At 37.2% G+C, this 122452-nt stretch overlaps 1 protein-coding gene across 3 annotated transcripts; it reads right to left on the reverse strand.

Annotated features, from left to right (window-relative positions):
* Positions 1–51669: 51669 nt before the first annotated feature.
* LOC114279342 (GPCR-type G protein 1) lies at positions 51670–97113 on the reverse strand. 3 transcript variants are annotated; one of them, XM_082886040.1, is made up of 15 exons: positions 96586–97113; positions 91957–92057; positions 91660–91767; positions 90603–90723; positions 88865–88994; positions 87282–87360; positions 82144–82232; positions 74359–74451; positions 73732–73758; positions 73486–73572; positions 63532–63603; positions 53911–54041; positions 52329–52503; positions 52087–52134; positions 51670–51958 (listed from the first exon to the last, which is right to left on the reverse strand). In XM_082886040.1, the coding sequence occupies exons 1-13, from the start codon at positions 96804–96806 to the stop codon at positions 52353–52355; spliced, it is 1410 nt and encodes a 469-aa protein (XP_082742166.1). In that variant the 5' UTR covers positions 96807–97113; the 3' UTR covers positions 51670–51958; positions 52087–52134; positions 52329–52352. The 3 variants fall into 3 exon arrangements, with proteins under 3 accessions (XP_082742166.1, XP_082742172.1, XP_082742160.1); XM_082886046.1 differs by having other exon boundaries at positions 51670–51964; XM_082886034.1 differs by having other exon boundaries at positions 51670–51995.
* Between the last annotated feature and the right edge of the window lie 25339 nt (positions 97114–122452).

Below are 122452 nucleotides of genomic sequence, written 5' to 3' on the forward strand. Positions count from 1 at the left end.
CAGAGAAATTTTCCAAATTTCTCTGGAAAGTCCAGAATTTCTCTAGATCAATTTTCTCTGTGACGTGAATTTTCTCTGGACCAATTTTCTCTGGATCAACTTGAGGGACCTTAGACATTATGAAAATATTAGATGTCCTTTATGCTATAAAATCTTAATACGAGGGACCTTAAAAAAAACCCCTAAAAACTATTAATTGATTTACAAATCTCAAGAAATTTATTTGTAATTTACCCTTATTTCTTCTTTCTTTCTATTTTGCTACTGGCGTCCAATGAGGCCTAATTTCTCTCTCTCCTCCCTTTTTCTACTTTCTCCTTCCCTATCCCTATCACGAATAAACAATGTTGATAAATAAAATACATAATTTGCATGTAATTTTAATATGTGGTTTAAATTTATTTTGAGAATGAGTGATAGCAACAAATTTTAAATCTAATTATTATATACATTATACATAATATATATATATATATATATTTGCATATTTTGGTACACATTTTTTAATATGAAGAATAAATTTTTAGTAAATTCTTTTATTTGCAGTATTTTTTTTTTTTTTAGTTGTTGTGATTCGATTTTGAACATATTACAAACTTTATCCAAATTAAATTAAATATACTCTCTTGTACTTTGAGAAATTCTAAATATTCTTACTTATTAATTAAAATAGTTAATAAGAGGCTTAAAGTTACCTTAACCATCCTTTAACACCAACAATATTATACGATTGTCTTCTTCCCTTCTTTCCTCGACCAAACACCTTTCGAACATCCACCCTCAAACAATCACTTCCCCACCACCCCTTCTTAACCAAACACCTCTTTCTATAGTCACCTACCCCTGGCTACCTAATTTCCAAACTCAATTGACACCTTTTTACCTCTTTCCTTCATTCTCGTGCCACTACCCATCCCTTGCCCCACAGTCTATGCTTTATTCTGCAAATTTTTACAAAACCAATAATCAAAACAACAATTAAAACCTATCAAAACAATTGAGAAAACCTGTTCTTGTCCCAAATTTCACAAATCTCAAACAGTTGTGGGGATATATTTTCTGAGTCCCAACACGTGGCCAAGGTGACGCTGACATGTCAGCCGAGGTGCCACGTGTCCAGGTTACGACGCCGAGGTTATCTCCGAAGATATCGGAATCCGAGATAAGCGGATAAGGCACAAGAGTCCTAGAATAAGGAAGGACTTTAGCACGGATAAGGATAACACTCTTAGGGAGTTTATCTTTATCTCTTGGAGAGTCCAGGATAAGCACTGAGCAAGAGTCCATTAAAGCTAGGCTTTTAGTGAGACAAGGATTGAGTTAACTATAAAAGAGAAGCACCCCCGATGGGTCTAAGGTACACAATTTATATTCTGAACAGTGAGTTTAACACTATTGATTATCTTTGAGAGATATACTGACTTGATCGTTGGAGTTCCCCCGGGTAAAAGAACTACCGCCGGAATCTTCTCTTTCTGTTGCAGGTCAGTCAGGTGTCATCTATTCTGCCAGTTCTCTCTAGCTGATTATTGAGTTGGCAGTGTGATCGAAAAATCACTCACACAATTTGGCACCGTTTGTGGAAAAGAAATGAGAGTAAATGGCCAGTGACGGATAGAAGGAAAAGATTGGGGACGACACTTCTGCTGGGAGTGGTAGACCTATCGACCTTGACGTCGAAGGAGACAACCGCAACACAGAAACTCATGACCAGAATCACAGCAGGAAAGACGTCGGCCAGGACGGCGGCGTACAAAAGAAGCCAGAACAAAGCAAGTATTGTAACGAGGATGACCTCCAAGTATGGAAGGATAGATGCCTTCGTAGGGATGAAGAAGTAAAAGAGATGGCGAACAAATTGGCAGACCTGCAATCGGTCGTCGATTTTATGATGCAAAATAATGTCATGCAGCCACCATTCCCGCTGCAGGGCACGCCGATTCCAGCAGCCAATACACAGAAGGGAGGGCAAAAACCAATCCCAGAAATCTCCCAGCACACCAGGAGTGAGAAACACTCTCACCGGCCTTCAAGGGAGGACGGACGAAGAGAGTCGAGGAGAGAAGAATTGCGGAGGACGCATCACGCCAAAGAGGCAGACCCCAAAGAACATCGGCATATTCAGGGACAGGCGCTCTACTTCGACACAACTCACGAAGAAAGATTGAAAAGGACCCACCATGAAGCTGAAAGTAGTATACCGAAAAGACTGAAGTCAGGAGATAGCCGAGCTCCTGGGCGGAGCAAAGAAGACTTGAGAGATTACCTCAAGAGGAAACAGCAGAATGCCAATGCCGAGGTAACTTCCCCTGATAAGCCGAGAACACCATTCTCAGTGGAGTTAGACAAATTTGAGGCGCCGAAGAGATTCAGTATGTCGAGGTTCCAAATTTACGATGGTAAGTCAGACCCCAACTTCCACATTGGATTATACTTGAACTCGATGGCATTATATAGTAGGAACGAGCCGTTGCTGTGCAAAGTGTTCCCCTTATCCTTCGGGCAGATTGCATCAGATTGGTTTCACAAACTACCGAAGGGAAGTGTGAAGACCTGGGAAAGCCTGGCCGAGATGTTTGTGGCCAGGTTCGTGACAAACAAGTTGTAGCCAATAAGGGTGGACGCATTGATGGCTCTGAAGATCAGTAAGGAAGAAGGCCTTAGGGCCTATGCAAAAAGGTGCTATGAGGTGTTCAACCGAATACCAGAGTGTAATCAAAAGGTGGTGGTCGTATCTTTCAAGAACGGCCTAAAAAACAATTGTCCACTAGGAAAATCTTTGGCAAAGACATTTCCAAAAAGCATGGAAGAGCTCATGGCGAGGATCGAGAAGTATGCCAGAGCCGAAGAAGATACATCGGGGACCAAATAGGCAAAACAAGAAAAGGGAAACGGCTCGCCGAAGCGAGGCCGAAGTAACAACGGATCCAGCAAGCAGGAGATAAAACTGAGGGTAACACAGGCAGTGACAATTGTGTTTCGAATCCCAATTTACAAAGTCTTGGATCAAATTCGGAATCAACCCTATTTCAGAACACCAACAAAGGCACCAGGAGAATTCATGGGAAGAAACTTTGGCGGGCATTGTGCTTACCACAATGAAAACGGGCATATGACTCAGGGCTGCAAATCCCTAAAAACACACTTGGAAAACCTGGTGAGACAAGGCCATCTGAGAGACCTTGTCAATGAGGGCAGAACAAGGGAAGAACAGGCAAGATTGCCTTAAGCGACAGCAGCTCCACCTCCCCCAGCACAGTGTAGACACCCCATTTTTGACCGACCTTAAGACTCAGACATCACCAACTAAGTGCTCGGTGATGTTGCATATTGTGCTCGTTCTGAGGTTGCAAAGTCTCGGCTGAGAGCCTTGCCTCCGGGCTTCGGAACCTTTTCGTGCCTTGCCTCAGTTTACGAACCAGGTCTTGTTTTCTCTGTTTTCTCTTCCTGAAGGGAGGGAGAGGTCTCGTAGACCATCTCTCAGTGGCCGTAGGCTACGTTTTGTGGTCGTAGGCCATTTTTCCCGTTTGGAGACCAGTTTTCGATTTTCGGAGCCGTCGGCCGTGTGCCTCGGTTCGGGACTGCTTAACTACCTTTGTTTGCTCTGGTTTTTGGCACACACCTTGTTTCCTCTCCCTAGAGGGACGCTGTGGCCTGGGAGACCACCTTCGAGGTCGCACGCCACTTCCGGAGCTTAACAGTCAGTTTTCGGGGTCCCCAGCTGCGCGTTTTGGCCTCCGAACCCTCGTTTTGCATCAGTTAGGGTTCATTTTTGGCATGGACCCTAGTTTCATTGTTAGAAAGGTGGTAGTATGATGGGAGACCACCTTTTCTTCTTGGAGACCACTTTTCTTTTCGTCGCCCGATTTTCTTGTTAGAGAGGTGGTCTCCCTCACTTTTAAGCCATAATTTCTAGTCTCCCATACCACCATTGTGTTGCATTCATTTGGGAGGCCACCTATTTGGTATGACCGACCACCTTTGGTGCTTGACCCTTTTGACCCCTTGGTCTCCCTCACTTTTGAGCCACATTTTCTGGTCTCCCATACCACCACTGTGTCACATTCACCTGGGAGGCCACCTTTTTGGCATGGCCGACCACCTTTTCTTGTTCACCCTTTTGACCCCTAGTCGGCCAACCACTTGAACTGGTCGGCCAGCCATCTCCTTTTTGGCCTTCCTGAGTTGCATATAGCTGTGCCAGTTGGAAGGAATTTGCCCCATCCTCCGAGTTTAACCCTTTTGTTTAGCTTCTAAGAGAAGTTTGGCCCTTTTGCTCAAGCTTCTAAGAGAAGCTTGGACCTTTGTTCTTCTATAAGAGAGACCCTCCTCTCCACTTGCAAGGGTTGGAAAATTTTTGGCTAATGCATATACATACACCTCTCTCTATCTCTCTACATCTAAGCTCCAAAGCTCCATTGTTCTTGCACCATTGCACTACACCTCCTATCCTAACACCTCTACCATCACTCTAAGAACCTCGAAGCTAGTTTTCAGAGGTTGAAGGCTTACTATTTTGGTCCAGAAGCTGCTGGTTCTTTTGACTACAAGGGTAACTCTCATTTTCTCCATTTTTAGCATTGTTTTGCTTCATATCTTAGCCTAGTTTGCCAGCATATTTGGGCTTTGTCATAAACTGAAAAAAGTCATATTTTGAGCTCCTATTGAAGTTTGTTTAAGGTCATTTTTCTGTTGGGGATTATCTACCCCCTTGCATGCTTGTTTTCACCTTGTTTTGAGCCATGCATCTAGGCCTTTGAAGTGAGCTTCATTTGGCCTTCTAGCCACTAAAATCCAGTGGATTTTTAGTGGCTAGCATACTATTTTGAGCCCCAAAATCAGAGAGGGATGACCCACTCACCCCTTGTCTTGTTTACTAGCATTGTTGGCCTAACAAAGGGGCCTATATTTACACACTTCTTGAGCATATTTCAGGCCATTTTTGATGAGTTTTAGGACCTGCATAAACTCCTTCCAGAGTTTTTTTTTCCATATTAGGTGTCCCTCTTGCATGTGTAGAGTAACCCTCTTCATAGCCTTTTAAAGGAGCCTTTACTTGCATGCTTCCTAGCCTCATTTCAGGCCCTTTTCAGTGAGTTTTAGGGCCTTTATAACCTCTTTTCCAGAGGTGGTTTTGTCATGTGGGGTGTCCATCTTGCATGTGTAGAATAACCCTCTTTTTGGCCTTTCAAAGGAACATATCATTCTTGCATGCATTGACCATGTTTCCATGAGTTTTTGGGCATTATTTGGCATGGCATACTTCTAGGTTTTACTAGTTTGGTGACCTTTTAATTGCCTCACATGCTTGTAGTGCAAATCCTCTTTACTGGCTTACATTGCATGCTATATTGCCCCTTGATTCTAGCACTTTTTGGCCATGCCTTAAACTGATTTTGTGTATATTTTGGACTGCCTTAGCTCTGTTTTTGGGTCTCATGGCCAAATGATGCTTTTTTTGCATGCTTGTAGTACAATATCCATGCTTAACTTTGAGTTTCGAGGTCTATTACATGCATATACTGAGGTGTTTTCATGTTTTGGGGCCATTGCACATCATATTTCAGAGCTTACATGTATGACATATCCCCATGATTTTCACTCTTTAAATGAGTTTGAGAGTTATGCTTGAATGCCTCATTTATCGGCTATTATGTGAGCTTCATTTGAATGCGTTCCGAGCCATTGTTTTAGACCAATTTCCCACTATCTTGGACCTGCCTAGGGTCTGTTTGGGGTTGGTTTTGCCATTTGTGCATTGCTTTGTGTACCTCTAGTGTAACACACTTCACTAGTTTCGGTATTCAGGCCATCTAGCATGCATCGGGTGAAGTGTTTGCATGATTCAGGACCATTGTGCATCATATTTCAGAGCCAGATCATGTGCCATTCTATGCCATATTTCATCATTTGCCATGCTTTGTTAGAGTTGCATGTTGTGCCTTAGGATCGGTTCTTTGCATTCGTGCATGTTTGCATGTATTTCGGTTGTCTCATTTTCATCATATGGCCGCTGATTTGAGTGTGGCTGAGGTCCACTCACATTGGTTTAAGTCCATCTTGCATTGTGTATGCCATTTAGTTCATGTTATTGCATGTTTGGCCATTGCATTGTGTATGCCTTGATCATCTCATTGATAGTCTTTATCTGTGCATGATAGTCTTCATATGTGCATTGTGTATGCCATATGGTTCGTATGCATTGAGTATGCCATCCTTAGTTCATAGCATTGTGTATGCTAGTTGCATGTTTGCATATCATCCCTCGCATGCCAGTATGATTAGGTTGCTTTGCATTTAGGGTTGCATGTTAGCCGCATTGTGTATGCCATCTCATTGCATTGTGTTTGGAGTAGGGTTAGTCCAAACACGGGAAACAAGGGATGTTTCGTACTCAAAGTGATGAAACGTGTCTCAACTCCCAGTCGTCGACACTCCGGATTACCCATGATGGAGTTTGGGCTTTGTTGTGTTTATATGTGCATTCATTTCATATTGAGTCGTGCAATTCGACTCCTCGGCCATCATTCATCGAGATGGGTGATTGGTGGCACGAGGATCGAGGTCTACACTCCTTAGAGCTTATACAATGACAGAGAGAGTGGTCGTGCATATATATGTGAAAATACTTTGCCATGCGTCTTTTTTGCTCTCTGTTGCAGCAAACCGGAAACTGACAGCAAAAACTAGTCAACAACCTTCTGAAGTTTTGTACAGCATTCCGGGATCAATTGCAAACAGAGGCGAATCGGGGCATCGCGAGGAATTTTCCGATGAGGCAGCTCGAGCATGCATGCATCTTTCATCATTCGGAACAGAGTTGAGACGGTCCATTTAGCTTGCATGCTAATTTATTTGCTTTTCTAGTTAATTTGTTGATTAATTAGGGTTTTGTAATATTTAATTAGCTAGAGTAATTAATTATTTATTCGGACTGTATTATTTATTCGGACCCTACGAGCGAGGGCACAATTGTAATAAGTGTGCGTGTGTGTGATGTATGTCTTCCAATCCCACATCTTTCTCCCTTTTATTTACCAGCTTATGATGGTTAGTTTAGGGCATGTTTCAAGTAGCATACTTATGATAGCATGTTTGCATTCATTCATCTGTTTTGCATACACCGGGCTCGGTGCATCATACTAACTGCATCGTATTTCAATTCCAAGTTAAATACGTGTATTAATTGTTGCATTTCATATGCCATCTTAAAATAGCCGAGCCTATCTTAGTTGCATTTTTGCATGTGTTGCATTAGGCATTTCAGCATAGTTAAGATTCATGCATGATTTCTAATTAGCTTCTTTCATTGGCTCGGAGTACTCGGTAAGTGTTTATGCTTTAGCATCATTGCATGTGTGTGAGTGACTGCCATGATAGCATGCTTACCATGAGGCTAACTGCTTATGTGATATAACTGCCTGAATGCCTGTGGGTGAAGGTTGAATTACTTGGATTGGAACAATTCATTGATTGCGAGTTTTAAGCCCACTAGATAGTGGCAAAACCATATTTTCTAAGCCCACCTAAGGGTGGCAAATTCGTATTTTAGCCTACTTGCGAGTAGCAAACCATTTTAAAAGCAAACATGAGGTGTTTTGTTCCAATTCAGGCGATCCAATCTATACTTGTATACTGTGTGCATCACGTAGTAAATCTAGACTAATAACCGAAATAAGAGCACATAATGTTTTCAAAACTCGATATCATGGTTAGTAGAGACTGATTTTTGATCGGGCAAGCCGGGGTGCTCACGAAGTGACCTTCCCCAATCGTACCCAAGTTCTTGAGCCGAGGCAACTTTGGTGATGACGGACACGTGGCCTTAGGCAAACGAGTCAGAGTTTCCTAAATTCCTCAAAATAAAATATTTAGGTGGCGACTCTGTATCTGGTAGAGCAGTCTATGTTTGGCACTTCTTTCAAAAAAATCTGTTTTCAAAAACGATTTGTCGGATTTGGACTCTTTGATGATTCATCGGTCTTGCAATGTACTCTGCAAGCTTAGATACAGGACCGTGACTTTTGAGTTCGAATTGTAGTGAGCCCAAATGAACAGAACGGGATTTCCCTCCCGGGACGTTTGGGGACGTCTACACACAACAACCACAAGCAGGAGGACCTCGGGTAATTAATGTAATTCACTCGAAGGTCAACGAAAACAAGATTCGGGGGGAGACCCAGAAGGTAAAACATCTGCAACATGTCTACCAAGTCGAGGAAAAGAGACATTGGGCAGAGGAGTACCAAGGACCAATAGTGTCCTTTTCTGAAGCTGACCTTGAGATGGTGCAGCATCCGCATAATGATGCCTTGGTAATATCCCTCCAGGTTGGGGAATGCCAAGTAAAGTGCATTCTGATTGACCAAGGCAGCTCTTGTGACATCATGTACGTCCGATGTTACAAGGAGCTTGGCCTTCACCTAGACGATATGGAGCAGTCCAATAGCCCAATGGTCGGGTTCAATGGAACACCGACATAGCCACTAGGAACAACCAGCTTGGAGGTGCTGGCAGGCACCAGGAAGATAACAACAGAGATCACTGTAATTGACACACCCTCCCCTTACAACATCATTTTGAGAAGGCCATGGTTGCATGCAATGAGGGCTGTTCCCTCAACTTTGCATCAACTATTGCAGTTCCCAACAGAGTATGGAATTGAAGAGGTCAGAGGAGATCAACTGCAGGCAAAGAATTGCTCCATGGCAGCAATGAAATCCACCTACAGCATTCGAAAACAAGAGAAGGTAGAGATTGAAGACGAGGACGTGGAGGTTCTAGAGGATGTCGGCAAGGAGCCGGCCGAAAAGAGTGAAGAAACATTAAAGAAAATCCTCGTCCAAGAGGGGGATGAAGAACGCTTCTTTCTTCTCAGCTCGGGCCTACCCGAAGAAGAAGAAAGAGAGATGGAAACTTTCTTGAGAGCAAATATTGAGGTGTTTGTTTGGACGCCTTACAAGATGCTTGGTATTGACCCCGAGGTCACTTGCAATAAACTGAATGTTGATAGGTCAGCAAAACCGGTAATCCAACGAGCAAGAAGACCGACGTTGATACACGTCAAAGCAGTGGAGGAGGAAGTAGATAGACTTCTCGAGGCCAGGGCCATTCGATAGGTAGATTACCCGACATGGCTATCAAATACAGTAGTAGTGAAGAAGAAGAATGGTAAATGGAGGGTCTGCGTGGACTTTACCAGCCTGAACAAGGCCTGTCCCAAAGACAGTTTTCCTCTACCCAAGATTGACCAGCTGGTAGACGCCACTTCGGGGCATGATAGGATGAGCTTCCTGGATGCCTACAGGGGATACCATCAGATAGCCATGTATCCCCCAGATGAGGAGAAGACCGCATTTATCACCTCAAAAGGTTTGTACTGCTATAGAGTGATACTTTTTGGGTTGAAAAACGCAGGAATAACTTACCAAAGACTGGTAACCAAGATGTTCAAACACCTGATTGGCAGAACGGTAGAAGTTTACATCAATGACATGGTTGTGAAGACCAAGGAACCTAAAGGTCATCTAGCTGACCTGAAAGCAGTCTTTGACATCCTTAAAACATATCGGCTCCGACTCAATGAAGTGAAGTGTGCATTTGGAGTAGGATCTGGTAAGTTTTTAGGATACCTGGTGCCTAGAAGGGGCATTGAGGCTAGCCCAGATCAAATTAAGGCCATCCTGAAATTGTAGAGCCCGACCTCGGCAAAACAGGTACAAATGTTGACTGGAAGGGCCGCAGCCCTGAATAGTTTCATAAGCAGAAGCTCAGACAAGTGCAAACCTTTCTTTAACTTAGTGAAGAAAACCACAGATTTTTTATGGACAAAAGAATACGATGCCGCCCTGGCCGACCTGAAGAAGTATTTGATCACAGTTCTAGTTCTTTCAAATCCAGAACCTGGGGAGGAGTTGTTTTTGTACTTAACAGTCTCAGAACATGCAGTAAGCGCAGTGATAATCTGAGAAGAAAAAGAGAAGCAAAGGGCCGTTTACTATGTAAGCAAAACCCTGGCTGATGCAGAAACAAGGTATCTACCCTTAGAAAATTTGGCACTGGCTTTAATAATAGCTTCAAAGAAACTGAACCATTACTTCCAGGCCCATAAAATTGTGGTGCTAACAAAACACCCCTTGAAGTCTTTGCTATAACAAGGAGACTTGACAGGAAGAATAACCAGATGGGCAGTGGCCTTGGGACAGTATGACTTGGAGTACAGACCCAGAACAGCAATCAAAGGCCAAGTTTTGGCCGACTTCGTAGTTGAGTTCACACCAGAATCCATCGTACATCGGACTCCATCGAGCCGAGGTGAACGATGTCCAAGCAAGCAAGGAGAAACCCAGCCGGATGCAACAGAATAAAGGAAAAAGGAAAAACTCAAACCCTGTAGCATTTACATCGGCGACTCATTTCAACTGTTTGTTGATGGGAGCTCAAACCGACAAGGAGCAGGGGGCAGGAGTAGTATTGGTATCTCCAGATGGAGAGGTATTGGAACGGTCCATTTGATTGGGGTTCAAGGCCTCAAACAATGAAGTAGAGTATGAAGCATCGATTGCAGGACTAAAACTGGCAGTTGCAGCAGAAGCAGATGAAGTGATAGTCTTCTGTGACTCCCAGCTCATAGTCAACCAGACAACGGGCGAATTTGCAGCTCGAGATGAAAGGATGTCAACCTATGCAAATGAAGTCAACAGGTTAGTAGCTTTGTTTCAGAATTGCCGACTACATCAGGTTAGTCGAGATGATAACAGTCACGCCGATGCACTAGCCAATCTGGCCAGTGCAATACAACCTAGAAAAGCAAGAATGATAATGGTCGACTACTTGTCGGGCCCGAGCATTGAACCACTGACCACAAAACATGAAGCAATGTGTGTGGACATGGGACCAAGCTGGATGGATGCAATTATTGCATTCCTGAAAGAAGGAAAGCTGCCAGATGACCACAAGGAAGCACACAAGATCAGATTGAAGTTGGCAAGATTCAGTCTAACAGCAGAAGGACATCTCTACAGAAGATCTTTCACTGGACCCCTTTTAAGGTGTGTACACCCATCACAAGTTGAAGATTTTTTATATGAAATACATGAAGGAATCTGTGGAAGCCACACCGGGGGTAGATCACTAGACCATAGGGCCATTACCCAGGAGTATTGGTGGCCCTACATGCAGAAAGATGCAGAGGCCTATGTCAAGAAATGTGAAAAATGCCAAAGGTTTGCACCATTGATACACCAACCAGCAGCAAACCTAAACCCAGTATCCAATCCTTGGCCGTTTGCCCAATGGGGCATGGATCTTGTTGGGTAACTGCCCCAAGCAACTGGACAAAGGAAGTACCTGCTGGTAGCAACAGATTACTTCACCAAGTGGATAGAAGCTGAGCCCCTAGCCAAGATCCGAGATATAGACGTAAAGAACTTCTAATGGAGGAACATCATCACCAGATTTGGAATTCCGAGAGCAATAGTTACTGACAATGGAACATAATTTGACAGCAAGCTAATCAAGAACTTCTGCATAAAGTTCAAGATCAAAAACTACTTTTCAACCCCAAGCTTTCCTCAAAGCAATGGACAAGTAGAAGCATCCAACAAAGTTATCCTAGATGGGATAAAGAAGAGGCTGCAACCAGCAAAAGGAAAGTGGGTGGATGAACTACCAAATATGCTCTGGGCATATCAGACTACGTCGAGAAGATCAACGGGGGAATCCCCCTTTGCCATGACCTATGGTACAGAAGCCGTCATTCTGCTTGAAGTCAGCATTCCTGGGATCAGAACCTAGGGAGTAGAGAATGTGACTAATGATGTACTTTTAGCCCGAGATCTGGACCTACTAGAAGAAAGAACAGAGAAAGCTACAATTCAGCTCATAGCCTACTAGCAGCTGCATGCCATAGCTTATAATAAAATAGTCAACCCAAAGGAGTTCCAAGTCGGCGACCTAGTCTTGAGAAAAGTCGTCGGCAACAAGAAGGATCCTAGGGAGGGCAAGCTTGGCCCAAACTGGGAAGGACCCTACAGAATCACTTCGGTATTGGACAACGGGGCATATCGGCTTGAAGATAGTGAGGGCAAAGAGTTGCCAAGACCCTGGAAGTTTTTCTATCATTAGATTTTCCTTGTTATTTGCCGACGTAATGAATAAAATTTTAACAGAATTCTTCTATATTTGTGACTGATGAAGATACATAACGTTGTTTCGGAATACGTACATAATGAGATCCCAAGTGGAACTTAGGTTCACATTAGGGGGCAGAGAGACGAAATGATGTTTAACACTTGTTGAAACTTGAGAAAAGTTTACAAGTTGAAGTTAAACAGAAATGATGTTTAACACTTGTTGAAACTCGAGAAAAGTTTACAAGTTGAAGTTAAACCGAAATGACGTTTAACACTTGTTGAAACTTGAGAAAAGTTTACAAGTTGATGTTAAACCGAGATGATGTTTTACACTTGTTGAAACTTGAAAAGTTTACAAGTTAAAGTTAAAACCGAGATAATATTAAAACACTTGTTGAAACCAAGGGAGTATTACACTAAGTACTTATGTACTTGCCGATGTAAACTAAAGTGTTTCACCCCGAGAAGGTTGCACAAGACTATGGCGCATCTTGAAGACACAAAATTATTCTAAGTATGAAAGTCATACAAGAAGCAATCAAGGGAAGACAAACATGCAAACATTTCAAGAAAGAAAGAAGTTGTATTCATTAAACGGCACGTCGGCCACATGAAGAGCTTACATTTTCTCAAAAAACAAAGAAGTACAAAGTGTAAAAAACAAAGGAAAAATACATCAAAACTAAGATTTCTCGGCATAATTAGCAGGCTGAGTCTAGATCTCGGAAGACTACTGGGAGGACATCTCGGCCACCTTCTCGGCCGCAAGCTCAGCATCAATCTCTTGAAGGGTCTGATTAAGGCTCTTGTCGGCGAGAGGCATGTCCAAAGATGCCTGCTCAGGGGTAGCTTCTTTAGAGACATCCTCAACCTCCTCATCTTGAGTTAAGTCTAGGACTTGCTCATTTTGAGGAAGAGACTTGGCCCCAGCAACATCTTTTGACTTCTTCACCAAAACCTCCTCCTCGGACTCAGAGTCGTCGTCGGCTGGTTAGCTTGGAGTTTGGGAGAATGGCAGAGGAAGGACATCGGCATTCCTGAGGGGGGAGTCCTCGAGGACATCAAGCCTTTTTAGCAAGGTCATCCAGTCAAGGGTGAAACCCTTGTTGCATACCTGTTTCACTTGCTTTTCATAGTCCGCTGTGACATTAGCCACCCCTTCGTTGTAGCCCTTTTCATCGGCTGCCTTGACTTCGGCCTCTTTGGTGGCTAGAGCGTCTTGCAGTTCTTTTTGGGCCTGGGCCGTTTTCTCTTCGGCATCCTTCTTTTCGACCTCAAGCACCTTTTTGATGGCCTCAGCAGAGTCCGCCTTTTCTTCGGCATCGTTTTGAGCTTTGATGGCAACCTCGGCCTGGTCTTCCAAATTTTTGATTTTTGATTGCAAACTTTTGTTGGCATTTTGAAGACTAGAGACCTCTCTCTTCATTTCAGCCAGCTTCTCCCGATTCTCGAAAGATTGTACTGAGAAAGAATGGGCATGCTGGATGACCAGAAAGTAAACAGAACAGAAGTTGTTAGAAAAAATTACAAGTATGGAATGAACAGAAAGAAAGAAAAAGTTACCAGATAAAGATACTTACTTGAATGGAGCGTTGAAGCATCAGGGCGTAGTTTTCATACTCGCTTAACTCGGCATTTCGGTCGAGATCGCTGGGAAGAAACAGAGTGGTACTGAGGGCTACGCCGACGTTAATGTCATCAGCGCTATCGTTGGCCATAACTGGCTTATACTCCAGAGTAATTTTGGGGGCCCAGGGGGCATCATGCATTTGAGACCCCGAGGTTGTTGCAGAAGATGACCTCGACCTTTTTGATCTGATGGATTCAGATGGGTGTGTTTCAGCAGACCTTTTCTCGAGGACAGAGGCAGTCTTCTCGCTCTCAGCCAATTTGGAAATTGACAAAGTGTCCTTAGTATTAACTTGAGTCACCTTTGCCTTTGGTTGAGCCTTTTTTATTCTTTTTTGTTTTGGTGGAGGCTGGGTTTGCGTTGGCTGAGCGTCAACGTCAGAAGGGATACTGGCTAAGAGGTCTTTTGCAACTGCTTTTTGACGGCCCATCTTAGCAGCAAAAATGGATCGTCGTCGGCATTGGCGTTGGGATATCGGGATCAAATATAGGGTTGAGGTTAACGGCTGCTCGGCTAGATCAGAGGTTGATCCTTGGTCTGTCCGAGATATGGACACGACTTGTGGAGTTGTGGCAGAAGGTGGAGAAAGGCTTTTTTTCTTCTTTTTTGGGACGTTAGGAAGAGCCGACTTATACGTGGAGATGAAGTTGAGAAACAAAGGGGCTTTCCGCTTGTGGACTGGCAAATTCAGTAATTTCTTCAAGTCTTTGCTGGGAAAGAAAGACTGACCCTTTGGTGGCTGAGGAAGAGTTACAAACAAAACAGACGTTAGAAGTAGATAAAATATTAAAGACTTTGAAAAATTTTGAAAAACAAACAAGTATGGACGCAGGGCACTTACCATTGCCCTCTACAAAAACAGTCCGAGGAAGAGGGTAAAGATGGAGGTCCTCATCTAGAGCGAACTCTCAGTTCCCCGAGGTAATAAAGTAGTCGTCTCCAGCTCCCTTGTTGGAGTCTGGGAGGTTGGCTACAATTTTGTACTCTACAGATCTTGGCTTGAGGTAGTAAACGTAGCCCGTATCTCTTTTTAGGCCACATATGGTGTAGCAGTATTGGATATCAGCTAAGGTAATCCTAGCGTTTTCTTGTTTGGCTAAGGCTATGATGCCATTAATAACTCGGTAAGAGTTGATGGCAAATTGCATTGGGTTCAACTTATAGTAGTGGATTATCTCGCGAAAAGGATGTTGAGTGGAAGCCGAAGTCCGCACGCAATAAAAGCTACGATAGGGAAGGGCATGGAGTCAGTTGTGGGCATGATAGAGTCGTCTTCCCCAACCAACCTCAGATGGACATTGGCAGGGATGGAAAACTTTCGCCTAAAATATTCTAATTTTGTCGGGGTGTCTACCCTATGTTTCCACATACCCATGACGCCGTCTTAAATGGAGGTATCAAATTTCGAGAAGAAGTATTTTTTGAGGGTTTAAAGGACCTCGGCTAAAAACCTAAAAATATACTATGGTAAGGGTTTGTATGGATCTAGAAGAAATTCGTTTCAGGTTTTTTTAAAACTTTTTGGGTTCTATTAACAAATCCCAAAACCTAGATCTAAGGAAACGAAGATTGAATACACGGATCTGGAAAACAGAAAAACAGGGATGCGTTTCAGAATCAAGAATGGTGATGAAGCCATCAAGAAATCAAAAGTTTGCACAAGATGTATCGGGTCAAGAATAGTGACAGAAATCAACAGGTGTGTGAACAGTGTATTTTCAAGAAGATGATTTGGGTAAACACAGAATCATGAAACAAACATGTTCAAATATATGGTAGAAAGATGAAATATCAAAAATATGGACAAGATTGCAAAGACAGCATGTAAAACAGTAAAGTTCAACAAGAAACTGAAGGAATGGTGACTTACCAGAACAAAGGAAGCCGGTGTTGAGTTCGCCGAAGTCAGGCGAACGACGGCAATGGAAAAGAGTAGTAAGAGTCTTGCCGGAGGAGGTGAGCAACAACAATGGCAGAACTTGAAAGCTTCAGACAATGGAAGATTTGAAAAAACTAGGGAGAAAGAAAGCTTCAGAAACGATGAAAAGTGAAGAGACGAAGAGGAGAGATATTGGTTTTGTCCAAAAACGTGAAAGGGCGGCAAAAAGAAATTGATGAGCCTAGAAAAACGGATTTGTTAGGTGGCGCACGCATGCGCGAGATGGCTTACAGGCGCGTCACAAGTACGATCCAGTAAGAGAAGGACACGTAGCTGAAACGGTCGAATTGTGATGCATGACAACTTATACGCGTGAAGGAGATCTTGGAAACTTTTAAACCTTAAAGAGACATGTTGGCCTATAATGATGATCTCGGCAAAAGCCGATATACTGATAGGAAGTGCCGATATAGGTTCCATTACCTCAAAATACCGAGGTAATAGAACCTAGGGGGCAGTTGTGGAGATATATTTTCTGAGTCCCAACATGTGGCCAAGGTGACGCCGACGTGTCAACCGAGGTGCCACGTGTCCAGGTTACGACGCCGAGGTTATCTCGGCAAGGTCGAGGTTATCTCCGAAGATATCGGAATCCGAGATAAGTGGATAAGGCACAAGAGTCCTAGAATAAGGAAGGACTTTAGAATGGATAAGGATAACACTCTTAGGTAGTTTATCTTTATCTCTTGGAGAGTCCAGGATAAGCACTGAGCAAGAGTCCATTGAAGCTAGGCTTCTAGTGAGACAATGATTGAGTTAACTATAAAAGAGAGGCACCCCCGATAGGTCTAAGGTACACAATTTATATTCTGAACAGTGAGTTTAGCACTATTGATTATCTTTGAGAGACATACTGACTTGATCATCGGAGTACCCTCAGGTGGAAGAACCACCGCCGGAATCTTCTCTTTCTGTTACAGGTCAGCCAGGTGTCATCTATTCTGCCAGTTCTCTCCAGTTGATTACTGAGCTGGCAGTGTGATCGAAAAATCACTCACACACATAGACATTGAAAAACTTTTTCTCCATTTTAAGTAACGAATTTTGTAGCATTAATGATCAAGCATATGTCAACGAAAAATATTTGGAACCCCATATGTTTTACCAAATGTTCATATGTGTCAGAAATTCACATGTGTAACGGTTGTTTCAGTGTTACATAACAGCCGTAGCAGTACCCTAACAACCGTAAAGGTCTGTTACACTATTTTATAATATTCTGAATAACTTTTTTTTTCAAAAAAAAAATTAATAAATAAAAATTTACAAAAAATGAATAAATAATCAAGCGATCCAAGCTGAAAGAATTTTTTTTTTTATGAATTTATTTTCTTTATAGTTTTTTTTAATTTTTATTTCATTACATTAGCATGTAAAATAAAAATATATATAAACAGTGGTTGTATTTATTTTTATAATCAATTTATTTAATATTTAAAAATAAATATTTTTTATTTTATTACTGTAATGTATTGTCTAAAAAATGTCTTTAAAAAACTCAAAAATATTTTTTATTTATGGCAGAATTTTTATTTTTTATAATCATTTCATTTAATACTTAATTGTAAATAATTTTATTTAGTTATCTGTAAAGTGTTGTCTAAACAAATGCCTCGAAAATAATTTTTATTTTTACAATCATTTATTTAAATAAAATGTAAAAAACTCATTTTATAGTGATTTGAAAATATGAAATATATTATATCATACTTAAAAATTAACAAAAATTAATCAAAATCTATTTTAAACCCTAATAAATGTGATTCTAAAAAGAAATATATATATATATATATGCATATCGGTAAATTTTCTTCAAATTATGTGAAAAATAAGAGAAATTATGGTTTCGATTACTACAACTATTACGCTACGGCCTTTATACCCTACAACTGCTTTTCAAACCCTTAGTTCTACCAAATATTTCACATAAATGTGAAACTCACATTATATAAATTTCATACCAATCTTATATTTATGTAAGACATTTAATAAAATATTTAGTAAAACGTTTAGGATAAGTAGGAGTACTCTATGTCAACTACGCTTTGGGTGATGTTAGGAGTGAGGGTTTGTCATTGTCGATATTAATGGCTATTTAATTCGCAGTGCCTGTTGTAGACTTCAAACTCGCAAGTTAGAGGTAATTTCCTGACTCCCCATAACAGAGAAGTTCTATTTCCTCCTTACAATATTTGAAAATCAAAGGTATTTTCCAAAAAAAAAATCTACACACCCTTACAAGTGTAGATAGAATCAAAATAAGCTCACAATAATTTTCTTATGTTGTGTTTGGTCGGAGAATTTAAGGAGAGATTTAGAAAAAAAAATAGAAAGGTAGATAAAATGTGAATAAAATATACTTATATTTCACATAGCTTCACATACCTTTTTTTTTTTCCTTTCCAAATCTTTCCTTAAATCCCTCAATCAAACACAGCGTTAAAAAAACACAACAATAAGAAAAGAAAGAGAAGATTTCAACTTTTAGCAATTACTAGCAGAGCATTCTTCGCAAACCTTCATGTTGTTTGAATCTCTATTTGAATTGTTATTTATAGATTTATTGAGGGGTATTTTAGAAAGTGAGTTAAAAGTCACTTCCCAACTTTTAACCCACTTCTTCTCTCACAAAAAAAAAGTCAAAAAGTCAAAAAAAAATTAAAAAATTAATTTTTAACCATTTTCTCAAAACACTCTCGAGTCTTCTTGAGTCTTTAGCCATTACATAATAAGAAAAGTGGTTAAACAAAAGTTATGTGTACAACGGTCACAGTCGTATAGTCATTACGTGTCAAACCCGATTGATCATATCTCAAAGTGGATTATAAGCCCAATCGCATTTGATTAGGCCGAATGGTTGGCTGGGTGTCCTTCCGATTAACTGAGACATCAACCACAAAAGAAGAACTCTTGAGATCTACATTTTCACTTAGATCATGCGTCTGATTCTTAAATTAGTCAACCAAGCAATCGTCTGCTACCCCTTTACTTTGCTATTTTGCTATTGCTCCTATATTTTCCTAGGTTGCTTAGTCACTTCAAATTAAAATAAGATAAAATAAATGAGATACATCCATGATAACCTAAGTTTATTTTAGCCAAAACTTTGAGGGATAAAATTGAGATTATGCCTCATAATGAGCATTGCTAGGACATCATTAGCTTTAAGAGTTTATTTGGGGTTCAATTTTTCCCTCATGGTGTGGGAAATTATGTGGTCTTTTGGTAACTTGGGTTAAAAGTTGCGTTTGCAGCTTGGGGGCTGAAAAAGTTAGATGGATTTTTTAGCTATAAAGTCATTTAGGAAGTCTAAAAAAGCTATGTATGAAATTACAATTATACCATTTATATTATTTAAGGTTATACATGGGTGACAATGCAAATTTACTAAATTGGGTGGGGGATAGTTTGGTCATTCTATTGTGATGTGACATCATAAATAAATATTAACTAAAAAAGTCAAAAACAGTTTTTTACCAACTTTTCAAATCACGTTTTAGAAAAGCCAAAAAACTAATAAAAAGTCAAAAGTCAACTTTTTATTATCTTTCCCAAACACCCCTATGCCTCAAATATTTTTGGTCCAATTTGCATACTATTTGCCTCAAATGAGGAGTTGGCCAAGTTTGTGAAGATCTTACCTTGTATTTACTTTATAATGGGTGCGGACGTCACACTCAATTTGTTCTATACATTTCTTCATTGGCAATAGAGTTTAATTCAATGGCAAGTGAGTTTAATTTGAAAGATTGTTTTTTCGGACATGGATATTTCTAATTAAATGGTGAAAAAGATTAATGTTTAAGTATAAGTCAAATATTGACAAGTACAAACATGCCAGATTCTTTCAACAACAAGAAAATTTATGACAAGTTTTCTCCAGCAAAGAAAAATGATGCAAGTGTGATTTTTCATAAATAACATTTTCATTAGATTGAAATTAAAAACATTAATTATAATTTTCTAGAAAGTTTAAATTTTATTTTAGTTTCCAAATTTGACCTTAAGTCAAGATTAAAAAAGATAACATATAAGTTTTTTTTTTTTTTTTTTTTTTTTTTAACATTAACCCGTCTAAGTTATAACTTTGATTGTGTCGTAACTTAAGTAACCATAATAAATTATAAATATCACTTTGAGACATAAATAATCCAAAACTAAACACCACAATAATTCCTAATTATCACCAATTTGTACTGTATACAGTACACACACACAAAAATGTGTACCAAAAAAAAAAAAAAAGGGTTTAAACAAATTGGAATTTGGTGGGGATTAGGTATATACAAACTACGCTAATTACAAATACATTTCTTAAAATTTATTTAAAGTACAAATTATTCTTTGTAATTTGAAAAATTACAAATACTCTCTTGTTAAAATTTTTTATTAAACATAATTAACTAAAAAAATAAAATTCATAATTGTTCTCTTATACAATAATAAAATTACCTAAATTATTAATTGAAACATATTGCTAACATTATTAAAAACAGTTTATTGATTTAATGATTTATTAATAAAATGGACGATTTGTTATGAAATTAAAAAACTCAGGAGATGGAATGTAATTTCTAGAATCACAAGAAACAATTATATTTTAATCAAATCTCAGGGAGTGTATTTGTAATTTACCCTACAGATTAATAGACCTATAAGAATAAATATAATATAATAATAAGGGATAATTTCAATTCAGTGTATATTTATAAAAATAAAAAAAAATAGAAATGTGTGATAAATTTTATACATATTAATAATTAAAGTTATAAATTTCTTTATAAATATGTAATAATTTTCCGATAATATCACTGACAAATAATTTTTTCTAATAATTCTAGTAATATATATAACAAGATTTTCAAAATGTTTGTAGGGACGGCCCCCCAGCAACCACCCCCCCCCCCCCCCGGGTCGTCATTGACGGGGCTGAGGGTGTTTTGGAAATTTGTAAAAAAATTAATTTTTTGACTTTTTAATTTTTTTTATACAAAAAAATCAACTTTTTATCATAAAAAAGCTAAAAAAATAGCTCATTACCAACATTCCAAAACACCACAAACTCAACCAACAACCACAAATGAATGTTGGTCACAATCCTATGAGTTGGAGAAATCTATCTATCTATCTATCTATTAGGGTTCGTTTGAGAAGTGGATTAGTTTTTGGACTTTTTGATTTTTTAGCTATTTTAGTCTGGGATTAAAAAATTTCATTTAGGAAGGAATTTTTGACTTTTTTGAATTTTTGTGAGAGAAATAATGTAAGATTATGGATTGAATGCGATATTTTATCTTATTGAGCTAAAACGTCTATTTTGTCTTTTTGTGATTAAAATAGCCTCAAACCCACCTAACCTATTCTTCCCGAATGAGGCCATAGGCCTCATTTGAGAACATGCTTTTTTAGTAATTTTTTGACTTTTTAGCTAAGATATCATGTAAAAAAAACTAGTATGTTTAGGATAATTTTTTAATTTTTTTATGAAAAGATATACAAAAAGTAGAGAGAAAAAAGAATCTTTGACTTTTTGGTATAGGTTGTTGGTTTTTTAATTTTTTTAGTGACTTTTTGACTTTTTGACTAAAAAAAATCAGTTGCCAAACAAGGTCTTAATCTAATTACATATTATTTTAGGGGTGCACCCATGCCATGTATGGTTTAAATAAGTAATTGATTTTTAATTTTGAAATTGAATAATAATATAAAATTTGTTGGATATGTATAGAAAAAATAATTTAGAATGAATTAAATTTTAACTATTTTTATTAGAAGGTTTTTTTTTTATATTTGTTTTGGAATTCAAGACAGTCGGACCAGTTCCCTTTCGAGCTACCTAGCAGCACTGAAATAAATGTCATAATCTATTTATCTATATATTCACTACAAGGAAAAGCAGTTTTGGCGTGTAACGCCCTCAAAATAATAACATTAAACCCATCAAATAAGACATTCATTAACATATGAAATAACCACATTCTTCTATTCATCAGAGTTTGATTACAAAAGTATTACATGTTAACAACAAAAGCAAAATGCCCTACGGGCTTACAGCTTTCCAAGTTAACACTTGGTTACAACAAAAGAGTACTAACTCATTTACACCTTAAGCCCTTGGCTTGAATTTACATGTAATACATCAAAAAGTAAAACGACAAAAGTATGTCCGCCTCTAGCCTCCCAAGCTATGTCCTTGGAGGTGGCATGCTACCTGTACCTGAAAATGATGTTCCCATATAGGGTGAGCCACAGCCCAGTAGAAATACACTAAACCAAATATGAACAATGACTAAAAGATTAGCAGTTGATAGTTGGTCCACACTGATTCTTTCCTTTATCACACTTTACATTTTCATGACATACAAGTCCATGGTACAACTCACTTTCCAATTTCTTTCAATTCTCAAATTTCAACCATGGCTCAGAACCTGGCCAAACAACTCATATGAGACAATAACTCATATCAAACACTTCCCATATCATATCAGATAAGCATACGAGCTATATCACACAACAACAGATAAGCATACAAGCTATATCATCACTTCCACAGATATGCATATGAGCACTATCACACTTCCAATGACAAGCATATGAGCTCTGTCAACACAATAATAGATAAGCATATGAGCTCTATCTATGGAGTCCATCCCCTATCTCCTCCCAACACATCCGGTTTAGAGGTCCATCCCCTATCTTCCCCTAAACCGTGGAGTACATCCCCTATCTCCTCCAACACAACACAATGCATATAAACAACAATTATACACATCACCACACAATACATAAATTTAATGTATTCTTTCAATCGTCAATCTCAATGACACACTCGAGTGATTAGTTTCAGTTTGCCTAATCATCATGCATTGTCTACAACAATCACGACTATCCTCCACCGATAGCCCAAAGCAGTTATTTCTAAACAGAAAATAAATGCACAAATGGATATTTAATCAACATTTCATTGCGGCCAATACCACGCTCGAGCGTCCAACACCGCGCAGAAAAATATTGGATGGGTGCAATTCCCGCTCGAGCGGACAGGTCAAAATCTGGGCAACTAGTTTTGGTTTCTAAACTCAACCAACCTGTAACAAACCTGCCCAACACATCCCATAACTCAAATACCAAATAAGAAATGATGTAAATAAGATAATAAACAACTACCAACATCCACGAACACATGTCCGGATCACTGTACAACAAGGGTAAACCCGGGATCGCTATATGGCGACTAAAAGATTAGTCGCCAAATGTATAATTTTAAACAGTGGAATTGAGTATTGGCGACCAAAACTTTGGTCGCTAAAGACCTGTCTTTTTGCCGACTAAAACCTTTTTAGTCGCCAAAACCTTCTGCGACCGTTTATTCGCGACAAAACCGGTAACTAAAAAATTTAATCGGGGAAGGTAAAAATGTGACTTTTGGCGACTAAAAATAGACCTTTGGCGACTAAAAATTTAGTCACCAAAGGTGATTTTTCTTGTAGTGATTATATAAGTAAAAGGGGTTTTTTGTGAGGAATATTGTGGGAGCTCTAAACTTCATAACAAATTTGTGGATTTATTAAATTAAAAAGTAGTATTGACTAATCCATTAAAGTAATAGTTTTCAAAATATTAATAATTCCATAATTTATAGTTTTCAAAATATTAATAATTCCATAATTTATAGTTTCCAAAAAGAAAGATAAAAAAATATTCCATATCTTTCTAACCTAATCCTCTTCCACTTATTTTTATTTCCTTTAAAACAAATTAAAATTTACTTCTTACTATGTTACTATATTATTCATGCCACATATAACTATTATCAAATCTTTAAAATTTATGATAAAAATTAGGAACCTTCAAAATATTTTGATTTAATTACACACATTTAATTCCTTTTGTACACTTTTTTTTTTCTTTTTTGATTTGTTTTGTACACTCACATATATTTATGCCTAAATTATAAATTTTTTAACACGTGATGGGAGTGAAAAGGAATTAATAATAAGCACTTTTTTTTATTAGGTTCATTCATTGATTTTGTTTTTTTTAAAAAAAAAAGAAATCATCAATTTAATTCTTTAGTTAATGAATTTTCACACTACTAAAAAACAAATTATTAGTGTTTTTTATATTGGTAATTTCATTTCACGAATAATTAATTATTTTTAAAATATTGAAACATTTTATGTGAAAATTTGTATTAAATAAAAATTTAATAAAATTTAAATTTAAATTGAAAATTATTTGTTTTGAGACTTCACTTCTTTGATCAAGTTCTATGCTAAAATAAAATTTATGAACTAGTTTAGGCCGATCTTAAATAATTCTTTCAGATGTAAATATAATTTAATATTAGACATATTTTAAGAATAAATATAATTTTTTAATTGAAGTTTTAGTAAATATACCAAATATATATTCATATTTTTTTATTTTTGTTATAAAAAATTTTACAATATGTTTACCATTTTAAAAATAAATAAGTGGGCAATATGATGGTTAACCATGAACCAAAACAACTATCTAAAAATTGGATTGATATATAGCATAAAATCAATCAAATGCAATTTCTATATTACTTTTAGTAGTTGATCTAGCATTATAACTTAACAAATTATTAAACATAAGGTTAAATTCATTATTATCAACTGTTTTCACTAATTGACCGGTCAATTTTTAAATCGAGTCCAAGATAGGATTAGAACAAGCTCTATATTTTAGGTTGATCCAGTATAACATAATTTTTTCATACATAAATATACTTAATTATTTGTGTAAGAATTTTTAATATAAATATATAAATTTTTTACAATAAATAAATCAATAAATAAATATGTCAAAAATATACATACGTTTTCTTATTTTGGTTATAAAAAATAATCATAATATATTTACCAATTTTAAAAACAAAAAAAAAAGTGGGTTAAGTGCATGAATTGGATATGAATGAAAATAATTCTCCAATAATTTAATTGTTGGCATAAAAATTGATCTTAATCTAACTTTTAAACTACTTTTAATGTTTAATGCAAGTACTATCCCTCAAATTAGTTTGTACTATTCAAAACATGAGATAATATATATATATATATATATATTATTAAAAGTAGTGTTTTTCCTTTGGTTATGTGGCGCATCATAATGGCTCACTTTTTTCTAACAAAGCCACTTTAATATGTATTTTCTTAATTACATATAAAGTTTACACAAACCCAAACATATTTTAAAATATACTAATTTTACCTATTTTATATGGATTCTATTTGACAATATTTTTTTTATAGTAAACTGAGATAATTTACAAATCCAATATCAATTTTGTGTTTCACGTTTTTCTTCTTAATTCTTTCAAGGGTCATAGGATTTTTTTTTATTGCTAAATTGCTTTTTTTTAAATATTTTATTCCCCCTTACATTATTTTATACCCAATACCAATTCTATATCATTATATATTATGGATTTATCGTTTAAATTTTGTAGTGATTCTATATATGAAATTGTACATCATTTCATACATTATTTTATATAATCATAACTCACAAAAAGAAAAACCTGCATGACAATGATACTCTCGGTAACCTCTAAAGTTTGGATTTACTGTTAGAGTTGCTTTTTCAATTGTTGAATAGTAAGTTCCTTTATATTTTGACATCATATTACAGTGGATTAATCAATTCACAAATTGAAAATGTATGTACTGTTTGGATGTTTTCATTATTTTTTCTTTTTGAGTTTAGATGTTATGTGATTATTTATTGGTTAGTTGTTGAATTTCTTTTATATAGTTGATATTTTAATTAAATTAAGAGTGTTTATTTTACAATATTATAATTTAATCTATATATATATTATATAAAATCATTATATGATAATCCAACTACAATATATTTATATTTAATTTTTTAATAAATTTTATATAATTTCTATTTCTACATATTTTTATTTTCTAAATGAATATTAAAGAAAATTAAATAGTTAGAATTACTTTTAATTTTATATTATTAATTTTTCTTCTAATTTAACTATTATTTTTAATATCAAAATGAGTATTTATTTTACTATTTTATAATTTAATATATATCATACAAAATTATTATATGATAATTACACTTTTATAAATACGATAGAACTAAAATTATCAAAATATACAAATAATTTAACTAAAATTAATATATATATATAGATATATAACTATTCAAATAACAATTTTATAGAATGATAGCACAAATATTATCAAAAATAAATAATTAAAATCATACTTTAATTTTGATTTAAAATTAAAATTATTCTTTTGTAACACACATTGTACCATGAAATATGTATTTTTTTAAAATAGTGCGTGCATTGCACGGGTCAAGTGCTAGTTATGATATAATTTAAACATAAAATTTAAATTGATTATTACTAACTATTTCTATTAATTGGTCGATCAAAATTTTAAATTAAGTCCAAAGTATGGTTAGAACAATACCCATATTTTAGGTTGGCCTTGGATAGTTTTTTTACATATAAATATACTTAACTATTCATGTAATAATTTTAAACATAAATATAAAATTTTATCAAAGTTTGAATTTTTTTAATAACTATGCATAAACATGTACATATTTCTTGTTTTATTATAAAAAATGCTAACATATATTTGTTCCCTAATTTAATAAATAAATTAGTTAAGTGGTTCATACTAGGCATAGAATAAGACAATTATCTAATGATTAGGATATGGCCAAATTGAGATAAATATTGAGTCAATTAGATTATGTCACTTTTAGTGTCTAACACAACTACAAATTATCAAGCCAACTCTTATTCTTTTGTATTCGTAAATTATGACGTATGAGAAATTATAATTTTATGCCTAAGTAGACAGATTTTTAACTTTTACAAAATAGACAATGGGTAGTTGATGAATTGATAAATATGATTTATTATATAATCGGGCTATCTCTTACATAAAATAAACTAAATTGCAAAACTTATCAGACGAAATGCATTTGTATTTTATTGTAAATATAATTTTTGTAATTTTATTGCACTTTTTTTAAAAATACATTCTACCATAGTTTATAATTTCTTATAAATAAATTTTATGCTATTATTTAATTTCAAAATTAATTTTTAATTATTTATTTAAACCCGTGCATAGCACAAGTATTATTGTTTATAAAATAAATTTAAAAAAATTCACTTGTATTATGAAGATCCGTTAAGCGAAGGTGAGTGAGAGAGAAGAATAAGAAAAGAACCCAATGTAAAATGCCAAAACTAGCGATTGTGAGAAAATCTAAAAGTTGTACTTGGTAAGTAAATGCTAATTTCAAGAAAAATAAGAGGATAAAGGTCACTGGTAGTTCATTGTTTGTCATTTTCACTTTCTTATTTAATTTTTTGATTTAAACAAATTTTGCGAGATTGAGACCTTGTTTGGCATGCAACATTTTTAACTTAAAAGTCAAAAAGTTACTAAAAAAATTAAAAAGTCTATAATTTATACCAAAAAGTTAAAGATTCGTTTTTCTCTTTATTTTTTGTACATTTTTTCGTAAAAAATTAAAAGGTGTTCCAAACATACTAATTTTTTTACCTCATATTTTAGTCAAAAAATCAAAAATTACTAAAATAACATATTTCCAAACGAGGCTTGAGTTTCACAAAAAAAACTATTATTATTATTACTATTATATGGCAAACTAAAAAAATGTAATTAGTAAAAAAAAATAATAAGAATTATTGAACTTCACATAATTTACAATATCATCTAATATGTGACAAAAAAATTATGAAACCCTTAAAAGATAATAATGTATTTATATTTTTATCATAGGTGTAATTTTTGCTCCTAAAAATAAAAATTAAAAAGTGCAATTTTATAATTTATCATAATTTTTGTTTAATTTTTACTAATTACATTATAATTCATGTTATTGTTATTTAGAACTTAAAACATAACATTAATGGTAAGGGGAAAAAAATATAAGCGAAATTGTGATAAAAATAGTTAAAATTTAATTAATTCTATTTTTTTACTATTTAATTTAAATTTTAAAATTAATTATTTATTTGAAACCGTGCATAGCACGGGTATTACGCTAGTTAATGATATCAAATATATATACATATATATATATGGGGAAATGCAAGCAAGCAAAAGCAGCCAAGCTGCAAAAAAATAAATAAAAATTTGGATGAATTATACTTTAACCCCCTTATGGTTTACTCAAAAAATATGGAACCCCTTATAATTTCATTTGTAATACTTAAATCACTGAATTTTATACTAAAGTGCAATTTCAAACGGAACCGTTTGTTTCAACAGAGCGTGTGTTGGACGATCATAAAATCAAAATTTTCTCTCCGCAACCACACTGGATAATTCTTTAGCTTCTTATTCTTCCCATTTTTTTTGAAAACCAGAAAAGTTGATTCTCTCTCTAAAATGCTTCCCTCTCTCTCTAGCTTATCTCCTCATTTCTCCATCTTTTCCTTTCATTTTTGTTTCATTATTCTTCTAAAATCTATGCCTACCATTCTCTTAACTCAAATAAAGTTAACCCAGAATACACTATATTTTTTCAAATTAAAGCCATGCACACACATACATATATATACACTATGTATAGGTAAATATGTATTATATATATCAAGTTAATATGTATGTATATATACATATATATCATATATGTCTAATTGAAACCACCCATCAATTCTTTTTTTTGGCTAAATTAGCAGGAGGCTTTTCCTATATTTAGCCAATTTACTATCTTAATTTCCAAACTAGGCTAAAGCGCTATTACAAATCACGCTTTCACTGTGTGGAGCAGAAAATTTGATGAATAGTGAAAGCGCTATTACAAACAACGCTTTTAATTAAGAAAGCGTGGTTACAAGCCACGCTTTTAACATAAATTTGTTTTTTTGAAGAAAACGTGGTTCCAAACCACGCTTTCACTGTGCATATTGTTTGAATTTTGTTTTCTGAAGAAAACGTGGTTCCAAACCATGCTTTCACTGTGCATATTGTTTTCTTGATAAAACGTGATTCGTAATAACACTTTCACTGTGCATATATTTGTTTTGTTAAGAAAATGTGATTCACAATCACGCTTTCACTGTTCATAAATGAAAGCGTGGATTGAAACCACACTTTTATAACTTATATAAAAACCCCAAGCCCCCTCATTTGCAATCATGTTTTTACACTTACGTTTTTTTCGACTCTCCCTCTCAGACTGTCGCTCTCGCTCTCCCCCTGCTCTGCTCTCAGACTCTCTCTGCTCTCACTCTCTGTCTCTGCTCTCTCTCTGTCCGTGGTATGGCATCTATCTCTCTCCGTCTCATTTGAATTTTATGTGTTTATTGTGTTTGTGAAAATGTGAATGTGTGGTTTTGAATTGGTAAAAAATGTTGTGGGTTTGAATTGTGAAAATTTTGTAGGGTTTTGAATTATGAAATGTGTTAGGGTTTTGGATTATGAAATCATAGAATGTGTTTTGAATTAGAAATTAGAAATTAGGATAGAATGTGTTTTCAATTATGAAATCATAGAATGTGTGTTGAATTAGAATGTGTTAGGGTTTTGAAATTAGAAATTAGGGTTTTGAATCATGAAATCATAAATTATAAATGTGTTAGGGTTTTGAATTATGAAATGTGTGGTTAAATGTGTTAGGGTTTTGAATTATGAAATGTGTGGTAAAATGTGTCAGGGTTTAGAATTATGAAATGTGTTAGGGTTTTAAATGTGTGGTTATGAAATTATGAAATCATAAGATGTTAGGGTTTTGAATTGTGAAATCAGAAATTATGCTTGTGGTTTCAGAAATTAGGGTTTTAAATTTTGAATCGTGTCTATATTTTTTGCATTGTGAATTGTGAATCCTGTCTATATTTTTTGAAATTAGGGTTTGGAATTTATGAATTGTGAATAAACCAACCTATATTTGTTGAATTGGAAATTTTATTTTTTGCTTGTTAATAAAAGGAATTTTTTTTAATTAAGAATAAAATTATGCGAATTGAAATTCATATAATTGAGAATTGTTAATGTCATATTATGAAATTCATATAATTGAGAATTGAGAATTGAAATTAATATTATGAAATTTATGAATTGAGAATTAAGGTGGGCTGGCAATTTCAATTCGAGGTCCACATGCTTACATATATATGATCATTTTGTTTCAGAAAATAAGACTGTAAACTGTATGATTGAATTCAAAATCTGAAAATTGAATGAGTCTGAAAAATTCAAAAGTTGAGAGATTTGAAAAAAAAAAAAAAATTGAATTTAGTGCATAACTGCCCATATAACTGATATAGGGGTATTTTTGAAAAACCCAAAATATGAGACATAAACACACAGAGAAGACTTCTCTTGATAAGACTGTAAACTGTATGATTGAATTCAAAATCTGAAAATTGAATGAATCTGAAAAATTCAAAAGTTGAGAGATTTGAAAAAAAAAAAAAAAATTGAATTTAGTGCATAACTGCCCATATAACTGACATAGGGGTATTTTTGAAAAATCCAAAATATGAGACATAAAAACACAGAGAAGACTTCTCTTTATAATAGTACTAGATATATATACACCTTTATTCAGTATTTCACCTTTATTCAGTGTTTAGAAATTGGATTAAAATCAAGACTAAAATAGTCAATCAAAGTAATTTATTATTCTCAAAGTAATTAAGGGATTATTCTCAAAGTAAAATCAAGACTAAAATAGTGATCTATTCCCTTTTGAATGAATTATTTTGCATTTGATTTTGCTCTAATCTCTTAATAGATATTATCCGTTGCACTTAATTCATGCATTGTGTAAAATTAAAGGATAAAAGTTGATGCAATTAGAGCTTCAAGAATCAAATTGATTTGAGACAAGAAGTAAACTGCACGACTAGGGATTCAATTTGCCTTTTATTACAAATGAAAATCATCTACATTTGACAATAGGGGAAAGATTCGCATCAAACCCAAAAAATTTATACAAATTTTGTCAGTATATATTGCTGCTCTATTATTTTTTTAAAAAAATTTAATCTTCAATATCAAATTTTCTTTTTTGTCTTTCTTAAATTTTAAGGAAGAAGTCCTAATAATTGGGTTAATTACTTAAAAGTCCTATTGGTAAAGTTCATGTTCCATTAAGTTCTCTTTCTTTTTTGTTAACCCATAAAATCTTATTTTCAAATATTTATTTATATAAAACTGTTTTACCTTTATCAAAAGAAGAAGGAATTGATATTTAATGACAAGTCACATCAATTTTTCAGCATTAAATCTCAACCACACACTACACCACTTTAGGAAACTTTAGGAAAAAAACACTCTAGAGGATCCTTGATGTTGGGTCAATTCCTTGAGTGTTAGTAGAAAATTATTAGGTGTTACAAGTGCACCACATGACAATATTATCCACTAATCACCAAGCATTATACCTTATGCCCTAATACAAAATTGTAGGCCTCACCCTCCCCATCAATCATAAATATTTTGAAAATCACCTAACCATGCCTCAAAAGTACTAGATATTTTCCCCTATTCAAATAGTATTACTGAAGTGGAATTTTACTTTTTTTTTTTTTTTTTCAAAACTTACAAATTCCATAATTTTTATTATACATATTTATTTTTAATAAAATATATATTTTTGGAGTCTACACAATAAGATTTATCAAACATAACCAATATTGAATATAAAATTTAATAAAAATAAAACATTATTTTTTTAGTTATACAAAACTAACAATTTTTCAGTTTGCGAAATTATTTAATAAAACTGAGAAAATTATCTAATTATCTAATAGAAAACCCAAAATATGAGACATAAAGGTGGGGTTGTATACTTGAATCTGCCGGCTAGATATATATACACCTTTATTCAGTATTTCACTTGGTAATATCAAGGTGGGGTTGTATAATTGAATCTGTCGTCTATTATACTATATGAGAAATGGTATTTGTCACCTGATTTATTTCACTATACTTTTTTACCCTCTAGGTGTATTTATTCAATTCAAGACATTGTGCATATTTAATAAAGGGCAAATTTCACTTCAATGTGCATGTGCAAACTACTCATATAATTTGGAAATAACTGTAATGTTCTTATGGTTTGTGGACTAAATGAAGTATACCGTCAAACGTTCAATCCAAGTTAAGATCAAGTGTGAAACATGTGCTAGGTCATAAGGGGGTTATGTTCTTATTTTCAAATATCAGAGGTAAATCATACATGGAGTAAAGCAAAAGGGGTTAAAGTCAATTTTATCTTTCAAAAAAATGACAAATATGAATTTCATAATATGAATTTCAATTAAAAATACTAAGTGTATGGAAAGATTAACATTTTTACCTAAGTTAAATTTCATGAAACTAATCTCTACTAAATGAAATTATTCAAAAAAAAAATAAATTTAATTTTGACTCTATTTTATTGAAAAAAAATATATTTTTATTGACTTCAAAATAATACCCATGAAAAGATCATGTTCTCTCAAATAAAAGACAAAATGACTATATTAACCTGAAAATACTATTTTACGTATTTTCTTTATTTAATTGTGTAGGTTACATAAGAGATTTAAACATTTCTGGCATCCTTTAATGAAAATAACATTGAAATTTGTAACTAATTATCTATTAAATGGGTTATCTGTGTAAATTTCATATTATGCAGGTTTGACATAACCCTATTGATTTATCATGTTATTATATAGTGTCATATTTGTGTTTGTGTTGAAAATGTTCAACCCTAACCCCTAACTTCGTGTACGATTTATGTTGTGTTAGAAATTCTCACCTGTAATAGAATCAAAGTAGGTTCAAGTGAAGTGTGCCTCTGGCATATTATGTGAACACTGATGCTAACAAAATTGACGTTGTTAATTTATAAAACAATTGTAAGACCAGTGATACTTTGTAGTCCACATAATATTGGACAATTAAGAAACAACAAGCTCATGAAATGAGTGTAGTTAAGATGAGGATGCTTAGGTGGGTGTTTGGTAAGTTTTGGACAGAGATAAATAGAAATGAATATACATTAAATGGTAGGAGTAGCACCAATTCAAAATATGTTGACAGAGAACAAACTAAGATGGTTTGGTATGTACAATGAAGACTAGCAGATGAAATGGTAGAGAAGAATGTGATAGAATCACCGTAAAAGGAAATGTTAGGGGAAGACGTAAATTCACTTTGGATGAAATAGTAAAAAAATTAAACGAATTTATTTAATTTAACCGAGTATATAGCTTTTAATAGTACGAAATGACGAAAAAAGGATTCACGTATCGTAGACCAGTTGATTGGGACATAAAGCTTTGTTTGGTTTAGCTTCGTTTGGTTTATTTCACTATATTTGGGGTCAGGCACCCAAAATATTATAAAAAATTCTTAGGATTTATTTTCATTTGGGTTTTGCTAAAGGTTTCCACTTAGTTGTTAACTACCTAAATCCATACTCTAGGACATAGCTTATTGCAGGTGTCTGCATATAAGCACATAAGCACTTGTAAATTCTATGTTAGACCGGATTGCACTCTGCCCCTTCAAGCTAACCAACAAAAAAAACTGAATTTTGGGTGGTGCCACATTCTTCCACAGCCATTTGAAAATCAAACCAAACAATTTATTTTGTCAAATTTATTTATATTTTTTCACAAAAATCAAAAAATAATTAAAAAAATCAAACCAAACCGCTATATCATGTATTATTTTTAATATACATTCAATAAAATTAATAATTTTTATAAAAAATATTAACTTTGATATTAGAATAATTTGAAGACATTTCATCATAAAATACTAAGATTTAATTTTATAATCTTGTAATAGGAATTTTAAAAAATTTAATGAGCTGAATTTGTAATACATATAATATCATTATAATAGAAATTAAAATTGCTGACACATGGGATTGACAATGTTTGAAACCTCTATTTTATATTGTCCAAATCAATCGAGTTCTATCAACTCAATGAAAAAAATAATAATTTCATACAAAACTTACACTATAATTTAAAATGTTTGTATGACTTGTCCAATTTTGTCCAATCTCACTGAATAAGAAAAATACTTAATAGAATGAAGTGTTTTTTAAATGTGTGATATATCTGTCTACTTTATCAAAATACTAAAAAATAGATCAAGATTTATGAATGTTTCACCTCTACAGTTCCTTCTACCCTGGAAAATATAAATTGACAAAAATGAGTGGGCTAATTTTTATAGGAAAATGTCACTTATGATATAAATGTCACTTATAGGAAAATATAAATTGTCTTTTGACTCTCACAACTTCCTTTCACAAAGTGTCCGCCTAAACAAATTCAAATAACGAACACAAAAATAAAAGCATGTTAATTTACAAAAATCAAATCAACATTGAAATGTTATCAAAACAAAGAAAAAGAAACATGAAAAAAGAAAAATTTACATTTACCGTGCACAAGAACATGATGTTAATCGTAATAAATAATGGAAAAAGCAGAACACAGGAGTTCCATAGATAGTAATGTCCAAACAAAGCAACATTCTTTATGTGTTGTAAGCTTTTTTCTTTAAAAGCTAAAAAATCCAAAACATAAGGTTTATTTTAACTCATATTTTAATTAAAAAATGAATAACTACCGTTGGATTACAATTACTGATTACTTAAATAAAGTTATTGCCTCCCAAGTAATTGTAATTGAATAATTTAAAATTCATATAATTATTTTAGAAGTAAAATTCGATATATGTATATTGTTGATATTTTAATGTTTATTGTTTCATTGAAGCAAGTATATGGTAACTGTTCCAATTATCTTCTACTGGGGGGAAAACATAATTCGGGATCCCGATGAAGGTGTGTCATATGATGCTGAGCCGAAAGGGATATATGGGGTGCAACTTGACACCACACTTAGCAATTTGGAGGAGATGTTTATGTCCAAGGTGGCAACTTACGGGAAAACTGTCCGATTGATCTTCAAATGTAGATATCCTTATTGCCAGTGGCATGCAACCATCAAATACAAAATATTACCGATCAATGACGATGAGGCGTTGAACACCGTATTAAGTATCGGTGGAAGTTTCCAACCACCAAATTGTTTGGAAGTGTACATTGATAAAGAGGTTGTACACAATGTCCCGAATATGACACAGATGGAAAGTTCAAATCCGTTCACTACATTGTTGACACATGGTATTGACACGACAGTGTTTCAGTCTCCTATGTATGAATCAAATGAATGTTATGCAGTGGGCTACACACAACAGACATTTCAGGGCCATGGTGTAGAATCTAGTTCACGTGGTGGATATGAGACTAAATTTCACAATAACACAGAAGATGTGCCCACCTACAGCCATCATACCACTCCAGTTGAAGTTGCTGGTAATATGGCTGAAACGGTGAATTATGTGCAGTTTGCTGACAGTGACATGTACGGTCCTAATGTTGCCCAAGACAATGATGAGAATGAAATGTGTGATGAAAAAAATTTATTGGGCGGATCAGATGATGATGATGATGAAGAAGATGATGCTGACGCTCCCGTTGACCTTGACAAAGCCCCCATTCCACCTAGATCTGAAATCCCTTTCTATGAAAACATCCACATGGGTTGTGATTTTGACATTAGTAACCGCGATGTCGTTCCCCGTAACCGAATCTGAAACGCTGAAAATTCAGAGTTGGGCAAAGGGATGGTTTTCGTTGATAAGAAGCAATTTGTACATGCTGTGAAATTGTACCATGCAACAAATAATCGAGAGTATAAAGTCGTAACCTCCAAGAGAGACGTTTGGGTGTGTGCTTACAAGCACGATTGCAGCTGGTGGTTGCGTGCATCTCTTAGTAGGAAACATGGTCTTTTTGAAATAAAGCAGTATAGGGGTCCTCACCATTGTTTATACCCACGAATGAACAGGGACCGCACTAATATTAGCTCAGTTACATTGCTTCTCATCTTTTGGGACAAGTTACGGTGAGTATACAAAATAAATATTTACATATATATACATATTTGTTTGTTTACAACGTTCACACCAAAATAATCTGACTCATAGGTATTGTCGTATGCAGGATGAACCTGATATGCCAATTAAGAATGTCATCAAAGATATCAAAAAGACCATGAACTATAGTATATCATACAAGAAGGCGTGGCATGCAAGGGCAAAGGCAATTAGAATGGTATTCGGGGATTTGGATGAATCATATAGGCTGTTGCCTAAATTCATGCATGCATTACAAACATCTAATCCTGGCACTATCGTGCAATGAAAGCATAGATATACCGGAGGTACAACCATTATGCCCGTCTTCCACTTTGTTTTTTAGTCTTTCAAACCTGTCATCGATGGATTCAGATATTGTAGGCCTGTTATAACCATAGATGGTACATTCTTATACGGGAAATACACTGGTGTGTTGCTTGTAGCAACGATTGTCACTGCCAATGGCAAAGTATTACCGCTTGCATTCGCTGTTGTCGACAGGGAGAGTTTGGAGTCTTGGTCGTTCTTCATTTCAAATATCAAGGAACATATTGTCATGGACCGACAGGGAGTGACTTTGATATCTGATCGAGCTGAGAGTATTTTAGCTGCTGTGAGGCGGCATTGGCTGAATCCCTCACTCCAATTTTTTGGATATCATCGGCATTGCCTTCGACATGTTTGTAGTAACTTTAACACTAGGTTCAAAAATAAGGAGCTGAAACAACTTCTATGGAAAGCAGGGAGTGCTCATCAACGACGAAAGTGTAATGGCTACTTAGAACAGATACGGGCTATTAACCAAGATGCCATTAATTGGGTTCACAACATGAATCCTGTGGAGTGAGCCCTTGCGTATGACGGTGGATATCGGTGGGGGTATTGACTAGCAATGATGCAGAGTGCTTTAATAGCGTCTTGAAAGGTGCAAGAAACTTACCTATCTCAGCTATGGTTGAATTTACATTTCGGCGGCTCGTAAAATATTTTGACGAGATGGGAGCCCAAGCTGAAATAGATGTATGAAATGAGTTCCAATACCCTAGAGAGATGCAAAAAACTATTGAGGATGGCATCGCAAGGGCAAATACTTTCAAGTTGATATCGTATGACAAGTTAGTTTGGAATATAAACTAAATTGTTCTTATTATGTTGTGAAGTTAAGTACACCTAAAAACATGAACTAAATTAGTTTATATTACAATTTTCTGATAGGCCCCGCCGCGTATTTGAGGTGCAAACATCTTTTTGCCATGGACGAGGTCGCAATACACAAATTGTGCGGATGAATCAACCCACGTGTAGTTGTGGAAAATATGAGATAAGACGCTATCCATGTTCCCATATGCTCGCTGTAATGTCTGAATGCGATGACAATCCATTCGAGTACGTTGATCTAGTATATAGGCTTCCTGTATACATGAGGGTTTGGGAAACTAAATTCAATCCAATACTGCATCAAGATTATTGAGATGATCCGTAGTAGACCTTAATGCCTAATATACTTCATCTGCGAGAAGTGAAACGGGGTCGTACATCTATGTCTCGTATTCCGAATGAGATGGATATATCAGATAGGCGTTTGACCGCTCGTTGCAGTGAGTGCCAGCAGACAGGTCATGACAGGCGAGCATGTCCGACGCGACTTAGTCGATGAAGACTATGTAATACATACATATTGTAATAGATCATTTTTTAATTCTTTATTTGTAATAGATCATTTAATTCTTTATTTTTTAATTCTTTATTTGTAAATGGGGTCGTACATTTAAATAGATCATTTTTTATTTGTAATAGATCATTTCTAATTTTTAATTCTTTATATATTGTAATTGTTTGATTTCCTTGAAAAAATTTACAACTAACATACTAAACAAAATAAATTAAACTAAATATGTATGCAAAAACATTTAACTATACCACATAGGCCTATGTTTTTTATTCTCTACTTGATTGAAAATGTCTATTACAAAATTTTAGTGAAAATCACATAGTTTTTCTACCATTTTAAAATTTATTATTTATGAATAAATTTAATATTTTCAAATGCTGCAAGCATTTTTTACATTTACAATTCATAAATCAGATCTACGTAATTTACAAATTTTATACTTCATTGGAACTTTTACCTATACAAAATCATAATGAAGTTTTGTCAAATATGCCATAAATGTAATTAGCAACCTCTTATTGAAAAAAAAAATTCTCATTCAATTTTTTCACAAATATTTATGTAGGAAAACTATCCACATGTTACTGGTCATTATTAAGCTTATGTAACTGAGACCCTAAAATTATTTTGTAAAAGATTTCTATATTAGTTATAGCATAGATAACGGTAGGTTCTGTTGAATTGCTTATCATATTTAATGGCACATAAATTGATAAGTTTAGATTTTAGTGAATTGCTTCCATGTTAGTAGCACACAAATTGATAATTTTAAATTAATCGACCACATTTGTTTTTCAAGTCGTCATGTATGGAATAATTAGAGTTTAATTGTTATAGTTAAATTACGTGCTCACCAATACAGTTTTTTTAAATAAAAATTAATTACATTTTAGTGAATTGCTTCCATATATGGTGTCACACAAATATAAATTTGTAAATAGTTGAGCATACTTTTCTTTTACAAATCGTAATTTATGGAATAATTACAGTTTCCATGTTATGATTAAATGAGACTTTTATTGTTATGATCTAGTATTTCACTTGTACAGGCTTCATGGCACATCTACTTGGTGAGGTCCCACTTTTCAATCATCCACATCGGGCTGACAGTATATGAGAGGATCCGGTATGCAATAACGTTTGTTGGACTTCACGCTTACAATGAAAATACCCTACATTTTGTTTTATATTACGTGATAATGCTATAATTTAAACTAGTCCTTCTGTTATGCAGGACGAGACACACACCGTCGTGACATTCCAGCGGGGAGATTTCGGCCTGTGGGAGCGTCCATTGGACCATAGAGTCTTACAGTGTCTACTACGCACGGGATTCTATAGTGTCTATCGTATAGGCCATATTAGACTGGACCACCCACTTATCACTGCTCTCATCGAGAGGTGGCGCACAGAGACTCATACATTTCATTTCCCGATTGGGGAGGCCACCGTCATATTGCAGGATGTATCTGTCCTATATGGTCTACGGATTCATGGGTGAGCAGTTCTGGAGCTGACCCATCATTGACGAGGGACTAGTGGATAGCCCTATCTGCTGAGCTATTAGGAGTAGCACCTACACCTGCAGACTTACAGGCAGGTAGACTGAGGGTGAGGTGGCTATCCGAGTAGTTTCAGGGCCATCTTCCAGATCAGGCTCCAGATGAGTTAGTACAGCAGCATGCCCGAGCATATATTATATGGCTTATTGGGGGGGTACTTCTCCCTGATAAGTCACAGAACCTGCTCAAGCTGATGTACTTGCCACTGTTGAGAGACATTGATGCGATTGGCCAGTACAGCTGGGGCGCCGCAGCTTTGGCATGCTTGTATAAGATGCTATGTCGAGCATCTCAGGTGGGTGCGAAGGAGATCGGAGGACCCCTTGTCTTGCTACAGGTTAGTAAGAATTTTATTACATGTCAATTCATATTTATGGCATATATCAGTATTGTAATTGCGTTCAAACTATTGCAGATTTGGGCGTGGGAGAGATTGATTCGCATTGCCCCGTCTAGGCGGCAAGTGGTTGCTCCTGGTGAGGTTTCCATCAGCCAGGGAGACATGCAATTGCCAGCCGGACCTCGAGGAAGCCGGTGGAGGGTTGACATGGGCCATGAGGTCGTATCAACCCATGTAGTCGTCGTGTATAGAGACCAGCTTGACCGGATGATAGAGGGCGAGGTATGAAATTTAAATACCCAAATTTTAATTGTCATATGGAGTGTATATGTTCATGAGCGATTTTTAATAGACTTGTCGTTATTGTAGTTTATCTGGCAGCCTTATACTAGGGTCCTCAGTACGCTCCCAGACTTTTGCCGACTAGGTGAGGAGATATGGATGGCGAAAGTGCCACTCATTTGTTTTGACGTGGTTGAGTGGCATCTCTTTAATCGTGTCCTCCGACAGTTTGGCCGGGTCCAGTCCATGCCGGATCGATGCGATACCGAGTAGCGGTTGCATGCGACTGATAGACGTAGCCGAGCGGGCACTGACTGGAGTCTGTTACATATGCGATATATACAGCTGTGGGCAGCCCGTCGCGACAGTATTGTATAGGCTGACTGGAGTGATGGGGTCCTTCCCTCTTCCAACCCTTACATGTTGCGGTATCGGCGACATATACACCTACTAGTCAGTAATTCGAGCCACCTGTCTGAGTCTGGATATCAGTGACTTGGGCCTTCTCTGGAGACATTGGTGAGTATCATAGTATGTGTCAGATAATTGTTAAGATCATAACTGATTTACTTTCAGTCAACTATAGCCTAATATGTCTGAATTTTTGTTCAGGTGGTTCGAGCTGGGAGGTTATATCACTTGGATAAAGACGCCCTTTTCAGACGTGATAGACAGCATGTGATGCAGGCCCTTGCAGAGATCTGAGAGTTATTGTGCGAAGGGATCCAGCATGCCCATCGGGTAGATCATCCGCATTTTGGCCACTACGGTGTACACAGTGCAGCAGCTGCTCCAGACACATCAGTCCCGTCCACGTTAGTGCCTTCCACTTTAGCGCCAGCCATAGCAGGTCCTTGGACTTCAGTCATCCCATCGCATGGTACCCCATGCATTTCTCCAGATTCCCCACACGTACATCCTACCCAGCATGCTGACCCTGATTGGACACCGCCCCGATACATGCATGACGTTGTTACTCCACCCACCCAATTACCACCTGCTTTTTGGGGGATTAGTTCGACCGCGGCCATGAGTACACATGATGCAGTTCTCACTGACATCTCCCACGTTGAAGATGAGGCCCATATTGAGGCCCCCCCAAGAGCGCGAGGGAGAGGTCGAGGTTATGGTCGTGGTAGACGTCGCGGCCGAGGTCGAGGTGCAAGCAGAGGCAGAGGTCGAGGTCCAGCTGCAGATCGTGATACAGTTGCACCAGATGAGGGAGTTTCACAGCTCACAGTAGTATCCGATCTTTAGCCAAAGACAAGATCAGGGGCAGCACATACAGGAGAGGGAGGGTCACACTCACAGGCTCCACAGGTAGTCAGTGGAAGGCCACATGCAGGGGAGGGAGTGCCAGATATTCAGAGAGTCTACCGCAGGAGACCGAGGAGGGAGGTCCATGGTCGGGGTTGTGGGACTGGAAGCAAGTTAGGGCATTAGCGGGTGTGATATGGAGTGTATAGTTTTTTTTTTATTTGTAGTAATTGTTATAGTTTTTGTAAATCAAACTTGTACAGATGATGTAAATGTGTCATACTTATTTATTCGAAAATATAATTTCGCAATTTTTTATTCTTACTTATTTTGATGAATCACACAAATCTGTTTCACATCTCTATCTGTCTCTCATTCTCCGTAGTCTCTACATTATTTATAGTAATTTACATTTTTTCCTCAAATTTACAAATTGAAACAACCATTTATAAATCAAAAAATTTATCAAACAAGTTTTCATGATAGTTTTTAAAATTTGGTAAAAATGTCTTCAAATTAACAAATAATTAAATAAGTTACTAACGTAAAAAATGACTTATCAAAAGATTTTTAGGCTATGTATGGTTTGATTTTTAGAATTTTTTTCAAAAAATAAAAAATTAATTTGGTTAAGAAATAAAAAAATAAAAAATCATTATAAGTTAAGGGTAAAAAATAATTATTATTTTAACTTTTGGGCAGGTTATATGTATACGTATGGTTGTTTCAATTTAATTTGTAAAAAATTATTTCTAACCACTCGAAAAAAAAAATTATATAAAAATTATTTTTATTTACAAAAATTATAAAAATTATATAGTTGATTATTATTTGCTATTATAAATTATTATATATATTTAATATTGGTCCCAAATTTATAAAATAAAATTTATATGTATTAAAAAAATGTGAGTGTGGTGGGTGTGTGTGTATGTGTCAGAGAGAGAGAGAGAGAGTGTGTGTGTGTGTGTGTGAGTGTCAGTGTGAGAATGAAAATGTAGAGTGAGTGCAACAGTGAAAACGTGTTTTCAAAACACGTTTTTATGATTTCATTAAAAGCGCGGTTCCTAATCAAGTTTTCTAGAAAAAAAAAATTATAAAATTTATTTTTTAAGGTTTAGGATTTATTTGTTATTTGTAGAATTACAAGAACTCTTCAAAAACAATTGAAATATTTCCCTTCATTGATAAGTCGTGGATAAGCATTACAAATCCATTATAAGATAAATGGTTTGGTCATTCATCCAAACAATTTCATTCATTATCATCATCATTTGACATCTCAATATCAGATTCATACATAACATCCATACTTCAGGCGAAGTACTGGTGTGCATCATCCATTAACCCATTTTCAGCACGCTCATTTGCGGTCTTCATTAGTGAGGATCTTTGCAAACGTTGGGTCATGCGATTAACTTTGTCGCGGATACGACGCAATGCCCTTTGCAACAACTGTGGAGTGTCAGTTGACATACGCATGGCTAACCGGCGAGAAAATTTAATATTAACTTCACGACATAACTCAACGAGAACGTTTGCTCGAGTTATGCGAAATTCTCACTCAGCTCTCATGGTATTGACGGTGGCATGTGAGTAACGTAAATTTGGATTTAATGGGTATTGAAATTCATCTCCATCTGCAACCCAATAGTGACCCATTGCCAAATATAGATCAACCACCGTATATCTCATGATGATATCGCTCGAAATAGCTATAAAGCTTTTGTTGTGGTATGATGCGATATTTATACCATATATACACATGGTAGCTGTATGTATGAAATTATAGTAAACAACTATGCATCAGAGTTGTCACGTCAACTTTTATGACCTGAACAACTATGCATCAACTTGATAGGAGTTGTCACTTCGACTTTTATTTACTACTCAGTGCATATCTGAAGGTTTTAAGCAAAGTTCAAATCCGCTTGGAAATTTAATTTAATTTTTCCGCTTACAAATATAATTCAATTTATTTTGCCTTGACGACAGATTTAATTTCATTTTTTACCTTACATATTTCATTTAATTTAATTGGAGAAATTTGACCAATTTAATACTTTGTTAATTATGTGTTGATTTAAGTCGGTGTTGTTCTTGTCTGCATACTAGGCTAGGTTTTATCTGTAACACTTTCAAGTTACGAAATGACGAAAAACCCAGTCATTCTAACTCTACTACAAATTAATCTTCAATACATTCTAACTGTATAATATTTTATCTTCAACGTTTATGAATCTATTTGGGCTGCATAGGGTGGCTTTTTAAACACAAAGGGTCTAATTGTTTTGTTATTTTGTTCTGACAGCCCCTCAAAAATTTTATGAATTGCATAATTCACATGGGCACAGTAGGTATGGTACGATAATAAATTGTAGCTCGGCGCAGTGATACGTCCAACATTTCTCAGTGATTCTCGCCAGTGGCTTGAACAGACGTAATAATTTGTATGCTTTGTTTTTTTCCTCAGATGCAATGTCACTTTGTGCAGCGATGCAGTGATGCATGTGATGCATGTGACTTTGTGCAGTGATACAGTGATGCATGTGACTTTGTGCAGTGATGCAGTGATGCATGTCACTTTATGCAGTGATGCAGTGATGCATGTGACTTTCTGACTTTGGCATACTTGTATACTTTGTGAATTTTTTGCATGCATATACGTGATGCATGTGACTTTGTGCAGCGCAACTTAGATGCTTTGTTTTTTCCTCACATTTCTGAATTCATGTAAGTCACATTAATACGACCACATGGAAATAATGTTAATAAACAATTATATAAAGGACTGAAGGAGTTAAGTGTAATTTACCGAATATAAAAAGAAGCATAAAATGCAAAGAGGAGAAAAGGGAATGACTGTGAAGTTCATTAACTGAAAATAAGATAAAATATAGCCTGCAATGCCAATCTTGTTACTTTTTATCAGGTGACCATTTTATTATTTTGCTGAGAAAATCAACGATAATTTTGTAGGTCGAAGTGAGTTGGACAGTTGTGTATTTACTTGCACTCTGCTTCATAGTTGTTTATGAACAATATTACTTTAAAACAAAGAAAATTAAAGTCGTTGTTTCATTTTATGATTTCAGTTATAAATTTTTTAAAACCCCAATTTGTACTGAAATCGTTATTATGTTGTGACTACTTACTGTATTAAAAAACGTAAGCACGAAAGGCGATGTGACAACTCACTGCATTGCTGAATATGAAGGGATTGCATTGTGAAAAGGACGGCCTACAATTATGGTTTTATCTGACAACCACGTATGTGACTACATCAATTCAGGTACATAAAGTCACGGGTACTCAGGATTGCATGAAATGAATAAGATCAAATAATATGACGGGTATCACTTCTTCCATAGTGCCCCAACTCAATTGTCGTCACCAGATCAATGTAGTTAACCCACGGTATGATGTCTATAAATAGCGCTACCCCTAGTATGATATTTGTTCAAGTCATAACAATAGTAATATATCTACAATTACTATTATTATTAATTTTTTTATTTTATGAACAATGTCTTCAAGAGGTGCAGGAAGTTCACGCTGGCAAAGAAATTCGAAAGTGTGGCTGCTACCTCCATTTACTTATGACTACAAGAGCAAAAAGTACTCGAGTCCGAAGGATTATTATGCTGGTATCTGAGCAGAATGGGCGTTCAGGGTAACGGAGCAAGAAGGATTGTTTAATGATCTACGTAACTTTGGGGCACCAGTACCTCATCGTTATTCATGGACCATGGCTAGACGAAATGTGAGTGACTGAAAAAACAGTTAGCAGAATTAAGAAGGAGAACAACAGGATGTTGATGCGGAGATGTCGACATTTCATGCTTCAGTTAGCCATCGAAATGGCAGAAGCAAGCAACAGAGATTTGACAGTGATTGAGCGAAATAATATCTTAAACAATGAAAAATATCTCTCTGACTACTACATGTCAGATGAGGAATGAGAAATCAAACACCTTTATCTTTCATATATGTTTGTATGTTGTGTCGTATCTTCGTTACTAGAGTGTAACACAATGTTGTTGTTCATCTAACTTACGGATGTATTTCAAGTATTTGTTATATAAACCTGAAGTTTATAAAATAACTAGATTTATAAGTATTTTCTTTATTAGTTCATGACTTTCTTTATTGAATTGCAATGAGTTAATGAATGTTCTGGATTAATGAATGGATTAATGTATGTTGAATTATGTGAATACTTAAGATTATTATTTTTTATTTATTTATTTAATTTTCAAACATGATATACAACTCCATTTTTTGTACCTACTTTATAGATTCAGTGATGTGTGAAGAAGATGATTGGTTGATAATCAGATAATATTTAATTATCAACCAATCATCTTCTTGACATATTTATAAAATTTTGAAGTATTTCAAACAAATATTTACATGTTAGATGTTTATGAAGAGATTTAACAAAACTTAAACTTATTTTAAAAATTTGTGGTAATAATTTTTTTTTTGATTTTTATAAGAGTATTTTATGAAACCCAACCCGGGAGAGAGAGAGATAGAATTTGTTAGCTGGAGAAACAATCTCAAAGTCAAGTGGTTGGTCTAATTAGGGAACTAATGAAGTTACGACATACGAACTGTCGCATTCAACAACACAGAAAACAGAACAGGTAGCTCAGTCAAAAGCTTTCCTTAACTGCGGCCCGTCAAATAGTGATCCTCTAGGTAAAGAATTTCAATCTCCATCAGGAAAGAAGAAAGAGTCGCCTTCCAGTTGTTGGAAGTCCATTCAAAATGATGACTCTGGTAAGGAATGGGGGGTTGACAGAAAACTAAACTTGGGGGTTGGACAAACAAGCTCAAAGCCAAGTGATTGGTCCAGTTGGGGGACTAATAAAGTTCAGACAAACGAACTACCACCACAATAACACATAAAACAGAATGAGAGTAGCTTGGTGAAAAGCTTTCCTTAACTGGGGCTCGTTAAATAGTGATCCTCTAGGTAAAGAATTTCAATCTCCATCAGGAAAGAAGAAAGAGTCGCCTTCCAATTCTTGAAAGTCCAGTCAAAATGATGACTCTGGTAAGGAATGGGGGGTTGACAGAAAACTAAACTTGGGGGCTGGACAAACAAGCTCAAAGCCAAGTGGTTGATCCAATTGAGGGACTAATAAAGTTTAGACAAACGAACTATTGCCTTCAACAACACATAAAACAAAACAGGTAGCTCGGTGAAAAGCTTCCCTTAAGTGGGGCTCGTCAAATAGTGATCCTCTAGGTAAAGAATTTCAATCTCCATGAGAAAAGAAGAAAGAGTCGCCTTCCAATTCCTGGAAGTCTAGTCAACATGATGACCCTGGTAAGGAATGAGGGGTTGACAGAAAACTAAACTTGGGGGCTGGACAAACAAGCTCAAAGCCAAGTGGTTGGTCCAGTTGGGGGACTAATAAAGTTCCAACAAACGAACTACCGCCTTCAACAACACATAAAACAGAATGGGAGTAGCTCGGTGAAAAGCTTCCCTTAACTGGGGCTCGTCAAATAGTGATCCTCTAGGTAAAGAATTTCAATCTCCATCAGGAAAGAAGAAAGAGTCACCTTCCAATTCTTGAAAGTCCAATCAAAATGATGACTCTGGTAAGGACTGGGGGGTTGACAGAAAACTAAACTTGGGAGCTGGACAAATAAGTTCAAAGCCAAGTGGTTGGTCCAGTTGGGGGACTAATAAAGTTCAAACAAACGAACTACCGCCTTCAACAACACATAAAACAGAACAGGTAGCTTGGTGAAAAGCTTCCCTTAACTGGGGCTTGTCAAATAGTGATCCTCTAGGTAAAGAATTTCAATCTCCATCAGGAAAGAAGAAAGAGTCGCCTTCCAATTCCTGGAAGTCCAGTCAACATGATGACCCTGGTAAGGAATGAGAGGTTAACAGAAAACTAAACTTGGGGGTTGGACAAACAAGCTCAAAGCCAAGTGGTTGGTCCAGTTGGGGGACTAAGTTTAAAACCCAATTGGTTTTACTTGATTTGCTTGTCAAAATATCCATTTACAATTAATTATACCGAAACAGATTGTGTTATGCATCTCTTTAAAGAAATTGACGATTCTCTTAGTATAGAATAACAATCAACGCAAGGAAAAAAATGTAAGAAATTAGACTTCTAAGCAGTTCTAATGACTCTGATTTGAGATTTTCTGGATTTATACCCAAAAAGAACAACACTTCCGAAATTACTGTTTAACACCAATTTTCTAGACATATTTGAATGCACCAGTTAATATAGATTTTGACTCCCAAAAATTATGAGAAAATTCTAATATGCAATTGAATATGTAATTAATTAATTATAAAAATTCTTTACCTAGAGGATCACTATTTTACTTGGTGCACAGGCTTTGATTTTCTCGATTTTTTTATTACAGTGACAAGTCATCTCTTATTGATATATGTGGGATTCTCAATTCAGAAAGTCACATGGCAACAGTGAATTCACTGATTTAGCTTACAGTGAGCATGCCCTTATGTTGTCGGTATATGCAATGGATTGTCAAGTCATGTGACTTGGTGCACAGGCATTGTTTTTCTATGTTTTCTGATTATAGTGACAACTCATCTCTTATTGATATATGTGGGATTGTCAATTCAGAAAGTCACATGGCAACAGTGAATTCACTGATTTACCTTACAGTGAGCATGTCCTTATTTTGTCGGTGTATGCAGATGGATTGTCAAGTCACGTGACTTGGTACACAGTATTTGCTTTTCTCTGTTTTGTCATTCTAGTGACAACTCATACCTTGTTCATATATGTGGGATTGTGATGCAGAGGCATCTTTCTAAAGCCGTTCATAACCACCTATTTAAACGACTAAAGGTGAAGATACAACCTTACAAATCATTTCACCCTACGAAATTATCATTCATTTGTTAAAAAAAATTAGCATGGCTACACAATTCATGGGAGGGAGTGGGAATCGCAGAGGTTGAAGGAACTTGCAAAGGGGTGATAGTTCACGACGAGGAGGGGGAAGGGGACGTGGCGATGCTGAAGATGAAACAACAATACCTATTTTAGATTATGCTTGTGGTTACCGTGATAGGTTTGGGAAGCGACATTTTTTGATGCCCAAGTATTATCGAGTTCAAGGAAGTTCATGTATGGACCCATCTGACAAGCAAACAGGATATGGTTTATCTGACGCTGCTCGTCTTAAGTGGCCCACACTATTTATAGAGCGGGTACAGCTGGAAACCTTAAGTCGGGAAAATCAACTTAAGGTGCCAAAAGCACGTTCTGTTGAGATCCAAAAGGAAGATCCTGATAATGTTGATCGACTATGTGAAAGACTACAACGTGAGATTTCTCAAATGCGCCTTAGGTTAGCCCGCAATATGCAACTATACATAGTTAAGAAAGATGCCCAGAAGAACAGAACAAAACCAAATGTTGTGGCTATCAAGGGTATCATGGAGGATCTTGAACTTGTCTCTGACGCTGAGCTTTCGGATTATTCAGACTCTGAGATTGCCGATTCAAGGGCAAATTAGGTGTTAATGTCTACACTTCGGCAATATTAGGTCATGCATTAATATGTAATGTCTGTGTTAGACTAAGTATTTCCATAATGAGTTTGTCAGATTGTCTGCCTAATAGTTGTCTGTCTAACTATTATGTTTATGTATTGTGTGTTCAGTTCGGGGTGTCCAAGATGTATGTATTGTGTGTTTAGTTCATGGTGTCCAGAATGTGTTTTTGTGGGAGACTTATGTCTGTACTACCTATGTAACTGGAAACTGTTACATTTGCAACTTCAGTTATTTTGTTTTTATGCCTATATGAGTATTTAGTAAATTAGTGACTTCGTATATTATGTATTAAGTTTATTGCAAAAATGTTGACAAAATTTATTTTAGGAGAAATACACATTCTCTTAACTTGTTCATCTTCTCAATCGTGATAACCCAAAAATATAACCATTATTCATTGAATATAACAAATAACGTTATCATTCTTACAAAAAATACACTACCAATTGAATAAAACAAATAATCTTTCCATTCATTCATTCATTGCACAACATCAGTCTTATGAAATAAGCGAAACCAATTGAATCACAATAGCATCAACTCCAATCCAATATTATATTACATAAGTTCCTGTTTTTAATCGGAATTCAAATTACATACAAATTACATTACATAGCAAAAAACGGAAAAAGTACCATTCGTATGTAAAAAGTACATCACCAAAATTTGAGGTCTTTCTCTTCTTCCTTCTTGCTACAGCTCTCGTGGTGGCCTTTGTCTTCTTGGCCTACTCTGCGGTGTTCTTCGTGTCTCACCCTTCGTCGTTGTTCGTCGAACTACACAGTGTCTGGGTGTGCTTCGGATTGTAGACCATGTATATCACCTTCTAACCCAAAACAAAGACGAAAGAAATTTTTTTTTTTTTTAATGAAAACGGCTAGAAAACGGTTTTACTAAACCGGTTTTCTGAATTACATTATCACCTTTTAACCCAAAACAAAGACACAAGAAAAAATATATATATTTAAATGAAAACGGCTTTACGGCTTTAGTAAAGCCAAAATAAATTTCTAAATAACACCTTCTAACCTAAACAAAGACAAAAGAAAAAAAAGAAAATTTTACATGAAACGGCTTTAGTAAAGCCCCAAAAAAATTTATGAATTATATTATCACCTTCTAACGCAAAACAAAGACAAAAGAAAAAAAAAAAATTACATGAAAACGGCTTTAGTAAAGCCAAAAAAAATTCCTGAATTATAACTTCTAACCTAAAACAAAGATAAAAGAAAAAAAATAAAATTTAACATGAGAACGGCTTTAGAAAAGCCAAATTTTTTTTATGAATTATATTATCACCAAAACAATGACAATAGAAAAAAAAAATTAATAAAATAAAATAAAATAAAATTTAAATGAACAGTAAAAGCGTGGTTTCAATCCACGCTTAGTGTAGTGAACAGTGAAAACGTGGTTACAATCCACGCTTATTGTATTGAACAGTGAAAACGCGATTCACAATCACGTTTTCTTCAGAAAACAAACTTAAATTGTATGCACAGTGAAAGCGTGATTTGGAACCACGTTTTTTTCAGAAAACAAAATTCAAACAATATGCACAGTGAAAGCGTGGTTTGGAACCATATTTTCTTCAGAAAACAAATTTATGTTAAAAGCGTGGTTTGTAATAGCGCTTTCACTATTCATCGAATTTTCTGCTCCACACAGTAAAAGCGTGATTTGTAATAACGCTTTAGCCTAGTTTGGAAAATCTGTCCAAACTAGGCCTAATTTGAGAATTAAGATAGTAAATTGGCTTAATATGGGAAAAGCCCCAAATTAGCAGCCCTTTTTGTCCTTTCCTTTTTTATTTTTTGTTTTTTTATTACCATGACTACCCAGCCAAAATTAAGCAAGAAAAAAGGCCCCACGCAACCCACGAATATATAAATACATACATATATATATTCAACAGCTATGGCAAAAAGGAAAGAAAAAAATTAGAGCGAGGAGATAGTAGGTAGTGGCAAGAAGAAATTGGATAGTGGTGTGCGTTGGTTGAGTGGAGGAGATGGGATAAGGTTGGTAGGTGTTTGCCGCTATGAATTGTTTGTTTGGGTCTAAATTTTAAAGACAAAAAGATTAGGGTCTTTTTGGTAATCATTTCGTTTTTAATTTTCAATTTATATTTACAAAAATTTTAAAAACTATCATAAAAACTTGTTTGATAATTTTTTGGTTTATAAATGGTTGTCTCAGTTTATAAATTTGAGGAAAAAACATAAACTCAAAAAATGAGTTCATGTTTTCAGTTTTCAATTTTTTTTTCAATTAATTTATTTTCAATTATATTTTTTTTCAAATAATCTTTTTTTTCAACTATTTTTTTTTCCAATTAAATTTTTTTTCAATAATTTTTTTTCCAATTATTTTTTTTTTCAAATAATATTTTTTCAATTATTTTTCAAGTAATTTTTTTTTTCAATTAATTTTTTTCAAATATTTTTTTTCCCAATTAAAATTTTTTCAATTATTTTTTTAATTAGTTTTTCTTCATTTTTTTCAATTAATTTTTTTCCCAATTAAATTTTTTTCAATTATTTTTTTTAATTATAATGTATGTGATCCCATTGTCATAAATAATAAAAAAAAATATAAATATTTTAAGTCTGAACAAACATATATTTTAGTTTATGTTTTTAAATTTTTTTTAAAAATTTTGTTCAAACCAAACGCGTTTATAATTCATATTTTTCTAAAAATAAACAAAAACCAATTTATAAAATTTTTATAAACATAAACAAAAAACGTAAACGTTACCAAACGCTAGTGTTTGTTTGGGTTTAAATTCTAGAGGGGAAGAGATGAGTGTTTGTTTGGGTTTAAATTTTATTTATATATATATATATTTGATGATGATATGAGAGGTGTATGGTTTGCCATGGGATGACAAAGAAGAAGCGGAATACAAAAAATTTAAAGAAAAATGAGAATATTTTGGTTTGTAATGACATTAAGAAGAAAATTAAAGAAAGAAATGAAGGTAATTTAGACTTTTTATAACTTCTGTTACGTACGTCTAAAATTATACTTTTGTATGAAATTCAGGAGTTTAAATGTTGCAAATGAAACTACAAGGGGGCTTTGTATTTTTTGGGTAAACCACAAAGGGTTAAAGTGTAATTTACCCTAAAAATTATTATTTAAACATTGATCAGTAGAGGAAGAGGGAGAGAGAGAGAATCCAGAAAACTGAAGGTGTAGAGAAGGGTGGCCTGACTCATCAAATTAATATATATATATATATATATGTCATATAGTCCAAAGGGTTTCCGACCCATGTTACATTTTTCAATTGTTTTAATCAATCAAGTTGAAGCAATTTCATTTAAATCACACATCGTGTATAGATCCATCAAAACTATTGGATACAAGTGTAGTAGTAGTAGCCCCAAACATGACAATTGACAAACTAGGAACAAAAATACACTCTTCACAAAATCTCACCCATATGCATTCTTGAATATATATATATAGTCCTTGCAAATCCCATTGGTATTTTCATACTTCTGATTGGAGGCGCAAACCATTGCAGACTAACTGAATATTCTTTTTGTAACATGCCCCGGATACTTACAGCAGATCTGCAACTAGTGGAAGTCCGATTAAAAATTTCTGCCGCTGAAGTTTAATCAAAATGTATATATGTCAATTATATAAAACGGCACAAATTGAAGACTTTAAGAGCAGGGGATAGGTTCATGTGTCATACCTTCCTTTGCATTGAAATTTTAAGGTAGCCACAAGCAAAGCATGCTTCCTGTTCACAAATATATAGCCAATATGAACAATCTGATGATCGAGCACTCAGTTGCAAACCAACTCATAGTTATAAATGAGATCATCTTACAGGGAAACCTCCATGAAGTGTATGTATAGCTAAGATCCATTCGCAAAATTATTTCTCAGAATCAAAGCAGTAATCACAGAGTTATCAATGAAGATATTACTTACCACAAATAAATACATATGAATGTACTAATCAATTGGATGTTTGTCAACTTGCCGGGATGTATAATGTGCAGAAAGTAAAAGTAGAGATAGGAAAGCACTGGCCACAAATATTGCATCAAACCACCGGTGGTAAAAATCAAATTGAATGTCACCCAACACATCTGTTATAATCATCCTGCCAAGGAATACCATTCACAAAACTAATTATTTGGTAGCTCGCAAGTGAAAACAATAAATGGACTACCAAGTACAATGTGACAAAACCAGCAAGCAGTAATTTTTCAAAATGTAATCAACAGGAATGCCAGAAGCAGATAATGCAATCAAAATCAGTGCACTCTCTATTCAATCAAAATTTCTGATTCTAGAAACTACCACAGCAAAATTGCATGCACATAACATTTATTAAATGGTGTCCTCCAGCCCAGTATTCCACTTTTTGGTACACAAGCAAATTAACTTGATTCATTTAATGCATTGGTGGCTAATACCATCCAGACTATGAAGTTCATTTGGGTTCCACGCATATACGGTAGATTTTGTTACTGCTTACAACACCTTCAATGAACACCCTCTTGATAAATGCACATCATCAAATTTTGAAACATTAAAACAAAATGGGATCCACAACTTTTCCTTGTCACAAGGAGGGTAAAAATTCTAATTTCTAACTCAAAACAATCTACTTGTGAAAGAAAGATTTGTTACAGATGAATATGTTATAAATTGTTTATTTATTTCAGCAACACACATTGTTGATATCAACTTTTCAAGTAATTATTTCACTTGTGAAAAAGTTATGGTAGCATTTGGTAGAGTTTTCTAAATATGATTTGAGAATAAGAGTTGTATTTTGAGTTTGTGAGTTTTGAAATTATGATTTGAGTGTAGAAAATTTGTTTGGCGGATGAGTTTGAAAAGAGTTTTGAATTGAGTGAGAAATTTTTGATGTGTCATATGATATCTGATACAAAAACTTACAACTCATAACCAAACACATAACTCAAAAATCTATTAAAAGCTCATAAAAAATTTCAAAAATATTGTTTTTTTAATTTTTTTTTTTTTTTTTTTAAAAAAAAAAATCGCACTGTTCAGGTCAACCGGCCAGATGTCCAGGGGACGACCGGTAGGCCAAATTTCAAAATTTAAAAGCCCGCCTGGAACAAGTTTTCAAAAGGAGGGGTGGAATTAATTTTCCAAAACTCAAACCAAACATCATACTAGAATGTAGGCATAGAACCATGATTCCAAAACCCTTCCAAACACAGCCATATCTTTCTGTTCTGCAGAAGCAAAAGGGATCAACCCCCAGGATCCAGAAAGATTTACACATTAGAACACTTTTTCATATCCTTCACAGTGCATGGCATTCAAACTAGCAGTAGGAATGAGCAACTTTAATGTCCTCCATAAAAAGTAACAACTAACAAAAACTAAATGCATATGATCCATAAAAATAGACAAACCATGGATGCTACACAAAGGAAACAGAACTTAGTTATGTGCAAATAATCCATATACATAGACAAACTATGCATGCATACCAAACAAACTTATCTTGGATCAATAATGACCTTACCTGTATTCAGTTGCTAGGCTTTTCCTAATCAAAAGAATAGAAGATACAAAATACATTCCCATTATTTCAGAAAGAAAAAGAACAACATTGCTTGAAGATCCACTCCCAACTCTAGAAACTGCAAAGAAGAACTGCACACAACCAACAGCTGCAGGTTAGGAAGGAAGATATCAAAAAAATTAGGACCAGCTACTTTCTTTACAAGATTTGCTAGCAGTATCCAGTGGTGTGCACAAGTATTACAATATAAGCGAATTTTCCATAGCGTTCAGTTCACCAAACATGACTTACTATGAATCTATAGTTTGGTTAAGACAATTTCAACAAACATGGGAAACAAGCATGTAAATCACGTAATTACTGCTTAAAGTAATTCAAAATCACTTTCAAAGCTATATTTTCCTTTCTCTCCATTATCTGTAAAAGCTGCATTGATCCTGTTAGAATAGTCGTCTTTTATACTATATTAGAGAGCGTACTATTATCATATTATAGTTCTAATATAAATATGTGCTAAGGTGGAAGGTTTGTTACATACCCTGATACCTATTCATTTAATTCTCCATTTCCTTCTCTCCTTCCTCTCTTCACCTCCTCCAACCCTAACTCTCATTTCTTGTATTTTGCATTCTAACCTCATCCACTCAATTAATAATCTCCCATTACCCGGCTACAGCTATCAACGAGCAAAACACATAAGCCAGCTATACCCTGAGTTTGCGGTTATAGACATCTATTCTCTTTAAACCATCTCATTTAAGGAAGGAAAGGGTCAGCTCTTCTTCAATAAGCTTTAACAAATCACATAACATCCAATTAAATGGGAAAATAGAATGGAAAATAGGATGGTGGATTGCTTTTGTGCAAGGCTGATGTGGCAATGCACATAGGAACTCAAAATTGTTAAATGAGCATAATGAAAAGAAATCACATAGTTGTATTACCAGTGGGGTATTTTCAACCACACAAAGAAATGGTTATTGAAACAGCACGAAATTCCATATGACCCCAAGTTAACATCACAATAAAGGATGGAGTGGTGCCATCACATGGCTTCCAGATGCAGAAATTTGAAGAATTCAACATTTCCTTGAGGTTATATAGCACAGGGCTTGGCCATAAAATGGTTTAGTGGTTGACTAGGAATAGGTGGATTAAGGCTATTGGGAATAAATCAAGGCATTGGGTGATGGGAGACTGATATAGGGTGAGTAGGGATTACTTTCTTACAAGTAGTGAGCCTGGGTTAAGTATACTGGCAGCAGCAACAACAAACTTGTAAGGCTGGATTTGGTGGGATTTTGTAGTGAGCCCGGGTTAAGTATACTGGTAGCAGCAATAGTAGACTTGTAGGGTTGGATTTGGTGAAATATTGTTACTGCAGAAGTATTTAAAATATAGGAGTATAAAGGTTTGTCACTGCAGAAGTATTTAAAATATAGGAGTATAAAGGTTTGTAAAAGGGTAGGGATTTAGGAATGAAAACACGTGTTTAGGGGCAATTGGGTGGCTGTTCTAAGCACTGTGAACAGTGATGTAAACAGTGACCTTGTTGGATAGAAGAGGAAGAAGAAGAGGAAGTACTTCACCCTCACAAAGAATAGGCCAATCACACAAATACAATCTCAAATTTTCATAATATTAACTCTTCTCTTCAATCATTGAGATTACACATCTATCTATGTATCTCTCTCTATATATATATATTAAGGAAAAGAGAGTTTCTAATGACAAGGTTTGCGGGAGCTCTAACCCTCAAACTAAATTTTATAATTTTTGATTTTCAAATAATTAAAAAAAATTCTATTAGTTAAACTCTCATTTAATCATAACAATAAAATTATAATTATTCCATAAATTATGACTTTTAAAAGGAAAGTATGCTCAATTATTTCAAAATTTAAATTTGTGTGCCACTAATAGGGAAGCAATTCACTAAAATCTAATTATAATAATAAAAAAACTCTAATTATTCCATAATTTATGATTTTTAAAAGTATATATATTTCCATTTCAAGATTTAAAATTATTTGCCATTAAATATGATAAACAATTCAATAAAATCTAAAATTTATAAAAACCTTTCAAATGGTCCCATTATCTATGCTATAACTAAAATAGAAACATTTTTCAAAATTTATAATTGTAGAAATTTAATGTATAAAGAGAAATAGAGAATTGTATAGATTTAGTATTTTTCGCTTTACCGGCGGGCGGCAACCTCGCCTTGGCCGCCCGCCGGACCTCAACCTAGTCCGCTGGAATTTTCTACACAGACATCGACATCAATAAGCTTCAAATTCTTCTTCTTAGCGACACACGTGTTTACCTCTGTCACGAAGCGCCTTGTAAGCTTCAATGACCAGAACCACTTCATTTGCAGACTTGGCTAGCCCATATTGCTGGTTGGGATGAGTATAGGCTAACTGAACATCGTCTCCGATCTGCATAAACACCGCTGATTGATTGAGAGAGAAATCTGCTGCTGCTGCTATTATTTCCCATGCTCATCATCAAGTTCAACAGCTCCACATGCTATCAATGCCCGACAAGCTCTCTCAACACACAGGCTCTCTCTCTTTCACCAGTACGGGGACGATAATTTCCTCACTTTACAGGGCAACTCCGATTCGATGACCACGTCGCAGCAGCAGCAGCCACGGGAGTCACTTCTCCATTCACACTTCCAGTAAAGATTATTGCACGCTGGACTCATTTCCAGCAACGGGCTGTTATGCTGTTTACAATTCTCCGTCAACTCTCATGTTTCTCACCCAATGGAAGTCCCATATCTCAGCAAGAGTGTCATTCATATGGGTCCGGTGTAATTGATGATTTTATTGAATTCAGACACAATCTGCGTGAACTTGAAACCGTGATGCTGAGACCACTCTCGAGCTCTCTCTCTTCCTTTTGGCAGTTTGAAATCACACTTCTCACTCTCTCTCTACTCAAGCCCATGTGATAAAGTGGAGAGAGAGGGTGTTGGGTTTGCAGATGAGCATGTTTTGTGCTGGTGGAGATTGGTTTAAAAATAAAAAAGGGGGATGGGTGTGCAAAAGGTGTTGGAGGGATGGGTTGGAAAGTAGACATAGTGCTGGTGGGACCTCCCACTAGCAAAAGCAAGTTATAATCCTAATTACCCTCTCTCCACTAATTCCTTTTATTCTTATTATTATTATGAACAACCTCAGAACCCATGTGCTCTTTGATCCCTTTTATGACACTTTCTTTATTTTATTATTTTATTTTATCTTTAAAAAAAAAAGCCATCCACGTGGGCTTGTCCACTCTCTTTCTTCCGTTTGATTTCTAAATCTATTATTTTTATTTATTTTCTCTAAACCCCTTTTTTTAATCTCTTTCAAATACCCATTTTTATTTTATTATATACTCAACATTCCCATCATTCTTTTCCCCACTCCAATATATTATACTAGCCTTCATTGATTCCACGGGCTTCCACCACTTCATTTTATTTATTATTATTATTCTTATTTTCACCACCAAAAAAAAAAAAAAACTACATTCATTCCAGTTGATTTTTCTACATTACCACACCTCCCATTCGAGTTTGCAAAAACACACTTGTTTTATTCATATCAGGGATTCACCCCGCTCACCATTCCAAACCCAACACACACACAAAAAAAAAAAAAAAAAAAAAAAACATAACAAACACCAAAACATTTGTTTTCTTTTCTGCAGACGGCCACCCACCGACCTCACTTCCACTACTCTGCCGCCGGTCTCTTCTTTTTGCCTCCGTCTTGGGCGGCCCTTGACGGTGTTGCCTCCGTGTTTCCCACTCCACTGGGCACGATCACTACTCCCTGCTCCTCCACTGCAGCATATGGCGGCCCTCCAAATCGGAACATAACGGTGGCCTTCCGCTTCAGCTCCTTATTTTCCGCCTTTAGCATACTTATCTCTACTCGCGCATCCTTATACATGCGCTGGAGCAGAGCCAGTTGGGCATTTAACTGCTGCACCTCATTTGTCCTACTCTGCAGCCGGTGCGACAAGTTTGTGACCGCAGTCATGGTTTCAACACATGACTTCAATGTATACTGATTCGCCTCAATATCTGATTGCGCTGCCATTCTTTGCTCCACAGACCGCATAGGAAAGGTCAACGGAGCAAACTCAGGGGCGCCTGGTTGAGGTTCACGGGCAACCGCACCGGTTACCTCTCTTGTGGACTCGTTGAGGTCGGAAAAGAGAGTGAGCAGACTACGGGACGAAGAGGCCATGTTATGGGTTGCTGAGTGTTTCAGAGAAGGGTTGGTTACAGAGTGTTACAGAGTATCTCTCTCAAGACAACGAAGAATTTCTCAGAGGTTTTTAGCCAGTTTTTTGTCTTAGCCTCAGCCTCAGCCTCAGCCTCAGCCTCAGCCTCAGCATCAGCATCCGTTTTGGTTAAATAGCCAAGGCAGACACGCGCATCGCGCGCCACTTGATGCCAGACGACAAAACGGGCGCGCAAGCCAATGTGGTGACGCGCCTCGCCATCATGTCCGGCACATCTTTTTATGACTTGGGCACGCCTTTTGATGGCACGCCTTTTTATGGATTGGGCACGCCTTTTGATGGCACGTCTTTTGAAAGATTGGGCACACCTTTTGAGGGTGCGACTTTTTAAGGGTCCGATAAGACTCTGTAAACTGTCCCGACATTGATTCCGGTTAGCTCCTTCATGGGTGCGACAAGACTCTGTAAACTGTCCCGACATTGATTCCGGTTAGTTTCTACAAGGGTCCAACAAGACTCTGTAAACTGTCCCGACATTGATTCCGGTTAACTCCTTCATGGGTCCGACAAGACTCTGTAAATTGTCCCGACATTGATTCCGGTTAGTTTCTACAAGGGTCCAGCAAGACTCTGTAAACTGTCACAACAACTGTTACAACATTGTCTGCTACAACGGTCCGACATGACCCCATAAACTGTCTTCTACATCGGTCTGACACCGCCATCCAGTGTCCTCTACAACGTTATGACACCACCATCCAGTGTCTTCACCAATGGTCTGACACGACCATACAGTGTCTCCTATCCTCTTTTATTTTTATGTATTTTCTTGTTTTGTTACTCTCTCCAAACTCAAGTTGGTTAGTTCATATCCCCCTTGAGTTTGAGGGGGGCTATAAGTGTGGTTGGTAGAGTTGAGTGTGTTAGGTGAGAGTTGGTTGGTAGAGTTGAGTGTGTTAGGTGAGAGTTGAGTGTGGTAGGTGAATATGTTTTTTCTCTTCTATATATAGGAGAGTCATTGTATACAAATTGAAATTAATCAATAATACAATCAATATCTATACAATTCTCTATTTCTCTTTATACATTAAATTTCTACAATAATGATGCTCCTTTCAAAATTCAATATGGTAACCTTTCGAAATTACGTTTAAAAAAAAATCAAAATTATTTTTATTTATTTCCAAACCTACATACTAAATTTCTTGATTAATTTTTATTTATTTCTAAAAATAAAAAAAAAATAAAAAAATTATTGGGCAACTCTTTTTCAACAATCTAATGATTTAAAAGAAAAGTATACTAACCAATTTCAACAATCTAATGATATAACTATCGAATGATTTATGAAATTTAAAAGGAAAGTCCACTAACCCATTTCAAAATTCAAAAGTGTGCCATCTAACCATTAAAAAAAATTTAATTTTCTAATAATTTATGACTTTTAAAAAAAAAAGAAAACTAAATCAATTTTAAAATTTTAAAATTGTGTATCACAAATTATGGGAAGCAATTCACATCTCCCATAAATCTTCTCTCTTGCACTCATTAGATTCAAGTCAAATTAGAGTCGGTGTTTATCAAGTGTAACTGTTAGTGATGGGAGCAATTGTGAAGAATTCAATTGATAAATTTTTTTAATGTAAGTTTATGTTTTTATTTTTATTTTTATAAAGATAAATTTCTAATCTTTAGCCTCCGACATCCTTATTTCTATTATGCATCTTACAATTATGTTAATTTTTAAAAATTTATTGCATGCTTATTTAATCTAAGTGTATTTTTTTTAAATAAATTTCCAATCTCTTCAGTCGCGGTTCAATAGTTTAACATCTATGTTTATCAAGTGCATAAATATGGATGACAGAGGGTATTGAGAAGATGTGTATACTTATTTGCAAAATAGCTAGTAACAAATTTTCATTGTGAGTTTCGTCTTCTTTTAAAGGATGCATATGGTTATAATATTACTTACGTACTTAGGTTTTGTAGTTTACATGATTTCATATTTCAAAATTTCTATAAGATTTGCTTTTAATTTTTCAGATTTTATAGTTGGTGCATTTTTTATTGAGTAATGTTATACTTATTATATTTTTATATTATATTATATTATATTTTATTGTATGACTAAGTTTATTTGGTTGTAATTTTAAATTATAATTTATTTGATATTTGTATAGCTTATTTGGCTACAAATATAGGTTTTTTAAACTACAATTTGTAACTTATTTATTTATTTAACTTATTTGAAACCCTTGAATACATATGAACATAAGAGTTTCATATCTTTCGTCTTAGTAATAACTTTTGAGGCATTATGGATATTTACACAATAAAAATGTCATATAGATTATCAAAAGTTACACTACACCAAATAAATTTACAACTTATCTTAAGTTAATAATCTAAAATTTTACAATTACTTACAATTTATAACCATTATATGAGTCATGCCAAACATTAAACAAAGTTTAAGAAATACAAGGTGCATTTGGGTTAGGACCTAAGTTACATAAGTTAAATAATGACCATGAACCTGGTGCACTAACATGTGGATAGTTTTCCTAAATAAAAAAGTACTTTTGTGCATAATTGTCAAATCGGGATTTGTACCGTGAATCGAAATGACCTCCTACCGAATCGCGAATCGAATCAAATCGTGAATCGTAAAGATTCAGTCACTTTTTCTAAATTACTTAGGAACATATATCTACATATTTAGATGTTAAATATATCTCATGAATATGAAATATTTAGATTTAAATCAATGAAAATATTATTTTCAATGATAATCACGTAATTTAATAGGTAAGAAGTTAATAAAGGTTCTTATGTAAGATCATCATCTTACCTTTTTCTTTTTTAGATAGTTGTTATCAACCATTCTTAATAAATATAATGACCAAATAGACAAACTATCAATTGTCAAAGTAACAATAATTGACAACGATATTGATATTTGGACAATAAACATACATACTTTTCTAAGTAACAATGAGCAAATCATAAGAATGAATTATTTAGAATCTTTTATTTTAAAGTCTAAAAAATTTTAAAATGTATAACTAACCTCACACATGTAATATTTAATTTAATAAAATAGCAATAGATAATTAATAGTACAACTTTAATCTTCAACATCTTTAGAAGATATATTATAATTTTTTAAAGGGAAAAAATGAGAAGAAATGTTAAAAATATGTTGGGTCTAACTGAATCTGATTGAATCCTATTAAAAACTCTATGATCACTAAAATAACAACAAATCATGTATATATGTTAGTTATTTTGGTACTAAATGCTATTAGAAGTTGTATTATGTTATTTTCACTAAAAAGATGGAGAAGAAAAGAAATGAAAATATGTCGGACACAATAATTTCAAAAATTGCATGAACGTAAAAAGTGAATCAAATCATGAATCAATTGTGAATCGTGCGATTCATTAGAGATTCAATTCCAAAATAGATTCACCTATAGATTCGTATCGATTTTGCAAAAATTGCGAATCGAATCGCGAATCGTAAGATTCTGATAACAGAGCTTTTGTATACTTTTGCAAGGTATTTTGTCTCTTATCCTTGGAGTTGCTCTTACACTTCACCTTCAACCTTGTGAATATAATTAAAATATATTCAACTCAAATTATTTTTCCTTTATATTTCAAACAAAAATTTTGATATTATTTAATTTAAATTTAATTTTTGATTAATTTTTTACACCGTGCATAGCATGGGCAATATGCTAGTATATTTATAGGTTAAAGATTCTCCTAATTCTATAAGGACTATAACTCAATTTAGAAACTAAAAATATTTAGCAACTACTAATATTCTAAACCAAGACTTCCAATTTTACTTCAATTATAATAGGAAACTTTAATGACTTCTAATTCTACTTCAATATCAAAATAGGAAACTTGGACTTTTGACTACTAAGATTATTTTAGACATAATAAAACTCATATATAATGACCCATTTAATGACACCCATATATAATGATCCGTTTAATAACTTGATCCAAAATAATAAAACCCATGGGCGACCCCTACAACCCATGCGCAACAATTATTAGAATTACCATTATACCCTTAATTACAAAAACTTACTATAATGACATAGAGACTCGAAATTATTCTAAATCTTTAATTCTTGATACCCTAAATGTGTATCGTGTGAAATTCCAAATTTGCTCTTTTTCTTCTTTCCATGATCGTCATCAAAGACAACCTAGTTTTTATATCCAAGGCTGTACCACAAGGGAAAAATGGATGGTCTAAAGATTTAAACAAAGAACAGGCTTAGGTTTGTAATAACAACAAAACTTGTGGAAGTTTCGGTACAGATTTCGAAGATAAAGACACAAAAAACAGAATAAAAGTAAAGAAATTCACAAACAAGAAAGTATATAGAGGGAAATAAAAACCCTACTCCACAAGAGCTGTTTGAGATCCACACCTGAGCTTTTAGAAGTGTTGTACACTCATATCTAACTAAGAAAAAGATTTTATTCCAATCAAAATTCATGTTGCAACAAGGGGCCCTTCACATACACATCAGAAACTTCATAAAAAATTAGCTACTCAATTTAGAAATTATGTATGACAGAAATAGCTGCTACCTCTCCCAAAACCTGCTATAAGCGGGAGACTAGTGCATGGGGTATGACCTTTATGTATGATGTGAATTCCATCAAAATAGGTAGTTTCTAAACAAAAAAATAAGCTGAATTTCAGCCCAAGATGATACTCTCGACCAACATAAGGTAAAACTTATACATAGGAAACCAAAACGGAAATGACTAGACTAATCCTAATGAAAAAAAATAATAAAAAAAAAAATTAAAGACAGCCAAACAATTAGTCCAAACTCGTAAAAATATTAAAATACCTCTATACTAAAAACTAATGCCATGTTAACATGTTTTTCTCTAGGTCCTTGCATCATTTTTTTTTGTTGGAGATAAAATAATTAAGTCATTTAACTTGGATGAAGAAATAGTTGCAAAGCATCATTATTCTCATAAGCTGTAAATGGTTAAAATGTGAACTTTCTAGTCTTGTCTTGTCATGTTCATGTCTAGTTTTTAGTTTTCAGTAGCAGCAAACAGACTTGAAACCTGTCATTCTTCTCTATAGAATCTAAGTAAATCTATCTACTTGAGTTTGCTAACCCAGTGATAGAGAAAAGGGAATGCTAAACCAGTAATAAGGATTGGCAATGCTAATTGCCTTCCCCCTAGAGAGTCCACACTCTCCTGTACCTTATCATTAAGTGCATCATGTTGGTCAGTGGTCCAATAATACAGTTCTAAAAACACAAATGTAACATCAAATTCAATCCAAAAACTACCAAAAGAAAGAATTACCTTCATTAGATTACTTAGAAATCCCCGCACAGATATAACAATCAACATTCCAATGAATAAGAGGGATATATACTGCACAATAGAGAAAGCAGAAAACGTCAGACAAATGCAGACAAAAGAAGATATCAGCTACTTTAGCCAGTAAAACATGTTTGTGAGAATACACCAATGCAACATCATTGGGTTCAAGTCTACTTAGCAGTTCAAACACCAACATGCTTCGTAATGTGATATGGTCCCAAAGTAAACGAATGATGGCCTGATATGTTTCACAATTTTTTGTATGAGGGTTATTTTTGTAATCTTTTCTATTTTTAGGGTTTTGGAGAGGGTATAAATAGAAAGTATGTCAATTGAGAGGAGGCCAAGAAGTGACAAATCCCCCCACTTCCCCCTTCTCTTCTTCTCCTTGAGGATTCAAGGCCCCCTAGAAGTTCTACAGGTTTTCCCCATTTCTTTCTCCCTCTATTCTCCTTGTAGATTCAAGGCTAGTAAACTCTAGGATTTCTCCCCTTTCTTGTGTTCTGCCTTCTCTATCCCTAATGTAGTAGAAAATGAGTCTTATACCAAGTGTCATTATCTTTTCTATTAGGTGTCCACATTAGTTGTAGTTGTTAGTGACCTTCTATAAATGGGTGATGTAACGTCAATTGTACTTAGTTTTTGATAAAAATAGTACAGAATAATGATTACAACTAATTGGTGCCGTTTCTCTATCTAACCCTAGTGGTTACCCATAGGTTGGGGATTCGCTCTCTCTTGATTTTGAACCTGATTGCAAATTTGTGTAGCATTATTTGGTATCAGAGCTCTAGAATTGGTGACTGCAGAGTTGTGTGTGTTCGATCACAACAAAAAAAAAAAACAAAAATCAAACCCTAGGTTGCAAGATTTGACTATATGATTTCGAGAACTGATTTGAAATTTGTGAAGGAGTTCTTGCCTTGTGAACTCACGGTGTTCGTATCTTGAGAATTCATTAGTTCATCTTCAACTTGATTCGACATTAGAACTTGAATCCAAATCTTATGTGACTTCGATAAAAATCAAAGCTTTGTTGTGACTTCAAAACTAGATCAACAAGTATATTTTGATTTCGTTCAAAGAGTTACAATCAAGCTTCGACATTGATGATGTCAACCCTAGCACATTACAACTTCAGAGACGAGATGGAAACATGATTGCAACACACGTGGCAATCCTTCGCAATGTTCTTTAGCTTAGCTCTAACTGGACTTTGAGTTTGCTAACCCTAGACCACCCGGGGTTTTTTGCTAACCCTAATCCAGTCAGGGTGATCTAGATTGGAACTTTGCTAAACCTAACCCTAGATCACCCTGAGTTTGCCAACCCTATATATCACCCTGGTTTTTTGTCAGTGGATCTCATCAATTGTCTCCGATTATGTTTGATTTTGATTATCACTAGCATCGATGGTTCTAGTTTGAATTCAACTTTGAGTTGGTTTCATTTCCTCTGCTTTGCGTTGATAGCTCTGTGTTCGATTGATTTGATTCAACTTGGTTCGACATCCAGAATTGTTCAATTGTAGCCCAGAATTTGTTGTCAATCTGTGCTACCAGTGTCGGAACATTGATGGTCCAACGAGAGTTTTGTCTTGCTTTGCATTTGCTTTTATTCAATGAGAAAAGGGGTAGAAGAGGTATGGGCAGAGGTCTTAAGTCATACTGCGAATTTTGGTGATGGTTCTGTTGGAAATTGAATCCACTTATTGGAAGGAATGATGCTCATCCAAATCAAAATCATAATCAAAGAGACAAGATGAAGCAAATGAGAAGAAAATTTGTTTCCGTAAAAGAGGTAGTGCAACAATTGCAGCCTCTTACATCAGATAAAGAAATTTTGGATCATATGAAGTTTTATGTTTTGCTACTCCTCTATACTCTCCATTAGAAGTTGTTTTGGTTGAGTAAGCTGCTTGATGCAAACATCATTTTGAAGATTGTGTCCAGGGGTTGGAAGCTAGAAGTTCAATGTAGATTTCCATCTCATGATCAGACTTCTCAAGCATTACTATTGTTGGATGGGTTGTCATTCTGTTCACATTAGTCTTGTTTTTCTGGGAGCACTCTTCTGCAAGTGGTGAAGGGGCTTGGGAAAGTGGAGGTCTGTCAAAACTCGACCAAGAGGATATGAGTAAATGACGAGGTTGCCATATCTGCACTTGAAGTTGTTCAGCCAAGGTTGAAAATTCTACGTCTTAAAGGGAGCATGTATTGTGAGTATCATTTTTTTGCAAAAAAATGCAGTAGATACAACTGAATGTTTGCACTTCTTCTCCATCTGAAAATGAAGTTGCATTGCGTTGCTTAGTTGCTGCTTAACTTGATGACAAGTTCTTTTAGGGCAGGAGTGCTGAGGTAGTACAAAATGAGTCTTATGCCAAATGTCATTAGCTTTTCTATTAGGTGTCCGTATTAGTTGTGGTTGTTAGTGGCCTTAGTCTATAAATGGGTGATGTAACCTCAATTGTAATTATTTTTGAAGGGGGGGAAAAAAACTAATATTGATTAGAGCTAATTGCTCTGGTTTCTATCTCTAACCCTAGGGGTTATCCCTAGGTTGGGGATTTGCTCTTTCCCTTGATTTTAAATCTGATTGCAATTTTGTGTTGCATCAATCCCTCAATTTACTAGCCAGTGTATCAGAATATATGTATTTGTGACAAACAAATCAGTCATGCATGACACATCATATTATTCTAGCATTTATGCATTGTGTTATATGCTTTATGTGAATTAGGGTTTAGAAGGAAGTGTAGGAAATTATTTGGTTTGTGTTTTGAGTTAGGGAAGTTACCTTGAACTTGGATATTGAATACTTAGATGATTCAGGAAACCTTAAGTGAGGAGGTTAATGATCTTAATCTAATGAGTAGAGGTTAATGATCACTTCATTTAAAATTAAGCGAGATTAGCAAAAGTTAACTAGGATTAATTAAAGCCTAATTAGACTAATGAAGATTAAGGACTAAATGTGATTAATTAGAGTTAAGCTTGGTTAGTTAACTAATTAATTTTTGGTGATGCACACACACACCTCAATTTTCATCAAACAAAATAGAATAATAGAGAAAGTTAGAGAAGAATAGAGAGGAAGCTAGAGGAGGAGAAGAAGAAGAAGAAGAAGAAGAAGAGGAGGAGGAAAAAGAAGAGAAAAAGGAAGAAAAGAAAAGAACTTCAAAATTTAAGCTCGGAAAATCAAGGAAAAACAATTTCTAGGTAAGAAATCCTACCCTTCATCTTTTGTTATTGTTATAAGCTAGCTAGAAAATCATCTAGGATAGGTTTTGAAGGATTTAAGTTAAGAGTCTTGGAGAAAGTTTTGGAAAATAAAAAGGTTTTGAAGAATTTGCAAGAAAATCATGTTTTGATTGGTTTAAACTTTGAATTCATTGCATACAAATGTTTTTCTACAAAACCCACATCATTTATTCATGTTTTGAAGTCTTAAAATCTTGTTTTGAAGGATTGAAAATGAAGAAATAAAAGAAAGTGTAAGAAAGAAACTAGGTTGAGAAATTCTTGAATCAAATCTTGATTTTGGTTGGTTTAACCTTGAATTCATGCATTCAAATGAGTTTTTCATGAATCATATAATGCGGCAGACCTCATTATACGCTTGCCTCATCAACACTTGTATGCTTGTTTGTCTAGGTCAAGCGTTCCAGAGGAAAACCCTTTCATTCAAAGAGCCGTTTATGAGTAGTAGTGTAGTAAAATTATGTTTAGTAAGTTATATTTCAAATGCAAACCTATGCTGAGCGGAATTTCTAGGCTTAACAAATCTACACAAGCGCATTTGCCAGCACATTTACCCAATTTCATCCTTTTCGATAGTTTTGATGCACCAGACCTCATTATACGCTTGCCTCATCAACACTTGTATGCTTGTTTGTGTAGGTCAAGCGTTCTAGAGGAAACCCTTTCATTCAAAGAGCCGTTTGTGAGTAGTAGTGTAGAAAAATTATGTTTAATAAGTTATATTTCAAATGCAAACCTATGCTATGTTTATGAAAGTCAAGCTATTGTTTTGCCATGAATGAACATCCTATATTCTTGTATCAGATATTAAGATGACACCTCGGAAGTTGTCTTTGTTAACTGAGCTCCTATTGCCACCATTGTGTGGGTCTTGATACACTCAAAGCCCTTGGAATGTTCATCGCTATGTATATGCTTGCGAGTTAAGCTTTGTTCTATCATGATCAAATTATGCTATGTTCAAACTATGATCTTGTGCTTGGTTTTGTTAAAGATTATCGGTGTTTATTCATTACCACTTTATGTTGAAATTCAATGTATAAAGAGAATTGTATTATTGATTGATATTTGTTGATGATGATTTATATTACAATGATTCATGATTCCTATATATAGAAGAGGGTGAGTGTGTAGTAGGTGAGGAGTAGGTGGAGAGTAGGTGAAGTAGGTGAGTGTGTAGTAGGTGGTAGTGGTAGGTGTGTAGTAGGTGAATTTTAACAGCCCCCCACAAACTCAAGGGGGATAGGAACTAACCAACTTGAGTTTGGAGAGAGTTACAAAACAAGAAAATACATAAAAATAAAAGAGGATAGGTGACACTGTATGGTCGTGTCAGACCATTGGTGAAGACACTGGATGGTGGTGTCATAACGTTGTAGAGGACACTGTATGGGGGTGTCATAACGTTGTAGAGGACACTGTATGGTGGTGTCATAACGGTGTAGAGGACACTGGATGGCGGTGTCAGACCGATGTAGAAGACAGTTTATGGGGTCATGTCGGACCGTTGTAGCAGACAATGTTGTGACAGTTGTTGTGACAGTTTACGGAGTCTTGCTGGACCCTTGTAGAAATTAACCGGAATCAATGTCGGGACAGTTTACAGAGTCTTGTCGGACCCATGAAGGAGTTAACCGGAATCAATGTCGGGACAGTTTACAGAGTCTTGTCGGACCCATGAAGGAGCTAACCGGAATCAATGTCGGGACAGTTTACAGAGTCTTGTCGGACCCCTAAAAAGTCGCACCCTCAAAAGGTGTGCCCAATCTTTCAAAAGGCGTGCCATCAAAAGGCGTGCCCAATCCATAAAAAGGCGTGCCATCAAAAGGCGTGCCCAATCCATAAAAAGGCGTGCCCAATCCATAAAAAGGCGTGCCAGATATGATGGCGAGGCACGTGAGTGCCTTGGCTGGCGCGCCCGTTTGTCGTCTGGCGTCAAGTGGCGCGCGATACGCGTGGCTGCCTCGGCTATTTAACCAAGACGGAGGCTGAGGCTGAGGCAGAAGCTGAGACAGAAAAACTGAGAGAAACCTCTGAAAAGTTCTTCGTTTTGCTGAGAAAGATACTCTGTAACACTCTGTTGCCCAGAAAAATGGCTTCTTCGTCCCGTAGTCTGCTCACTCTCTTTCCAGACCTCAACGAGTCCACAAGAGAAATAATTGGTGCGGTGGCCCCTGAACCTCAACCAAGCGCCCCAGGGTTTGCTCCGTTGAACTTTCCGATGCGGTCTGTGGAGCAAAAAATGGCAGGGCAAACAGATATTGAAGCCAATCAATATACACTGAAGTCATGTGTGGAGACCATGACTGCGGTCACAAACTTGTCGCACCGGCTGCAGAGTAGGACAAATGAGGTGCAGCATTTAAACGCCCAACTGGCTCTGCTCCAACGCATGTATAAGGATGCGCGAGCAGAGATAAGTGTGCTAAAGGCGGAAAACAAGGAGCTGAAGCGGAAGGCCACTGTGATGTTCCGATTTGGAGGTCCGCCATATGCTGCAGTGGAGGAGCAGGGAGGAGGCAACGTGCTTGGTGGTCTAGGAAACACGGAGGCAACACCGTCAAGGGCCGTCCAAGACGGAGGCAAGAAGAAGAGACCGGCTGCAGAGTAGAGAAAAATCCCGCCTGTAGGTGTGGTTGTTTTGTTTGTGTGGTTTTTTTTTTTTTTTTTTTGTGAACGGGGGAACCCCGACATGAATAAAAGGAGTGTGGTGTGCAAGTTCGTCGTCTGCCTGTTTGTTTGTTGGTTTTTTTTTTTTTTAATAATAATAATAATAATAATAATAATAATAAGAGGGGACAAGCCCACATGGGTGGCTTGGAAACTATATGCTGGGTTTGATCAAAACTGTGGGCGTGAAAGTGAGAGAGAGAGAAGAGGACGATGGTCTGTGCAATATAATAAAATAAACATAGATATACATATATAGAGATATATTAAAATAAGAGAAAGTGGAGTGGGGTTGATTAAAAAAAATGTTGGCATCAGAAAGTGCATGTTTGTGTTGTCGGTGTAAGAATAAGAATAATAAGAATAATAATATATTAAGGACAAAAGCATGTGCCCTGGGTGGAAAAGTGAGAACCACCTCCAGCATTAAAATAATTATGGTCATCCAATTGGGTAAAGGTCCCATTATAGCCTGGGTAATAATAATTGTCAGAGCTAGTAGGTGGATAGTAAACACCTTGCTTTGCAACTGACTCTTGACCAGTCTCACCTTTCATGCTGGAGATAGCATCTCCTGAGGAGGATATAGAAGAGGACAAAACAGTGGGTGTTCCACCTTTTCCAGAAGCCACATCTTGCCCAGCCACTTGAGTAGAGGGATCTGACTTCAATACTGCAGCAACTAGCTCAGACTTATCAATTTTCTTCTCGCCAGCCATTATCAATCTTCAAAAAACCCAACTCCGCCCCTAAAAACGAAAGAACCCAAAGCCGCCGATTCCGATCTGGTTTTGTTTTTTTTTTTTTTTTGTTTTTTTCAAAACCCTAGCGCCAGAAATCCTCTCTCTAGATGGCCGGAAAACCGCTTTGGTGCCCAGAAATGCGAAGCGGCTTGAACCGGAATCCGAGAGAAAGAAACTCTCCAGCAGTCCGAGCTTGAACCGGAATCCGAAACCAGAGAGTTGCCCTTCCGTTCAGATGGAGCAACAGATTCATCAACTAGGAAGCAGCGGTGGTGAAGGAGAGAGGATTTAGGCAGTGATGGAAAGGTATGTGTAGAAAATAAGCAGAATAGGTGGAGGTCCGGCGGACGGCTAAGGTGAGGTTGCCGCCCGCCGGTGAGGCGAAAAATATTAGGTTCTAAACCTGCTCTGATACCATGTTGAAATTCAATGTATAAAGAGAATGGTATTATTGATTGATATTTGTTGATGATGATTTATATTACAATGATTCATGATTCCTATATATAGAAGAGGGTGAGTGTGTAGTAGGTGAGGAGTAGGTGGAGAGTAGGTGAAGTAGGTGAGTGTGTAGTAGGTGGTAGTGGTAGGTGTGTAGTAGGTGAATTTTAACACTTTACTATATTACTATTCATTGGGCTACGCTCACCCCTCTTCCCTATATGTATGTAGGTGATAAAGAAGTGCACAGCCAAGAAGAGAAGTCGGTTTAGAAGTCTTTTCTTTTCTTTTCTTTTTTTTTTTGTTTTTGTTCCTCGAGTGATGTACCCTTAAGAAGACAACTTTGTCATGTGTTTTGGTTTGTAAGCTTGTATCAAAGATGTTGCATTTTCTTTTCCTTCTTGTTTGGACTTGTAAATATTAAGATAATAATATGAGAAGTATGCTTGTTATGTTTTCATATGACTTATGCACATGCTTTGAATAGACTTTTGATCATTCATGGACAAATGATTCCGCATAAACCCCAAGTATTGTTAGTCCAGTCTTGTCTTGTCTTGTTAGGCCTTCGGTAGTTGAGAACTACTGGCCGGTCACAATGCTATCCTATTTGGGGTGGGATGGGGTCATGACAGTTTTTGAGTAAAATAAATATACTGCAGTCCATGTTTAGTTTTGTATTACTTTTCAGGTTAGATTGGTATTGCCCCAGTTAATATCAAAACCTAAGCTCCATAAGCTCAATTTGTACCTAAATCTGTGGTACTTCTCTGCTGCTTCCACAGCCCCCACTGCTACTGCTGCTGCATCTACTTTGATGTTTCTTCTTCTTCTTCTTCTTGAGTTTTTCTCACTTCCTCTCTCTAGGAATTTATATATTTTCTCTTTCTTTTCACTTGTCTCTAAAGAAAGTAACTATCAGCTTCTCCACCTTTTTAATTCAAACCTCTGACACTAGTTATCTATTCAGTCCTATGTATATATAGATATCAGCCCTAATCCCACTTTCTTCCCACAAAATTTTTTTTGGCGGTCAAACCACCTTTTCAATTTAAGGCTTTTCCCCTCTCTTTTCTCTAAAAAGTAACAACCAGTGTGTGAATGGAGAAGGGCACATGTGCCCATCGTAGCTTTTGATCTTTGTTTCTTTTTGACCTTCTTTTAACCCATCTGCTGCTTTGACTCAAAACATGTTAACCCAACCTAAAACAAACACAAAAAACTGACCCATTAACCAAACCCAAACCTAAGCCCATAAACAGTGCCAACCCATGGATAGTGGTAAACCGAAAGATAAAAATAAAAAGATTCAGCAAAAAAAAGAGTCAAAAAAATTTCAGCACTGTGATGCATATTGGAGTATGAAGCAAGAAGCACATTTTTGAATCATTCCAACGCCTCTTAAAAACTCGAGGATGAGTTTTTTTCCAACAAGAAGGGTTTGATGTGATATGGTCCCACAGGACAAGAATGATGGCCTGATATGTTTTGTAATTTTTGTTATCTTTTGTATTTTTTTGGATTTGAATAGAATAAATAGGACTTAAGTGTCTGAATTGAGAGGAGGTCAAGATATGAGAAACCTTTAGGTTTTGTTAGAGCTGTGGTTCCATGTATCCCGCCCCCTTTTTCCATTATCTTCTCTTCCTTGTGGATTCAAGGCCCCCTAGGGTTTCCCTCATTTCTTTCTCCCTCAATTCTCTCTGTGGATTCAAGGCTCCTAGTCAACTCTAGGATTTCTCCTCTTTCTTCTTATTTCTGTGGAACTTTCTCGGTTAAATCATCATGTCAACAACAGAAGGCACCAACCCTACTAATTGGATTTTGCTGTTCAACTGCTGCAACCTAGGGATTCAGAATGATTGCTTTTTATTCTTATAAACCACCAACTTCTTATTCTTTTAGAAGTTAACCTATATGTTTTTCATTATTATACAGATACATGATTCGTGAAACAATGATATGAAAACTTAATGAACTTGTTGAAAGATTTACGCACTTTAGAGTGACACTTTTACAATTAACATTGCACATTTCAAATGGAAAATACACAAAAAATCTTGGTTGGGGAACTTAGTATTTAATAGTACCTATAGTTTTCTTATCTGCATTTAATAGTGCTCAGCTTAAAATAAGCCCACAAATGAGCTAGTGCTTAAAAAAGCTAGATTGTTTGGCACATTTTTGGCCTTTTTGGCGGGAATGGAAGAAGGCAAAAGAGCTTGGGCTTTTAAGCTGAATTGGCTTTAAAAAGCAGCTTATAATCTCTTCCCAAAGGAAGTCTTCCAAGAATTTTCTTTGCATTGAAACCAAAAAGCAGGTAATTATATAATTACATATGAGTGTAGTATAACAGAAGTCCAAACTTTTTGTTCTTCTACAGCATTTGTTACATATATCCTCAATAATTCCAGGATACATCCACCACAGAATTTTGGTTGGAAACACATCACAAAATATTCATACAAACATGTTGAAAATTATACACTAATAAACAATAAATAAAAAAAAATGAAAAATTTAACATGCTTGAAGATTAAATTTGTGTCTTACCATAAAGAAAAGCATAAATCAAGATTAATGTAGTTGAAGTTACATGAAATGTGTGGGCTGTGACTGTCCAGGACCCACACACTTACTAGGGCTTACTAACTGAAAGCACTGTATTGGTGGCAAATTTCCTAACTAGGTGGGTTCAAATTATTTTTATTTTAACATTACTAAGATGGAAAATAACACCCACATATGCCACAAGTGGGTCAGAGCGACAGACTGCATTATACTCCAATAACTCAAGAAAATAAGGAAAAACAAACCTGTGATAATAAAGCAGCATTAATACCAATATCAAAGAACTGCAAGAATATGCTAATTGTCTTAGTCACGGGATCAACTGAACCAGCCTGCCAAAGAAAAGCAGAGTATGAAAGCATACTACATTTGATATGATTGTGCAAAATGTCAGAAGGATATTTGTTAATTCACATTACAGAATTCACAAAGATAGAACTCAATTTACAAAATTGAGCCATTCCATCCAATGAAGGAAAAAAAAGTAGTACCTCCTTAAACACAACGCTCTGCAGAGACTGCACAAATCAATTAGATCAGTTGGTACCCTCATATTTCATGGATCAACAATCAAAACAAGGAAATCAAGAGAACAATTAATAGGGAAAACAAATAATCTTGATTGCATTGAAAGGAAGAGAAAACATCTGAGACATGATAAACTATTTTAGCAGCAGCCCAGATATGTGTGATCAAAATGAAAGGGGCAGACATGGCAGCCTATCAAATAATTTAACACCCAAATTAGATTCTCCGTGTTTTTCCTTTTGTTTTCAGCTTTTAATTGAGCAATATTAAATTTTTTCAACAAGCAGAGAACCTATTCAAGGCACCAAAAGCGGCAATCTTTGTACTTGAGTTATATCAAATTTTTCAAAAATAATAACCAATTGCATAAATGCCTATGAAAAAAAATCTCCAAGCAATACTTAAGATTACAGCCAGATCTAACTTCACATTAAAAGAGAAGTAAAATCTAGCACATTGTTGGAATGAATGCTGCAACATGCATATGCATGTGCACTCGTGCATGCACATCAGGAAAAAAGCAAATAAAACAATAAGATCAAATCCTTGATCTACCAAGCTTTTCAAGACATAATATTAAAATGTCATACCTTTATCATTTTATAAACACAATATACAGAACATGCATAGCCCAGTAGATTTTGCATGTGACCCTTCCAGGTCCGTGAATAAGCCGCAGCTTCCTGAAAATCATGAGCCAAAATGAATACAGATCTCCACAGAGAGAGAGACAGAGAGAGAGGGCAGAGAATGGTTACGAAATTAACAACCAATTACACCAACAATGAAAGATGATGGCGCCGACCATGAGGAAAGGTTTGTAGCTAGATGTAAGAATAGGAAATTTGATTTTGACAATTAAAAAGAAGAAAAAAGAAAAAGAGAAGACATAAAACACAAATCAAACTCACACATAAGCAAATATTCCACCTTATTGTCATGTTACACAATGGCACAAATAATTTGTACATGCTGTACATGGTGAATTATGCATTTGCCTTGTGCTTAAATGATCCAGTCTCCAAGTATCCAAAATGAGCAAGGAAAAAAGCCTTCATAGATATGAATAAGAAAGGAGAAGTGAAAAGAAAACAAAGCAAGAGAGAAAACACCAACATCAATGAGGAGGGTGTGCTGACTTCCTTCTCATGGAAACCTTTTAAAGCAAGACTACATGTTCCAAGTTACATTTTTTCTTTTTGATAAATACATGTTCCAAGTTACATTTATTAGAATCATCTTATAATCAAAGAAAATCAAGATATATAATTAATTGTACTGATAAAAGTATAAGCATGATATTTTAAATTATAAATATTTTAATAAATCTAAGATTACAACTTCTAATTTTTAATGACTTACGAAGATAAATTAGGGTGATTCCCTAAAATTTGACATTATTTCTGAATTCCGATAAAATTTCTCTTCAATCGCCTATATGTGTATATTATATTTGATAAGTAAAGATTGCTAGTTCTTATTCTTAATCAGACTTCGGTGAAATTAATTATTTGAAAATTGCTAGTTCTTATTGTGATGTAAACAATAAAAGGTGTCTTAGGTGGAGTAAACTACCCCCAGGTACAGAAAAATGGCCAGAAGGATTTCATTAACACACCCAAGTTAATTAGTACATGGCTCTTCAAGCAGGTATTGAAGGCTGTATTTCTTGAAACTATTTGCTTCCAGAAGAGCAATACAATGCATGTTGCCCAATTGAAAATGGGTTTGATATCTCCCAACACATTTCAAAGGGTAACTAAAAAGGATATACTTTATCAGTTTGTGAGTTTGACTAATTTCGTTCGAAGTATCCTGAATCCATTTTTTACATTCAAAGCATTAAAATCTCACAGTAAAGCAGTACCCACAAAAAAAAAAAAAATAGCATAACAACAAACTATGTATGATACAAACCAATTGGGTTGTCCCAGTTGGCCAGGCCTATGATTATTCCCATATAAGAAGTCATGGGTTCAAACCTCAAGGGTGGACCAATGGTTTAAAGTTCCATTCCTCACTCCCCCATGAGGCCACTCGTAGGACTTAGGCCTAGTAATTACCTGGTATATGTGAAATGGAGGGTGTAATTTCAGAGAATTCATAGCTTATTAACCAATCAACTATTACAAAAGAAAGTCCTAAGGCACCGATTAAGGAATCACAATCAATCTATCAATCACAATATAATCTAAATAAGGAAATATTCTAACAATCCCCCTCAAGCTGGTGCAAAGATATCTCATGCCCAGCTTGCCTAAAATGTCATGAAATGGTTTACTCTCAACTCCCTTGGTGAGGATGTCTGCAAGTTGCTCGCCTGACTTCACAAAAGGAGTATGTATCATGCTGCTGGTGAGTTTCTCCTTGATGAAGTGATGTTCAATCTTAACATGTTTTGGCCTGTCATGTTGAACACGATTGTGAGCTATGTTGATGGCAGCCTTATTATCACAATATAGTCGCATAGAGTCTGTCTGGCCCATCCCCAGATCACTCAAGAACAATCTGATCCACAAGAGTTCACACACACCTTGTGTCATAGCTCTAAACTCAGCTTCTGTACTCGATCTAGCCACCACATTCTATTTCTTACTCCTCCAAGTAACATGATTACCGCCCATAAAGGTACAATATCTTGATGTAGATCTCCTATCAATTATTGACCCTGCCCAATCAGCATCTGTATAGGCTTCCACTTTGACGTGATCATGTTTGGAAAAGTAAAGACCCTTTCCAGGAGAAGATTTCAAGTACCTCAAAATTCTCATAACAAACTCTAAGTGAATTTGATGAGGAGCATGCATAAATTAGCTAACCACACTGACACAATAGCAATATTAGGACGAGAGTGAAATAAGTAAATGAGCTTACCCACTAGTCGCTGATAACTCCCCCTAATCAACAGCTGCTCCTCTTTCATCATCACTAAGTTTTTGATTAGGTTCCAGTGGGGTATCACCGGCCTTACATCTAGGCATACCTGTTTCCTTCAAAAAGTCAATAGCATATTTCCTTTGTGAGATGAAAATCTCATCCTTAAAGCGAGCAACTTCAATTCTCAGAAAATACTTTAAGTTTCCCATGTCTTTGATTTCAAACTTACTAGCTAAATATTTCTTCGACAAGAGTATTTCCTCACTATCATCACCTGTAAGCACTATGTCATCTACATAAACAATGAGGGTTGTAGTCTTACCACGTGAGGAATGTTTCACAAATAAAGTATGATCTGCCTAACTTTGTTTGAAACCATATTTAAGCATAGCCTGAGTGAATCTCTTAAACAAAGCCCTTGGAGACTGTTTGAGACCATATAACGACTTCCGAAGTCTGTAGACTTTCTGCGTTATTTGATGACCCTTAAAACCAAGAGGAATGTCCATATATACCTCTTCTTTTAGATCACTATATAAGAAGGCATTCTTTACATCAAACTGATAAAGTGGCCAATCTAAATTAGCTGCTAGAGAGAGAAGTACTCTGACTGAGTTCATCTTAGCCACTGGTGCAAACGTCTCCTGATAGTCTACTCCATAAGTTTGAGAGAAGCCTTTTGCCACTAGTCGAGCCATGTAACGCTTAATAGAACCATCTACTTTGTGCTTCACAGTAGACACCCATTTGCATCCCACCGGTCGTTTGCCCTTAGGTAACTCATTTAATTCCCAAGTACCATTCTTACGAAGTGTTTTCATTTCCTCAATCATGGCAAGTTTTCACTCAAAGGTAGTGAGAGCATCCTGAAAATGGTTAAGAATACTAACAAAGGAAATGTTTGACACAAATGCTCTGTACGAGGAGATAAACAAGAGTAGGACACAAAGTTTGAGATAGGATATTGAGTACAATATCTCACACCCTTTCTCTTGGCAATAAGAAAATCAAGATCAGTAGTGTTAGGAATAACAATATCAGTAGACTCGAGAGAAACAAGAGGTTCAGAGTTACATGGACTCTTATCAAAAGCAGGAGATGGCAATGGGTGAGCAGAAATGGTCCTTGCATTCAAGTAACTTTATGTCTGTCTTTGATCCTAACATAAACTTGCCCTTCCATGTCCTTGGTGGTATTGGGCTCTATATTCTCAGTAATAGGTGGTGCAGAAATAACTGGTTCCACCATAGGAGCAACATGGACACCAGGAACCTCTTCATACTAAGGCTTCCCTTGAAGGGAGAACTGGGACATCGGAGAAGACAAGAAATAGGACTGGGACTCAAAGAATGTGACATCCATGGACACAAACCACTTACAAGAAGGAAAGTGATAACACTTATACCCCTTTTGAGTAGGTGAGTATCCGAGGAAAACACACTTGAGAGAGCGAAGGTCTAACTTACCACGAGTAGGAGAATGATAATGAGATAGGCCACGGTGAGAACGACCTCGCCCCAGTAAGATTGAGGCACACTCATAGAAAGACACATGCAGCGAGCCATATCAAGAAGATAACGATTTTTGCACTCTGCAACCCCATTTTGTTGAAGGGTATTGGTGCAAGATGTCTGATGTATAATGCCATGAGTGGAAAAATAGCTCTCTAACCCCGAATTGATGTATTCACCCCTATTATCAAAACGCAAGAGTTTGACAACTACCCCAAACTAAGTACAAATCATTTTATGAAAATTTTGAAACACTAAGAAATTCTCACTTTTTTCTTTCATGAAATATACCCAAGTAGTACGAGAAAAATAATCTATAAAGATAACAAATCATCCATGGCTTTTTAAAGACACAACACGAGATGGACCCCACACATTAGAATGCATCAAAAAAAAAGGAGCTAAACTTTTATTAAGACTTAGAGCAAAAGAAGCTTTGTGTTGTTTGCCACGTTGACAAGACTCACAAAGAAACTCAGACACATTATCGTTTGTAAAAACAAATGGAAATAAATGCCTAAGTAAACGAAAAGAAGGATGCCCAAGAAGCCGAAGCCATAGCCATAAATCCTCCTTGGTGGTTGGAAACTGAATGGAATGATGAGCAAGCTTGTTCATCTGATCTAAGAAATAGAGACCATTTTCTGCACTACCACTGCCAATCGTCCTCGTGACAAGATCCTAAAAAAAACAATGGTCAGGAAAAAATGTCACACTACAGTTCAAATCCTTAGTGATACGACTCAAGGATAAAAGATTAATAGAAAAATTAGGACCGTGAAGCACTGAAGACAGAGGTAAGATAGGAGTGACATGAATTAAACATTTCCCAGAGATAGAAGAAATAGTATAATTTGCAATCCTAACTTTGCCTTGACTTGAAGAGGGCTTATATGCTGAGAAAAGGTCAGAAGGCCCAGGCATAAGATCTGAGGCACCAGAATCAATAATCCATGCAAAGACTTATGAGAAAGAAAAGCACTAGGAGAAGAGGCTAAGTTACCTAAACGAGCAAACGACGATGAGGATGCACTAGGAGCAGTAGAAGACCGATGGTCCAACAAATGACGCAGAACATCTTTGAGCTCAGGAGAAGCCGTACTAGATAAGCTATCAGAAGTTGGACCAACTGAAGCGGAAGTAGAATCAAGAGTATCAACAACACTAGACTGATGGACGCGTGAAATAGAGCCACATCCTCTAGACTAGCCTGATCGATCGCCTTTAGTACCATACCGATCACTCCGACTCCCTGATGGAGCCCTATGAAGCTTCTAACACGTTTCACAAGTATGTCGCGGCTTGCGGCAGTAATCACAGGCCACAGTATCTTTCCCTGAAGAATGGAAAAAAAGTAGCGACAAACTAGCCCCATCTCGAGAAGGAGCAGAAAAAAAGGCTGAACGGTCTCCAATAGCCGGTCATAACATAGCAGAACGACGACTCTCCTCATTATGTACATATGTAAAGGCCTCATGAAGAGGTGGAAGAACATCCATGCCAAGGACACGACTCCGTACTGGATCAAACTCCATATTGAGGCCTTCTAGAGACTTAAAGACCCTCTCCTGTGCAAGAAACTTCCGGTAACCGAGTCCACTGTACAAATAGGTTTGTAATCCAGGATATGATCTAGGCGTTTCCAACCATCAGTCAGAAAGGTGTAATACTAGAGAACTGTCTGCTCCCCTTGTACTGAGCGCTCAATAGACCGGTGCAACTCAAAGATTGAGAAAAAATTTCTTTCCGAAAATATGTAGCAGTGACTGCTTCCCAAATATCCTGGATAGTATTCATGAATAAGTAGCCTTCACCAATCTTAGGAAACATGAAATGAATGAGCCACCCCATGATTAAAGGATTGGTAATCTCCCATTGGTCATAGCCAGGATCCATAATACCTGGTGCTTGAACTCTCCCATTAACATATCCCATCTTCTCCTTACTTTTCAGAAAAAGTGTCAGACACTAAGACCATGAAAGGTAATTCTGACCATTAAACAGAGCAGTGGTGATTTTGAGGCTAGGGTTCAGGTTCTCATATGTAGTAGTTATAACTGGACTGAAGCTCTCCCCTTTAGATGGGTGAGAAGTAGTGGTGGATTCACTAGTTAGGTCAACCATAAGAACTCTACAATTTCAATCCAAAAAACCTTGCATGAATCACAAGAATGAAAAGAGGAATGGAATGGGCTGGAACAAGCAAAATCACATGCATACCACCATGGGAGCATAACAATTAGATTAATGGGTCATCTATGGACCCAACAAATAAATCAAACATGGGAAAACGAACCTCCAATCAAAACAAGTAGTGAACTATGTTCAAGAAAGTAGAGGGAAAGAAACTTGGGGCAACAGAAGATGGGCAACCCTCAAACACTCATCCATAAGAGCCGAAATATACAAAGAAAGGCTAGGACAGCCCGCACAAGGGTCGACTAGGACAAAGAGCCCTTCTACTGACTTTGGCTATGCTTCGGCTAGGCTAGAAGGGGCTTCGGCTAGGCCAAATGGGGTTTCGGCTGAAGTCGAAACAACTCTGTGGGACCTTGGTTGGTTTTGACAGAGACTCAGAGACTACCGGTGGAGGATGAATGGTGATAGGTGATGGCTGGTTGGTGGCAGCGGCTGTGTGGGTGATGGTTTTTACGGTTTTGGCTTTGATACCATGTAATTTAAGAGAATACATAGCTTAGGTGATGATTATGATATCACCACCTTTTATATTAATCAATCAACTGTTACAAAAGGAAGCCCTAAGGCATTGGTTAAGGAATCACAATTTATGAAGCACGGATACTCCAAAATGGCCCCCATACGCATATTGGATACGGATACACGTCCGAGACGGCGGGATACGTATCAGATACGGCAAATAAGCATTCTGTTTTCTTTTTTCTTTTTTGAATTTCGGATACGTTTGGGATACGCGAGGATACTTTAGGATACGCTCTGGATACTTTCGGGATATGACGGGGCCAAAAAATAATTTAAAAAACTTGTGACAGGGGTCAAATTATAAAATAAGAAAAGTTATGTAAAATAAAACAAAAAAAAAAAACAAAACAAAACAAACCAAGCCCTAATTCATCATCTCACACACAGCAGCAAAGGAGGAGGAGGAGGAGGAGGAGGAGAAGAAGTGTGCCCCAAAGTGACTCCTCGTCGTCGATCGATCATCATCATCACGAACAACTGCGTCGTTGGCTCGTCATCGTCGATCGATCAGGTTCGTCCCCCCCTCTCTCTCTCCCTCTCGCTCGATCTCACTCTCTCTCTCTCTCGATCTCTCTGGAGACTCGATCTCACTCGCTCTCTCTCTCTCTCTCTCTCTCTCACGCTCGTCTCCTCTTGCTCTCCCTGCTTTCTTTTCTTGTTCTTTTTTTTTTTTTTTTTGAAATGGCTCTAATCTGATCTGCTATTTTTATAATACATTTATATAATATATATATATATATATTTTAAATATAATCTTTATTCTTTAAGTTCTATAAAATGAAATCAATATTAAATTTGAGATTGTAGGGCAAATTTTTATGTATGCTACATTACTAAAAATTGTTTAAGTTTTATTTTTATGTGTACCACACATCACTAAAAATTGTAAAAATAATATTTTTTACAAACGTATCCCCGTCGTACCCGTACCCTAGTTTTTCAAATTTTGTCGTATCGCTGTATCCGTATCGTATCATACCCGTATCCGTATCCGTATCCGTGCTTCCTAGATCACAATCAATCAATTAATCACAATCTAATCTAAATAAGGAAATAAGGAAATATTCTACCAGAGGGACTATATGTGCCAAGTGATTAGTCAGGGCAAAGCCCCAAAAACCCTCATGAGCCAAAAAAAAGAAGTATGATGCAAACCCATAATAATTTTTAAACTGATTTGTATCGATTCTAACAATATAAGGATATGAGACCAAAGATATATAAATTTGTAGCTGCACAAACAAGATTACATCAATAAAATTAAACCTTAGCTTGGCGAAGCTCATATATTTCCAAGAATAGCTGCTTTGAAAGCTCTTCCAAAGCCTGAACCTCTGCTTCCATGCTTTTAATATCTTAAAAGAGCAAGAAGACAACATCAACAGAAAAAGTAAAAAATATACAACAAAATTTGGAATATGATCCAAGGAGATGAGAACTTAAGTAGGAAACAAAGAAACAAAAATTAAATTCAGAAAGGTCTAAAGAAATACGACAGGCCCTTAAACTGAAAAAGCAACAATCTGCAGTTTCTTTGCTTACAAAAAATTCCAATAATACAATCATTAGTTAGCAACTCTCCGGTAAAACAATAGAACACTGAATCTTGGGTTGCTTAATGCTTTCCATGATATGCGAAAATATCATCTCTCATGATTTAAAATGCGGCAGTCATCTTGCTGCTTAAAATTGCGATAAAGGCTTCTTGAGTCAAGTTAAGTTGAGTCACCTTGCTGCTTACCCTGCTCGCTGATTGGAGCCGAAACATTAAACATTGAGGCCCTCCAATCTGCATTTTTAGTCCTCGATCCTATGTTACTTGACATAATAATGAGTTTTTTGTGTCATGTAGGTTCATTGGGCACCAGAACTAAAAAGTGAGAAAACTGGGCGAAAAAGAGTAAGAAAAGGGATCTGACTCAATCCACTCGAGCAGGACCCATGAACTGCACAAGCAGCCCAACTTAAAGCAAGAAACAGATCTGCTTTAATCTGCTCAAGCGGACCATTCAGGCCACACGAGCGGATTTACCACCTTTTGCGGTGTGTGACCTAAAATATGGGAATGTGCTAAAAAGTATAAGAAAAGGCTATAAACTCAGTTTTAGGGTTCCGAAACCTTGGAAAAGATGGCATGAAGCTAGAAAGGTGCTCCCGGACATCAATGCATGGCGTTTTCTTCAGCCTTTGAGGATTTCACATCTCCATTAGTGGCTAAGCTCTCTTCTAAGTATCAAGATGAAGCCCTAGTCAAGTAATCATGTAATCGTGTATTTTGAATTTTACTTTTTTTTCCCAATTGGATAATCATTGTATGACCTTTTTAGATCTTTTATTCAATTAAAGTTTCATTCAATTAATGTGTTTGATTTTGGTGATTGAAAATGCATGATCATACAATTATTTTATCTATTATATATACAAAGTATGAGACAAGTCATGCCTAGGAGAGATGAATTGTGCTACAACCCTAGTTTAGTGTGGACAATTCGTGCCGACCAAAGATACTTTGTGTGTTAAAATTTACCATCACCTACCACACACTTACCATCACCTACCACACACTCACCTACTACACTCACCTACTCCTCACCTACCACCACCTACTCCACTACATCTACATCTATATAAGGAACCATTTGTAATAGACAGAATTATCAAATACAACAATATAAATCAATCAATAATACAATTCTCTATTTCTCTTTATACATTAAATTTCTACATGGTATCAGAGCAAGGTTAAGCACTTAGTATTTTTCGCTTCACTGGCGGGCGGCAACCTCGCCTTGGCCGCCCGCCGGACCTCAACCTACTCCGCTAGAATTTTCTACACATACCTTGAAATTTCTTCGAGTCCACCACCTTCACGCCCAACACCTTCGAGTCGATGAGTTTCCCTTTTGTGTGCATTTGGTCAGCTGGGAGAAGGAGAATGTCTCCAGTGAGGCATTGGAACTGGAAGCTGCACGTATTGCGTGCAAACCTTGTTAGAAGGAATATTGCAAGCTAAAGAGCATTTGCGCACCCATTATGATGAGTTATTTCCTATGATCATCCTGATATATTTCCAGTAGATCTCTACACATGGGAGCAATTCTTATGGGCTTGTGAACTCTGGTACTCTAATGGCATGAAAGTAATGTTTACTGGTGGAAAGCTACAGACACACTTGGTACCTGTTGCAGGCTTTCTAAATCACTATCTTTGCCCGCATGTGTTGCACTATGGTAAAGTAGATTCTGTTACAATGACACACTCAGGGCACCACACACACACAGAGATACATTGAGGGCAGACCTATGCACATGGTTTTGTCCCCCTCTTTTGCTTTATTTTATTGTCCCCCTCTTTTGCTTTATTTTATTTGGAGTTGTATAATGCTCAAGTCATGAGTACCAGACAAAGCTACACGTAAACAACTACACCACCGCCCCAACATTATCTTTATTTATTTTATTTTATCTTCTCTTTTTTATTCAAAAAAAAAAAAAAAAAAAAAAAAAGACACAACCACGTTATTTCTCACTTTTCTTTTATTTTAATATATATATATATATATATATTTATTTTTTTTTTTATTATAATATATTTTTCCTATCTCTCTGTTTATTTTATTGTATTTTATTTTCTTTTTTCATCAATATTTCCTTATTCTACAACTCGTTAGTGAGCATTCCCAAATATTTTTATCTATTTTCTTTCTCCGTTGTTTTATTTTATTTTATTTTTATTCTTAAACAAAACAACAACACCAAATAACACCACAAACATTCCACACACTTGTCATTTCTTCATGCCGGGATCAACCCCGGTCAAAAAAAAAAACAAAAACAAAACAAAACAAAAACAAAAACAAAAAAAAACAAAACAAAACAAAAAAACAGCAAAGACCACCATCACAACAAACAGTGGGATTTTTCCCTTCTCTACTCTGCCGCCGGTCTTTTCTTCTTGCCTCCGTCCTGGGCGGTCCTTGACGGTGCTGCCTCTGTGCTTCCTAATCCACCAAGCACATTCACTCCCCCCTGCTCCTCCACTGCAGCATATGGCGGCCCTCCAAATCGGAACATCACGGTGGTCTTCCGCTTCAGCTCCTTGTTTTCTGCCCTTAGCACGCTTATCTCTGCTCGCGCATCCTTATACATGCATTGGAGCAGAGCCAGCTGGGAGTTTAACTGCTGCACCTCATTTGCCCTACTCTGCAGCCGGTTCGACAAGTTTGTCACCGCAGTCATGGTTTCCACACATGACTTCAAAGTATACTGATTGGCCTCCACATCCGACTGCACAGCCATTTTTTGCTCCACCGACCGCATCGGAAAGTTCAACGGCGCAAAACCGGCAGTGTTTGGTTGAGGTTCACTGGCCACCGCACCCGTTATCTCTCTTGTTGACTCGTTGAGGTCAGGAAAGAGAGTCAGCAGACCACGGGACGACGAAGCCATTTTTCTCTCGCAACAGAGTGTTACAGACTCTCTCTCTCTCAGCACAACAGTGTTACAGCCTCTCTCTCTCAGCACAACGAAGAGTTTTACAGAGGATTTCGCAGGTTTTTTGCTTCTGCCTCGGCCTCAGGCTCTGTCTTGGTTAAATAGCCGAGGCAGCCACGCGTATCGCGCGCCACTTGCCGCCAGACGACAAACGGGCACGCCAACCAAGGTACTCACGTGCCTCGCCATCATGTCCGGCACACCTTTTGATGAATTGGGCACGCCTTTTGATGGCACGCTTTTTGAAAAATTGGGCACACCTTTTGAGGGTGCGACTTTTTAAGGGTCCGACAAGACTCTGTAAACTGTCCCGACATTGATTCCGGTTAGCTCCTTTATGGGTCCGACAAGACTCTGTAAACTGTCCCGACATAGATTCCGGTTAGTTTCTACAGGGGTCCGACAAGACTCTGTAAACTGTCCCGACATAGATTCCGGTTAGTTTCTACAAGGGTCCGACAAGACTCTGTAAACTGTCCCGACATTGATTCCGGTTAGCTCCTTCATGGGTCCGACAAGACTCTGTAAACTGTCCCGACATAGATTCCGGTTAGTTTCTACAAGGGCCCAGCAAGACTCCGTAAACTGTCACCACAACTGTCACAACATTGTCTGCTACAACGGTCCGACATGACCCCATAAACTGTCTTCTACATCGGTCTGACACCGCCATCCAGTGTCCTCTACACCGTTATGACACCACCATACAGTGTCCTCTACAACGTTATGACACCACCATACAGTGTCATCTACAACGTTATGACACCACCATCCAGTGTCTTCACCAACGGTCTGACACGACCATACAGTGTCTCCTATCCTCTTTTATTTTTATGTATTTTCTTGTTTTGTTACTCTCTCCAAACTCAAGTTGGTTAGTTCCTATCCCCCTTGAGTTTGCGGGGGGCTGTTAAAATTTACCATCACCTACCACACACTTACCATCACCTACCACACACTCACCTACTACACTCACCTACTCCTCACCTACCACCACCTACTCCACTACACCTACATCTATATAAGGAACCATTTGTAATAGACAGAATTATCAAATACAACAATATAAATCAATCAATAATACAATTCTCTATTTCTCTTTATACATTAAATTTCTACATTGTGCTTGCAATTTGAGGCAATGATTCGCAATTGGCTAAAAGAACCAAAAAGCAAATACAAAAAGTCAACCCATTCTCTCTACTTTTTTGCATGTCTTTTCGTAAAAAAAAGATCAAAAGCTACTAAAAAAGCCAACTCCCAAATGAACCTAGAATATACTCATCTTCTTGATGATGATATCAGAGCTTGTAACTACAATACATCATCATTATCCAGGACATTGATTTACTAAGATCAGATACACAAATTATATTTTATGAGATTAGCGGTGGATTAGAAGTCCTAAGACTCTCTCCACTTCAGAGCAAATCAACTTTATTTACTTAATTAACTTAGTCATTACAGTTTGGTTTATTAGTTTAATTCAATCCATAATCTTTTGATCTAATTAATTTAAGAATTGCCATCCAAATCGATATAACTTAGCCCATTGGTACGATACATGGATGAGCCACTATTCTACGGAATGTGTCAAGTAAGGTTCTTTATTTTTTTATAGAAAAACAACTGATCACACACTAAGCACATCTTTTGCCACTAATCTGCCCAAGGCCTCACCACTGAGAGAGACAACTAAATCATTTACTTTGTTGAAATCCATACAAATCAAAACCATCTGAACTGACAAAACATAGTTCCACCCACGGTGCAGAAAAAGGAGGGGGGGGGGGGGGGGCGGTGGTTGGAATCCATACAAATTGAAAACCTCTTTAGAGATGAAATACTTTAAATAATTCACCTACAAAGAGAAATACAGAAAACATAATTACAAGTAAAAAAGTTGCTGACCTTGCTCCTTTTGGTCATCCTGCACAGATCGCACAACTGTGCCAACAATCCGTTTTAGGAACGACCTAGCCTTTAATTTCTGCAACATATAATTGTTAGTGAGGTACAATCAGTGTTACCAGAAGGAAAAAAAAAAACTAGCAATTGAACAATTTTGGAACACATGTTCAGGAACATGGTACACTTTCATTCTAAAACAGTGAACTTAGTGATCTAAAGTGATCCCATTGGCAAACAAATTGTACCAGCATATCAGGAGCATCAACTACAGCTTTCCCTTTTGTAATTCAGTTACTATGCAACATGTTAGGTTCCTTACTACTCCAAAGAGTCACTAGACAATGTTTCCATAAACACATTGATTGCACAATCAATCTGTATCTTGCACGATACATTAGCCAATACTTTATTGTACGCATTAGTTGCTTGTCATGATTAGGTACCTAAAACATGACTGCCTTGGTGCAAAGTGCAAGCAAGGGTCCCATTATTATTATTATTAGAGGGCAATGCCAATTAGCAGTAGACTCATATATCATAATTACAACAATTATACAGAACAATTAGATGATATGTTTATTGATAGGCTACCAAGAAGATTCATTTATTTACTAAATAACCAAAACCTTGGACCAAGTCCATTGGTTGGACCAGCGAAAGCTACTTATAAAAAGCGCAAAACAAACACCAAATGGAACAACAATTTAGAATTACCAGGTCATTCAATCCTATCATGCAATCCTCATATAAGAAACACCAACCACCATTCAATCCTAACATGCAATCCTCGTGAAAACCAGGACCAACTATCTAAGAAGCAGAGACACGGATACAGATGCGGACACGAACAAGGCAATTTTAAAAAAATAGGGACACAGACACGGCAATAAAATATGTTTTCATATATTTTTATTTGCTATCTATATTAATATTACAACCATAAACAATCAATATTAACAAAAACTAACCCTAATTCCATATTTATATTTTAAAAACACTTTTAAATTCACAGTTACAGTTTATGTATATTTTTTATAGATGGTCTATTAAGTATTTAAATCTAAGAAAAAAATAATAAACATTCAACATTCAATATTCATCAAAAGCACTAAATAAAATGAGGGAAAAGACAACTTGGCATGTCCCTAAAAATAAATTAATTAAACAAGGGGGCACACTATGTGGTGAGTTACGTGTCCCCGAAATATCCGTGTGTCCTCGAAGTGTCTGTGTATCCAACACTGATACAATACTTGTTTTGACGTATCAGTGCTCCATAGCCAACTATCATGCAATCTTCATCATGATTAAATATCATTTGCATATCCATTTAAGAATGATCACTATAAAAGAAACACAGAGATGCCAAAAACCAAAACCCAAATTAGCAGACAAATTTAGAAAATAAAAAATTAATTAAAAAGAAAAAAGTTATTAAAGTTAATAATATTATGCTATTCTCAATATCAGAAATTTCACCAAGAAACATAAGAGCATTAAACCAACAACGAATGAACATGTAGTATTTATTAATCCAAAGAAATTTCATCTTATATTTCTTGAACATAGTGAGACAAGTGAACCTCTTCCGATCCTTGGATTCGCTCCATCTCCATTTGACAAAGAATTATTTTCTTTTTCTTGGCGATGCATGTTTCAATTGACTGCATTAATTGTCTTTCCAAAGCTTTAATCTCTGCTTCTTCAATTTCTCTTCATATTAAAAAAATAAAAAATAAAAAACAGAAATGTTAGGAATTAATATAACAATGAAAGAGAAGCAAAATGAACAATTTGACATTGATGCCGTGCTACATTGCTGCCTCTTCCTAGCTAAGGATTTTGTTTTTTGTCAATTTTCTTCTGATAAGATGGATGGTTTTAATAGGGTTGTACATGTATGTGCTAAACAAGCCCTTACAATTAAGGTGACCAATAGTTGGAGCTTGTCATGTCCAGTATGGTGTTATCTTCTAGTGTAATCTTTAGTGACTGTTGGGTCTTTCAATAAAAAATCTTTTCCATTGTCAAAAATATATATATCATAAAAGAAATATGCCTTTATGATTTGGCCATTTGGTTCCATAAAAGCATAACCATCAACCTTAAACTAGACATGAACACAGGGAAATGTATACCTGGTTCTCCTGTCACCAGTTAAACCACATGGTCACTCAACTGAAAGCATTTTCTGAAATATATGGTTACTCTTTTTTTTTTCTTTTCTTTTTTATGTGGTTAGTATATAGTCACATAAAAAACTTAACCTAATCAAAGAGTTGATATGATTAGAGATGCTTTGTTAATATTGTTCAAAATTGTAAAGAATCAAATGCAATAAGTGCCCATCATAGATTGCTTGTTTACACAAACATATATCTATATATAGTTCATCCATATATACCTACACAAATTTACATTTATTCTTTTGGGTAAGTCGCTGCAATAAGTGTCCATCATAGATTGCTTGTTTACACAAGCATATATCTATATATAGTTCATCTATATATACCTACACAAATTTACAATTTTTTCTTTTGTGTGTGTCGCTCCATGCTTTATGAATTTTATTTTCCACAAATGAGCTATATAACTCCCTCAAAGTTTAAGAACCAAGGAGCAATCTATACCACACCCCACGTAGATATTCATATTTTTTTATCCTCAATTGGTGTTGCTCTTTACTATTTCACAAAAATATTCATTTGTAATTTTGTCTTTCTTAATCTTTCCATACATTCATCTAAGCATCCTCATATCCACTACACTAATTTTATGAACATGTTTCTTAGTTGTCTAACAATTTGTCTTGTAAAACATCATTGGCATTATAGTTGTTTTATAAAAAACTTCTTTTCAATTTTATAGTATCCATCAATCACATAATAAACCAAAAGCACTCTACTTAACCTCATATTTGGATCCATGTTATCAAAAAAATGGCCCAAGCTTTACTACTGCACCAATCAATGGCCCCTATACAAACTTCTTCGGGCCAATAAGTTTTAATTTTGCTGCATTGTATTGATTTCTATCAATTTAAGTATCTAGTATCAACTATAAACATAAACTTTTATGGAAGGCTGCCTTCTTCCCTATCTCGATGAAAAAGTAAATAATAGACAACCATTAAACCTTAAATGAGATGATACTAAATCAGCTGCAAAACACATACTACAACAACAACTACTGGGGTAACAATAAAGAGCATTCAAAACATTACAGAAAGCAATTATATGCAGTAAGGCAGAAATAAGAAAATCCATGGGCAAAGCAATGATTTAACTCATTTTGCATCAATAAGGTGTGTTTTGTTCTTACCTAATGAAGAGGGATAGATAACTGTATGGCAGATTTACAGCTCCAAAACCAGATAAGACAGCCATGACAGTAACACCAATAACCCCAATTCTGCTGACCAGTTGAGGCATGGTGAAAAAACCTGAGAAGCAAAAACCATGATTTGTAAAATAATAATAATTAGACACAATAAAGTTATTTATTGTAAACAAGTTACTCAAAACCAATGTTACATGAATTGGGCAGAGCGTTAAGTGCGGGTATGTGTCTTACCTGTTAGATTCATGTACTTACCATGTTACCATGTCCAACAATTCTAGGACGCAACTAAATTTCATATTTTTTAATATTTTTTTATCCTTTTAGGCTAAAATGGTGTTTACAAACTAACATAAAGCATGTTATGTATAAAATAAGAGTGTCCATTTTTGCCCTGTTTGGGAAGGTGGCTATTTTAATAGGCTATTTGGCCTTTTGGCTATTTTAGCCTGGCTAAAATAGTTGTGTTTGAGAAGAGAATTGGATTTTTTTTGTAGTTGGATGTGATATTTGTGAGAAAAAAAAGTAAAATGATTATGGATTTGATGTGACATTTTATCTTATTGGTTATTTTAACCTATTTTGTCTTTTAGTGCTATTTTAACCCAAAAAGCCAAAAAAGCCCCTTCCCAAACAAGGCCTTTATTATATAATAAACTCAACTATTTAGTCATACTTAATCTTAATGGGTACAACATACATGTCCAACTAAATATGCCAAACACATATCCCATACCCTTGACATGGGTGCTTCACAAATTTAGAAGAATCCATATAACATTGCTTAGAACAAATGTGTGACTAAAAATTAAAATAAAAATAAAAAAAGGAAGAAGAAACAGATAGAAATATGGCAAAACTTGTACCAAAGAACACATTTGTCTTGTCATTGTAATATGAATGGTACACGGGCAGGCATAACATGTAGAAAACAATCACCTTCGGAGCTACGTAATAGTACAAATGCAAGAAGTAGGAAGGCTTTGTTTTTTTGGGTGTGTGTGTGTGTGTGTGTGTTGGGGGGAAATAAAATTCAAACCTTTATCCGGTGAAGGCATAGGAAAGTGAATGCCCATGCGCCAAAAAGCATATAGAAATGCCAACAAGAATAAGATAGCACCAAGTGCAGCCCGTTCCATCCTCAAACCTGAGGTGAAGGCTCGACATTTAGTGAATAAAGTTTGTGTGCAACAAATTATCACTTACGGACTTGGTATAACATAATCTACAAACAAAATAGCATAAGTTCCCCAAAGCTGGATGAAACTAAACCTTGAAAGGAAAACAAGAAGAAAAAAAAAGACAGATTGAGAAATAGCATGAGCACACAACTTACCACTGCTGCGAAGCATCAAGTAACAGTGATAATAAGGTAACATGAAGACCAGTAACACTATTAAACAGAACAAATCCACCTTCCAGTTCATCCATCTTGCCCTACAGCCAATAGGGAAAAAAATGCCCTGAGAACAATATAAAGCTGTACAAAACAACCTATCAATCCATACATACACCTTGACTATGAAGGTAGGATTGTAGTAAAATCCACACTAACCACTCTTATGCGCTATTTGGTTCATTAGAATAAAATGGAATGGAATAAAATGGCCATTCCTTAGGCTCCCCCTATGGAATAATGATTCCCTCACAATAGCGAATGATGATTCCATTTGCAATGCATTTTTCATTATTTTTTTAGTCAACCAAACATGATAATGGACATTTTGATAGAATGATCATTCTATTTCACTCCACTCCATTCAAGTGAACCACTCCACTCCATTCAAGTGAACCAAACACTACCTTATGGTCTGGTTTGGTTCAGTTTGGTTCGATTTAGGAGTAAACCAAGACCAAACCATCACCTACCATTCAAGAAAATTTGGAACCAAATCAAAACATGAAAAACTTGGAACCAATCCAAACCGAACCAGTAAAATGCAGTTTGGTTCGGTTTGGAACCACGGTTTTTAGAAATTTTGTCATCATTTACAATATGATCATAAAACATTGCTTGCAACTTCCTCAAATATCAAACAATATGATATTATTTTATAAAGTAATAATGGTTTAGATAATGGTTTAGAATTAGTTACTACTACTATACAAAAACACGCTTGCAAAAATAGAGAATTGACAATTTATGTATAAAAATAGGATACTAATTAGCTATGAAGCACGGGTAAAGATACGAGTACTGGTACTAGTACGATACGGGTACATTATTAAAAAAATATTTATTTTAAATTTGGAGTAATGCAAAAATTGATTAAATAATTTAATTTGTTAAGATCTAATCTACAATTTACATTTAGGCCCTGTTTGGGGACTTACTTTTTTAGCGAATTCGCCAAAAAGTTACTAAATTAGCCAAAAAGTCAACAACTCATACCAAAAAGTCAAAAATTCTCTTTTCTCTCTGCTTTTTGCACATCTTTTCGTAATTAGCCAAAAAGTCATCCCAAACATACAAGTTTTTTTTACCTACCTTTTGAGACAAATAGCCAAAAAGTTACTAAATTAGCCTGTTCCCAAACGAGGCCTTAATGTCAAAAGTAAAGGTGTAAACTAAAATTAAATGTCATTATATTAAATAACTTATAAACCATAGCTTAATTTTAAAATCATACTAAGCATAAAAATAAAAAAATAAAAAAAAGTTTAGTGAAAAGAATTTTATCTCTATAGTAGAAGAAAATATTATTTCAATTGAAATACGGGACAGCTTAGGTATATACTAGATACGTTTAAATACACCAAAAATTAAAAAGAAAAAAATTGAGTACATATGTATATAAAAGTATCATACGAAATACTATACGCCAATAAGTACACAATACGAATACACATAAACCAAATCAAACTAAACCTTAAGTCCCATCAAATGGGGTCGGCTACATGAATCCTTCTTCTCCACGCGGCCCTATCAAAGGCCATTTCATTAGTCAAATTAAGTAGATTCATATCTCTATTTATAATGCTAGTAAACGTTAATCTAGGCCTACCCCGTCCCCTAACACTTTCATCTATCGTTACAGTATCGCATCTCTTCACTACTGCCTCTGTTGGTCTCCGTTGAATATGACCAAACCATCTCAAACGATTCTCTCTCAACTTATCTTCTATCGGTGCTATTCCTACCCATTCTCGAATACACTCATTCCTAATCCTGTCCTGTCTAGTCTTACCACACATCCACCTTAGCATCCTCATCTCAGCCACACTCATCTTATCTACATGTTGTTTCTTGGTTACCCAACACTCCGTCCCATACAACATAGCTGGTCTAATAGCCGTTCTATAGAACTTACCTTTTAGTCTAGTGGGTATTCGTTTATCGCACAATACCCCAGACGCACTTCTCCACTTACACCATCCCGCCTTAATCCTATGGGTCACATCTGCATCAATCTCTCCCGCTGTTGTGATAATCGACCCTGAATAACGAAAATGTTCACTCTTAGGCAGTTCTTGGTTCTCAATCTTCACTTCTCCTCTGCTTTCATTGTTACTGTTACTAAATTTACACTCCATGTACTCTGTCTTAGTTCTGCTTATCCGAAATCCTTTAGATTCAAGAGTTTTTCTCCAAATCTCCAACTTTGTGTTAACTCCTTCTCTAGTCTCATCCACTAACACAATATCGTCTGCTAAAAGCATATACCATGGCACGTCATCCTGAATATTTATCGTCAACTCGTCCATAACTAAAGCAAAAAGATAAGGACTTAAGGTAAATCCTTGGTGTAACCCTACAGTGATAGGAAATTCATTTGTTTTTCCGACTGGCGATCTAATAGTGGTCACCACCCCTTCATACATGTCCCTAATCACGTCAATGTAGCCTTTTGTCACCGCTTTCTTCTCTAACGCCCACCATATTATATCTCGGGGCACTCTGTCATATGCTTTCTCAAGGTCGATAAACACCATATGAATGTCTCTTTTCTTTTCTTTATACTTTTCTATAACTCTCCTCAAAAGATAGATCGCTTCCATTGTTGACCTACCAGGCATAAACCCAAATTGACTCTCTGACACCTCTGTTATGTCTCGCAATCGGCGTTCCATCACCCTCTCCTACACTTTCATTATATGACACATTAGCTTAATTCCTCTATAGTTGTTACAATTCTGGACATCACCTTTATTCTTATGCATTGGCACTAAAATACTCTTCCTCCACTCATCTGGCATGTTCCTAGTCAACAAAATTTTGCTAAACAACCTAGTCAACCAAGCAACTCCCTTTTTCCAAACACTTCCAAGCTTCAATAGGGATATCATCAGGTCCTAAAGCCTTATTTGATTTCATCTTCTTAAGTGCAATCTCTACTTCAAAGTTCCTAATCCTGCGATAGAACCTATAGTCTTGGTTTATCGTATTACTGATTATTTCTTCCCCTATTGTCGTACTTCCATATTCCTCATTTAACAATTTCTCAAAATAATTCTTCCATCTTTCCTTAATCTCATCATCCTTCACCAATACCTTAGAATCCTCACTCTTTATGCACTTTACTTGATTAAAATCTCTTGTTTTCCTCTCCCGTATCTTAGCAAGTTTGTATACCCTCTTCTCTCCCTCCTTACTATCTAGTCTAGTGTATAGGTCATCATAAACTTTCAACTTAGTCTCTCTTACTACTTTCTTGACCTCCTTATTAGCCAATCTATAGCTCTTAAGGTTTTCCTCAGTTCTATCCTTCTGTCACTTTTTAAAGTACTCTTTTTTTGCCTTAACTACCGTTTGGACCTCTTCCCTCCACCACCAAGTTTCCCTAGAGCTGGGTCCTGTTCCTTTCGACTCTCCAAGCACTTCCCTTGAGATTCTCCTCATACAATTGGCCATTGAATTCCACATAGTGTTAGCATCACCTTCTAAGTCTCAAGTGCCTTCCTTATCCATTCGATTCTTAAATATTTCTAGTTTATCCCCTTTTAAGTCCCACCATCTTGTCCTACGACGCCCCCCACCCTTCCTAACTTGGTATTACCCTCTAAAACATAAATCTAGTACCAAAATCCTATGTCGAGAGACCAGACTCTCACCAGGAATCACCTTACAATCATTGCATTTTAGGCAGTCCACTTTTCTCACTAAAAAATAATCTATTTGGCTCTTAACTAATCCACTCTTAAAGGTTATCAAATGCTCCTCCCTCTTCTTATACATAGTATTGGCCACCACCAGGTCAGAAGCCAACGCAAAATCTAAGATTTTCTGTCCAGCCTCATTTCTGTCACCAAAACCGTATCCACCATGCACCCTTTCATAACCTACTTTATCTATGCTCACATGGCCATTAAAATCTCCATCTATAACCAGGTTCTCTCCTACGGGTATCTCCTGTAAGATCTCATCCATTTGTTTCCAAAAAACCCTCTTAGTCTGATCGTCTAACCCTACTTGAGGGGCGTAAACAATACGAATACACATATTTGTCAAAATAACTATGCTTGATAGCTAATTAGTAACTTGAGTGTTCATGATGAGTAATAAATTTTATATATATATATATATATATATAAATATCTAAACAATCCGGTTTGGTTCTATACATTTTTGTAACTATAAACCCATGGACCAAACCATTAAGTGTGGTTTGCTTATTTTAAGAACCAAAACCAAACCGTGCGATTTGGTCTGGATTGGACCGGTTTGTGGTTTTTTCGGTTTTTTTGCTCAGCCCTATAAATCCCCAATAATTTACCAAGCAAGCATTAACCATAAGGTAAAAATAATGCATTGCAAATTCTATTCTCCTATGTATGCTAGGATAATCAGTTGACTACATATAAGAATAGAATTTGCATTCCTTAGTCTTTAAAAGGAAGCAACCCTAGCGGATTTCTAAGTTAAATTCGCCACTAATCATCAGCGATCGATCAATTGCCAAAACTAAAGTAAAGTAAAGTGATAATAAGTGCAAGACAAATATCAAATTGTATATTTTGTATTTACTCTTTGGAGAGAATGGGGATGATCTCGAATAAGACGAGCTGGAGGAGGTTGCAGGAGAAGGCGAAGACGACGCTGAAGATGATCTGAACGAGTGGCCTCTTCTCTTCGTACTCTTTGTAAAGTCTTCTGTTCAAGAACCACAGCCCCGCCCATCCCAGCATCGACAGCGATCCCACCACCACCACTCCCTCGTATATCGCTCTTCCCCATCCCAACCCCATTTCCAAAACACTCTCTCTCTCTCTCTCTCTCTCTGCTTTGTTTAATTACTAGTACTTTCTTACTACGAATACTAAAAAAATGCGCTTTATTGGGATGACCGGTGTGTTGTAGGAGATTTGGTTTGATTTCTTTTACTGCAGAAATTACAAAAATCAAATCCCAGATTTCAATTGTAACAAATGACAGTGAAAGTTTCAAATTTCTTTAGTTTTAATCGTCGTAAATATCAATAAAAATTATAATTAGACTTTTTTTTTTTCCCCATTTGCACAATTTGTTGTTCAATCCAAATTTATGGCGTTGGTTGGGAAGTTGTATCTCGTTAATATAGCTAATAAAGGTACAAAATAAGTTAAAATAGCTAATAAAGGTAAAATAAATTTAAATTTAAATTAGGAAAAATTAGTCTAAGGTTATTTTTTTATTTTTAGGCCTAGTTTGGAAAGACTAAATAAGTGCACTTTTTGACTTTTTTTGTATTATGTGTAGAAAAAATAGAGAGGAGATGTTAATTGATGTGACCCAAAAAAGATAAAAAGATGAAATAAGTGCACTTTTTTCTTTGTAGCCAAACTTGGCCTTAGTAATGGAAGAGATTCATAATATTATTTTTTGATATCTAAGGTCCCTAAACCCACACCATGTATCATATCAGAGAAATTTGACTCTCTATCTCCCCTATCAGTTGCTCTAGTTCTCCGGTGGATGGTGATAGTCGCAGGTTGGTAACATGTCATTGGTGAGATCGTGTGTCGCTGGAGTGTTGCTATGGTTTGGAGATAGTCGCCTGCAGTGTGTCTATGACACATCGGGTGAGGTCAGTGTATCCTGGTTCGTTTGGTGTGGGTGTCCAAGCTGGTAAATATGGAGATTCATGTTCTATTGTTCCAAGTCGGTGGTTCCGCCATGCATGGTAGTGGTTCAGCGGTGCTATTGATTTCCGTTCCAACACGAGGTGAAGCGTGGGTCTATTTCTGCACATGCTAGCTGGTTGATGACTTTGGTACATGGGGAAGTGTATACACATGGGTGATTTTTCAGCCCACGGTTTGTTCAAAACCAGCTTTTGGTCTCTTCAGAGCTGCGTGCTATATACACCATCTCTTTGCGAATTTCTCTGGGTTTGGAAAATTTCTTTGAAGGCCAGAGAAGGAAAATTTCTCTAAAAAGAATGGAAGACTAGAGAAATGTCCAAATTTTCTTTAGAGAGTTGAGTCTAGGAGAGGCAGGGAAGGCAGAGAAATTTGTTTAATTTTCTCTGCCTTTAACTGAGTAAAATTGATAAAGTCAATTTTCTTTTGGTTTGGGAAGTCCAGAATTTATTAATTTTCTCTGGTTTGAAAATTGGTCAAACTGAACCCAAAGAAATTTGAATTTTCTCTGGGTTGAATACGGAGAAATTCTTTAGAAGTCCAGAATTTCCCTGGACAAAATTTCTCTGGATCAAATTGAGGGACCTTAGCCATTATAAAAATATATGTCATTTATGCTATAAAATCTTAATACCAAGGACCTTAAAAAAAAAAAAAAACCTTTAAATTATGCGTATTTTATTTATTTTTTTCACAACCATCAAATTAAATAATAAAAAAATGTTAATTATAATTCTAAATACAACTTTTTTTTTTTAATTAGACTATAATAGTAAAAAAAAAAACAAACAAACAACTAACTAAAATACCTTATTTTCAAACAATCACATCAAAATATAATTATTCTTTTATCTGTCATCAAAATTTACAAAGGGAGAGTGACATTTAGAAAATAGAAGAGAAAAAAGTGTAGACAATTAGAAAAGAAAACAAAAAAAATGTATAAAATATAAGCGAAATATAATTACATTTCACTTTTTTTTTTTCTTTCTAAATTTTTTCTCTAATCAAATACAGCACAAATATATTAGTCTTAGATATAAATATTTATATATTATACAAATTTGCCCCTCTAGAAAAAAATTCAAAATTTTATAACCAGCCTCTCAAGATTTGTTTAACTCAGAACATCCATATTAGCCAAAATAAAATTTGAGTCAAATTATAATTAAAAAACTACTTTTCTATTTTAGCTAGCATCTTTTGGATATACATGTACGAGTACAAAATAATTTTCACTCATATAATCATGTTGATTAAGCTTATGCTCCTCCAAATGTCATCGTAACACTTAAAATCACAAACGTGAGTTGGTCGGCGGGTGTGTGCCAAAAACCGCTCTGATGCCTAAGTCAACAAGTAGACTAAGGAGATAAAAGATCTGTGAATTCGAAAGTAAGAATTACAATATTTGAGATTAGGGTTTAGTTTGAGCTTTTATAGATTCTGCATAGCACAATCCTAACAGGACTCTAATTCTCCTTTGTGGAGTCCTCATAGGAACCACATTCCTGAAGGATAATGCTTATCATTTAGCACCCTCCTTACTACAAGCCAAGTGAGATAGCACAACTCTTTATTCGGCTTTTCGCCGTGTAACCAGACTACTTTTACTCTATCTGCCACTGGTTTATCCATGCAGCCTACAGCACCGTGCACATATTGCATGGCGTGCCACCATGCTGACATTGCATGGCTCTCCTCCTATCTCGGTCAAGGTTCATTCCTTGGTTTCTTTGGACCACCTTCCCATTTAGCTCGGTTAAAATGTTGACCACCACTATGAGATAGATAAGTCCAAGAATATGTGATCATTTACTAGTCCGGTCAACTATCTTTGACCAGCCTAACTCTTTGTTCAGTCCAAAGCCAAGCTAACTCCAAGACATAGCTCGACCCAAACTTCAAGGCTGCTTCCATTTAGCTTAGCCCAATTTGGTTACACAAATTATCCTCTCAATTGTCTCTTAATTCCATCTGCAGCGCATGAGCTAAAATACTCATCCCTACTGAGCTAGTCAAGGTCGTTCGGTCAGGACTCCAGCCTGGTTCCAAGCAGTCATGTCCTTCGTATAGCATGTTCTCTCAGCATTTTAACATCGTGTCCTTTTTAGGACACCTGGCTTATACTAATTGACCCCATGCACTGTTCTAGTCATCATGCTTTAGCTCCTAAATTTGAAATCATTGTGCCTTTTAGCCTTCAACATATATATAATCGAGACATATGCCTCTTGTCCTCCACTGTTCATCTTCTCCAACTGTGAACCCTAAACCAGAGCCCAAACCTTTCACATTCTTGCATTCCTGTCTCATACCGTAGCACATCTATCGTTCCAGTAAACTCGCAATCACACGAAGACACTTTCTTGCCGATTGAAATCCGATTTCGGGTCTCAAATCCATAAGTTTTATACTCCTTTTGGTGTTTTGCTATTGTTATTTACACTATTCTTCATGTTCTTAATGTTTGATGCATAAATACACCCCATAAATGCCACTACGATTCCAACAATAACTGAAACGGGTGCTGATTAAAGCCTAAAACTGATTTAGATTCTAGAGAATCCCTAAAACTTCCATTCTCTGAGGTGAACTCCAAGTGAGCTAGGAAAAACCCATCACAAAATAGGCACTATTCTGTACGGTCCCTCCCAATTAGGTCCCAATTTGCTATCACCAGGCACCAAAGTGTTCCCCATAACTTTGCGTAGAACCCAATCTCATACCTTGAACTACCTTGGATGTACTGCCTTATTATACTTTCTGGACAACTTCTACTGATATGAAGCTATATAAATCAGGGCTCTCTCTCTTCTTTCTTTAGTGAGGTTGAGTTCCATGGCTATTGTTTTGCCGTTCAAATCTGGATCAAAGCTCTCGCTTCGGATGGTGGGAAGACCAATCTCTAGGAAAATGACAATTTCCATGCCATAAGCTAGAGCAAACGGTGTCTCCCTGGTCGAACATCTTATAGTAGTTCGGTAGGCTCATAGTGCGTGTGGGAGCTCTTTAACCTACTTTCCTTTCGCCTTTTCTAACATTTTCTTCAAGTCGTCCAAGATCACCTTGTTCAATGTTTCGGCCTGACTGTTGGCTTGTGGGTAAGCCAATGTGGAGTTGTAGAACTTTATCTTGTGCTTTTTACAGAAGCCTTTGAATATCCTCCCATCAAACTGACTGTCGTTGTATGATATTAATGCCTTTGAAATTCCAAACCGAGTGATGATGTTCTGCCAAACAAACTTTTTGACATCATTCTCGTTGATAGATATCAGTGCCTCTGCTTTAACCCACTTTGTGAAGTAGTCAATTGTCGCAATGAAGAACTTCTTGTTCCTCAAGAGGTTGGGAGTGGTCCCACTATGTCTAAACCCCAAATTGCAAAAAGCTAATGGCTGGTCAAAGGTAAGAGTTCTTTAGCTGGTTGGTGAATTTGGTGCGCAAACTTTTGGTACTTTTTGCATTTCCTAACATACTTCTCGATAAGCATGGCCACTAATATCCTTACGAGATAGCTCAGTAAGCCAGTAACCTCTCCCATTGATGACTTCCACATATTCTTTGGTGAATTTCAAACAAGAAGGCCTCAACCTTGCTAGGATATACGCACTTCATGTATGGCCCTGTGAATGACTTTTTATACAATTCTGGATATAAGGAAATCCAGAACCGCTGTGATTTTGCTCGAATTTTTTTTGCCTCCTTCTTATGTTTTGGCAAAATCCTATCCTTTAAGAAAGTGATGATGGGGTTCATCCAAGAAGGTCATAACTGGAGGCATAATATGTCATGACTTCAACCCGCCCCAAACAAGATAATGAGGTGACCGGCTAGTAGTACCTGACTACCAAAGGTCTAACTGAACAAAAATCAAATCAAATCAAATTGGACTCTCATGATAATTAGAGAAGTTCCTTAAATAGAAAATGTAAAAGCTATTAATTACTTATATTGAGTACAATTGAAACATCCATTCAGAGTAGTGCTTAGTTATATGAAATGAAACATACATCATTCTTAATTACATATTCTTTTAAAGAAAAATACGATATATACATAACATTTTACAACTTCCCTGACTCTAGCATATATACAAAAACTCTTTGGAGCTATCCTCTTCATAATGCTTCTCTTGCATCTACATATATATAAGGTGATGGATGAGCCATTGCCCAATGAATAATATTAAAGTAAAGTGGTAAATAAATGAATTCCAAATATTTGCAAGATCCATTATGCTTCTTAATTCCAAAAACATTCAAATAATTTATACAATAACTTATAATCAAAACATGATAACATGGTACATCCAATAGAGTATTCATCCAACTAAACATGGTTGTAAAAAGGAGATCTCCACACATCATATAAACAAAGGGTCATGGTATTATATCCCCCAGTGGCAAGGGTCTTACTAAAGGATACCATACTAGATTCATAAAAATGTGCAACATTCATTCATTTCTAATAAACACAAGCATTTCATAAAATAGGCATTTTTCACTTTACAAAACACAATTTCAAACATAACTTTACAGATATATTACTCACAAATGTCTCGCGAACAAAGGGTTTCCTCCTCCGAGTGCTTGACCTACACAAAGCATAAGTAAGACATTGAAAGCACACATATTAGCATACTTTTAAATTCACTTAAAGTGTTTTAATTTATCTTAGTCTTTTCTAAGCCTAATTCAAGTCTAATTCAAGTGTCAAACATGTTTCGAATGCATGCCTAGAAGCATCATAGGTTACTAAGGCTTAAAGTATGTCGAAGAGTGCCGAAAATGTACGTCAAAAGGCCTAAGTATTCTACAACAATTTCATATGTTTTATATTGAAAATATCATGTTTAGGTATTTGAGGTTTAATAAAATAGAAAGAAACGAAAGGAAACTAAATTAGGAGAGGACTTAGCATGAAACGGTTAGAAAGAAAGTGGGTAGCGTACACTAATTTAGACATATCTCTTTGTATACTTAGAATTTGGATGTGAGACTGCCACCATTGGAAACTAGACTTTTGAGGCTTGAATTTAGGCTCAAGAATTGCTTAAAACTAAGTCCGGATAAAGGAGATATGCCTACTTGAAATTGGATTGAAACAGGAGAATTCCGCACTTGCAGATTGGTCAGGTCACGTGAGGGCCGCATGTGCCTTATCCAGTCTTGAATTTGGTTCTGGGTTGGGTCGCCGCACATGCGGGGATGAATTCCACACATGCGGAGGGCAAATTGCACGTGCGGTGCTTGTTGCCACACGTGCGGGAAATCTGGGCAAGTTGCTTGTTCTTCGAGGTTCTTGCGGTTTCCAATCTATTTTTCACACTTCTAAAGTCCAAAACTTGGTTCTTAACATCCTAATATGCATATATATGATGTAGAATCAATAAAAACTCATTTGTATACATGATTTTAAGATTAAAACAAACAAAAGGTAGGATTTGATTCAACTTCACATCTTTTCCAAATCTTTCCTTACTTCATCATTTTCAATCCTCAAAACTAAGATTCTAAAGCTCATAAGTGTATAAAATTTGTGTAGGTTTATAGTATAACTCTTGTATGACTCAAATCTAACATAAAACCAATCCAAAACATGATTTTCAATGATTTCTTCAAACCCTTCTTTAGGTTCTAACTTTTCCTATTTTCTTTTATTTAAATCTTTCCAATACATGGATTAAATGGGTTTCTAGCTTGGTTATGATAACAAAACATGGAAGAGGATTGGATTTCTTACCTAAAAATTATTTTCCTTTGATTTTAGGTTGAATCCTTGAATTTTCCTTGATTTTCTTTCTTTTTCTCTTGTCTCCTCTTCCTTTGATCTTCAAGAACACAAATTCTCAAAAGTTCTCCATCCTTCTCCCTTCTTGTAGAAGTTGATTAGTTTAATTCACTAATTACCCCATTAGCCAAGTTAACCAAACTCAGTTCTAATTAATCATGTTTAATTGCTAACCTTAATTAGTCTAATTAACCCTATTTAGGCTTAAGCTAATCTTGTTTAATTTTTGCTAATCCTACTTAATGTTTTGATTAAGTATTCATTAGGCTCTATTCATTAGACCAAGATCATTAAGCTCCTTACTTAAGGGTTTCTAAGTCATCTAAGCATTCAATTTCTCAATTCAAATAGTTTCCCTAACTTTTCAATACTTGCTAAACTTTTTATCTTAAGGTTTCACACTAAAGTTTTTCAAAGCTAGCTAAGCTTCCAACTCATATTCAACAATTTGTACATTTCTTTATAGCAAACATATCTTATGTGTTGTGCCAATGAAATGAAGGAATTTCTTATCATGAATGAATACATGAATGTTATGTAACTCGGTTATCACAATGAAGTATTGAGTTTTTTTCTTTTCTCAAAGCTTTCTAACTATTGGTTAATACTTTATTTTAAATATTCAATATGATGAAGTGGTTAGTTTGACTTAGGGTATTTAAGGGTGGTTATTAATATAGCTATGGCACGTGGTGTTCTTTGGGGTATCAGACAATATCTCTACCGTTTCAGGTTCTTCAATCCTTGGCAGGAAGTCGATCAGTAAAGGGTTTGGGATAGAAGTGTCTGACATTTATGCAAAACTGGCCAACTAGTTTGCCTTGTTGTTTTCATCTCGCCCGATTTGTTCTATTCTGACAACTTCAAACTTTTTGATCATTGTTCTGGCAATCTCTTGATACTTGGCCATTTTGTCGTCCTTTGCCTCGTACTCACCAGATATTTGGTTAACCACAAATTGAGAGTCACTGTACACTATTAGTTTGGTAACCTTCATCTGAAAGGCAGACTTCAGACCAGCCAAGAGTGCTTTGTACTTCGCTTTAAGTCTGATCGCTTGCTCAATAGTCAGGTCATCTTGCGAGATAAGGAATATTTCCAGTCCAGCTCCATGTCTATTAGAAGCTCCATCTACAAAAAGCTTCCACATCTTTCCCATGAACAACTTTCAACAAGTAAATAGGTCTGAAAATGTCTTGGGGTCTAGTACTTCAATTATTTCTTCTAAATCTTTTTCAGCCGTTTGTTTGTCACTCGTTTTGCTCGGTTGCCCTACAATTTCCCTTTCAGACACGTCATCGCACATCGTGTTTGTCATTGTGCGACTTACTTCATTACCCCTTGCAATGTATCGTTGACCTCAGTGGACGGTGTAACCATTACCAGGCTCGACAGCACATTTTCCTCCGCTTGAGGTGGTAAGTTAGCTTGTTGCTGGGTAGTAGGGGGTTGCACTATTCTCACGGCTCTCTCTCTCTCTCTCTCTCTCTCTCCTCCTTCCCCTTTGTTCAGTTTTCTCGGTCAGGTCAACCAAACAAACGAAATGACTTTATAGAGTGAACTCCGCCGCAAAGTCTGCTAGAGCTTGGGTCTTCATTGCCATTCTAGGTTGGAACTTGATATCAAACTATCCCAACTTCACTACCCATTTTAGTACCCCTCCACAAAAGTCCACCCTTTCAAATAGGGCCTTAAAAGGAAATGCAGTCAACACCACAATAGTGTGTATGTGGAAGTAGTGCGGCAACTTTCAGGATGACATCACTAAAGCTAAGGCGAGCTTCTCTAACAGCAAATATCTTGTTTTTGCGCCTAGAAATGTCTTACTTACATAAATGATAGACAAGTGTTATATTCCTTTTGTGAGCACCAAGACCACGCTAACGATGTGCTCGGAGACTGTGAGGTACAAGTAGAGCTCTTCTCCAGGTACCCGGGTCGCTAGAAGTGGTGAAGACAAGTACTCCTTTAAGCTTTCCAGAACTCGGTCATACTTTTATTTCCACTCAAACTTGGACTTAAAGGTCTGGAAGAATGGTCTACACTGGTCTGACGACCGACTTATGAGCCTGTCAAATGTTGTAACTCCTTAATTGTATTTGGCCTTTCAAGCTCTTGAATGGCCTCGATTCGAGAAGGATCTATTTCTATTTCACGGTTGGTCACCAACAAGTCCAAAACACATGTTTGATCCCATACCAAATGCACACTTTGACACATTTAGCTGTAGCTTGTGAGTCATTAAGATTTGGAACATTTTTGTGAGGTCGTTGAGATGGTCTGACTCATCATTGCTCTTGATCACCATGTCGTCAATGTAAGTCTCCATTGTTCTGCCTAACAATGGCACAACCATCTTGGTGACCATTCGTTGAAATGTTGCTCCTGCATTTTTAGGCCAAAAGACATGACCTTATAGCAATACAACCCCCTTAGGGTTGTGAAAGAAGTGATCTCCTAATCTAGCTCATATATAGCGATCCGGTGATATTCACGATATGCATCCAAAAAGATGAATTGGTTATGGTCTACTGCTAAGTCCACTAATTGATCAATCTTTGGCAGATAAAAGCTGTCCTTTGGGCACGCCTTGTTAGCAGTCCTGTAGTTGACACAAACACACCATTTGTTGTTCTTCTTAGGTACCACCACCGTGTTTGAAATCCACTTTGGATAATGGACTTCCTTGATTGCTCCAGCCTCTAGTAGGGGCCTCAGTTCCTCAACCACTATTTCTACGTGGTGTAGAGTCGATCTATGAGTCCGCTGTATAACCGGTCTGGCGGTGAGGTTGACATTAAGTTGATGACGGTAAGGTTGACATTAAGTTGATGACAGATGAAATTTGGATCAATGTCAGGCATGTCGTATGGTGTCTAGGAAAACACTTCGAGATTGGAGATCAAAAAATCCATGATCTCCCTCCTCTTGGTACTGGACAAGGATGAGCCGAGCAAGAAGAAATTCGCTGGGTCGCTCTCATTAATCCTTACTTCCACTAATTATTCCACGGCCTTTTGTTCAACTGCCTTGTTGACGTCTTCAAACATTTCTTTGCTCTCCAGCTCCTCTACTATTTGTACGAATCCTTTGGCAACGCAACTGCCATTCGCTGTCACGAAGCATTGATTGGACATGATTTGGTCTCCCAAGACCTCCTCAATTACCCCAACTTCATTTAGGAACCGAATTACTTGATGGTAGGCTGATGTTACCGTTCGCATGGCATGCAATCATGCTCTCCTAAGAATGATGTTGTAAGTGGAAGGGGCTTTCAACACCCAAAACTCCACTTGTTTGACCATTGAGCCTACTTGGACTTGCAGAATTATCTTGCCAATCGACCATTCAGGTATCGAATTAAAACCTACCAATGGCGACGTAGCTAGTGCCAAGTCTTTATCATCCAACTTCATCTGCGTGAAGGTGTCATAGTACATTATCTCACATGAACTCCCCTAATCGATCAAGATCCTCTTGATGTTGAAGTTTCTAACACGCAAAGTAACTACTAGCGCGTCGTTATAGAGGTTCTACAACCTTGTTAGTTCTTTGTCGGAGAAAATATTACATTCTTTGCTTTTGTCTTCCCTTTCTTCTCAGTCCTCCCTCATGTGCTCTGCCTTTTTTATCATTTCTCTGAGCTCACAAACTTGCCCAGGCTCGATAATCACATGGATCACATTAATCACACCTTGAGGCTAACTGTATATTGGCATTCCGTCTAGCATGTTGCGGTTTTAGGGGACTGGCCGAGCTCTTCCCTCAATGTATCAGTCCAAGTGGCCTACTATCACTAATTCTTACAAATGTTTCTTCAATGGTGTACAATCTTCAATTCGATGTCCGGCTTCTTCATGGAAAGTGCACGGGTAATGTTCATTATATCCTCTCTGCGTTTCACCCAATTTGGCCGGCTGCCGAACAAAGGATTCATCACGAATACCATTCAGGATTCGATAAATGGGCTTTTTAAAAACCGTCGCGAATAGCGGTGCGAACCTTCAACTTTCTTGCTTTGGTTTTTCTCATTAATTTGGAGAAGGTTGCCGCGGTTGTTATAGTTCAGCCTTCATTTTTTTCTAACTGTGTTAACCTTAGCCGACGTCTTTTTGACCGATATCACTGTTATGCAGGACTTTGCCTTTGTGCAAGTGACATCCTCCTCCATCCTTTTGTATTGGTGCACTCTTTCCATTAAGGCTTCTATGGTAAAAGGTAGAGTCATTGTCATGGAATCCTTCAATCTATGCCTTATTGGAAGTCCATGCTTGTACTGAGCAACAACTAGGTTGGTAGGGCATTCACCAATTTGGTTGAATGTTTCCCAATACCTGTTGTTGTAAGAATTCAGTGTCTCATTCTTGCCCATGTTAATGGTGAGCAATTGGTCAACCTCCATAGGCATCTTGGTGTTTATTTTGAACCTAGTGACAAATGCCTCTACAAGCTGCGCCTAGGAGGCAATGATGCCTTCTAGTAACCTCTTAAACCAAGTCAAGCTTAGATCCCCATGACTTGATGGAAATAAAATGCACATCAAAGTATCATTCCGCCTGTGAATAGCCATCACTTGTTGAAAGTGGCTAAGATGCATATAAAGATCTGACTTTTTGTCATAGATCGTAAACTCAGGCTGGTTAAAGCCTAAAGGCAGATGTGCGTTCTCTATTGTTAGAACGAACAAGCTCTGTAATCTTGTTAGCGCTCTGTTCGCTGGCTTACAGGCAAGGTGCGGCATTGACATTGCGACCTCGACGCTTCCCTACATCCTAGAAGCCAATCGCTGCAAAGCAGACATCTTTTGAAGGTCCTGCACCTGGGTAACTTCTCTTTTTCATGCCATTTCTTCCAAAACAATCTGCAAATCTTTCGACTTGGGTAACTCAGTGTATCACGAAGAGGTTTGATGAGTGTGTGAGGGTCAGTAACTATTCCCCTCAGTGTATGACCTTTTAGACCTTTTCCTCTCAGACCTAAAATAACGAGTTCTGGAAGTCATTGACTGGGTGTCGTCTGTCCTAAGGCTTCTACTCCCAAAATATGTGGGCGTGACATAACCATCTTGATCTCTAGAATGACAAGATCGTGTTCGTCCCTCGTGAATCTTTACATCATCTACGCCTTTGCCTCTCACATGGTGCTTCAAAGTCTCCATGTCTACCTCCATCCTCCTTATCAACTCATTTTACCCCTTTGTACGATCCTCTAGAACCTGGATATCTGTCCTTCGCCTTTGTCCATCTGGGCTTCAAGAGTGGCAATGGCTTAAACCCCGCTTTTCTAGCACGCCCCTGTGAGGGTTTTGTCGTTGAGGGTCCAAATTCATGGGCGAAGCAGGAGGCAAATCCTCACGCCTCCTATTCGCTTCCAGCGTTTGGCCATCAATGGCGAATTGTAGCATATCTTCATTGTGCACCATCAAAACTTACTGAAAGAAAACTTGATCAAAAGGTAAGTTCTCTGAGATTTCCCACAAACAGCGCCAATTGTACGAGCACAAAATAATCTTCACTCATATAATCTTATTGATCAAGCTTGCACTCCTTCAAATGTCGTCGTAACACCTGAAATCACAAATGTGAGTTGGCCAGCGGGTGTGTACTGGAAACCCCTTCAATGATTAAGCCAACGAGTAGACTAAGACGATAAAAGCTTTGTGAATTCGGGAGTAAGAATTGTAATATCTGATTTTAGGGTTTGGTTTGAGCTTTTGTAGATTTTGCATGGCACAGTCTTAGTAAGACTCTAACTCTTATTTATGGAGTCCTCCTAGGAATTACATTCCTAAAGGATAATGCTTATCATTTAATACTCTTCTCACTGCAAGCCAAGGGAGATGGCACAACTCTTTACTTGACTTTCCACCATGCAACCGAACTACTTATACTCTATTCATCACTGGCTTAACCTGCACACCCGCAGCACCGTGTACATATTGCACGACGCGCCACCATACTGACATTACACGGTTCTTTTGCTAAATCGGTCAATGTTCTATCCTTGGTTCCCTTTGACCGCCTTCCTATTTAGCTCAGTCAAAATGTTGACTGCCGCTATGAGGTAGCTAGGTTCAAGAACATATGATCATTTACTAGTTCGGTCAACTATCTTTGACCGGCCTAACCCATTGTTTGGTCCAAATCCAAGCTAACTCCAAAATGTAGCTTGGCCCAAACTTTAAAGCTTTACTAGTTCGGTCAACTATCTTTGATCAGCTGTAGACGTCCCCCGAACGCCCCGACGAGGAACGAGTCCCCCCCGTTCCGTTCGATATTGGGCTCACTACAGCTCAGGACTCTAAAATTGTCACGGTTCTACGTCTGAACCAAAGAGTCCAAATCCGGCAAATCATTTTGAGAAAACAGATTTTTTTGAAAGAAGTGCCAAACATGGACTGCTTTGCCAGATACAGAGTCGCCACCTAAATATTTTATTTTGGGAAAATTTAGGAAACCCTGACTCGTTTGCCTAAGGCCACGTGTCCGTCATCACCAAAGTTGCCTCGGCTCGGGAACTTGGGTACAATTGGGGAAGGTCACTTCGTGAGCACCCCCGCTCGCCCGATCAAAGATCGGCCTCTACTAACCATGATATCTATTTTTGGAAACATTATGTGTTCTTATTCGAGTTATTAGCCTAGATTTACTATGTGATGCGCACAGCATACAAGTATAGACTGGGTCGCCTGAATCGGAACAAAACATTTCATGTTTGTTTGTTTGAAAATGGTTTGATGGTGCTACTCGCAAGTAGGCTAAGACGTGGATTTGCCACCCTCGGGTGGGCTTAGAAAACATGATTTTGCCACTATCTAGTGGGCTTAAAACACACAATTAATGAATTGTTCCAATTCAAATAACCCAACCTTCACCCACAGGCATTTAGGCAGATATATCACATAAGCATATAGCCTCATGGTAAGCATGCTATTCATGGCAGTCACTCACAAGCATGCAAGGGTGCTAAAGCATAAAACTTACCGAATACTCCAAGCCAAAACAAAAGCTAATTAGAAATCCATGCATGATTCTAATTATACAGAAATGCCTAATGCAACACATGCAAAAATGCAACTATAGCAGGCTCGGCTTTTCTAAACATGGCATATGAAATGCTACAGCTAAAATGTATTCAACTTGAAATTGAAAATACAATGCAGTTAGTGTGATGCCCTGAGCCCGATGCATGCAAGACAGATGAAATGAATGCAAACATGCTATCATACTGTATGCTAATTGAAACATGCCCTAATCTAACCATCATAAGCTGGTAAATAAAAGGGAGAAAGATGTGGGGTTGGAAGACATGCATCACACACACGCACACTTATTACAACATTGCCCTCGCGCAGAGGGTCCGAATAAATAATATACAGTCCCAAATAATTACAGTCTAAATATATACAAAACCCTAATTAATTAACAAATTTAACTAGTAAAGCAATAAATTGGCATGCAAGCCAAGGACTGCCTCGAATCTGCTCCGGATGATGAATGATGCATGCTCGGGTTGCCTTGTGCGGAGAATCCCTCGCGATGCCCCGGTTTGCCTCTGTTTGCAATTGTTCTTGGAATGCGTGCCAAGCTCCGGAAGGCTGCTGACTCCTGATTTGCTGTAACAGAGAGCAACAAAGGGACATGGTAAAGTATTTTCATATATGTATGCATGACTACTCTTCAGGGAGTGTAGTCCTCGATCCTCGTGCCACCAATCACGCATATCGATGCATGATGGCCGAGGAGTCGAATTGCACGACTCAATATGAAATGAATGCACATATAAACACAACAAAACCCAAACTCCATCATGGATAATTCGGAGTGTCGGTGACGGGGAATTGAGACACATTCCGTCACTCGAAGTACGAAACGTCCCTCATTTCCCATGATCGGGCTAACCCCTATCCCAAGCACAATGCAATATGCATGTCATGCATGAATGCAATTAAGATACAACCTAACATGCACAATGCTATGAAATGGCATACAAGATGCACGAGGTAACATGGCATACACAATGCGCTAACATACAACCTAGCATACACAATGCTATGAAATGAAATGGCATACACAATGCACAATGGGCTTACACCAACATGAGTGGACCTCAGCCACACTCACATAAGAGGCCATACGATGAAAATGAGACAACTCGAGATGCGCGCACACGTGTACGCAAATCGAGGACCGAACCTAAGGCACAAAATGCCACTCTAACAAGACATGGCAAGGCATGGAATATGGCATACAAGCATGAAAATTTCAGTACCGAAAAACGATGCAAAACAGCCCCGAAACATGGAAATATGGTACCCGATGCACGGAATGAACCCGAAACACGAAACTAGGCATATGCATTGGCCTATAGCTATACAAAACATGCATTATTTGAACATGAAATGTGAAGACATATTCAAGGCAGCCCCAAAAAAAGCATATTTACATTTTTAGGTAAGGCCAAACAATGAACACAAATAGGGCTAAACTAGCATGCAAAAATGGCCCCGAAAGAGAGGTAATGAAGCAAGTGGAAGCTGCTGGCCCTAAATGGCTAAGAGCCCTTCAACAAAGTTGAAGAGAGGCTCAAAATAAAGCACTTTACAGTTTACAACCGAGCCCAAAACAGTGAATAAATAAGCTTAAAATACCATGCAAAATAAGGCCTAAAAAGAGATTTAAACACAAAGTGTAAAAAGGGAGCCTCAAACAGCGAAAGACTCTTGATCAAACATGAAGAGGGGGTCAAAATAAGGCTATTTAAATTTTGGACCAGAGTCCAAAAATGTAAACACAAGGGGGTAACAAATCATGCAAAAATAAGGCCAAAAGAGGGATATAAAGGCAAGTGGCAAATGGAAGCTTCAAAAAGTGATGAGCCCTTCAACAATATTGAAGAAGGGCTCAAAATAAGCTACTTCTCAATTTATTACAGAGCTCAAAACAGTTTACATATAGGCCTAAAATACTATGCAAGAGAGAGGCACACAAGAGGGGTAATGAAGCAAGTGGTAGCTAGGGACCTTAAACATGGAAGGACCCTAAAACAAACATGAAGAAGACATCAAAATAATGCTATTTTCAGTTAGGGTCGGAGTCCAAATATGCAAGCATGTATAGCTTAGAAAGGATACAAAAATAAGCTTAAAAGAGAGGAAATGTTGCTCACCCTTGAAGACCAAACTTTAGCAGCCTTTTGGCTTGAGAAAAGGTGCCTCCAAAGCTCTGAGAAGGCCCTCCAAGCTGCTGGAATGGAGTGGTGGTGTGGTGTTAGGTGGTGGTGTAGAAATGAGTGTAGGACTTGAGAGGTTTGAAGCTTGGAACTGTAGAGGGAGAGAGATACAATATGGGAGCTCAAAGGCAAATTTTCTAACACCTAAACCAGAGCTGGGAGGCTGGTTTTATAGGCAAAAGAGAGGGAGAAAAGAGGGGAAAAATGGGGGGGAAATGAATTCAAGTTTCCCCCCAAAAAGTTGGCCTCCCGGATACAAAATCTGGGGGGAAAAGAGATGCATATTTGAAATGTACCTGCAGCAAGGAGCAAGGCCGGCTGGTTATCCAGGTTGCAGGTAGGCGGTCGGCTACTTCCCATGGCCAGTCGGCTAGGGGTCAAAAAGGTCCAAGAACAATTGCTGGCCGGCCACCACATATTGGTGGCCTCCCATGTGTGCTCAACACAATCATGTGGTCAAAAACTGGAGATAGTGAACCAGGAGAGAGAACATCCCACTTTTCAAAGGGGTTCAAAAGGTTCAAAAGCAATTACTGACCGGCCACCAAATATTGGTGGCCTCCCAGATGTGTACATCACAAATATGGGGTTTAGGGTGCAAGAAAATGGCCCAAGGGTGGTCAACATTGGCTTTGAAGTGAGAAAAAACGGGCGACGGAGGGCGATGAAGGGATAAAGGTGGCTGACAGAACAATTACTGGCCTCCCATCCTTCTATGACCTTCCTAGCAATGAAACAGAGGTCCCTGCCAAAACCGATACAAAATGAAGGTTCTGGGGCCAAAACGCGCAACTCGGGGCCCCGAAAACTGACTGTTAGGCACCGGGAGTGGTGTTCGACTACGAAGTCGGTTTCTTGGACCACAGTGTCCCTCAAAAGGGAGGATATAAGACGTATGCCAAGAACCGGAACAAACGGAGATGGTTAAGCGGTCCCGAACCGAGGCACACGGCCAACGGCTTCGAAAAATCGAAAACCGGACTCCAAACGGGCAAAATGGCCTACGACCACGAAACGTAGCCTACGGCCACTGAGAGATGATCTATGAGACCTCTCCCTCCCTTCGGGAAGAGAAAACAGAGCCTGGTTCGCAAACTGAGGCAAAGCACAAAAAAGTCCGGAAGTCTGGAGGCAAGGCTCGCAGCCGAGACTCTGAAACCTCTGAACGAGCACGATATGCAACATCACCAAGTGCTCAATCGGTGACGTCTGAGTCTTAAGGTCGATCAAAAATGGGGTGTCTACAGTTGCCCCTCTTTGACAGAACTTGAAAGTTATAAGTAACGGGAGTGAATGTCAAAGCCCAGAGACGACCCATTTTCGACAAAGCCGAAGACTTAGACAAACAGGTGAGATAAACAAAGATGTGCCCACAGGCGTGCCCGCAGGCAGGGGGCAAGATGCAAAATGATATGCACAAAGCCGAGCGTGGCTCATGATCATGCAAATGCAGCAAGCTGTAATGAGGCAAGTATTCGCAAATAGATGCAACAGTTTTAAGCAAGAATGCAAAGCAACAACTACATTTCATGCAGTTAGGAATGCAGAGAATTATTCAATTCTCGTCGCGTCTCACACGGAGAAGATACGATACCTGCGCGATTTGTCTGGTCGCACCAGCTTCAAATGAACCGTACATACAATATTGTGCCTGCAAAATAAAGAAACTCAACGAGCACAACACATCTAGCAACATATGTTTAATGTGATATCGAATACAGACAATCGCGGTGTTGATGGAAAAGAACATCGCAGTGCGGGAAGAAACGTGCGTGACAACACGAGTTTAAGCATGGAGGCTCGGTGATATCAAAGAGACGTGCATGACAATGCAAGCATGTGCACGAGAATACAAGTTATGTGCATGATAATGCAGAATAAGCGTAAACCAGGATGTATGTTTGTCACAAAACAACGAGCAAGGAAATGCGCGTTTCGGCAAAGGCGACTGGATCGCGGTCTCCGGTTCACCTCCCGGAGAGGTTACAACATGTTCAAAAGGATATACCTCACTTTCGATGAGTAAACGATGAGACATGCATCGGAAGTTGAAGCTGAAGTTCCGGCGGAGCGATTTCGCGACAGAAAGTGCACTTCTCTTGTACTTTTTCAGGTCTCCGGGACTCCAATCCCTCCCAAAATTTGCAGGGACCTTGGGGGAGATGTGGGGAACACCGCCGGCCACCTTTATTGGGAGAGGGAGGCCATCGGCTAGTTTTTGAAAAGTGATTGGCCGGCCTGCCAGAAAAAGTGGCGGGCCGGCCACTTTGCCAAATCTGGGGGGCAGTTTTGTCTTTTCAGCCTCTTTTCTTTAAATACACTTATCCAAACACTTTGTACTCATAACTGCAGCTCCGAAATCCTCTTCTCTAGCTTCCCAAACCATTTTCTCCCTCAGATCTGTGCTCTATACACGTTTTCCAACGTCCCACGCAAGTTGTTTTCGCGAAATCTTTCAGTTCTAAGCACTTTGAACCGATTAAATTTTAGTTTCGGGGCTTCTTTTCTCATTTTCGCCACTTGAGGTAAGTTTGTCTCAATATTTGGAAGATTTTCTCGGGAGTTGACTTTTGTTGACTTTTTCATTTTCCTAGAGTTGACTTTTGTTAACTTTTTCCAATTTTGGCTCATTTTTGCTCATTTTTGCCCCTTTTGCAGATTTCTTGAAATGACGGGTCAATTTCCCCACGGCGGAGGTTCTCCAGGCGCCGGAGGTGAGCCTGACATCATGTCTTTGCCTCTGAGGGTCCGTCCCTTCATCCCCGAGAGGTATGACCCACCAGTACACATTCTCCCGCGGGCTGTTTTCCATCATTTCACCGATTTTGACGAGCGAGCACCCGGGGATCTCCTTCTGCTGGAGCCAGAGTATCATCTCTCCCATAAGGCACGATAGGTATTTACTTCGTTCTTACCTTTTCTGTAACGTATTATGAATTTTCTTGCATTCTGTTTGCACTCTGAACACACGGTCCAATCACTTGAATTCCTGAACACTCAACCCATAAATTGATTGTGAACACACGGCACACATCGGTTAAGGGTTGAACACGCAGCCCAACACACTGATTTTCTAAACACGCAGCCCAAATTGAAGGTGAACACACAGCGCACACTGATTGAGGGTTGAACACACAGTCCAAAACACCGATTTTCTGAACACACAGCCCAAATTGAAGGTGAACACGCAGCACACACTGATTGAGACTTGAACACATAACCCAAAACATTGATTTTCTGAACACACAGCCCATAACACAGATATTCTGAACACACAGCCCAAAACACTGATTTTCTGAACACACAGCCCATAACACTGATATTCTGAACACATAGCCCAAAACACTGATTTTCTGAACACACAGCCCAAATTGAAGGTGAACACACAGCACACACTGATTGAGAGTTGAACACGCAGCCCAAAACATTGATTATCTGAACACACAGCCCAAATTGAAGGTGAACACGCAGCACACACTGATTAAGAGTTGAATACACAGCCCAAAACATTGATTTTCTGAACACACAGCCCAAATTGAAGGTGAACACGCAGCACACACTGATTGAGAGTTGAACACACAGCTCAAATTGAAGATGATCACGCAGCCCACACTGATTGAGAGTTGAACACGCAGCCCAACACATTGATTTTCTGAACACACAGCCCAAATTGAAGGTGAACACGCAGCACACACTGATTGAGAGTTGAACACGCAGCCCAACACATTGATTTTCTGAACACACAGCCCAAATTGAAGGTGAACACGCAGCACACACTGATTGAGAGTTGAACACGCAGCCCAAAACATTGATTATTTGAACACACAGCCCAATTGAAGGCGAACACGCAGCACACACTGATTGAGAGTTGAACACGCAGCCAACTTACTTTACTTTGCACGCAGCCTATTCATTTTATTTGCACGCAACTTATTCACTTTATGCTGAAACATGTATTCATCTTGAATGCAGGTGACTTCTCGTACTGTGCGGGGGTATGGCTCTACCGCGGCAAGAGACTGGTACGCAGAGCTCTCGGAGGCTATTCGGGATTTGGTTGACTTAGCGGGGTTTGGGCCCTTCTGTACTGGGCTATCTCGTTGTCCTGCCAGGAAGACGCTGATGGCCGCCTTGGTGGAGAGATGGTGGGACACCACCAACTCCTTCCATTTTTCTGCCATGGGGGACTTGACTATGACCCCGTTTGACTTTGCTGTGCTGACTGGCCTTGACGTGGGAGGTTGGCCTATCCCTTACGACGAGGACATGGGCCAGTGGGAGACCGCTTGGATATATCTGCTGAGGGCTCGCCCGCCTGTTGACAGAGCTTCGGGGAGAGTCCGATACACCTGGTTCTGTTCCCATTTTCGGCAGGTGGAGATGGAGCCCGGGACTCCTGAGGAGGCAGCACAGTATACCCGCGGCTTTTTGATGTTCCTCTTCAGGACCACTTTGTTTGCCGACAGAGGGAACACTGTTGGGCTTTATCTGTTGAGTGCCTTGGTGGACCTGTCACAGGTCAGGCGGTATGACTGGGGTGGTACCGGCTTGCCTACCCTTTATTGCTACATGAGCGCGACCTCCCGCAGACGGGGGGACTTACTTGGCGGCTATTGGAGAGCCTGGGAGTTACTTTCTGCCCTTTTGATTTACATTTCTGCTCCTCATTACCTGCACATCGCACACACGGCGCACTTTATACTCTGTATTGTGCATTTTGCCCTCAGCACTTCATATTCTGCTTTGTTTTCCACAGTTGTGGGTCTATGTATATTTCCCGACATTTGCCCCGGAGTTGGTGGTAGCGGGACCTCTCGTGACCCCGTACTCACTTGTATTTGAAGGCCAGCACCGGCCAAGACCTCGGGAGTCTCTCCTTTACCTGCGACAGTATTTCGACACGGTGCGCTCGTCGGAGGTACTTCAGAACTCTCAGTTCTTTTTGTTTTCATCTTTGATTTGTCCTGTACATCTTCGATTTCTTCTTGGTTTATGCGCCTGTTATCCGCAGATTACATGGCAGCCCTGGGCGCCTTTAGGTGAAGGTCTCCGATTCTAGTTTGCCTGAGGGTGGGGTGCCTCCCGGTACAGGCTCCTGTTCGAAGGGCCGGTTGGTAGGGCCTGGTTTTTGGGGGACCGCTTCTTGCGTCAGGTCTGGGGGTACACTTCTCAGGACCCTCCCTCAGCACCCCCAGTCGATATGTGGATTGCTGATATGCTCTTTTCCCGGGATGTTATTAATGCTATGCTGGGTACTGATGCTTTTCTACATCTTGAGGAGCGGGATTACGCTACTTACCGTCACATATACCTGATGCCTCCGTTGACGGGAGTTTGTACTCCGACGATGAGGTCTGCTGGCATGCCATCTTCGAGCCAGGCCCGGGCTCGGGCTGCAGACGCCCCTTCCACCAGCAGGGCTGGTACATCTAGAGGTGGGGGTGGATCGGTTCCCCCGATTCCTCCGACTTATCCTCATCCTGGGTAGCCGGACATGCCGACCGAGCTGATGGGGTGGCAGTATGGGACTACCTCTCCGATTCCGATCCCGATAGAGCCTCCGATGCCCGGTCATCGATATGTCAGAGACCCCGACTCACCACCTGTATGTTTTACGGCTTTGATTCATTACTCAGATACTTGGACTTTCATTCCTTTACGATGCCCTTGCCTTTGCATCTGCAGCCCCCTGTTGAGTATATGGATCAGGTACTCGAGATGGTAGCCTGACTTGAGGGGATGGTCCTGTAGAGGGAGGCACAGTTGTCTATCATGGGCTTCCAGGTACCCTTTAGTTTTCTGGCATTTATCATATTTCTGATGATATGCTGATTTCTACTGCATTGATAGGCTACTTGTGTAGAGCACATCTGACACACACCTCACTTATACACTGTGTTTACATGTACCCACTTCATGTAGTTTTTCTTGTATCTGCATCTGATGTACATATTTGGACTGATGTATTTAAATTGAACTCTTTATTCTCAGATGCCCCCGGTATATGCTCAGCCGTAGGCCGGGCCACCTGGGCCTTTTTGGGGAGGTGGGCCATCTGGGCCTTTTCGAGGAGCTGGTCCATCCAGGCCTTTCCGAGGAGCTGGGCCATCCAGGCCTTTTCGAGGGGAGGGGTCGTCTCGTAGACGTAGAGCGCACATTGTAGAGGAGGAGCCTGGTGAGGATGAGGAGGAGAAGGCTGCAGACCGTCAGTCGGAGACATCTGCTGACAGAGAGGACGGCTCCGGTCTTGGTTCCGGGAGTGGAGGCGAGGTTGAGGGGGATCCCGAGGATGACGACTTCGATTCAGATAATGGTGATGGCGATGGTGGCGGAGAGTCTATTCCGCAGAAGAGGACGAAGAGGGCCTTTTATTACTGTTCTTGAGAACACAGATGCGGTTGTTTCCTGTTTTATTTATCTTTTTGCTAGTAGTTGTAGCACATTGTACATTATTGGGCAGTTTTATTCTTTGTAAAACTTGTTCCTTAGCCTGTAAAATGTTGTAACAAGTGAGGCATAATGGAATGAAACAGCTTTTGAAAAAAGTGTTGTATTTTAAACTCTTAGCATCATATCGCATCATTTTGCACCATAATGAGATTGAATGGAAATGTGCATTGTGCATTTTGCCCAGTCAGGTAGTGAACCGACGCAATAACTTAACTTTCTAAGATATAACAAAACCTTAGCAAGTTTACAACTCCATAAGAAAAACACAATAGTATTGACAACTCAATGAACAAGACTCAAACAAAAAATGCTTAAACAAAGAGTAACAACTCAAAAACACGAAACACGACAGCTCGACAAACAACTCGATAAGCAAAACGACAACTCGATAAATAAGACAACAACTCGATAAACAAAACTTAACAAAACGAAGTGTACTTCGGACGATCTGGGCAACGGAACGCGTTCGAAACAGAGGGAAATAGAGGCCTTCGACACATCCGTTGCATGGAAATGCTTGAAACTTTCTCTTGGAGGGTAAAACAGGGCTAAAGGCACACATTGGAGCATGGCCGGCTACTTTTGGGGGCCGGCCGGCCAGATTTATTGCAGAGAGGAGGCCGCCGGCCAGGTTTTGAAAAAAGAAATGGACGGCTTGCCAGAAAAGGTGGCCAGCTGACCACTCAGCTCAGCAACCGCCCAATTTTTGACGCTTGTCCCCCAAATAGTGTCTTTTCCTCTTTAAAAGCCTTAGCTCCGTGTTTTGACTCAATTCATCTTAGTTTTGCACAAAAATGGAGGCGTTTCTCGTTGAAAATCTCACAGCTTGGATCGCTTCTCTAGATGGTTCGGAAAAGTTGAACTTCCGGGGTTTTGGCTTGAATGCACTATTCACGCTGAGCCGTACTCCGCTACATCTCCCTTTCCTCCATGCCGCGGCGAGGTTTTGGAACCCGGTGACGCATGTCTTTAGCTTTGGCAGGCAAGAGGTATGTCCAACTTTTGAAGATTTTCAAGTTTTGATGGAATCTAAATGTCCTGAAGAGATCTTGCCCTAGTTCCGCTTTGGCCACGCCCAAGCTTTAGGGCGGATGTGTGGACTCACCGCGTATGATGCTCGGTCTCTGATCTGTAATGGAGAACTGGATATCCTCGGTTTGATTCATCGCTTCTCTGATGCCAGTGACCGCAACAACCATTATTGGCAAGGTTTCCGGCACCACGCCCTTTGCTTGTGCCTGCTGTCTCACTTTCTGCTTTCTCCAGGCTTTGGCGGATTTAGCATTCGTCTGATTGAAGTTGCTCAAGGCTTGAAAGAAAGAAAGAGCTGCATTGCCATGACCTTGGCCGAGACACTGATGGGCTTGGATTCTATCTATCGCCGGGAGACGACTAGATTTGCTGGGAGTCCACTGCTGCTGCAGGTAATGTTTCCCACCCAAACTTACATATGTATTTGCTCACATCACTCGGCCCTCAGGCTCGGTTTTTCTAATAAAACCCTTTTCTCACTTTTCTCTCACCGTACATCTCTCTATTCTTTATTCTCTCATTTTTTATCCCTCCCCCAGGTATGGTTGATGGACAAATTGCAGGTTGTGGACTCCTGCCCAGCCTACTCAGCTTGAGGCTATTTCTTTCGACAGCGCCTAGTCGATGCCCCTGATGAAAGGTGGTGGTTTGACTGGATGTGCAATTTGTCCGCAGATCGCATTGCTTGGCGTTGTCCTTGGCTCAATCTCCCGGCAATGAGCTATAGCATGTCCAGGCTGATCGGGATCCAGTTGATTGGTCTGACCCACTGTGTGTTCTACTTTCCGTTCCGGTTCTTATGCCAGTTCGGTCATAATCAGATTTGCCTGCCAGAGGGGATTGAGTACCCGACTGCTTTCCCGGTCCGAGGTGCACAGCTTGCCCGATATGTCACAGCATGGAGGACTAGAGAGCTCCTAGCTCCTGCTCCCACTTTCAGTTGCACTTTGTCTGACGAGTGCTTAGATTGGCTCAACGAGGAGGCACAGGTTGGGCCTAGCTTGGCGTCAGAGACTTCGATCAGCTCTGGGAGGGGGCGCAGGGATACTTGACTTGACTATGCCCTGGATTTATTGCTTTATTAGTACTTTCAAGTTTTCTTTGTGAATGTAATAAAAAGCAACTTCGATTGTATGCAAGAGCAGGAGAACTCTGTTTTGAAATCAATGAAATTGAAGGTTGTGATACTGAAAAATTTCCGTTTTGGTCCAAAAATGGTCTTAGTTGTAAAGAGATTAATTTGAACAAAGCCAACTTTTATTAAAAATTTTCAAAACCATTTTCGATATGGATCAGAACTGGACACGCCTAAGATCTGTCACTGAGATGCACAACCCCAGATCCCTACAACTGGAAAGTTGCCCCTAGTCTGAATAGCATTGCACCGTTGTGGCAACGGAAAGTTGCCCCTAGTCTGAACAGCACTGCACCGGAGATCACAATAAATGCTGATGGATAAAGATGACTGAGATGGTCAAAATGGACAAAGTTGATCGGGGAAAAGTTTATGGCTGAACTTCAGGGTGAAGTTGCCTATGTATCCCAAAGATGGGAATCAAGCCTTACGTAGTTCAGGCTCAGGTTCACTCGGGTATTTTCACTCTCTTTTTACGCTCTAACTTTTGCCAAGGTCGCCCTTTGCGGGTTTTCAACCTTGTGAGCTTAGTTTTTATATTTTCCAATTTTTTGTGCTCTAACTTTTGCCTAGGTCGCCCTTTCGGGTTTTCGGCCTAGCGAGCCTCTCAGGGGTAATATTTCTTCAACTTGTCCATGTTGATCGGTTGGGAGAACTCTAGGCCATCTAGATCCATCAGAACCACAGCTCCACCTAACCAGATAGCTTTGATGATGTAGGGACTAGTCCAATTGGGTTTGAACTTGCCCCTTGGGTCGTGGATGGGAGCTCGGTTATCCTTGAGCACCAAATCTCCTTCCTTTAGATTCCTGGACTTAACTTTCTTGTTGAAAGCTCGGGCAATTCTGCGCTGATAGCCTTGAACATGGTACAGTGCTTTCAGTCTTCTCTCGTCAAAAAGCATGAGTTCCTCAAATCTGCTCTGCTACCAATCTGCTTCGGCTATTTGACACTCAGCCAATACTCGTAACGACGGAACCTCAATCTCGATAAGTAGAACGACCTCTATCCCATAAACCAATGAATACGGAGTCGCTCCGGTAGAAGTTCTGATTGAAGTCCTGTAGCCCCACAGAGCAAATGACAGCTTATCTGGCCAATCCCGGTAGGTTTCCACCATCTTCTGCAGTAT

Source organism: Camellia sinensis, chromosome 1, assembly GCF_055761805.1.
Source record: "Camellia sinensis isolate YWXY chromosome 1, ASM5576180v1, whole genome shotgun sequence".
In the NCBI taxonomy this organism is placed as follows: Eukaryota; Viridiplantae; Streptophyta; class Magnoliopsida; order Ericales; family Theaceae; genus Camellia; species Camellia sinensis.

Bases quoted from the DNA above. Each gene is read 5' to 3' on its own strand.
- LOC114279342 (XM_082886040.1), bottom strand. From the start codon at position 96,806: ATGGGGTTGGGATGGGGAAGAGCGATATACGAGGGAGTGGTGGTGGTG. The intron at 87,361-88,864 runs GTTCACTTGTCT...TATATGTTGCAG, and splicing joins GAATCCAAGGATCGGAAGAG to AAATTAAAGGCTAGGTCGTT. The intron at 54,042-63,531 runs GTAATTCTTTCT...GGTTGTGTGCAG, and splicing joins TTCTAAGTAATCTAATGAAG to TTCTTCTTTGCAGTTTCTAG.